Raw genomic sequence first — 144,179 nt, forward strand, 5'->3', positions numbered from 1 at the left:
GCATACCCGAGGCCTGCTTTACCTGTTCCTGGACTTTTCGGAGGACCTGTCACTTATGGAATGTACTATTTGTCTTAGATGATCTATTTACATTTGAGAGATATTTATATGCCGTTCATAATATTCATTCGATATTATGGTTGCAATTACACTTAGCCTACCCTGTATCCGAAATGTGGATATATTTTTTCATTTGTCTTGAAAGCCCACATCAATGTGTAACTACCAAGTACCCAGAGAGAATGATAAATATATATAGGTATATATATATATCATGTCAAATGTAGGCCCCAATTTATCTCACAGTCTATAGCCTAGCTATCCCTATTACTCGGCCACATTTGTTTAGGAAAGTGTGTTCTCAATGTGTTTGTGTTATGTCATATTAGACTATAGGCCCATTGCCCATTGATGGAATCGATTTTGGACAGTCTGGCACCATGAATGCAGAGGTTGTTGGTTGTTGGCCTAACACTTGTGTAATTGATCATATCCATTCGAATTTATATATTTTGTATACCCACTTCATTGTTATAAGGTCGGGGGGTTTAAGTTTTGTCAATAAAGACAGGACATCATATGTGCGTAATAGCCCTGTGCGCCATGCAACAAAAAAAGTACTTAAACGGCCTTAGTGGAAGTGCCTTGAAATACCAACTATTTTGTGCTCTCGAAAAGATTACTTGAAGTGTAACATTTCTGCCATTAGTTCTATGTTGACGATTCTTTTTTCATTCCATGTCCTTGCAAAATGGCAAATTATATACATTGTGCAAATTCTGTTTTTCTTTTCATGGTGTGACATGTCATTTTTGGAAACAATGTGCATAAAATAATTTGTACTCTTACACTGTGGCCTTAACACGTCTATTACAATGCGAGATTTATATGATATGAAATTGTTTTTTTTTCTCAAGAAATATCATTGTATATAAAATGTGTCGTTCACATCCTGCAACATTGCTTGGAGAAGTTGCAACAAAATTGGTATTTATTAAATATCTTTGTATCTGTACTGTGTACATACATGGTCCTATTTCCATTATTCAGTTATATCTGTTAAAACTGAGTTCAGTAAATAAATAAACAATATAATTTAACAATGTTGACATGATTTCGTCTCAGTCATTGAAAACGAACTAAGGTGGAATTGTCGGTGAACATCAAGATTGCAATAAGCGAAAATGTACTTGACATTGATTATGAACTAATGTCTTGCGGAGGCATGCCTCAAGTCAATACTAGTTTCTTTAATTAGAAATATAGGAATTTACTTATTGCATGCTAGCGGCTCAATCATTAGGCCTACTTTTGAACAAAACACCACCTAAAAACTGTTAAATGATTTAGTCCAAAAGTAGTTGTTGCAACATTTACATTGTAGGTGTAAAATATTCTAAAATGTCCTAAACGAATGCAATCATTTAAAAAATAAAGTTATTTCACAAATGAAGTTATGCATAAGGCCTACTCCGTCAAGAATAACGGAATTCTTAGATCCTAGAGGCCCGCACCACCACGCCTGTCACTACAACCAATAATTAGCCTACACTATTAGTAATGATACTTATACTTAGAGTTGCATGATAATGATTGTCATTATGATGATAGCAACATGAATATTGTGATTTTTAGGAGTATCTTTAGTGGGATATTTGCTGTTATGACTTTCTATCACCCAGACTAATAGTGAATCACCGAGCCTGCTTGAGCTCAAGTAGCGTATATAGCGTGCATAATATACATTAGATTTGTTCAAAAGTATTTATTCTATTCCATATAAATATTAGATGTTTTCAAGAGTATTTATTCTATTCTATATATCCCGCAAATTTGAATTTCTAAATTGTATTTGCATCGTTTTATTATCAACATGTTACATGGTATTTGAAGTGATCAGTCCTCGTGTTTTCTCATAGTAGTTTCAACTTTTAAAAAGTAATTTTGTTTAGTAATCGATCTGAGAGTGTGAGCGAAATTATCAAGTATAAAAATGTGCATTTGGAAATACATTACAGACGGTGCGCAACTGCTGGGGTCCCGCAGAAAAGGGTCATTCAACCTGGATCCACTTCATTCCCCAATTCGGCAGAGGGCGGTAGAGACTAAACGGTCTATGCTTTGTGTGAGGACACATGAGAGAAGTAGAATAACTTCCACACTTGCGTAGAATCTTTACGTCTGGAAGTGTGAGGTGAGTTTCAGATCTGTCACATCTCAGAATGTCAATTGTGGACGTGTTAATTCATGCAATGTGTGCCGTTTCTACCTATGCATGTTTCATAACCATGCTCCTTTCCATTCGCCTGTTTTCGAACGTGGAATCTCTCTTGAATAGCATTCTGACCCTTGCAGTAAATGTCCTAGCTGTATTTTTGGTGAAAGCAGAAATAGTCTGTAATCAATGTATTGGTTTTACGAGCTGCCACAACGTTTTAGCTGTCAGCGCATGTAATGACTAAAACGCATTTGGCTACCAGTTCATGGCGAAAAAACTGTTTTGAAGTGTCTCATTCCCAGCAATGTGTTACATAATCTGTGGCAAGTGACTTTTGTTTCAAGTGTCATCAACATGTTGTGTCTTGTCATGACAAGATTCCCGCTGAGTTGAGATGACAGCTTAACAATAATGATGTCCAAAACACTCCTCAGTTATTAGTCTTGGCAAGATTCTCCTTTTGACGCTGGCATTGTATCATGTCATCTTCATACGAAACTTCTAAAGAATGTACGCAACTCTGTAGTTAGCCTAACAGCTGAATGTTTCTGAATTGATGGGACTGACCTCTCTGTGCGCCCGTCAGGCAGGCAGGATGGCAGGCCGCCGTGCAGCCGTGAAGGCCATCGACTGGTTGAGCGTATTCCACCCAACCAGAGGGGCATGTTCAATGCCCGCGCACTGATGCCATCGCTGCCAAGTGAGTGAAACGGGCACCCGTTGTGCCCATCATCAGTCATTTTGTAGGAGTGTTTCTATTTATCTACTAGAATCTACTGTGTTAAACACACTCTTACACAGTGCAGACTCTCAGTTTGGCTGTTTTATGGTTCTGGATAAGAATGTGAGGCCTTGTCATACCTGCATTAGATCTGATATCCTGATGATTAATGCGGTATTGACTGTAGGATTCCTTTGATCTTCCTTTTCTCCCTCTCTACCAATGATAAAGAGAGAGGGGTGGTAGACATGGTTTGAATTCTGGGGTAAAAACAATAGGTGGTGGTGGTGGGGGGGGGGGGGTCGAAACATTGAAACAGTATATCACAAGATATATTCATACTCCTGTGCTCAAGCACCCTTGTGCGGTGTGGTTGTAGTACCAACTCTCTCTCTCTTCCTTTCTTTCTTTCTTTTTTCTTTCTCTTTTTTCTTTCTCTCTTTTCTCTCTACCACCACCTCTCTCACCTGTCTCACACTCTCTGTCTCTGTGTAATGACAGGCTAGCCTCCCTGCCTGAGACGCCTGTGGTAGTTGATTGGAGCCACTACAAGAGTGCGGTGGCCAAGGCAGGGATGGTGGATGAGTTTGAGAAAAAGGTGAGCTCCCCACACAGCAGCAGGGACGTGGTCTTTTTTCGTGAAAAAGAACAAAGAAGGGAGAAGTTGCCATAGGAGCAGCACGTTCACTAAAGAGTGAGGACATGGTAAATGGACTGCACTTATACAGCACCTTATTCCAAAGAGCTTTACAATGGCCTCTCATTCACCCATTCACACACCAATGGCGGCAAGCTACCATGCAAGGCGCCGGCCCGCTCATTGGGAGCAATTTCTGATTGGTTTATTGAATGGATATGATGATATATTTAGAGGTTCCTCTCTGCTCCCACAGTTCAGTGCCTTGCAGATCCCTGAGCCTGTCGACACACAGACCAGTGCCATCAATGCCCAAGAGCAGGAATCGGTGAGTGTCACAGGCCACAGAAGACACATCATGTTGATTACTCTGCAGTTTTTCTCTGAAACCTAGAGTTCTGCCGTGTTGTTAATACGTTTGTTTTTCAACGGTATTTCCTCCCATAGAACAAAAGTGCAGAAGCCTACGTGGAGACGTCCAGAGCACGCATCACTCAGTACGGGAAGGAGGTGGGGACTGATCCAACATTTGGAAAACCAACTACTCTTCTACTCTACTGCATGGCTGATGTGAAGTAAAGTGAGATAATTTTTGGAACATGCACATCATCAAGGCTCTTTAACGCATAGTACTCCAATTACGATTCAATGAGTACAGTTGAGTCCAAATATAGGCTACCTTGTGTCTGCTGACTGAGGGAGTCACCAAACTCGGGAGAATCCGAGGACAGGCTCAATGTAATGCATAGAAAGGAATGAGGAATGTGTGTTTGATGCTTAAGCAATATCACACAAGAGGGAGTGCTGTTATACTGAATATCAGCACGGCTGTGATTCGGTCATAAATACGAGGCCGCAGGCCGAGTACCTAAGACAATCACAGCCGTGCTGATATTCAGTATAACAGTACGACCTTGAGTGCGATGTTGCTTTTATACAACAGTTCTACAGCGCAATTTATTAGTTAACAGTAATGAGCGACAACAGATTATGATTTGTTTGTTTATTTAATCATTTATTTTGGCTCCGTCAACAAAAAATAGTTCCGCAACTGGACTGTTGCCTAGTAACCTGAACACAAACATCTGCAGGCTAGCTACTTTGTATTAACGGTAATTTCGGAGTGATACATATAGTTAAAAGTCCCAGTGCTGTTATACTGTATATGTTATACTGTATAGCACTCATGGAATGCCTCTTGTCCAATCAAATTACTTGGTCGGAACTAACTGTTGTATAACATTCTTTATCCCATTCCATGCACTACAATTGTTTGATACCATTCCTCATTCCAAATCCCCCCCCCCCCCCCATCATCCCTCCCTGGGTTCTCAGCTGGAGAAGTTCCAGAACATGATCCCCTTCGACCTGATGACCATCGACGACCTCAACGCGACGTTTCCTGAGACCAAGCTGGACAAGGAGAAGCACCCATACTGGCCACACAAGCCTATTGCTGAACTGTAATACTTCAATGGGCACTTAAAATAAAGATCATGACCTGCACAGTCCTGAGACAATCATCTTATGATTCCTTTATTTCTTTGTGAAACTGTAATGGCTAAAAATGCTCTAACGTGTCTTCCTGTTATTCCTGTGTATAATCAGTATATCCTAAGTTGATTTGTTCCTCTACTAACGTCATAGACTAAAAGGTTAACAGTATGTTATCTGATCTAACTACTCTGGAGTTCTCCATGAATGCAAGTTTGGATATTGTGTTCGGATTAATTCTTACCTTACTTCTCAGTACAGAATGTGCTAAATCTGCCACTTGACAAGATAGTGTGCCCATCTGCTAGTACTGAGAAAGATAAGGTACACACCAGCTCATTGTCTGTAAATCACGCCACCCTTGGAGGGGGGCCGGCTGACCTTGTGCGCCCAGTCCAAGTATAAGATGTTCGTGAGAACCAGAATTCAGGGCTTCTTGCCAGGACAGCTCTCATAACACTTCTGTTGTGTACTGTTGTTTAAGAAGTCAATACTTTGCAAACTATTTTGATTAAACCTTATTAACGAGTAAATACTGTGTACCATCTTGTTGGTTTCCTGTCTCACCTGAGGACCGTATGGTTACATTTCCATTACAATTTGGGGGCTCAGTCCGGGATCCTTAACTTTGTATCTCAGCGGGAGATCTGACTGCTGGAGGCCAATCGAGCAGCTGCTTGGGCGCGTTTGTGCGACCCAGTCTGATAAAGCCTCCCCAACAGGTGTACTTCGTCTCTGAGCGCCAGGGTGAAGGCCAGACCGGCTACAGCATCAAGACCTTCGAGTCTCTGATCAAATACAGGATCCACAGAATTGAATCCAGGTGAGACCACAGTGTTTATTCATTCGAAATCCTAAAATAGTTTTTTTTAGGTATAGTCACCACGTGGGTGAACAGCGTTTTTATGCAGTAACCAAGCATTTTAGCAGTGAAAGTCTGCAGGCAGTGGCGGCTGGCCAATAGAGGGCGCTAGGCAGGCCCGGATTAACCCCCTAGGGTGACCAGACTTGATGTGTGCCCCCCCCCCCAACACACACACCCTCCTACTTTGCAAGTGAAAGTGTGATATTTACTATGGTTACAAAACCCTAAGTAAAAGATTTACAAGAGCATAATATAACTACAGTACAGGCTGATGCTCAAATCTGAATGCAACTCACATCACAATGCAACACGACTTTCTAAATATAGGCTAATTATTTCCATCATAAATGGCCTGAGACTACATGCTAAACCATAACAAAGGGGGGAAATGCACATACTGTATACTACAATAAAACAAGCTCAATACCAACCAAGTCCAATAACGACTGTTGCAGGCATATAAGAATAAGAACATATTTTCTGTCCGCATTAGGTAATGAAGCGTACTACAGGTAGGCCTATTATGGAAATAAACAGCGCCTCTCTCTTTGCCGCTCTGCTCACCTTCGTGATGCTGTATCAGACGTAGGCTATAGCCCTGTGCATCACACAGCCTGCCCAAATCAGCCACAGCGTCATATTAACCCGAAATAATCATAAGTAAGCCTTACCTTTAGCAGAACTTCTTTTTTCTTGATTTTACGCAGGCAAAGTCGTTTACTAAATCCTCAAAGTCCATTTCTTTGACCAACTCGGATTAAATTGCCAGCAGGGAATCTTATTCTTATCAGGCCTCTCTTATTGCACTAGTTCTCTCTCAACGCTTTGGTAGAGTCAGTCCTACAACTCCATCCAGTACTGGACAGTGGTTTTAGAGTCCTGCTGATGTTCACATCCTTATTTTTAAATATCCAGCTCCATCGGTGAGGGGATGCTGCACAAAACGCATACAATGACTGAAGTAGGTCAAAGAAATCACTTGCATCCTTACAGCTATTAATGTGGTGTTTACACCGACAACATTAAGGGAATGTCCAGCACAGGGCACGTAATGAATCAGGGGGTTTGCTTTTTTAAGATGCGCCTGGAGGCCGTTATATTTACCCGACATGTTACTGGCGTTGTCGTAACTTTGTCCCCGGCAATTTGACAAGTCTAACCCCAGGTCATGACATGAACCATTCAGAGGCGCCCCGTCCATAGAGGCAACCAAGGCAATTGCTTGGGGCCACCAAACAAAAAGGGCCTTTTTGTCAAACTAAAACTGTCCTTGGATGAATGTATTTTCAATGGAAATCATGGCATTCAGCGTTCAGTCGCTCTGAGTCTGCTCGCGCTGCGCTGCGCTCGCGCTGCGCATACATTCATCCAAGGACAGTTTTAGTTTGACAAGCTAAACAATATGAGGGTAGTTAAGAGTTTAACTACTTTTCATTGTGAAATAGCTAGTTTGGTAAAGTATTCCCTGCAATTACGGCGTTATTATATGATCTATAACACCACGGACATCCATATCCGTAACCACTATTGGCAGTATCCACGCCGCTGCCCCAAAACCCGCCCCCTTCTAGCTTGAAATTGACTTCTAGCTGCCTCTCAACTGTCAGCAGCAATCATGAAGCGATCGCACATTTCTGGTCACCAAAAAAGAAAAAAGAAATGAGAAGACAATGAAAAACGACACCAGGATAGTGGTAAGTGGATAGAAGCTGCAGAGTGCAAAAATGTAAATAAGATGCAGAGTGCAAAATAAGTAAGATGTCTTAGGCAGGCAGACAGACAGACAGACAAGCAGGCAGGCAGACAGACAGACAGACCCAGTGGAGTCATGTAAAATGTAAATAAGAACACCAGCGGTTTCAGAATATACTTGTTTATTGATTTTTTGATTTATTTGTTTATTTATTTGTTGTTCTTGCTCTGTTTGATATTACATATTAATGTTGCTGTTTCAGAATGTGAAAACACCAGCAGTTTCAGAATGTAAGTGTGTTAAGAGTTCTAATAAGCACCATTGTGAGTTGATATTTCATTATTTATATTGCTCCCATTTGATGTTACTACACATGGCTCCTTTGTTGATCAAATACTCGGACGTGTGTGTGACTGTTAATTAATACATTATGACATTTATAATGAATTCCTTTGTTTCAGACTGTTTTTTTACTTACACACACACGAGCGTGCGCATATGCGCGAACTTCGTAAAATCGTATTATATTTTAGTGTCAGGGAAATAAATGAATTTTAAAATTTCCACATCGTCACCCGCCTAAGACCCTTACCAGGGGCCTCCATAATGTTGTTTGCTTAGGGCCCCCAAAAGTCTAGGGGCTCCACTGGAACCATTCTTACTCCACATTCAGCAAGACTTGCTCCAGTGTGGCTGTGAATGGGCTCGCTCCCTCGCTCGCTCTGCTCTCCCCCCCCCCACACTGTTAACTTCGGTGCTAATTTTAGGTCTAGGTGAAATAAAAAAAATTCCCAATTGTTGGGACATTTTTAAGAGTGGCCGTATGTCTGGAGTCTTTGCCTTGCTTAATTTTTCGCTTGGCAGAGCCACTCAGTTGTCGCCTGTACATTTTGATTTCTTCGTTGATAGTTTGGCGGCACTGCGTCATCGCGCACTTGTCTGTGACTGGTGTAGTAATATTGCTATGTTTAGCATAGATCTGGGATTGATTGCTATTGCCTCCGTAGCATTACATCTTGACAATGTTATCATCGATTGACTAGTGGGGTCTAGTTGTTGTTGCGATGCTGAATAAAGACGCACGTTGAACGTTGCTCCAGAGACCAGAGTTATTATTATTATAAAGTGTATCTTGTATGTCAGAGAGAACAACAAGACACAACAACTGGGGGGGGGGGCACTTACACCGAACTCGCAATTATTTATCTTTTTATACACGATAGCCGAAATATAACCGTTAGTTTTGTACCTGTGTGGATGTCTTCCAGTAAATATAGCCTGTACCGATAGTGGCCTGTAGGGGCGCTATACCAGCTACTGCATGTTGAATGTACAACGTGACCAATAAAGCAGTTTGATGAATGGCGACCAAGTGTGTGTGTGCACATTGATACATGGTACCAGGAGTGGGGTGACACTAGCCTACAAAGATGAATAACATTCGGTCGCCGGACGAGTTGAAGTTAAGTGGAAATGTCCACGAGAACTGGAAAGCTTTCAAGCAAAGTTTTGAGCTGTACGTGTTGGCAATCGGTCTGGAAGAGGCGAAACATGAACGTCGAAGGGTAGCACTGCTTCTCACAGTGGCAGGCAGAGCCGCGAGGGACGTTTTCAACACGTTTCGGTTTCCTGAGGGCGATGACCAAAAGTATGCAGCAGTGCTAGCAAAGTTTGAGGAATATTGCACACCTAGGAAAAACGAGACGTACGAACGGTATGTTTTTCGCAACAGAGTACAGGCCGAGTCAGAATCCATTGAACAGTTTGTCACGGACTTGCGTCTGAAAAGCCAGTCGTGCAACTTTGGCACATTGTGTGACTCGCTAATAAGGGATCAGGTCGTCATCGGCGTTGTCGACAAGAAGGTGAGAATGCAACTGCTCAGAGAATCCAATTTGAGCCTGGAGAAGGCAGTACAAATCTGCCAGGCGTCAGAGAGCGCCAAGATGCAGCTCAAGTCATTCGAGCCCGAACCAGCATCGGTGGACGCGGTGCATGAGAGAGTGCATGAGAGGGCCGCTAGCAGGTGGAACAGCAAAGGAAAGTCCCGCGCGCCCAGGCCCACAAAGGACACAGACTGTGACAGATGCGGGGGCAGACATGCAGCGAATAACTGCCCGGCTTACGGTGTGGACTGTCGCAAATGCGGTAGGAAGAATCACTACGCCCGATGCTGCCTGTCAAAGAAAGTACAGGTGGTGCAACAAGGCAGCGACACGACCGACACAGACGAGGATGACGAGAAGTGGTTCGTGGGAACTGTGGAGAACGAGGACAATAAGGAGGAGTGGATAGCCAATCTGGAAATCAATGGAACGACAATTCCTCTGAAATTGGACACGGGGGCTCAGGTGAACATACTGACGATGAAAGACTTTAATAAACTGTACAAGAAGCCAAAAGTGCATGTGAAAAAGGTTAATCTGAGAACGTACAATGATGAACCGATTCCTACAAAAGGGGTATGTAGGGTCACACTGTCAAGGAAAGGGCACTCTGTTAATGCTATGTTTGTGTTGGTTGAGGGTGATAGACAGACCATATTAGGTCTGAAATCCTGTGAGAGATTGGGCCTCATCAAAAGAGTGCATGTAATTGACAGGTCTGTAGTGACACCTAGTGGTGCAGCTGAGGAACAGCATGAGACTGTAGCTGACACAGAAAAAATAAGGAAGCAATATAGAGACGTCTTCGGTGGTATAGGATGCCTACCTGGGCAGTACAGAATCCAGTTAAAAGCAAATGCGGAACCTGTCATCCACCCGGCAAGGAAGGTGCCGGTGACCCTTAAAGCTAGGCTGAAAGCAGAACTACAAGCCCTTATAGAGAAGGGCATAGTGAGGAAAGTAGAGGAACCGACTGAGTGGGTCAGTTCTCTGGTGATAGTTGAGAAAAAGAATGGTGACTTGAGGCTCTGTATAGACCCAAAAGACCTGAATAAGTGGATCAAAAGAGAACACTACAAACTACCAACTAACTCAGACATAACTAATGCTATGGCAGGCGCGCGTTTCTTTTCTAAGTTAGACGCATCATCAGGGTTCTATCAGATCGTTCTAGACGAAGACAGCTCCAAACTGTGTACCTTTAACACACCATTTGGAAGGCATTGCTTTCTCCGCTTACCGTTTGGGATATGCTCAGCTCCAGAGGTGTTCCACAAAACAGTGCAGCAGCTGTTTGATGGTATGGAGGGTGTGGGTGTGTTTATTGACGACATAGTGGTCTGGGGCACAACAAAAGAAGAACACGACGAGAGGCTACGCGGGGTGCTAGAACAAGCACGTAAAGCAGGGCTTAAACTGAACAAGTCGAAATGTGAGTTTGGGGTGACAGAGGTTACTTACCTAGGTGACAAGTTGTCCGCGGAAGGGATACAGCCTGATCCAGAGAAAATAAGGGCAATAGTAGAGATGCCAGCGCCAAAAGATAAAACAGACCTGCAAAGAGCATTAGGGTTAGTCAACTACATGGGGAAGTTCATACCAAATCTGTCTGCAAGCTCAAAGGCCCTCCGTAGTCTACTGGAAAAGCAAAACGAATGGCAGTGGGAACACGAACATGCAAATGAGTGGGAGGTGTTAAAGGCCAACCTGATCAAAGAGCCGGTGTTAAAGTACTATGATGTTGACAAACCGGTCAAAGTCTCTACTGATGCATCCAAAGAGGGTCTCGGAGCGGTGCTGCTCCAACGACACGGCACAGAATGGTTTCCCGTCGCTTACGCATCCCGAACGATGTCATCTGCAGAGCGCAACTATGCGCAAATTGAGAAAGAGACATTAGGCGCGGTTTTCGGAATATATCTACGGCAGGGAAATAATACTAGAGACTGATCACAAGCCGCTTATTGCCATTTCCAGAAAGCCACTTGGAGATGCACCGCCACGCATCCAGCGTCTCATGTTACGGCTACAGAAGTACCACATGACGCTCGAGTTCACTCCAGGAAAGTACTTAATAGTGGCAGACGCTCTCAGCAGAGCGAGTTTGAGTGACACGGGCCCGAGCAGCACCGAGCAGGAGGTGCAAATCCATGTGGACTGTGTGAAGGCCCAGCTGCCTGCATCAAATGAGAAATGGGCCCAGTTCGCGCAGGAAACAGCAAGCGACAGAGAGTTGCAGGAGGTCATAGCGGCCATCCTCTCACCAGGAGATGAGGCCAGGATACTGCCAAGTCCGTATCGTCACACTAGAGATGAACTGACAGTGATCGACGGGGTACTCCTTAAAGGTAACAAAATAGTAGTTCCCGGCTCCATGAGACCAGAGATGGCTAAGTTAGCACATGAGGGCCATTTGGGAATAGAGAAAAGCAAGAGGCGGGCTCGTGAGGTACTGTTTTGGCCATACATGAACAGAGATATTGAGACTGTAGTACAGCGATGTGGGATTTGCCAACAGCATAGATATATGCAGCCTAGAGAGCCGCTTCTGCCTCATAGCAAACCAACCGAGCCATGGGAAAAAGTAGGTGCAGACTTATTTCAGCTGAAAGGGAGAGACTATTTAATCATAGTGGACTACCATTCAAACTATCCAGAGTATGCGCTGTTGTCTGATACCACAGCAAAGCAAGTGATCGCTCATTCTAAGTCTATTTTCGCAAGGCACGGTATTCCAGTGACTTTAGTAAGTGATAATGGGCCGCAGTTTAGCTGCCAGGAGTTCGCAGAGTTCGGAAAACAGTATGGATTCAAGCATGTAACCTCAAGCCCACTGTACCCGCAGTCAAATGGTCTAGCGGAAAAGGGAGTGCAAATCGTGAAACGACTGCTAAGGAAAGCAGCGGAAGCGGGTGAGGACCCGTACCTGGCAGTCCTCAACTACAGAGCATCACCGCTGGAAGGTGGCCGCTCACCAGCAGAGTTGCTGATGAACAGGAGGCTCAAGACAAAGCTGCCGTCAGCAGAGCACCTGCTCCAGCGCGCTGACCACCGCACACAGAGAGAGCACCGGTCCACACAGAGAGAGGACCGGTCCAAACGTGCCTATGACAAAAGAGCACGGCCCTTGGGACCTCTTGAACGAGAGGACCTAGTGAGAGTCAGATGCGAAGGAAGATGGGGACCGGTCGCACAGGTCCTTAAAGAGACTGCTCCAAGATCATACGAGGTACTTACCGAGAATGGCAATACAATCCGCAGGAACCGGAGACACCTGTTGAAGATTCCACGCCCAGAACCACAGCCTGCAGAGAATGGCAATGACAGGGAGACTCCGGGAGAGCAAATAGAAGGGGGGCATACTCAATCAGACACGGACAGCCCTCCTGTCGAGTCACCCTCCCCTGGGGTGGAGCGGGTTCAAAGGCCGAGTAGGTCCATTGTCAAACCTAGGAGACTTGTAGAGGAGTGCTAATAACACGCACAGAAAGGGTGGGTTTATTATTTTTATTTAATTTTTTATTGCGGACTTGGAGTTCTGTTCTCAGGGTCATTACTGTTTGTTTCTGGACTCAGGTTATTTGTGAATTGATGCTGTATGGTTCCATTACAGTTTGTTTTCAATGAAAAAAAAAAAAAAAAAAAAAAGGGAAGAGTTAAGAGAAGTGTAATAATTGTACTGTTAGAGTACCGTTACATTGTTTATTTGTACAAGCTGGAGAGTACATCTTGAGAATTCTAGTACGTATGCTAAGCTATAGATATAGACTTGTAATATCTGTGAACTGTTATTCTCTGAGATCAACTTCATCTTAATCCTTAGAAAAAGGGAGATGTACCGATAGTGGCCTGTAGGGGCGCTATACCAGCTACTGCATGTTGAATGTACAACGTGACCAATAAAGCAGTTTGATGAATGGCGACCAAGTGTGTGTGTGCACATTGATACATAGCCTATATTTTTAAAATGTCTATTCATTGTCCAAATAAGGTCTATTCATTGTCCAAATAATTTGGTGCCCCCCCATTGGCTGGTGCCCCAGGGCGTTCACCCGATGCAATATATGGATAATCCGGGCTTGGCGCAGCCCCACTTCTTGTAAAATATTTTTAAAAAATAAACATTGTTTATTCATAAAATGCGGCTGATATTCTGTCGGCGCCTATCAGCATTCATTAAAAATCCTCCAATACAATAAACATTTTATCTGTGTGTGTGTAAAATTCACTGTGAAAATACATAGGGGAGGAGTCGGGGCGCCGGCCGAATGGCAGTCAATTCATCAGAGCAATTGCTCGTCATCTCCCTGTCATCAGAATGATCACGCCCCTTTTTGGGTGATAGAAGTGGAGAAGTTTGACTGGCGGTCAATGGGAATTTCTGGTCTTCGCTACTTTAATTCGATAAAATAAGAAAACCGTAGTGCTTTTTAGATATTAGGAGCCCAAATCCGATGGCCAGTTAGACAAGCTATTATATAGTGTCGTTGCCGATCAATGATCGACGTCGTTATATGTGTGTCCTTTCAGTCTGCCTCCATCCATGTGGATGAACCACCCGACCCAAAGGCCTGAGGTGTTGTAGGAGGTATGAATATGATTTAGGGGGTATTTAGTATAACAGGCTGATGGGTTTATTGTGAGTTTAGGCGAGGTGCACAATAGTCTGTTAAGGGTGGGGAAGAAAGTGCAAGAGGGGGAAGAAGGGGGAAGAAGAAAAGGGAGGAAAAAGAGAGGGAAAAGGGAGTAAAAGAGGGAAAAGAAAAGGAAGAGAGAGAAATTGAGGCTTCTTTTCCATCATCTACATGTTTAATAGTCTCAATGTATTCTAAACAATTAATGCACAATAAAAAATGTCGCCATTGCCATTTTTGTATGGGGGGGAGAATGGATCAGAAGGTCACCGGTTCAAATCCCACCAGAAACAAGAACAATTAAAAATGTCTCCAAAAGTGTTGTTTTGTGTAAATTCAAAATCACTTGAGCCAAAAGTTGCTTTTTGTGACATAACAGAAGTTTATAGACACTAGCTGTTGTTTTATTGATGTTTAAACATCAATAAAAAGAATAATAGTATAATATTATATATTATAATAATAGTACAAATAAACAAGTTAGCCTCTTAAAAGCCCTGAGGTTGAATGAATAACTGTTTACAAAGAGAAGAAGAGAGAGCTACTCAGAATCAGAATCAGAATTGCTTTTATTGCACCAATGTACAGGTACACAGAGTAAAATTATTGGGTTCAGGTTCATTCAACATTGGCATTGCAGCAGAATACAAGATCAATAATAAAATAAAGTATGATATAAAAACTACAAAATCAACAAACAATAAGCAGGATATGAGAACAACAAAATCAACAATCAATAATAGCAGCAATAGTATCAGTAGCATCAATAGCAGCAGAATGCAAATCAACAATAAAAGTAAATGAGTAGGGTGATAAGAGACTACAGCAGTACTACAGCTGCACCAGTCATGCTGCTGTAGAACAGTGGTGTAAAAAGCTGTGCAGATTCCAATGACATGGGATGAACATCATACAGTATGCAATAATATAGTTCAGATATGATACAGTACAAGTTCAAGTAGTAGTCAGGTGGTGCATAAAATGCTGTGCAGGTAGCAGTGAGATGTAATACACTGTCATACACACCGTCTATGTCTCACTGCTACCTGCACAGCAGTTTATGCACCACCTGACTACTACTTGAACTTGTGCAATATGGTACAGATATGGAGCAGTACATATTTTTCAGTAGAAGTAGTGTTCAAGTAATCAGGCAGTATGTAGTTAGTTATAATATATATTATTAATGCAGTGGGGTTGGTTTGGGGGAGACAGACGTTTGCCTTCCTACTTCCTCATCTTATCCAACTAGTGCTCCTTAGTCAGAGACTAAACGAAGGACAATGCCAGATGAGGGGCAGGTGGACCTTTGGGACAGCCAGATGAGGGGCAGGTGGAGCAAACAGGGTTGAGAAAACGACAGGAGGGACAGCAAACACAAGGGCGGTAGTTCCTCCTTCGTGGCCAGGTCCTCCAGCAGCTGGTCAATATCCTCTGCCTCAGGGTCCATGTCCTGCAGGGTTCTCCCTGTCTGCCTGTACAGGTAGTCCACACCAATCATCTCTCCTGTTGACGAAAGCAATAATCTTGTTAGTATAAACATACACACAAGCACAGATATGTACAGTCAAAATACAATACTCCAGAATTGTTACAGCACTACTGGTTAGATGCTGAACTGCATTTCTATGTCTGGTACTTGTACTCTGCAATGACAATAACGTTGAATCTAATCTAATCTAATATCTATCCCTTCCCGTCCCCTGACTATAACCACATACAATACACAGTACAGTGAAGGCTATACACTGGGACTGATCTATACCTATGCCTCTATGCCTGAGCTTTAAAGAGCAAATAATAAAGTTTGGATGAGTAGGAAAATATTAATAATAATAAATAATAAGTCATCAATCAAATACCAAAACGACTCAAAGTTAGAGGCTCTACACACACCATACAGTATGACATAGTACAGTATGCGTAATGTAACACTTACATACTATTTATAGACAATAACCCACTACACATCAGGCACACACAACAAATGTGCCAGTTCAAAATCTTCCCACATTAATATGCACTGTTAATACAATCACATCTCTAATATCCGATCTCGTCAGCACATAAATACATGAAGGCTCGCGCAGCTGAGCTCAATGACAGCCAAGTTATGAATATTTCACCAGCAAACCAGTGACAACCACATATTTCATCATGAGATATTAGTCATTCAACTAATACAAGATAGCTCTGATTTAATAATTCATTATCGTTGTCTTTATGCCTGATATGTTCAATAACGGAGACTGATACTCAGAGCTTCAGGTCGGAGCTTATCTCCATTTATTCAACATCGTGTGTCACACATAACGTAACACGGCACTGTAGTAAAGTCCAAACTGTCGTAAAACTACAGACGTAACATTTCCCCCCCCCTCACACAACCTAGGTGTGAGGGGGGGTGCGTTAGTGTATCAACATTAGTGTATCAACCTCAGTGTGTCCTGAGGTTGATACACTAATGTATGCTGACGACACTGTACTATTTGTACATGGTCAGACCAAGACGGAGGTAGCTGCTGTACTTACCAAATCTATGGCTCAGGTGACTACATGGTTGAACCACTGTCGTCTCCAACTTAATGTTTCCAAGTCGGTCAGCATGTTTTTTACCAAAACAAACCGTTCTGCTGAAGAAGCATATGTCATTATCTCAGGGGAACAACTACAAGTTGTGAACGAGTTCAAATATCTTGGGGTGCTGTTAGATTCCAACCTCACTTTTAAGGCACATATCAAAAAGGTCTGTAAAATTGTCAAGTTCAATCTGTCCAACTTCCGCTTTATAAGGGACTACATGTCAACAGAGGCAGCTACCATGTATGTCCACGCCATGATCTTCACACACATCAACTACTGCATAACAAGCTGGTCACAAGCAAATCCCACAACCTGCAAAGCACTCGAGTCACTATACAAACAAACAATAAAAACACTAGACAAGAAGCCAAGACACTTTCACCACTGCACAATACTGAAGAAACACAACATTCTAAGCTGGGACAATCTGAAAACCTACACAAACCTCTGCCTTGTCTATAAAACTATCCACAATTTAGCCCCACCACCACTTAACACCTTCATTTCACGACCAGGAAGTACAGCACGCACCACAAGGGGTGTCACCAGAGGGGACTGCACCATCCCATTTAGGAGGAGTGCCTGTTGTGTTCAATAATGGAGACTGAACTCAGAGCTTCAAGTTGGAACGTGTACTCCATTTAATCAAACACGAGTCTAACACAAAACGTAATACGGCACATGTCGTAAAGCCCAAACTGTCGTAAACACAGATGTAACATTTCCCCCCCCCTCACACAACCTAGGTGTGATACTCAGTCATGTAATCACGCAAGTGCTCGGGCCTGTTGCGTGCTCGAACCAGACGTGGCTCTGGTGCAGCCACAGCCACTGGTGGCGGCTCCACGCCTTGGGGCTGAGCCTGGTAGGCCGGGGTTGCTGCTTCATCCAACCGTGCGGCTGGCAAGACTGTGGAAGAGGCCACACTCAGCGCTGGGCCAGGGGGAGGCTGCACCTTACGCAGGCGGGTAGCATGCCAGCGAGTGCCGTCGGCGAGCCTAAACGAGGCCGGGCCAAGCTGTTTGCTGACCTGGACAGGGTCAGACCAAAACGACTGGAGTTTGTTGTCCCGATGAGGTCGTCGGATCCTGACCCAGTCCGACACAGCGATGACAGGTGGCCTAGCACGTCTGGCCCTGTCGAAACGATCCTTCATCAAGCGCTGGTGTTTGGTGACTGTGGCTTGAACTGGATGGACCGGGGGCTGAGCTAGTATAGGGCGGAGCCTATCGAGAGGCAGCTGGAGCTCCCGCCCCAGCATGAGGGAGGCTGGGGAGACTCCTGTAGTGGCGTGTCGCGTGGCCCGATAATGCAACAGCGTCTGGAGGAGGCTGGTGGTGAGCGTGCACCCTTGTGCCAGGTGGGCCCTGATGCCATTCTTCAGGGTTTGGTTCAGCCGTTCCACCCCCCCGTTCGCAGCAGGGTGGTAGAACGCTGTGCGGATGTGGTGGATCCCTTTACCCACTAGATAGGAGGACAGTTCATGGGAAACCATTTGAGGACCGTTGTCAGTCGTGATCCTCTTGGGCAGGCCCCAACGCGCAAACAGAGCGTCGAGAATGTCGATCAGCACCTTTGCTGTGACCGAGCCCACAGGTGTCACCTCTGGCCACTTAGAGTGGAGGTCGTAGGTCACAACGAGAAAACGCTGGTGATGTGGTACCCCATGCAGCTCGCCGCAGATATCCAGTTGCAGGTGCTCCCAGGGTTGAGATGGCCAGTCCAACGGCTGCATGGGCGGGGGTGGAGCTGGAGCCCTGGTCTTACCACTAAGGAGACAGGCAGTGCAATCCTTGACCAGGGTTTCGAGTTCCCTGTCGATGCCTGGCCACCACACAACCTCACGACAGCGCTGTTTGAGCCTGACTATGCCCAGGTGACCCTCGTGCGCCATAGCAAGGATACGCGCCCGAAGGACACCTGGGACCACAGTGCAGAACCCGCGAGCGACACAGGTGTCATTCCAAACCGACAACTCCTCCCTGATCCTGGAGTAAGTGAGTAGCTCGTCAGGTACTCTTACCGGCCACCCCTGCGTGATGTAGGTTGAGAGTGTAGAGAGGGTGGGGTCATCGGCTGAGGCATCCCGGAGCTCCTTCAGCGACACCGTCTCCTGAAGGGGTGTGTGGAGGAGCTGGACGAGGTCATGCTCAGCCTGGTCCAGTCCGGGGGTCAAGGTTGGGGCTGTGGGTGGGCTGGGGATTGCGCGTGATAGCAAGTCGGCTACCACGTTGTCTCGTCCTGGCGTGAACTGTAGCCGATAGTTGTACTGTTGCAGGCGGTCGGCCCAGCGGTGGAGGCGGAGTGGCTTGTGACCGGTGCCAGACGTGGCCAGGAGGGTGATGAGGGCCTGGTGGTCTGTCCTCAGTGTGAATAGCCGTCCATAGAGGTACATGTGCCAGCGCTCACATGCCCAGAGGCATGCTAGGGCCTCTCGCTCCCCCACCGAGTACTTCTGTTCCGTGGGGCTGAGAGCACGGGAGGCGAAGGCGATCGGTCTCTCCACCCCCCCTTGCAGCTGGGACATCACCGCACCAATGGCTGTGGCAGAGGCGTCGCACGTGACAAGAGTGGGGCTGGCCAGGTCGAAATGCGCCAGGACCGGTGGCGAGGTGAGTTGGGCCTTCAGGAGGCGTACGGCGTCTGAGCAGGCAGACGTCCAGAGCCAGGGCTCGTCATGCTTCAACAGCTTCCGCAGCGGTGTGGTTGTGGCCGAGTACTGTGGCAGGAAACGGAGGTAGTACGCCGTCATGCCTAGAAAGGAGGCCACCTGAGCGGCTGTGGTGGGCTCCGGGACATGATGGATGGCCTCGGTGTTCGAGTGCAGCGGGTACGTGCCATCAGCTGAGAGGCGGAACCCCACAAAGTCGATGGCTGGGGCGGCGAATACACACTTCTCACCATTGAGTGTCAGGTGATGCTTGGCCAATGCACTGAACACACTGTGGAGACGCTCGTCGTGGCTCTCGACGGTGGCCCCGTGAACCACGATGTCATCAAGATAGATGGCCACACCTGGGATCCCAGCGAAAATGGAGGCCATGATCTTTTGGAAGCAGCTGGGGGCGGAGCTTAAACCGAAAGCCATGCGTTTGTAGCGGAAAACCCCTCTGTGAGTGATGAACGCTGTGAGGTTGCGGCTCTCGGGGTGTAGTGGCACTTGGAGGTAACCCTGACGGAGGTCCAGTTTAGAGAACACGCTGGACCCGTAGAACTGGGCGGTGAGCTCCTCTATCGTTGGCAGGGGGTATTTGTCAGGGATGATGGCCTTGTTTACCGCTCTCAGATCCACGCAGATGCGCAGCCCCCCAGACTTCTTCTTCGCCACCACCAGGTTGGAGATCCAAGGCGATGCGTTCACCTGCTCAATGATGTCGCTATCGAGCATGCTCTGTAGTTGAGAGGAGATGTCATCGCGGAGAGCCAGGGGGGAGCGGCGGAGGGGCTGTATAACAGGCATCACTGTAGGATCTAACAGAGGCTGGTGGGCAAAAGTGTCGAGGCAGCCTACACCGCTGAACAGCGCAGGCCACTGTTGCTGCCAGGGGGTGGAAACGGTGTGAATCTCTGAGCCAGCTGTGTCTAGCAGGGTGAAACCGAGGGCGTTGAACAGGTCGAGGCCTAACAAGTTGGTCCCGTGGCGTGCAACGTTGAACCTGAAAGCCGGCAGTGTCCTCTCCCCGTACTTCACAGGCAGCTGAAAAGAGCCCACAATGTCAATCTTAGAGTTGGCATAGCCACGCAGGGTGGTGGAGGGCAACCCCAGGGGCACATGGGAGAAGAACTGTGTATAAGTCGTCAAGTTCACAAGGGACACTGTGGCTCCAGTGTCTAGGAGGAGCGGCAGAGTGACATCACCAACCACCAACGAGCATGTTTTGAATGGCGCTCTTCCTGAGCTGACATTATGGATGACTGTGGTAGGTGACTGGGAAGCTCTAGCTGGGGCAGACCTGCAGACCTTGTGAAAGTGGTTTAGTCTCCCGCAGTTGGAGCAGGTTTTACCACGGGCTGGGCATGTCTGAGCTCTTGAATTGTGTGCAGAAGAGCCGCAATTCCCACACGGCTGGTGTGGCTGGTCGCGTGACCGAGAGGCCAGTAAAATGCTCTCCCCGCCGCTGGTTGCACTCACGTGGAGGAGGGGCACCTGTAGGCTGTGCGCGCCCTCTGCCGGTGAGCTGGGAGAGGCTGAAAAACTAACTGCACATTCTAAAGCTGTTTCAACCTGGACCGCCATGTTCAGAGCTGCTGATAATGTAAGTTCATCATTTTCCAGTAACAGTCTTTCCCTAATCTTGTCACAGTTCGTGTGCAAGATGAGTTGGTCTCTTATCATCTCGTTCTGCAATGCCCCGAACTTGCATAAGCTCGCCAAGCCCCGCAGATCAGCCACATACTGTGTCACTGTCTCACCTGTTCGTTGGTGTCTTCGTCCGAATATGACGCGGCGGAGAAGAGCGCTTTGTGGAGGGGCGAAGTGTTCCTTCAATAGTTCCACAGCGTCTGTGTATCTCGCCGCAGTGCCAAGAGTTCCAAACACGCGCTGACCCTCCGTTCCCAGGCAGTGCCGCAGCAGCGCGCATTTCCTCTTGTCTGATACATCCTCCAAACCGGCGGCTAGGATATATGTTTCGAAAGAGGAAATCCAGCGGCCCCACGGAATCGGTGGTTCTGCCGGGACTGCTAGGAAAGGAGGGGGTGTTGGTAGAGAACAATCAGCCATCGCTCGTCGCCAATGTTGTGTTCAATAATGGAGACTGAACTCAGAGCTTCAAGTTGGAACGTGTACTCCATTTAATCAAACACGAGTCTAACACAAAACGTAATACGGCACATGTCGTAAAGCCCAAACTGTCGTAAACACAGACGTAACAGTGCCTTTAGTCAGTCTGCCTGGTCAGTTAGAGGGGCACGTGAATGGAACCTGATTCCAGGGCACCTTAAAGAATTAGGCACCTTTAAATCATTTAGAAAGCACCTAAAACAGTGGATGATCAACACACACACCTGCCAACATTGAAATGTCCTGTCCTATACTTGTATGTCATGTGTACCACCTGTCTGTGTACCGCCTAACATGTCTTACCTGTACAGTCTGTGTGCTTGTTTTTAGTCTGCTTACCGTGCGTATATGTTGCTTGCTTTTAGTCTGCTTACCGAATATGTACCCTCCCTTTAACCGCCTATGATTAATGTATGCTCTTTTAACCCTCTGCTTATATGTACCCTTCTTTTAACCGCCTATGATTAATGTATGCTCTTTTAACCCCCTATGTTATGCCCTTAAGCTAAATGCTTGTCCTGTCTCCTTTTTTGTGCCTAGGTCTACCAATATTTTATCTTTTAAACGTACTTTTTTCCTCCAGGGAGCCGTATACAACATCATGGCATAGGGACTGCGGATGAAAACTAGCTTTCGGGCTAACTCTGGCGTATTTACAATTTATTTTTGTTTTATTAATATGCACTGTCCCTTGAATAAATAAATGAATATGAATATATACTCAGTCATGTAGTCACGCAAGTGATCGGGCCTGTTGCGTGCTCGAACCAGACGTGGCTCTGGTGCAGCCACAGCCACTGGTGGCGGCTCCACGCCTTGGGGCTGAGCCTGGTAGGCCGGGGTTGCTGCTTCATCCAACCGTGCGGCTGGCAAGACTGTGGAAGAGGCCACACCCAACGCTGGGCCAGGGGGAGGCTGCACTTTACGCAGGCGGGTAGCATGCCAGCGAGTGCCGTCGGCGAGCCTAAACGAGGCCGGGCCAAGCTGTTTGCTGACCTGGACAGGGTCAGACCAAAACGACTGGAGTTTGTTGTCCCGATGAGGTCGTCGGATCCTGACCCAGTCTGACACAGCAATGACAGGTGGCCTAGCACGTCTGGCCCTGTCGAAACGATCCTTCATCAAGCGCTGGTGTTTGGTGACTGTGGCTTGAACTGGATGGACCGGGGGCTGAGCTAGTGTAGGGCGGAGCCTATCGAGAGGCAGCTGGAGCTCCCGCCCCAGCATGAGGGAGGCTGGGGAGACTCCTGTAGTGGCGTGTCGCGTGGCCCGATAATGCAACAGCGTCTGGAGGAGGCTGGTGGTGAGCGTGCACCCTTGTGCCAGGTGGGCCCTGATGCCATTTTTCAGTGTTTGGTTCAGCCGTTCCACCCCCCCGTTCGCAGCAGGGTGGTAGAACGCTGTGCGGATGTGGTGGATCCCTTTACCCACTAGATAGGAGGACAGTTCATGGGAAATCATTTGAGGACCGTTGTCAGTCGTGATCCTCTTGGGCAGGCCCCAACGTGCAAACAGAGCGTCGAGAATGTCGATCAGCACCTTTGCTGTGACCGAGCCCACAGGTGTCACCTCTGGCCACTTAGAGTGGAGGTCGTAGGTCACGACGAGAAAACGCTGGTGATGTGGTACCCCATGCAGCTCGCCGCAGATATCAAGTTGCGCCAGGACCGGTGGCGAGGTGAGTTGGGCCTTCAGGAGGCGTACGGCGTCTGAGCAGGCAGACGTCCAGAGCCAGGGCTCGTCATGCTTCAACAGCTTCCGCAGTGGTGTGGTTGTGGCCGAGTACTGTGGCAGGAAACGGAGGTAGTACGCCGTCATGCCTAGGAAGGAGGCCACCTGAGCGGCTGTGGTGGGCTCCGGGACATGATGGATGGCCTCGGTGTTCGAGTGCAGTACGTGCGGTACGTACCATCAGCTGAGAGGCGGAACCCCACAAAGTCAATGGCTGGGGCGGCGAATACACACTTCTCACCATTGAGTGTGAGGTGATGCTTGGCCAATGCACTGAACACACTGTGGAGACGCTCGTCGTGGCTCTCGACGGTGGCCCCGTGAACCACGATGTCATCAAGATAGATGGCCACACCTGGGATCCCAGCGAAGATGGAGGCCATGATCTTTTGGAAGCAGCTGGGGGCGGAGCTTAAACCGAAAGCCATGCGTTTGTAGCGGAAAACCCCTCTGTGAGTGATGAACGCTGTGAGGTTGCGGCTCTCGGGGTGTAGTGGCACTTGGAGGTAACCCTGACGGAGGTCCAGTTTAGAGAACACGCTGGACCCGTAGAACTGGGCGGTGAGCTCCTCTATCGTTGGCAGGGGGTATTTGTCAGGGATGATGGCCTTGTTTACCGCTCTCAAATCCACGCAGATGCGCAGCCCCCCAGACTTCTTCTTCGCCACCACCAGGTTGGAGATCCAAGGCGATGCATTCACCTGCTCAATGATGTCGCTATCGAGCATGCTTTGTAGTTGAGAGGAGATGTCATCGCGGAGAGCCAGGGGGGAGCGGCGGAGGGGCTGGATAACAGGCATCACTGTAGGATCTAACAGAGGCTGGTGGGCAAAAGTGTCGAGGCAGCCTACACCGCTGAACAGCGCAGGCCACTGTTGCTGCCAGGGGATGGAAACGGTGTGAATCTCTGAGCCAGCTGTGTCTAGCAGGGTGAAACCGAGGGCGTTGAACAGGTCGAGGCCTAACAGGTTGGTCCCGTGGCGTGCAACATTGAACCTGAAGGCCGGCAGTGTCCTCTCCCTGTACTTCACAGGCAGCTGAAAAGAGCCCACAATGTCAATCTCAGAGTTGGCATAGCCACGCAGAGTGGTGGAGGGCAACCCCAGGGGCACATGGGAGAAAAACTGTGTATAGGTCGTCAAGTTCACAAGGGATCCAGTGTCTAGGAGGAGCGGCAGAGTGACATCACCAACCATCAACGAGCATGTTTTGAATGGCGCTCGTCCTGAGCTGACATTATGGATGACTGTGGTAGGTGACTGGGAAACTCTAGCTGGGGCAGACCTGCAGACCTTGTGAAAGTGGTTTAGTCTCCCGCAGTTGGAGCAGGTTTTACCACGGGCTGGGCATGTCTGAGCTCTTGAATTGTGTGCAGAAGAGCCACAATTCCCACACGGCTGGTGTGGCTGGTCGCGTGACCGAGAGGCCAGTAAAATGCTCTCCCCACCGCTGGCTGCACTCACGTGGAGGAGGGGCACCTGTAGGCTGTGCGCGCCCGCTGCCGGTGAGGGTAGTTCCACAGCGTCTGTGTATTTCCCCGCGGTGCCGAGAGTTCCAAACACGCGCTGACCCTCCGCTCCTAGGCAGTGACGCAGCAGCGCACATTTCCTCTTGTCGGAGATCTCCTCCAAGCCGGCGGCTAGGATATATGTCTCGAAAGAGGAAATCCAGCAGTTCCACGGAATCGGTGGTTCTGCCGGGACTGCTAGGAAAGGAGGTGGTGGTGGTCAGGGCATGGCACTTATGCATGGGCTACCCTGGGCTTGAGCCCAGGGGCCCCGGGCTACAAGGGGGCCCAAAATAAATCCAAATGTATGAATAAATATTTGCTCTTTGATTTTGAATTCATAAATTATGTTCAAATTGGAAAAAATTGTTTTGTCGCAGCGCAGGGCACGGAAATACAGCCCCCCCCCCTCCCCCGCGGGCATGGAAATACAGCCCCTATCACTATTCCTACTGGACGCTCTGATGAATGACGTGTTTTAATTTGTTTAATTATACTGTATATTTAGGCCAATGGAGAGGTTTACATCGACGCGTAACGCGCAGGGCAGGGGCATCATCTTTGGTGGAGCGATTGTCAATGTCATGATCATGGCGGACAGGAGTGGAGCGCAAAAAAGAAAAATGAAAAATGAAAAAGTGGAACGCGAAAGGGAGACACTGAGAAAAACTCCAAAACTTACTGGGTTTTTCAAACCAGTCGTAGATGCTTCATGAGTTCAGACACTCGCGCCCAGACACATACTGTAGCTGTCCAATACACACCTCACTTACATTTCGTCTCAGGCACCCACACACTCCCCCCACGTAGGCCCTGTTAGTGTAGGTTTGTTATTTTGTCTGTCTTTATTAAATAAACATGTTATTATTGTCACCCTTGTCTCTGTGTCCGTCTGTTCTGGGGTTCTGACTCATTTGACCGCTTGGTTCAGGCCTAACACTTGCTTTTTCTTCATGTGCTTTATGCCAATAACATACTCCATTGGGATACGTGTGTTTCTGGTCATAGGTTCTGGTTGGTGTAGTTGTAGCTTATCATTTTTAGTGTAGGTAGGGGCCCGAACAATGACTCAAGCCCAGGGGCCCCCACCCCCCTAAGTCCAGCCCTGGTGGTGGTAGAGAACAATCAGCCATCCTCGTCGCCAATGATATGTTCAATAACGGAGACTGAACTCAGAGCTTCAAGTCGGAGCTTATCTCCATTTATTCAACATCGTGTGTCCCACATAACGTAACACGGCACTGTAGTAAAGTCCAAACTGTCGTAAAACTACAGACGTAACAGCCTTATTCTTAAGCGACTTACACTCGATACATTTGACTAAGCAAGTGAATCATCAATCCACCAGTCGTAGCAGGAAGAGTAATCCAGCTCAGGCCCGGGGACATTGGCAGTCTCAGTGATAGAATATATATATAGCATAGATTCTCCCAAACCACACGAAAGAATCCAGCACACTCCCCTCCTCAAACAATCACTCAAAACTCTTTAAACTTTGCTTTTAATCTTTAACTATTTTCATTGTTGTTTTTTTACTGACTGTGCTTCTGTTTTACTTTTTAGTATCTATTTTCTCTCCATGGACTGTGTTTGTGTACTGAGAAAAGCGCTATACAAAATTCATATATTGTCATTATTATTTTAGGATTGTTATGATTATTATGATGTAGTCCTTCATTGAAAAAAAAAGGAAAATACACTTACCATAATTTGATAGAGGAGCGGTTTAATTCAATAAACGTTAAACGATCAAACGATCTATTTGGCTGGCAACTAGGAGAGCAACTAAAGATATAAATACCAGACAACCTACATACTTGCTTAAGTTGAGGACGGACATGTATGTGTATGAATATTATCTTCCCTGTAACACAAAAGCACTAATAAAGGTTACTACTAAATAAAGGTCCTACCTATTTTGGCATCTGATGGAGCAGATACACAATTAATTCTTTATGCGATTTTGTTGTTGTTATAATGGCAAAATATATACAACAAAAGTCAATATGGTTTAAATGATGCAGTCATTTCATACAGGGCACCCTCAAAGACGAGATGATGAAGAAGAAGAACATTAATACTTTTTTATGATGGTGTCAGCTTATTATGAAAATGGTATCTGAGACATTCTAATTTTGTATCACTCACTGTGATGTAATAATGCACAATTCTAGAACATGGTTACCACATATAAGGGGAATGAAGGTCCACATTCATTGCTCAGAAGAATAGTTGCAGTGTGCCACCTCTTGCCCAAAAAGTGGATATTAAAGATATTCAACACAAGAATGAATGAACTGGAAGAGGGGTCCACCTCTACATTTCAGAGATGCAACATGGAGAGAAAAATGAGTTCCATGGCCTGTACAATATTTAATGAGCTACGACTGGAAGGAAAATTCTGTGATGTGGTGATTAATGTCAATGGCATCGACTTCAACGCACACAAGATTATCCTTTGCGGCTGCAGTCCATATTTCCAGTGAGTGTCTTAACTTTGTGGGGATGTGGCCATGATGGATGGCAGGGATTCACTTGGCATGGATCCAAAGGATAATCAGAAGAAAATAGCCAGATCCTATAAGAGCTTACACATTGTTCTTTGTGGCAGCAATGATACATTCTATAAAATAACTATTGATTCATAATATTTGTGTGAGTACCCCTCTTTATATTGTGATATACTTGCAGAGGGTGTTTATTATATTGCTGTGCTGTATTGAAAAGAGTATTGAGTAAATCTGGTACAGTATATGGATGATTCCTGACCATCATATCCCTCCTCTCTAAACCTGGACCCACAGAGCTCTCTTCACAAGTGGCTGGAGCAACTTAGAAAAGCCGGTGTACAACATTCCTGGTGTGTCACCGGACATGATGCGTCTCATTATTGAGTATGCCTACACACGCTCTGTGCCTGTCACTGACGAGAATGTGCAGCAGCTTCTGGTGGCTGCAGACCAGTTCTCTGTCATGGGCGTTGTGCGAGTCTGCAGTGACTTCCTAGAGGCCCAGCTGTGCCCAGAGAACTGCATTGGCATCTGTACGTTTGCAGACTTCTACTCCTGCCCTGAGCTCAGGCGCAGGTCCTCTCTCTTCATCCTGCATCACTTTAAGGAGATGGTGCATAGCTCAGAGGAGTTCCTGGAACTCTCGCCGTGGCAGTTTTGTGACATCATTGAGAAGGACGACCTGAACGTGAAGCAGGAAGATGTAGTGTTTGAGGCCATCCTGCGCTGGATTGGCCATTCTCCTCAAGACCGCAAAGCCCAAATCTCTGTGCTGTTGCCTAAGGTGACTGAGAGTTGGACAACACAGTTAGACCTACGTAAATGGTTGATGCATTTCATAAAGGTGTATCGGCTGCCGACTGCATTCTGTGTCTATATCTGTCTGTGTCTGTTTGCTTAGGTACGCATGGCCTTGATGACAGCAGACTACTTCATGAACAATGTGAAGAATAATCCATGGGTGAGAGACAATGATGACGGCAAGCCCATCATCATCAACGCACTGAAGGCCATGTATGACTTGGACATGAATGGCCCTCGCCTGCCCTATGCCATCTTACTAGTCATCGGTGGTTGGAGTCCTGGCAACCCCACCAATGGCATTGAGGCGTATGATGCACGGGCTGACCGATGGGTCAATATGACTCGAGAGAAGGAGAGCGCACGAGCCTACCACGGTGCTGCCTACCTCAATGGTTTTGTGTACTGCGTGGGAGGCTTTGACAGCGTTGACTACTTCAATAGTGTGCGCAAGTTCAACCCAGTCACACACACTTGGCACCAAGTGGCACCCATGCACTCACGGCGCTGCTACGTCAGTGTGGCTGTGCTGGGTGGCTGCATCTACGCCATGGGCGGCTTTGATGGCTATGTGCGACTCAACACTGTTGAGCGCTATGAGCCTGAGACCAACCAGTGGACACTCATCTCACCCATGCATGAGCAGAGAAGTGGTGCCAGTGCCACCACACTTTTTGGAAAGGTAAGTGGAACAGAGGAATAGGTAAGACTAACTGTACCTGGAACACAACTTGATAACTATTGTACAATGAATCTATTAAAACCCAGGATGGATGAATTTACAAGTTGCCTTAACTCTAGGTATACATATGTGGTGGTTTCAATGGGGATGAGTGCCTGTTCACAGCAGAGTGCTTCAACCCTGAGACCAACCAATGGACTCTGATCGCCCCCATGAGAAGCCGACGCAGTGGGGTGGGGGTCATCGCCTATGGGGAGCAGGTCTATGCGGTGAGACCTACATAAAAATACACAATAAATCTATGCTCAAGTTCTGATATTCTGTTATTGACCCACATTTCTCCTATCCTCTATTAGGTGGGCGGCTTTGATGGAGCCAACCGTCTGCGAAACGCAGAGCGCTACAATCCCCAGACCAACACCTGGCGCGCAGTTCCCACCATGTTCAACCCACGGAGCAACTTTGGCATCGAGGTGGTGGATGATCTTCTGTTTGTGGTGGGCGGCTGCAATGGCTTCACCACCACCTCCACCCATGTGGAGTGCTACGATGAGAAGACAGATGAGTGGTGTGACGCCCATGACATGGGCATCTTCCGCAGCGCCTTTAGCTGCTGTGTGGTACACGGACTGCCCAATGTGCTCGAGTATGCTGCCCCGCGAGATACCCTGCAGAACCCCCGGGAGGAGCTCAAACTGTCCACCTCCAATAGCAGCATCCTTACTGTCTGACACCATATCTACCCACCATTACCCCCCCATCCCTACATGACCCAGTCCTGCCCACTGCAGTCCATCTGGGCAGAGACAGAAACTATCCAAATAAATCCTTCAAGTGCCCATGGAAATCACATATGCATAACATTTCTGTCTTTCTTATTGCTTCTATCAGGCCTATCGGGTGGTACAATTATTTTTCTACAATGACCGTATAAGAGAGGCTTTAGTTGAATGCTAGTTTGCAATCATGTCTTAACTTTGCTGGGCAAGCACATGTCCATCAATACGTGTATCTCTGACTTCTACATGTAAATACCCTCCAAACAAAAGACGAATGTTATCGCTTGCCTTGAAAGATGCATACACATATTGGGCTACACAACAATCATGTAGATATCCATTTCAACCCCACATTCAAGACAGATCAGGCATCAAGGTTATATTAAAAAAGACCTTTTAATTGCAAGTGACGACATCAGCATTTCTTACATCCAATATATTGACACAATGTCAGACTTGTCACATGCAAAGCAAAATATATAGCCTACTTAATTCAATATGTCAAATTACAGAGCTGCAAGAGGATCAAAGCTGTTTTACATTTATGTATTTTGTTTTGATCATGTTTTTGTTGGCCCTGTTATGTCGGTTCTTTTTATACCTTACACTTTTGTATTTTCTTTTTCATCGATCACTTAGTTTGGTAGTTATATTCATTGCACAATGCTGAATTATGTATAATTTTTGTAGTACAGACTGATTGTTGTTGATGATTGTTACTTATGTGTTTTATGTGTGGACCCCAGGAAGACTAGCTAGTTGCTACGGCACTAGCTAATGGGGATCCTTAATAAAATATCAAAATATCAAAATATCAAAGCTGAGGAAACAGGTATATATATATATATACAGTATACCACATCTGCATTAATGAATGAATGAATGAATGGTCTTTATTGTCATTGCTACAGTACAGGTACCAAACAACGACATTTAGGAGGGGTGGCTCCCCTGGTGCTAGGAAAGAAAAAAAAAAACTAAAAAAAACACAAGAAGGGAAGGAGCTGGTTTACATAAATAAAGGCTATGTACACTATCCACTATACTATACTGTACAGATAGACGACTAGGGTTGTCATATTGCACATAGTGTTATTGCACATTCATTTGAAGTGTCGCAGTTTGCAGGCTAGAAATGTACATATTTGTGCCTCAGCACTACACCTGAATTTTTCAGTCCAGCAGCTGCCATCAATCCGTCCAGACTGTCCAGGGCCCAGAACCTAGGTCTTTGCTGTGTTCAGGGCCTGGATGGCCCTGGGGTAGAAGCTGTGCTTCAGTCTGTTTGTCCTTGCGGCCATGGTCCTGTACCGCCTTTTCGAGGGCAGCCAGGTAAAGTGTTTGTACCCAGGGTGGGTTGGGTCTCTGGAGATCTTGGAGGCCTTCCTGAGACAGCGTGTGTTGTACAGCTCTTCCAGAGAGGGGAGGGGGGCGCCGGTGATCTTCTGGGCTGTTCTCACGACTCTCTGTAGCGCATTTCTCTCCGCGGTTGTGCAGCTGGAGAACCAGTTGCAGATGCCGTAGGTGAGGATGCTCTCCACTGCGCCGCGGTAGTAGGCCACCATTATCTCCTGCTTGATGTGTTCCTTCCTGAGGACTCTCAGGATGTAGAGCCGCTGTTGTGCCTTCTTGATGGTGGCTGTTGTGTTGTTCTTCCAGGACAGGTCATCCTGTATGTGCACCCCCAGGAATCGGAGGGCTGAGACTCTCTCCACGCTCTCTCCATCGATGAGCAGGGGCTGGATCTCTCCTGAAGTCCACGATGATTTCCTGGGTCTTTGACTTGTTCAGCAGCAGGATGTTAACCTTGCACAGCTTGCTCAGTTGCTCTACCTCATCCCTGTACGCCGCCTCGTCCCCCCCCGAGATGCAGCCCACCACGGTGGTGTCGTCTGCAAACTTTACGATGGAGTTGCTGGGGTGGACGGGGGTGAAGTCGTAGATGTAGAGGTTGTAGAGGATGGGGCTTAGCACGCAGCCCTGGGGGGACCCAAGTGAGAGGGCAGTACATTGCGGGTGGGGTAGCGTGTACCACAGGTGCAGGTCCCATACTAGCGTGACTACACTCACTGGGGGGGCTAAAATAGTAGTGTATGAATGTATGACATGTATCACATAGTGTGTAAGAAATGTAAATCTTTACCTTTTATTTTGACTGTTTTCCCCTGCTTTTATATTCATTCTATGCTTGTATATGTTTTTATATTCACTTTATGTTCTTATCCCTGTTGTAAAGCACTTTGAGCTGCATTTCTTGTATGAAAGGTGCTATATAAATAAAGCTTTACTTACTTACCACTGGGTGGCAGTGTAGGTGTATATTTACAGGTTGAATGAGAACTTTGATGATTGCACAAAGGTTTCACACTTCTGCATTTTTGTGATTAAGGTGTAGCTCTTGTGTTAGTAGAACTGATATCTATACTATACTACTTCCCGTCTTAACTTCTAACCTATCACAGTGATGATTTAATCAATTATCACTCCCAAAGAAGTATATATTCCATGCCCTTTCATTATGATACCAAAGTATCACAATATTAATTTAATTACACAATATTGTGATATTTTGGTATCATAATGAAAGGGCATGGAATATAAGCAACCCCAGTAAACCCATCTGTTGTAAGATCGTACCCTACATTGTCACCCTATATGACCAGTATAAATGGCAGTCTGTTTTCAAACACGTCAAGGATCCATCATTTTAAATGTTTACAACATTTTCGGAAGATGATCAGAATTTGCATGCTGATAGTAATACACTTTTGTACAGTATTGTTGCTTTCTTTTTATTCGTAATCCTAACTGTCAGTCACATCAATAGCGCACCAATCTCTCACCCATGTGAAGCGTCTCCCTCCCAAGATTGCTTTGGGATTGGTTAATACTTCCATATCTAATGAGATATAGGCGGGCCTATGTCTAATATTTTTTTCTCTGGATGCTTGATTGGCTAGACCCTTCCAATAAATAGAAATAGGCGGAGTTATGTTACATATCATTTCCGCTATATGTGTTATTTGACAGTAACAAGAGGAGATCCACGCAGTTAAGGTAAGGTGATGTGTTTTTTATTTGAGAGAGCTACCGGGCGGTAGTTATGGTTTGAGATATTTGAGGTGGCAATGTCGGATTGCGTGTTGATCTATGGTTGGTACTCATGACAAGTGCCACTCGTAAACGTACAGACTGCAGCAACGGTCACAGTCTGTGCCGAGCATGTCAATATGCGGTGTCCCAGCGGAGGTCAAAAAACACCATCCCCGCTTGTCGCCGGGGTGCTTCAGATGGAGGGCTGTGTCTCCGAAATGGTTGTTGGTAACAAGCTGTAGATCGGCTGGTTTTGGTCAACGAGACGGCGGTAGTGTCTGTCTATGCTAACGTTAGCGCCACTACAGTACAGTAGCAGGAGGAGGATTGTATGATGGCCAGATCAGCTCGAGTCGGACGCTTGTTTCAAAGCCAGAGAACTTGCTAATGCGGATCGATGTGACATTATGGTAACATACGAGCTGTTTCAGATGGGATTTGATACAGCATATCTAGCAAAGTTCCTCCTAATCAATACTAGTCTTGGCATAACCAAAGCCTCACAGTTGGGACTTAATGTCGGACACGGTTGTATCATTAATTTGCGCAGGTGACAAGGAGGAATGCGGCCTGAGTCAAAAGAACGAGTGACTTAAGCCACTACTACCATCCCAGCTTACTACTTTAAGGCCACCCATCTCTCTGGCTGGACAAGCTGCCAGTGATTTATGAACGGCAGTAAGTTGACACCACCAAAGCGCACGGCAGCACATTATGAAATGAACTATTTTGGCATGGACATTTGAGATCGTCCCCAACCGCGGCACAGCACAGTATTATTGAGTCCATTCAATCGGCCACTTGAGTTTCAAGAACCTGAAACGACACACCGCAATTGTCATGTAGTTTTAGGCCTATAGTTGTAAGCTACATGCAGATACACTACTCCTATGTCCCCAGTTGACCCTGAGTATAAATGTGGCCGTGATGACATCTGGGGGGCAAAGGTCATTGTGCCATAATGTACTCAGCTTTGTGTGGGGGTTCTGTTCTCTATGTGGAGGCCTACTTACTGCCTGTTACAGGGTGTTGGAGAGTGATGGGTTTTATGTGGGTATAATGACTTTGTCTCCTCATGAAAGATGTCATAGGCCTAGGCAATGGACATTTCTTAGTCAAATCAGCTGGAAGGTCATACAGCAAACCGCCACGCCAGAAAAGGCCGAAGGCACTATTCACTTGTTCTCGTAGCTTCCTGTACTCCATAATGTCGACTATAGGTCTAGTTTGTCTGTTTTCAGAGGGGCTGACACTAATGCAAACATGCTATAGGCCTATAGGCCGCGTTGTTGTTGTTAACCCCCTATAGCCCAGAATGTGCCGTCAGTGTGCATGAATAAACAAGCCTGGCTGTGTTAGTGAAGCGCTGGTATGTCTCCCCGTGGGTGAGTCCATGCTTGGGGTCGTCAACACTGGCCACATTGTTATAGGGCACAATGACAATAGGCTTTAACGGAGGCTCTGGTGAAGGCGGAGTGCACGGAGAATCAGGCCAAGAGTCTGACCGGGCTAGAGGAGATAGATAGATAGATTACTGTGTGCTACTGGTGTAATTATTCATGTAAGTAGGCCTACACTGTAGCAGGTTTTTCTCATTGTTTGGCTACACACCATGCAGCATGACAGTCCTATAGTCGTGGACACTAGGGCTGCACTGCACTGTATTGATTGATTGATTGATTGATTGATTGATTGATGTGTGCAATTATTTCCATAGCACCACATGTGTACACAATAAGAAAATGACCAGCGAGTGACCACCAGGGGGGTATTCCATCAACGTCGCTAAAGGAAAATCTAGGCTGATTTTCCTTTTCGTGACGTTGATGGAATAGCACCCTGCTGACATGAGCAAATCCGGGTTAGTGTGCTCAGTATGGAGGGTATGCAATGGTTCCTTGTTTACGACACACACACACCACACACCACACACACACACACACACACACACACACACACACACACACACACACACACACACACACACACACCACACACCACACACACACACACAATGGTATTGCAAGACAGAGCTGCTTGGCAGGATAAAAAGAAACCCCCCCCCAAAAAAACACGATATTCATCGTCACTATGACTTTCAGTTTTGTATTGTTGTGTGATGATGCAGTTGTTATTTGCTTTCTTATGACTCAGCCAGTGAGTGAGTCAGAGGAGGAGAACCTGGGAGAGAAGAGGCCTTCACGCCAGCCTAGCTGACATCCTGATCCCGCTCCATGTTTGTTTATTCAGTGAGGGGGGCCAGGCCTATGTAATATGACACTCCAGTGTCTCTCTGATTTGATTTAGGCTAATCCATGCTGCAGTTTGCCTCTGGCTCTCAACACAGTCCATGAAGTCCCAGATTGGGATGGAACATGACTGTTTCTGTAGCCAACATTAGCTGTTGTGGCTACACATGCTTGTGTTTAGAGTATGATGATGCCATTAGGCAAACGGTACAGGGTACCTGAACTGAAAACCACCAGAGCCAAATTTGCCTACACGGCCAGTCGGCCACTGTCGGCCAGGGCCAGAGTCGCACAGAAGGTCGTAAAGCACTGACTTTTGCCCCTACCTGATTATGCTGCCTATTTGATTCTGTGTGTGTTTTTTATACTGTGTTTTGTTATTTGATGTGCAAGAGTGGGACAATAAAGCTTTCTGAATGTTGAATCTGAATCTTATTCACTGAGTGAGTTTGTTAATCTGCTTGTTGAGGAGTTTGTAGGCTAGGCTAGCTGCTTGTTTGTCTGTTTGTGCTCAGTGCTCACTGCATTTAGAGTAAGACCATATTGGCCTTGTTTGGATTGAAAATGCCTGTCAGCAGGTCTGTTTGACCGACAAGACTGACGGAGGGGGGGAAGGGGAGAGAGAGAGAGAGAAGGGAGGGAATCAGGTAGGGGGTGTCTGGAAAAAGGCCTAACGATGAGTCTGGTGGTGGAATGTCTGGTGGATGGCTAAACAGATGGGAATGGGAACAAGGAGAGAGAGACAGAGGGAGAGGGAGATGGAGTGATGGAGATGATGGAGTAGGGGTGGGAGAGGAGAGGAGAGGGGAGGGGAGGGGGAAATGGTCAGTGCTAAATCCCAGGAGAAATAACCCATATCGGTGGGGGGTAAGAGGATTAGATCCTTTGGGAGCAGGGGAAGGGGAGGGAAGGGATGGGATGGGGATGGGGAAGGGATGGGAAGGGGGAGAGAGAGAGAGTGATGGGAGGAAGGGCTAGTCAGGGACTCAGGGGAGAGGAGGGAAGGGCAGGAGATGGGGGTAGGGAGGCCGGGAGGGGGAGGGGGGAGGATGGCAGGGTAGGAGAGGGGAAGCCATCTGGGGAGTATTGTGTCTGGATGGTATCGACCACTGACCCACTGTCCTCCCTGATAGTACAATAAATGAGGTTTGGGAGGAGAATGACATTTTCAGTGGGGGAAGGGGAAGGGGGGGGGGGGGTGGCGGCTTGATCCTCATTCAGTTGTAATGCCAGCCTTGTTAGGCTGCTGTGTTGCTGCCTTCTGTTGAACAATTAACCAAAGTATCTATGGAAATGTGCAATGTTTCTTTCTTTTCTTTCTATTTCGAAGAGTGTCTCTTGCGCTTGTTTTCCCCACGAACCATGAGAGGATTTGCTTTGCTGCAGGGTTTGGCTTCAGCCGCCGGAAAGGCTTTTAGTAAGCATACTACAGTACATTTGCAGCCTACATGTCTGATAACCACTTCCTGTGTTTTAGTGGCCGTTGATGGACCAGTCGTGTGAAGAGGCGGGGTTAGAATGGGACAGAGCACCTCGGAACAAGAGGTCCAAGAAGATACCCCAGAGGTCAGAACATCAACACACACTTACTTACACACACACACACACACACGTTCAAAATCGGCCTAGTAACTCTACACTGACCCCCCTGTTACCCTCACATACTTGTTCCCAGGAGCATGCGTGTAACTGTCAAACCTGTCCCACATACCAATCCTAGAAAGTCCTTAAGAGACCTTCTTCCTCCAATCTGATCGCTGCTGATAGTGCATGCTCCGGCTCAATCACTGATTGGCTGAGAGCCAGAGCACTAAAAGCCCATTGGCCTTGCCCACCGTGAATACAGTAACTGATTGGTCACGTGACGTGCCCGTTCACTCGGCCCTCCCCATTTCCCTCCACCTTCTAATGCTGCTGCAACGCAAACAAGCTTATCTGAGTCAGGATCTGAATCAGCGAAGGAACATGTCTGTGTGCTTGATACCGTTGAAGCGGAGTTACTTAAGTCGCTCTCTCTCTCTCTCTGGTCTGGCTCGGTCTTCCCTGCACTCTCTGTTCTTTTAGACAGATGTTTTGTTTGGCTCTGTTTTTTTTTTTTGTCCCCCCCCCCCCCCCCCCCCCCCCCACACCCTGTTCACTCTCTCTCTCTCTCTCTTTCTCCCCCCCCCCCCCCCATCTTCTCTCTCGCACTCTCCCCGGCCTGTACACACAGCTGATCAGAGCCAGATCAGATTGCATCACGTCTCTTGTGACATGGCCAATAGGCCCTGCTTTGTGTTCCCGTGCGAGGAGCGGCCCTTGTGTCTCCCTCCCGTAGCAGGAAGACTGTAGGCTCAGGTCCACTACTGAAGAGACGGAGTGGAAAGCAATGATTGTAACGATATACCTCGTCAAAAAACGATTGTTTGCGTGCTCTGTTGAACTCTGTTCCTGAGTTCAACTAGGGAAGCAAAAGGGAGGGAGAGGGAGTGGGGAGGATAGGCAAGCTATGCTGATGAAGAAGAAGAAGATGATGATGATGATGAAGATCATGATGTGTATTGTGTAGAACGATGAGGAAGAGAAGGAGGGAGGGAGTGAGAGAGAGAGAGAAAGAACAGGCATCCTGATTCAACCCAGATGAACTTCTCCTCCAGTGCCAAAAGAAATAACATAAAACACTTTCCTACCTCCAGGGCAGATTCCCAAATCCCAAATTCCCCTTCACGTCTTTTACTGATTCCCCCACCACACCCGCCCAGATCTAGAAACATGTATTTGTTCATACACGTTCTTCCCTCTCCAGCGACTGTACTTGGTAGAGTCGTTGGTGTGTGGTAAGGTTAAGGTTGTGACAGGCCGGTGATCTGGTGTCTGTGTCTGTCCACCAACAGGGAGATTTCGCCAACCTCAAGACGTTCGTGGAGGAGGAGCTTCAGACGAGCATGGTCGGTGTTTGTTGTGATTTTAGTTTTTTCGACGAGGTGTCATGCCCTATTGTTACGGTCATAATTATCTTATTAACTCTGTACTTGTCTGTCTGTCTGTCTCTCTCTCTCTCTCTCTCTCTCTCTCTCTCTCTCTCTCTCTCTCTCTCTCTCGTCTTCCAGATGATGGGCATGGTGATCGGCGCGGGGATCGTCATAGTCCTCATCGCCATCCTCATCTTCTTTGTCCTGCGGAGGATCCAGCTTCGAAGTCAGTTTGACCTTCTAAGCTCCTCTCGTCACTTTACGTCAGCTCACATTGAATAAAGTTTCAAGATTTGTATCCCCCACCGCCTCCCCCCCCCCCCCCTCCCAAGTGTTGAGTTGTGTCTTTTTTAGTTGAGTCTAACCTTTGTCCTCTGTTGTGACTTGCCTTCTCAGACCTGGAGGCCCAGGAGGCTCCTAAATACCGCTTCCGTAAAAGGGACAAAGTCATGTTCTATGGCAGGAAGATTATGCGCAAGGTGAGTGTGGTTGGTGGTGTAGTGTGTGAACAGCCCCTGTGTGTTCTTGGTTGTTGTTCAACACACCGCGCTTCTTGCTCAAGCTGACTTTGGACTGCTCTCTCTGCTCATTTTCCTCTGTCTCTCACTCTGTCTCTCTCACACTCACTCTCTCTCACTCTCTCCCTCTCCCCCTCCCTCCCTCCCTCCCTCCCTCCCTCCCTCTCTCTCAGGTGTCCCAGTCTACCTCGTCCCTGGTGGGCACAGGGGCCTCCTCGACGCGTCCACGGCTCAAGAAGAAACAGAAGATGCTCAACATTGCCAAAAAGTAGGTTCTGATCACCCCAGCGCTATCTGCTGCCCCCCGCCCCCTGCTATCTGCTGCCCCGTGCTATCTGGTCCGGTGCTGCTAACTACTACCTAGGACTACCTGCTGCTTAGGAATATCTACTGCCCAGGACTACCTACTGCTTAGGAATATCTACTGCCCAGGACTACCTACTACCTAGGACTATCTACTGCCCAGGACTACCTACTGCTTAGGAATATCTACTGCCCAGGACTACCTACTACCTAGGAATATCTACTGCCCAGGACTACCTACTGCTTAGGAATATCTACTGCCCAGGACTACCTACTGCTTAGGAATATCTACTGCCCAGGACTACCTACTACCTAGGAATATCTACTGCCCAGGACTACCTACTGCTTAGGAATATCTACTGCCCAGGACTACCTACTGCTTAGGAATATCTACTGCCCAGGACTACCTACTACCTAGGACTATCTACTGCCCAGGACTACCTACTACCTAGGACTATCTACTGCCCAGGACTACCTACTACCTAGGACTATCTACTGCCCAGGACTACCTACTGCTTAATATCTACTGCCCAGGACTACCTACTGCCTCGGAATATCTAGTGCCCCGCTGCTAACTAATGAAGCTAATAAAGGGACTGTCAAGAGTAGAGCAGAACTGTGTTGGATGTCCATGTTCAGTTTTTCTAACCACCTGTCCTCTGTCCTGCTCCATTCCCTGTTCTACCTCCATTTCTCTCTCTTCCCTTCTCTCCTCTCTTTCTCTCTCCATCCCTCCCTCTACATCTCTCTCTCCACCCCCCCCCCCCCCCCCCCCCCCTGTAGGATCCTGCGCTTTAAGAAGGAGGTGCCCACCCTGCAGGCCAAGGAGCCCCCTCCCTCGGTGCTGGAGGCTGACCTCACCGAGTTTGACGTGGCCAACTCCCACCTGCCCTCCGAGGTGCTCTACATGCTCAAGAACGTCCGGTACGTAGAGGGGTGGTCGTGTGTGGTCGTGTGTGTGTGTGTGTGTGTGTGTGTGGTTGTGCTTGTGTGTGTGGTCGTGCGTGTGTGTGTGTGGTCGTGCGTGTGTGTGTGTGGTTGTGTGTGGTTGTGCTTGTGTGTGTGGTCGTGTGTGTGTGTGTGTGTGTGTGTGGTCATGCATGTGTGAGTGTGTGTGTGTGTGTGTGTGTGTGTGTGTGTGTGTGTGCGTGCGTGCGTGCGTGCGCCTGTGTGATAACCTCCGTCTCTGTGTCCCCCTCCTGCAGGGTGCTGGGCCACTTTGAGAAGCCTCTGTTCCTGGAGCTGTGTAAGCACATGGTGTTCCTGCAGTTCCAGCAGGGGGAGTACGTCTTCAGGCCCGGCCAGCCGGACAGCAGCATCTACGTCGTACAGGACGGGAAACTAGAACTGTGCCTTACTGGACAGGTGAGTGTGTGAGTGTGTGCGTGCCTGTGCGTGCCTGTGCGTGCCTGTGCGTGCGTGTGTGCGTGTGTGTGACTGTGTGTGACTTAGGGTTAGGGGTAGGGTTAGGGTTAGGGCTAAGGTTAGGGTTAGGGTTAGACATGCCAGCATGTACCAAGTCACCCTAGCACCTAACCCTAACCCTAGTTTTCCCACATGTACCGTATTCCCACATGTACCGTAACATATATATATATATATATACACAGGTGTGTATTGTGGATGCAAATGGCAAACCCTAGTATAATCAACGTTCAGGATTAAACGAGACCATTTAAAGGAGTTTATAGTTGTCCTCTAATAAACTCCTAGAAGGTCATTAACAGATGATTAACGCCTGTTAATGTTCAAGATCTGATCCACTTAACTGAATATGACGTAAATGGCGAATATTTAGTTGGAATCTAGAAACAGATCAAGCACACTAAACACTGAGGGAAAGCACTCTTGAATGTATACAGACAGATGGCATTGTAATAGTCAAGACAGTTTTAATGAGCTGCGTGTGTGTGTCTGTGTGTCTGTGTGTCTGTGTGTCTGTGTGTCTGTGTGTCTGTGTGTGTGTGTGTTCTATCCTTTTTTCCAGGATGGCAAGGACACAGTGGTGAAGGAAGTGTACCCCGGAGACAGCGTCCACAGCCTCCTCAGCATCCTGGACGTGATCACAGTAAGCCCCGCCCCCCACACATCCTGTCACACGCCCAGCACTTGTACACGCTTTTACACACCACCACCGCCGCCGCCACCGCTCCCTCCCTGGGCGAGTCATAGCACGGCAGTGCGGCGTGTCAGTCACGTGTCAGTCGGTCTTTGAGCCCGAACCGTTTCGCAATCCCAATCTTATACGAGCGTAGCATTCTCCAGGGAGGAACTATTAAACGATGACGTCACCCATTGTGGTTGAACTTGATTGAGCTTGCTCTTTTTAGTTTTTTTGGATGCATTAATTCAAAACGCACACACACACACACCCACACACACCCACCCACACACACAAACTTCCAGTCATAAAGAAATATTTCTGAGAACCATATCAATATCGTAAAAAACGAATGCAAACAAACTAAGCAGCATAGAATTCTCCAGTGAGGAACATTAACGTTGTCGTTGAACTTGCTCTTTTTGTTTTTTGTATACATTAATTCAAAACACAGACAGACATGCATATACACACACCCACACAGAAACTTCCTGTCATAAAGAAATATTACTGAGAACAACAACCAATATGTAAAAACTGTAAAAACAAATGTAAACAAACAAAGTTCTTGCGTCCTGCCGTGAGTGGGGGTGGTTCGCTGGGATAGTAAAACATATATATATATACATAATAATAAGACTATGGCTCAACATGGACTGACTTGGGTGTGTGTGTGTGTTCCAGGGACATCAGAAGCCATACAGGACGGTGTCTGCACGGGCGGCCGAGGTGTCCACTGTTCTCCGTCTTCCTGTGGAGGCCTTCCTCTCCATATTTGAGAAGTACCCCGAGAGTCTGGTGCGGGTTGTACAGGTGAGGGGTGTGTGTGTGTGTGTGTGTGTGTCGGGGGAGGGGGCGGTGTGTGTGTGTGTGTGTGTGTGTGTGTGTGTGTGTGTGTGTGTGGGTGTCGGTGTCGGTGTGTGTGTGGGTGTCGGTCTGTGTGTGGGTGTCGGTCTGTGTCTGTGTGTCTGTGTGTCTGTGTGTCGGTGTGGGTGTCGGTCTGTGTGTCTGTGTCTGTGTCTGTGTGTGTGTGTGTGTGTGTGTGTGTGAGTGTGTCAGTCACTGATGTTACTGTGGCCTTATCCTCTCTCTCAGATCATCATGGTCCGTCTTCAAAGAGTAACCGTGCTGGCCCTACACAACTACCTGGGGCTCACCAATGAGCTGTTCAGCCATGTGAGTCCACACACACACACACACCACACACACACATACACACACAAATAACGGTACCACAATACCACCTAGATGCTGCAATAAATCCACACCCATGCATCCTCTGCTGACTCACACATCAGGAATGCTGCTTTATTAGCCCAGTCCATGTGTTGTTTTTATTGTTACTGAATCATTGGATGTTAATGACTCTACTGATCCTACTTCTCTGTACTCTGCCCTCCACGCACCCTGCCTCCCACACTCACACACACACACACACACACACACACACACACACACACCGATATACACTCTCCCACAAACACACACACACTGATATACACACGCACACATCCTCCCACACAAAAACACACATACACACACACCGACATCCCCCCCACCCCTAACCACACATACACACACCGACCCCGCCCCCCCCCCCCCAACCACACACACACACACACACACACACACACACACACACACACCTTCCACAGGAGATGCAGCCCCTGCGCCTGCTGCCCCTGTCCCCCCACCCGGCCCGTACCAGCCCCGTCCGCCACGCCAGGCGCTTCGGCAGCCTCACGGTGACGGACGAGCAGAGGGAGGCGGCCGTGAAGGGAGACACCACCACACCCCCCGGTGAGGGAACGGAGGAGGGAGGTGGAGAATGATAGGATGGGGGGGGGGGGGGGGGGGGGGGATGAGAGGGATGAGAGAGATGGATTGAAGGAGGGAATGAGGAGAATGTGATGAAGGGATGGCCAGGGTTTTTTCCTGCATTGAAAAGGCTTTTTTCACCCCGCCCTAAGCCTTGTAGGAGAAATCGCGGAACGCAAACACGTAAAAACGATTAAAAACCGTCCCATGCATTTTTCGCTGCGATTCGGTCATCCCAGCAGCAGGTGCTGTTAGGCTATTGTTGCACGCAATACCCGTGGAAGAGTCATTTGTACGGAGCCCCATATGGGACATTAGGTCATGTTATGCTTATTGGCCCCTGTAATGGAAATCTAACCATACGGTCCTCAGGTGAGACAGGAAACCAACAAGATGGTACACAGTATTTACTCGTTAATAAGGTTTAATCAAAATAGTTTGCAAAGTATTGACTTCTCAAACAACAGTACACAACAGAAGTGTCATGAGAGCTGTCCTGGCAAGAAGCCCTGAATTCTGGTTCTCACCAACATCTTATACTCGGACTGGACGGACAAGGTCAGCCGGCCCCCCTCCGAGGGTGGCATGATTTACAGACAATGAGCTGGTGTGTACCTTATCTTTCTCAGTACTAGCAGATGGGCACACTATCTTGTCAAGTGGCAGATTTAGCACATTCTGTACTGAGAAGTAAGGTAAGCTAAAATGAAAGAATTTATTAAGCAACAACAAATAAAAAAACAAGGGAAACCAAGGGGATGCTGAACGGTGCCAAAATAATAAACGACAGAAAGCCCTGACTACCTAACCAGTAACCACCCCAGCTCTAAGATACCATAGGTTGGCATAACAGAAAGGTTTCTACGTGTTAAAGTGAAGGATACCTTACCTATCCCCTCTGGGCCTGTGCGTAGAAACATACAACCAAAACCTGATATCGAGTATAGGTTCAACTATGAGCCAGAACAAACATTAACGTGTGAATTAGCCACAGGACTTTCAAAGAAACGTCAAATACAACACAAACAACGGCTCTCGAACAGAGGACAGGAGGGCTCTTTAAACAGGCGGACGAGCTGCCGATTGGTCCGGTCCAGGCGCACTAACGATGACGGACGTGACGTCAGGCCAATCGTGGGCGGACACCTGCATCGAGTGAAAGGAGGAGACACGGAAGGGAACACAACACAAACACAGAAACACAGGACGCGGGACGTAACACACCCGCTCACGCTCCACCTCCCCAGACAGACCCAGGCGTTGTTTACATATCCCTCAGTAAATATTTAAAATGTTCCATGTTCAATGTTTTTTGTCACACATTTAATTACGTTATACATCTCAATAACGTCAGCACAACGATTAGAAGAACAAGCACCCGGGTTAGCGGGCACACGATACATTCTCCACGCGCTCGACTTCTACCGCCTCAGCCTTATTCTGAGCCAGGAAAAAACCCTGGATGAGGAATTAAAGGACTCTAGAGGGGGGAGACGTCTGAGAAAGAACTGTTGTGACGTGTTGTTATTGACGATGTCACGTGACTTTATTTCATGCAGCGGGGGAACATGGTAAGGATGGCCCTCCGACCCTCAGCAGGACCATCTCCATGCCTGTGGACATCGCTGGTGAGTGTCTGTCTCTCTTGCTTTCTTTCTTTATTCTCTATCTCTGTCTTCTCGTGTGTGTGTGTGTGTGTGTGTGTGTGTGTGTGGGTCCGTGCGTGCGTCTCTCTCAGTGGCGGCTGGCCAATAGAGGGCGCTAGGGCGCCGCCCCCACCTTCCAACGCTTCCTTCCACTTCCTAGTTCCTACTTGTAAAAGTTTTTAAAAATAAACATTGTTTACTCATAAAATGCGGCTGATATTCTGTCGGCGCCTATCAGCATTCATAAAAAATCCTCCAATACAATAAAAATTGTATCTGTGTGAAATTCACTGTGAAAATGCATATATACTGTATATATACAAGGGTAGGGAGTCTGGACGCCGGCCGAATGGGATCCTATGGCAGTGCTAATACTTTTGGCTAACACGTGAGCTGTAGCAGCGCTCCAATTGGCTGTCTCCTATTTCCCGGTCGGGGCGCACAAAAGTGCGCCCTGAGCATGCGCGGATTAACGCATAGGCTTACCTAGGCTGCAGCCTAGGGCCACTACCACTAGGGGGCCACGACGGCCACCTAACATTGGATACAAACATTTTTTTTAAATGCGTGAGACTTGAGAGCCCTGAATATCCGGTTGTTAAGTCTGTCAAACGTGACGTTTTGCAATTTCCGGGTCCAAACCAGAAATTCTCCGCACCAGAATACCAGTGTACTATAGCGGTAGAATGACAGTTTAATCGTTTTTTAGACTCCGATCTATTCATACAACAAGGGACACAGCACTTTCCCGTTTTCCCCATATTGTCAGGGTATTTGAGCCTCGGAAAAGCGCTATATAAATATAATTAATTATTATTATTATTATTGCGGCATTTCGAAGACAGCGCCTCAGCCAACTTTGGACCCGGAAACACGTCGCGACTTAACAAACGAATAGCTAAGTAAAATTTTTTTTTTTAAAAATGGAATGGAATGGAATGGAATGGAATGGACTTTATTTGTCATTGCTACAGTACAGGTACCAAACAACGAAATTTAGGAGGTGGTGAAAGGGAAAAAAAAAACAAAAAACAACATTTTAGAAAAAGCATAAAAGCATAAAATCACAAGAAGGTAAGGAGCTGGTTTACATCAATAAAGGCTATGTACACAATCCACTGTACTATACTGCACAGATAGTCAACTAGGGTTGTCATATTGCACAAGAGTATTTTTTCACATTATTTTAAAGTGTCACAGTTTGCAGGCTTGAAAATGTACATGTTTGTGCCTCAGCACTAGCTGCCATACAATCCGTCCGGACTGTCCTGGGCCCAGAACTTAGGCCTTTTCTGTGTTCAGGGCCTTGACGGCCCTGTGGTAGAAGCAGTCCTTCAGTCTGTTTGTCTTAGCGGCCGGGGTCCTGTACCTCCTGTTCGAGGGCAGCTTGACAAAGTGTACGTGCCCAGGGTGGGTCGGGTCCCTGGAGATCTTGGAGGCCCTCCTGAGACAGCGTGTGTTGTACAGCTCCTCCAGAGAGGGGAGGGGGGCGCCGGTGATCTTCTGTGCTGTTCTCACGACTCTCTGTAGCGCGTTTCTCTCCGCTGTTGTGCAGCTGTGGAACCAGTTGGAGATGCCGAAGGTGAGGATGCTCTCCACTGGGCCGTGGTAGAAGGCCACCAGTATCTCCTGCTTGTTGTGTTCTTTCCTGAGGCATCTCAGGGTGTATAGCCGCTGTTGTGCCCTCTTGATGGTGCCTTTTGTGTTGTCCTTCCAGGCCAGGTCATCCCGCATGTTGTGTCCCAGGAATCGGAGGGTTGAGACTCTCTCCACGCTCTCTCCGTCGATGAGCAGGGGCTGGATCTCGGACTTTTTCCTCCTGAAGTCTACGATGAATTCCTGGGTCTTTGACTTGTTTAGCAGCAGGTTGTTAACCTTGCACAGCTTGCTCAGTTGCTCTACCTCATCCCTGTACGCCGCCTCGTCCCCCCCCGAGATACATCCCACCACGGTGGTGTCGTCTGCAAACTTTACGATGTAGTTGCTGGGGTGGACGGGGGTGAAGTCGTGGGTGTAGAGGTTGTAGAGGATGGGGCTTAGCACGCAGCCCTGGGGGGACCCAGTGCTGAGGCTGAGGGCTGTGGAGGTGTGGGGGCCCACCCGCACCCTCTGGGGGCGGTCGGTCAGGAAGTCCTTGATCCACGCACATATAGAGTGTGATAGACCCAGGTCGAGTAGTTTGGTCACTAGCCTGTCTGGAAGGATGGTGTTGAAGGCGGAGCTGAAGTCCACGAAGAGCAGTCTCGCGTAGCTGTTTCCCCTCTCCAGGTGGGATAGAGTGGCGTGGAGAGTCGTCGCTATGGCGTCCTCTGTGGACCTGTGGGCTCTGTAGGCGAACTGGTATGGATCCAGGTTAGGCGGGAGGCGTGTGAGTATGTGGGCCCGGACTAGTTTCTCGAAGCACTTCATGATGATTGGTGTGAGTGCCACCGGGCGGTAGTCGTTTAGGCAGCTCACCGTGCTTTTCTTCGGGACTGGGATGATAGTTGAGGTTTTCAGGCAGGGTGGGACGGTGGCCTGGGACAGGGACTGGTTAAAGATGTTGGTGAAAACCCCGGCCAGCTGGTCGGCGCAGTCTCTCAGCACCCGTCCCAGGACGCCATCCGGCCCCGAGGCTTTCCTGGGGTCCACCGCCTTCAGTACGCGTCTCACCTCATGCTCTGTGAGGGTGAGGCTGCTGGGAGCTGGAGAGAGTGGTGTTTGTGTTGTGGTTACCTCCGTTCGCCCCTCGTCGAACCGGGCGTAGAAGGTGTTCAGCTTTCCCGCCAGCAGGGGGTCGTCCTCTGCGGCTGTGAGCCTGTTGGCTCTGAAGTTTGTCATCTGCTGAACCCCCTGCCACATCCGCCTGGAGTCGTTGCTCAGGAGGCATTCCTCAATCTTCTCTCTGTGCTCTGCCTTGGCCACTTTGATGCCGCGCTTTAGGTTGGCCCTGGTGGAGCTGTACAGCGGTGTGCGCTTCCCTGCGAAGAAGGCGTTGTCCCTCTCATTTATCAGTTTTTGGACCTTCCCAGTCATCCATGGCTTCGTGTTGGGGTAGACCCGGACCCGTTTGTCCACGGTGACTGAGTTGGTGCAGTTCACTATGTGGTTCAGAACCGACGACGTGTACTGTTCCAGGTCCTCATGCTCATATTCCTGCCATAGGGTGTCATTTAGGCAGATCTGCAGTGGAGCGGACCCTTCTGGCCAGGTTCTGACAGTCTTAGTGGTGGTGGGAGCACTTTTCCCCATTGTGGTGTATGCAGGAATCAGGAGGATTGACACATGGTCAGACATGCCTAGATGAGCTAGCGGACTAGCCTTGTAAGCACGTTTGATGTTGGTGTATACCTTATCCAGTGTTTTTTCTCCTCTCGTTGCACATTTTACATGCTGATAGAACTTGGGTAGTACTGCCTTCAGGTCGACATGATTAAAGTCCCCCGCTATGATGTGAATAGCCTGTGGATCAGTGCTTTGTTGGCTACTAATGACGTCATATAGTCGCGCCAATGCTACTTTGCTGTCTGAGCTAGGCGCTATATACACACATGTAATTAGCACCGCGTTAAACTCCCTAGGGAGGTATGTGGGTCGGCATTTAACAGTCAAGTATTCTAGGTCTGGGGAGCAGTGGCTACTTACAGTTTTCGTGTTTAAGCACCAGCTATCCTTCGTCGATATTATGATCCCACCTCCTCTTGACTTCCCGCTACGCTCCGTTCGGTCGGCGCGATGTAGCGTGCGGCCCTCTAAGCTAACGGTAGCGTCCACAATGTTGTCATTTAGCCAGGTTTCGGTCAGAATAATCACACAGCTATCCCCTACGATGCTGTTTTTGGCCACCTGTAGTCTCAGTTCATCCATCTTGTTCGTCAGGGATCTGACGTTAGAGAGGAAAATGCTTGGTAAAGCTGGTTTGTTTGGGCTTCTCCTTAGCCTTGCTAGCAGGCCTCCCCGGCGGCCTGTTTACGATCTCGCCTCCGTCGCTTACGCCTTAGTGTTGGGATAGCGTAATACTGTTCACCCGGCGCTCTCGCGATGTCGAAAGGGATCCTTTGTTGTTCTAAGAATTCCGCCGTTACAGTCCCCTCGTTTTTCGCACCAACTTCTAGTAAGTCTAGTCTGCTGTAGGTACTATTTACACAACCGTTCCCTATAAGTATTAAAATAAAAATGTACATACAAATATTCTTAAAAGCACTAAAAAACACCAGCGTGGAAGCCACTCCGAGCCTCGCGTCTAAGCGCGACGCCATCTTGGATAGTAAATGCAGCTGCGACGACCAATGTTGTTGAGAGTGAGAGCCACAAAGCAGTTAGCACTGGGTCGGGTGTCGCTAGCAGCACTGAGGCGAACATGGGGGACAGCAACAGAGAGACAGACAACAGGAGAGGAGAGCAACAGAGAGACAGACAACAGGAGAGGAGAGCAACAGAGAGACAGACAACAGGAGAGGACAGCAACAGAGAGACAGACAACAGGACAGCAACAGAGAGACAGACAACAGGACAGCAACAGTGAGACAGACTACAGAACAGCAACAGAGAGACAGACAACAGGACAGCAACAGAGAGACAGACAACAGGACAGCAACAGAGAGACAGACAACAGGAGAGGAGAGCAATAGAGAGACAGACAACAGGAGAGGAGAGCAATAGAGACAGAACTGAGGTGAGGTGAGCAACAGAGATAGTTCAGGATGATAACAAACAGTTCAGTATGACAGAGACAACTAATAGAAAGACAACTGTATGATTATAGAGTTTACATGTTCAAGGAAATATTGTATGATAATAGAAAGGTACACTTTAATTTAATTAAAGAAGTAACAAAGAACACATTTATTATCACAATTGCATTGTGTTCCATGTCTTTCTCCATTGAATAAATAATGCCTAGTTGAATGGCTAAACAAGACAACTGTCTGGACAGTACTGCTAGAATTATTCACCTTACCGCTGCACAGATAGACAAAGGGTATAAGTCCATTCTGTTAACATTAGGTCTACTCTGCTAACAAAGACTATTCCAGTTGATTTGTCAGTTGTTGTGCATTATATTGTTGTTGTGTTTGCAGTTTGCCCTTTAATAAGTTATATATAAAAATAATTAAGTTATATATATATATTCTCATGCTAAAATCGACTGTAAATCCAGATTTTAAAGTTGATATTCTTCCCCGTGGAGCATGCCCCCATAACCTGTGCCCCACCCAACATTTTTATCACCAGCCGCCACTGGTCTCTCCCATCCCTTGTCTGAAGTGTGTTCTACTCTGTGTGTCGTATTTACTCAGGGATGCAGAAGGGCCTACGGTCGGACTTTGACATGGCGTACGAGAGGGGCCGGATCTCAGTCTCTGCAGAGGAGGGCAACACCCCACCCACCTTCACCAGGGTCAGCACACGCACACACACACACACACACACACACACACACGGATGTATCATTGATTTATCTAAACCTTGTGTGTATTTGTAATAAATCATCTACACATATTTTCAGTATTCCCTAACTAGTTGTTGTGGTTTCCCTGTTAAGATGATCTATCTATGTGGTAAGACACTCAAATAGGTGTTGAGGGTCCTGTTAGTGATGGTGGTGTCTGTGTGTGTGTGTGTGTGTCTGTGTGTGTCTGTGTGTGTGTGTGCGTGTGTGCGTGCTTGCAGTCTGTGTCTCAGGACCAGCGAGAGAGGAGGGTGACGGTGGACGAGGTTCCGTCGGGGGTCTACCTGTACCCCGAGGAGGAGGGGGGGGCGCAGCGCCCCAGCGCCGCCCTGTTCGAGGAGGCTCAGAAGGAAATCCTCAAACTCATGTGCATCGAGGTCAGCCCCAGGTTTTTTTTTTCTTTGTTTTTTTAACGATCACTTTCTCAAACACTTGGAGCAACTTTGAACAACGTCGAACACAGTTAAACCCTGGAACAACTTTGTGTAGAAGTAGGCTAAATGGGACAATACAAAAACAAGATAATATTGAATAAATTGTTATATCTACCTCCTTATTTGTCGGGGGGGGGGGGGGGGGGGATTCTGAGTAGATTTAACTTCTCTGTAGACGGGCTGGGTAAGAGGCTCTGGAGGTCACGCAGAGTTCACCGCCTCAGATCCCCTCTCTGACTCAATCGCGCTCTCTCTCTCTCTCTCTCTCTCTCTCTCTCTCTCTCTCTCTCTCTCTCTCTCTCTCTCTCTCTCTCTCTCTCTCTCTTTTTTAATCATTACAGTTAGTTTCACAATCTAGAGTTGCAGTCGGCGGTTGCCTAGATAGACCATCTGAAATTGGACATGTCAAGACCGGGACGCCCCCTGGCATTTGGCCCTTTTTCATTTATGACCCACTCCTGGCCACCCAGGCCTATTGTTTCACCATAACAATTGCTTCATCGAGAGAGAGAGAGATAGTGTTTCACCATAACAATTGCTTCATCATTGCTCTCGCTTGATCTCCCTGTTTAACACACTCTCTCTCTCTCTCTCTCTCTCTCTCTCTCTCTCTCTCTCTCTCTCTCTCTCTCTCTCCATCCCCCCTCGCTCCCTGCAGGATCCTGCTCTGTTGAATGGGAGGGTGACTATCCATCATGCCAAGGCTGGGGCGGTGTTGGCCAAACAGGGGGACCAGGTACAGACTCCTCTCCTCCCTTTCTCTCCTCTTTTTTTAAGTGTCAAAACCTCAAACTGAAAAAGACATGTTTTATCCATCATCACCTCTTTTTTTTATATAATGTTTTTCATATACAGTTGAGGCCAACATTATTAGCCCCCCCAGGAATTATGGAAAATTGTTCCTAATGTTTCCTCCCATTTCCTTCGTTCGGGTGCATGGCATCATGAAAAAAGAAAATGATGTTGAAATTTCGAGGGATAATAAGAAATCTGCTCTTACTGTAGTCTAGGCTTAGGTCGTCGCTGGGTCTTCCAACAAAGACAAATGACCCAAAGCATACATCAAAATTGGTCCAATAGTTTCCTAAAGGACACCAAAACCAAAGTCCTGGAGTGGCCCGCACAGAGCCCAGATCTCAATCCTGTTGAGAATCTGTGACGGGTGCTCAAAGGGAATGTCCATGCTCGGAAACCACCACGCAATTTGGACCAGCTGGAACAATTTGCAATGGAAGAATGAGCCAAAATCCCTCGAGACCTGTTCCTTCCTTTCCACTCCATCCTTGCCCTTTGTCTCTCTCTCACTCCTGTCCTCCCCTCCCCCTCCCTCTCTCCTCTCTCTCTCTCTCTCTCTCTCTCTCTCTCTCTCTCTCTCAGGACGCGAGTCTGCACTTTGTCCTGTCTGGTTGCCTGCACGTGTACCAGAGGATGATAGAGAAGCAGGACGCCGTGTGTCTGTTCATCACCCAGCCGGGGGAGATGGTGGGCCAGCTGTCCGTGCTCACAGGGGAGCCCCTCATCTTCACCATCAAGGCCGTACGAGACTGCACCTTCCTCAGGATCTCCAAGTCCGACTTCTATGAGTGAGCGTGCCTCTCCTTCTCTCTCTCTCTCTCTCTCTCTCTCTCTCTCTCTCTCTCTCTCTCTCTCTCTCTCTCTCTCTCTCTCTCTCTCTCTCTCTCTCACCCACTCTCGTCCTTACCCACATGGCCACCTAGTGACTGAACACCTGAAGGTGTGATACCTACTGTATGTGTATTGACCCTGGCGCTGTGCTCTCTGCCGCCCCCTGCAGGATCATGCGTGAGCAGCCCAGTGTTGTCCTGAGCGTGGCCCACACCGTAGCCATCCGCATGTCCGACTTCGTCAGACAGATGGACTTCGCCATCGACTGGATGGCTGTGGAGGCCGGGAGAGCTCTCTATAGGTGTGTGTGTGTGTGTGTGTGTGTGTGTGTGAGTGTGTGTGAGGGGAGGTTTGTTAGGCTTATAATGTTGTGAGATTTGTTTTACTGACACCGGCCCACAACACACAAACAACATTCCTCAGTCTATCACTTTGACAAATTAAAACGCATAACTTTAGGCAGTATCTACACATTTATCTTGCGTGCTGGAAAACTGAAATGGATATTTTGAAACCATACGCCACCAGTGTGGACTGATGATGATGATGATGATGATGATGATAAATGAATATAATTGGTTACCTGCTGTTTTTCTGTCGCCCCCTTCTCTCCTCCGTCATCCCCTCTCCCTCTCACTCCCTCTCCCTCTCTCTCTCTCTCTCCCTCTCTCTCTCTCTCTTTCCTTCTCTTCCGTCCTCCTCCTCCCATCCCCAGGCAGGACGACCAGTCAGACTGCACCTACATCGTCCTGAACGGTCGTCTGCGGTCAGTCATCCGCAAGGCCAATGGCAAGAAGGAGCTGGTGGGAGAGTACGGCCGGGGGGATCTGATAGGGGTGGTGAGAACACTACACCTACACACAGTGTAAAGCAGAAGCTTTTATCCAAAGTGACATAGAACACGTACATTTGTCAGAAGTATTGTAAGTGAATCATCTATCTATCAGTCATCCTAAGTAAGACTGTATGCTAGGACTAGGGGCCGTTGACAGTCACAATGCTAGAAGGAAGGATTAAAAAAGGGAGGCAAAGGTAGAAAAGTCTATAATGTTACGGTACATGTGGGAAGACGGTACATGTGGGAAAACTAGGGTTAGGGTTAGGTGCTAGGGTTAAGGTTAGGGTTAGGGTTAGGGTTAGGGATAGGATTAGGGTTAGACATGCCAGCATGTACCAAGTCGACGTAGCACCTAACCCTAACCCTAGTTTTCCCACATGTACCGTATTCCCACATGTACCGTAACATATATACTATATGATGATGTGATGAGACATATTCACCTCTAAATAAATACAATTTTCACCTTCTTTATTCATGCACGGTGATGAGGGGGGGTGTGTGTGTATCAATATGACACTTGTGAACCCTGGATGTGTTCCCCAGGTGGAGGCTCTGACCAGACAACCACGAGCCACCACGGTCCACGCGGTCAGAGACACCGAACTGGTCAAGCTGCCTGAAGGAACGCTCAACAACATCAAGAGGAGGTACCCTCAGGTCAGTGTTTCCACCTTGTTCTGACTGGAATTGGTCTTAAACGACTGAGTTGGGAACTGCTCTTAACTAGGGATGTCCCGATCCCACTTTTTCACTACCGATACCGATACCTGGGCTTCGGGTATCGGCGATACCGATACCGATGCGATATTTGTATAAATTTTTTGACCCCTGAATATTTTTTTTTTTTTTTTTTTTTTTCCTAACACCAGGGGAGCCACCCCTCCTAAATTTCGTTGTTTGGTACCTGTACTGTAGCAATGACAATAAAGACCATTCATTCATTCATTCATTCAAATACCTCCCCAGTATATAGTCCACACCAACAACAGTTAAATTAAAGACTGCCAGCCTTTATTAAAGCAACAAATGCGACGTGTTGTGGATTGGAACTACGGATCATAAGCTTTCAAATGATGTGTCATACATTGAAATGCGAAAAAATATGAAGTTAGAGTAATTTGAATGTTGTTAGACGTCAGGCACATAGGGTTAACCTCTTTGTAATGAAACCGGAAGCACACAGCGCAGCGCTATGCGCATTTTAAGCGCATATAGGACTCGCGTGAAGCGCTATGCGCATTTTAAGCGCATATAGGACTTGCGTGAAGGATTTCTGCGACACGTGTTTCTGTTCACTGTTTTTATTCTCTCATCGCTTATACACATAAGTTTGACTGCGGATGACAGTAGGATCGGATCGGAGCCTTTTTTTTTTCTGGTCCGATCTCCGATCCAGCATTCAGGACCAATATCGGGTCGATATCCGATCTCAGTATCGGATCGGGACATCCCTACTCTTAACCCATGCACTGTAACTAATAACCTGTCACAGGTGTGGGTGTGGGTGTGTGTCTGGCACTGTGACCGTGTTTGGACCACACACTGAGGTTCATAAGTGGTTGTGTGTGTGTAGGTGGTGACCAGATTGATCCACTTGTTGGGGCAGAAGATCCTGGGGAACTTGCAACAGGCCCGTGGACCCTTTTCAGGTACACACACACACACACACACACACACTAGAGCAGTACTACATACATACACACACACACACACACACACACACACACACACAGGAGCAGTACTACACACACACACACACACACACACACACACACACACACACACATAAGAGGCATACATGGGCACACACACAAATGCACAAACAAACATATGTACCATATATTCACATTCTCTTTCGCGCACACACACACACACTGTCTCACCCCAGTGGCGGCTGGCCAATAGAGGGCGCCGCCCCCACCTTCCAACGCTTCCTTCCGCTTCCTAGTTCCTACTTGTAAAAGTTTTTAAAAATAAACATTGTTTACTCATAAAATGCGGCTGATATTCTGTCGGCGCCTATCAGCATTCATTAAAAATCCTCCAATACAATAAAAATTGTATCTGTGTGAAATTCACTGTGAAAATACATATATATATATACAAGGGTAGGGAGTCGGGACGCCGGCCGAATGGGATCTTATGGCAGTGCTAATACTTTTGGCTTACACGTGAGCTGTAGCAGCGCTCCAATTGGCTGTCTCCTATTTCCCGGTCGGGGCGCACAAAAGTGCGCCCTGAGCATGCGCGGATTAACGCATAGGCTTATCTAGGCTGCAGCCTAGGGCCACTACCACTAGGGGGCCACGGCGGCCACCTAACATTGGATACAAAAAAAATAAAATGCGTGAGACTTGAGAGCCCTGAATATCCGGTTGTTAAGTCTGACGTCAAACGTGACGTTTTGCAATTTCCGGGTCCAAACCAGAAATTCTCCGCACCAGAATACCAGTGTACTACAGCGGTAGAATGACAGTTTAATCGTTTTTTAGACTCGGATCTATTCATACAACAAGGGACACAGCACTTTCCCGTTTTCCCCATATTGTCAGGGTATTTGAGCCTCGGAAAAGCGCTATATAAATATAATAAATTATTATTATTATTGCGGCATTTTGAAGACAGCGCCTCAGCCAACTTTGGACCCGGAAACACGTCACGACTTAACAACCGAATAGCTAAGTAAAAAAATAAAAAAAAATAATGCAGCTGCGACGACCAATGTTGTTGAGAGTGAGAGCCACGAAGCAGTTAGCACTGGGTCGGGTGTCGCTAGCAGCACTGAGGCGAACATGGGGGACAGCAACAGAGAGACAGACAACAGGAGAGGAGAGCAACAGAGAGACAGACAACAGGAGAGGACAGCAACAGAGAGACAGACAACAGGACAGCAACAGAGAGACAGACAACAGGACAGCAACAGAGAGACAGACAACAGGACAGCAACAGAGAGACAGACAACAGGACAGCAACAGAGAGACAGACAACAGGAGAGGAGAGCAATAGAGACAGAACTGAGGTGAGGTGAGCAACAGAGATAGTTCAGGATGATAACAAACAGTTCAGTATGACAGAGACAACTAATAGAAAGACAACTGTATGATTATAGAGTTTACATGTTCAAGGAAATATTGTATGATAATAGAAAGGTACACTTTAATTTAATTAAAGAAGTAACAAAGAACACATTTATTATCACAATTGCATTGTGTTCCATGTCTTTCTCCATTTAATAAATAACGCCTAGTTGAATGGCTAAACAAGACAACTGTCTGGACAGTACTGCTAGAATTATTCACCTTACCGCTGCACAGATAGACAAAGGGTATAAGTCCATTCTGTTAACATTAGGTCTACTCTGCTAACAAAGACTATTCCAGTTGATTTGTCAGTTGTTGTGCATTATATTTTTGTTGTGTTTGCAGTTTGCCCTTTAATACAAGTTACAATATATATATTCTCATGCTAAAATCGACTGTAAATCCAGATTTTAAAGTTGATATTCTTCCCCGTGGATCATGCCCCCATAACCTGTGCCCCACCCAACATTTTTTATCACCAACCGCCACTGTCTCACCCCCATCTCTCTGTCCTCCAGGTTCTACTCTGGGCCTGTCCAGCGTGGCGTCCAGCCCTGACGTCACCAACCCCGCCAGTAACCTGTCCACCGTGGCCGTCCTGCCCATATCCGACGACGTGCCAATCAACGCCTTCAACCTGGAGCTCAGCCACGCCCTCAGCGCCATCGGTACACGCCCACTCGCCTCGTCTCATCTGTGAATGACCCTTCAAACCCTCCCATTCAGATCAATGTTAACCCTCCGTCAAAGAATAAATCTATTATTTATGAAGACCATATGTTTTAGGGTGGATAATTACCATTCTATCTTGCTATTTACTGAGGTCTCTGTTTGTCTCTCACATGTAGGGCCCACCCTGCTGCTGACCAGTGAAATCATCAGAGAGCGACTGGGGGCCTCGGCTCTAGACAGGTGTGTTTGATGACATCAGCCGGTCAAGAATCACCTCCAAACCTTTCCTCTCCCCTCTCTCTCTCTCTCTCTCTCTCTCTCTCTCTCTCTCTCTCTCTCTCTCTCTCTCTCTCTCTCTCTCTCTCTCTCTCTCTCTCTCTCTCTCTCTCTCTCTTTCTTTCTTCGCTCTGTTTCTCTTATTTCTATAGAAGACTTTCATCTTTTTAACTGCCCTCTCCTCCCCTGCAGTGTCTGTTTTAACCCTCCTCTCTCTCTCTCTCTCTCTCTCTCTCTCTCTCTCTCTCTCTCTCTCTCTCTCTCTCTCTCTCTCTCTCTCTCCCCCCCCTGTTTAGTATTCATGAGTACCGTTTGTCTGGCTGGCTCGCCCAGCAGGAGGACATCAACCGGATCGTTCTGTACCAGACAGACAGCACCATGACGCCCTGGACACAGCGCTGCATCCGCCAGGCCGACTGCATCCTCATCGTGGGCCTGGGGGACCAGGAGCCCGCCCTGGGACAGGTAGACAGGGGTATAGGGGAAAGGGGGGGGGGGGGGGGGGGGAAGGGGGAGGGCTGAGGGGAGTGTTGGGTGATGCAGCAACCTCACTACTCGGTCACAGCTGCCCTGGTGCCCCCCGCTGGTGGAACGAGCTTCCCACTGACTTAGTCACTGCCTATCTTCCGCCGTAGACTAAAAAACCCCATCTCTTCAGGCTACACCTTAACTGTTCCTCCTAAGACCTGAGGTGGATTTAATTGCACTTGGTTTCTAATCCCCTAACTAAGTGTGTGTGTGTGTGTGTGTGTGTGTGTGTGTGTGTGTGTGTGTGTGTGTGTGTGTGTGTGTGTGGGTGTGGGTGTGGGTGTGGGTGTGGGTGTGGGTGTGCATGCACACTGTGCCATGTACGTGTGTGTGTGTGTGTGTGTGTGTGTGTGTGTGTGTGTGTCCCTCTCTTTCTCTGCAGCTGGAGCAGATGTTGGAGAACACGGCGGTGCGGGCCCTGAAGCAGCTGGTCCTGCTGCACCGGGAGGACGGGCCCGGACCCTCCCGGACCGTGGAGTGGCTCAACATGCGCAGCTGGTGCTCCGGACACCTGCACCTCCGCTGCCCCCGCCGGGTGTTCTCCAGACGAGGACCCTCCAAACTGGTACGCAGCCTCTTCCCACCCCAAAAATAAAAAGATCTTAACGCTTACGGCGGTAACACCCTTGTGATGCTGGGACTGATCCCCATACTCACTGTGTGTCCTATTGAAACATACTCGTCCAAAGAGATATTTGATAGGGCGCGTTAGTGGCATGGTCCCTGGTTCGATTCCGGCCATCGACATCTTTCTCACCCATCCTACCTGTCAATCTCTACTGTCTCCATCCCAATAGAGCAGAAATGGCCTAAAAACATATAAAGAAAAGGGAAAAAATTAGATATTTAGAAGTAGATGGGGCAGCTAGGTAGAGCCGGCGCCTAATGATCGCAAGGTCAGCGGTTCGATCCCCTGCTGGCCACCCGTCGGTCGAGATGTCCTTGGGCAAGACACTGAACCCCAAATTCCTCCCAATGAACGGGCCAGTGCCTTGCATGGTAGCTTGCCGCCCTTGGTATGTGAATGGGTGAATGAGAGGCCATTGTAAAGCGCTTTGGAATAAGCTGCTATACTATAAGTGCAGTCCATTTACCATTCCATTTAGATATGCTATCTAGGTGCATGCATAAATATGCTGACAGATATGGTATTTTGCGGGGTTTATTTTCCATTTTTGTCCCATTTTGAATCCCTCAAGTATATTGAGTAGCGTGGGGTACGGGGAGATGACGGTGTGTAATAGGGATGGACGGTTTTTCGGTTAAACCGAAAACCGGGGTTTATAAAAATAGAAACGGTTTTTTATCAAAACCGTCTGAAACCGGATTAAAATTTTTTTTTTTTTTTTTTTTTTTTTTTTACTATGTTGTTCAAAGAATAAAACTGGAACATGTCACATGTTTGTCGTGTGTGAAAATAACAATGATACAGTCCGAATCTGCCGCGCAATGAGTGAGAGGTTTGGTCAGTTGTGAAGAATAACTGAGGATTAATATCTAATTGGGATTATATTTAAGGGTAACGAATCACTCTATGGGAAAGATAGTTGCCTTCAGTTATTGGTAGATAGGAAAGGTTTTTTACAATTAGTCGCTTACATTTAATAAGATAATTTTCGCTGCTCTCTGTAAAGCGCATTGGGTCACTTTTGTGAGAAATGCGCTATAGAAATAAAATGTGATTTGATTTGATATCAATCAATCAATCAAACTTTATTTATGTTCTATAGCACAAATCATGCATTGAATGTAACTCCAAGTGCAGTATTTACTAAACCACAATATAATAAAACAAGAGCTATACGGATCAAGAGTGTTTGTGCACAGCACCACTGTGTGTGAAGGCGCTACTGAAAGTGATGACAGAACGCATGTCTCAGAAGATACGCGGTCACTTAGTGATGCAAAGGTAGTTCTGTATTTATCTCTATCTGTATTAGTACATTTATTTTGAAAGCTCTATTTTGACAGCTCTACCATGGGCACTTTTATTTTGATGGGGCATTCTTTGTTGATTGACTTACGACAGTTCAGGACGAGTCAGTCTCGCGGCATGTGGTTTTTATGAAAAGCTTTAAGTATGTTCACTGCATAATTCTAAGTCTAATATTTCAGTGATTATTGAGCAGTATTCAAATATTTCAATACATTGAGCAGCAGCTGAAACTTTGTCTAAGAACCAAGATATTGAGAAAGCAGTTCATTCAATGAAGACGCTGTTCCAAGAGATGATCTTCCGTGCAGGCGTGCACCCTGGATCAGCGGAGCTGGTGTGTTAAGTGTTCATGTGTTTTCATGTATGGTGTAGCTTACAAAAGTCTGCCTTTCCACTTATATTTGTGAAACTAAGTAGCCTAAATGTGTTGCGACTGTGCTTACGGTGTTTTAATGGTGTTCGACATGAGTGTATTGTAGCAGTAGGGCTCAATTATTTGAAATTGTCGCTTTTTTTTTTTTCTTTTTTTTTTTTTTTCTTTTTTCGGTTGTTTTTCGGTTAACCGGAAAACCGCGGTTTTAGTCTTTGACGGTTTTTCGGTTTCAATGATTGGAAACCGTCCATCCCTAGTGTGTAATGGTGTGTGTCTTGCTTGGCAGAGGGAGGTGTACGAGAAGGTGTTTGAGAAGACGGCTGACAGACACAGTGATTTCTCTCGGCTGGCCCGCGTCCTGACTGGCAACAGCATCGCCCTGGTGCTGGGAGGAGGGGGGGCCAGGTGAGTGGTGCTGGGGGGAGGGGGGGCCAGGTGAGCAGGCCTACTGGAAGGAGACGAGGAAAAGAAGCTGCTTTTTAAATGTAATGAATTATTATTATTACACAGTCCACCCGGAACAGATGCCTTTTCCCCCCCTCGTCTCTGATTGGTGGTTGTCCCTGTCACTCCTGCAGAGGCTGCTCCCACGTAGGTGTGATCAAGGCCATGGAGGAGGCGGGGATTCCCATCGACATTGTGGGCGGGACTTCCATCGGCTCGTTCATCGGGGCGCTGTACGCCGAGGAGAGGAGCGCCGTGCGCACCAAGCAGAGAGCCAGAGAGTGGTCCAAGGTCCGCCCCCCCTCCCCCCTCCCCCCTCAAAAAACCCTGCTTTCCCATCATGCAGTTCACCTCTCATACATGTTCATCATGTGTTCTGTCTGAAAGGAATACATCTCTCTCTCGCTCTCTCTCTCTGTCTGTCTCTCACACACACACTCACTCTTCCATTCCTTCACACCCTCCCCTTTAATCTCTCTTTCTCCCTCCCCCTCGCCTCCTCACTGCCCCCTACAGGCAATGAACTCTGTGTTCAAGACCGTCCTGGACCTGACCTATCCCATCACCTCCATGTTCTCCGGCTCCGCCTTCAACACCAGCATCTCCAAAGTGTTCCAGGACAAGCAAGCTGAGGTGAGAGGTCATTGCAAAGCAGTGGCGGCTGGCCAATAGAGGGCGCTAGGGCGCCGCCCCCACCTTCCAACGCGCCCCCACTTCCTAGTTCCTACTTGTAAAAGTTTTTAAAAATAAACATTGTTTACTCATAAAATGCGGCTGATATTCTGTCGGCGCCTATCAGCATTCATTAAAAATCCTCCAATACAATAAAAATGGTATCTGTGTGAAATTCACTGTGAAAATACATATATATATATATATATATATATATATATATATATATATACAAGGGTAGGGAGTCGGGACGCCGGCCGAATGGGATCCTATGACAGTGCTAATACTTTTGGCTTACACGTGAGCTGTAGCAGCGCTCCAATTGGCTGTCTCCTATTTCCCGGTCGGGGCTCACAAAAGTGCGCCCTGAGCATGCGCGGATTAACGCATAGGCTTACCTAGGCTGCAGCCTAGGGCCACTAACACTAGGGGGCCACGGCGGCCACCTAACATTGGATAAAAAACATTTATAATTAAAATATATTTAAAAAATATATAAATAAAATAAAATAAAGAATCCTGAGCCCCCCCCCAAATCCTGAGGCAGGACAGCAACAGAGAGACAGACAACAGGACAGCAACAGAGAGACAGACAACAGGAGAGGAGAGCAATAGAGACAGAACTGAGGTGAGGTGAGCAACAGAGATAGTTCAGGATGATAACAAACAGTTCAGTATGACAGAGACAACTAATAGAAAGACAACTGTATGATTATAGAGTTTACATGTTCAAGGAAATATTGTATGATAATAGAAAGGTACACTTTAATTTAATTAAAGAAGTAACAAAGAACACATTTATTATCACAATTGCATTGTGTTCCATGTCTTTCTCCATTGAATAAATAATGCCTAGTTGAATGGCTAAACAAGACAACTGTCTGGACAGTACTGCTAGAATTATTCACCTTACCGCTGCACAGATAGACAAAGGGTATAAGTCCATTCTGTTAACATTAGGTCTACTCTGCTAACAAAGACTATTCCAGTTGATTTGTCAGTTGTTGTGCATTATATTTTTGTTGTGTTTGCAGTTTGCCCTTTAATACAAGTTACAATATATATATTCTCATGCTAAAATCGACTGTAAATCCATATTTTAAAGTTGATATTCTTCCCCGTGGAGCATGCCTCCATAACCTGTGCCCCACCCAACATTTTTATCACCAGCCGCCACTGTTGCAAAGTGCTTGGCGTGTGTGTGCGTGTGTGCGTGTGCGTGTGCGTGTGCGTGTGTGTGCGTGTGCGTGTGCGTGTGCGTGTGCGTGTGCGTGTGTGTGTGCGTGTGTGTGTGTGTGTGTGCGTGCGTGTGCGTGTGTGTCTCTAACATATTGTGTATGTACCCAGGACCTGTGGCTCCCCTACTTCAACGTCACCACTGACATCACGGCCTCCGCCATGCGCGTGCACCAAGACGGTGAGTGGCAGCTGAGTGCTGGCCAGCCCCCCCCCCCACCTCCGCTCTATCGCTGTTCTTTTTTATTTGATAAATATATATTGGTTATTTTAGCGTAGAATAGGAGTGATTTGTCATCGCTTCAAGAATTGGTTACAATAGGACTTCGATAGCTGTTGGGGTCAGTCTCAAGTAGTCAGTTGTCACACAAACACACACACACACACACACACACACACACACAACACACAACACAGGGGTGCTAGATAGAATATGTAGGTCAATTAGACACTCTATTCACAGCTCAAACTCTAAACCAAACATCTACTTACACTGTAACTCCCAGAGACGACAAAGAACTAATGTGTGAAATTGGCATGGTCATTAATCGACTCTTAGTCCTTCCAAATGCCCCGTACGTAATTATTCAGCTAATTCGAAATTCCGTGGTCTCACTGAGTCAGTGATTACGGCTATTAAAACTCCCTGGCCCCATTTCAGCATGTTAATGAACTCGTCAATTCATTGACATATATAAGCCTATTGAAGACCAGGCAACAGAAGAGAGAGTTTGAATCACTAAAATAATAATAATATTAATAATAATAATAATAATAATCATATAAATATAATATGTTGATTCAAAGTTACATTATCCAATTGATAGATTATACTATCTTTAAACCATACCACCCTAGATGTTGCATGCTTTCCAGCTTTTATAGTGAGAATAGTAGGGATCATACATTTGAAAGAGAGAAAAAAGCCATCTTTTCATGCTTGATTCTTCATCCGTAGAACGATTGACTGTTAATAATGAATGCATTGTGTTTGACAGTTGAGAAATGCACTGCCACTAACTTAAGCTAGAATAGTCCCCCACCCCACCCCCAAATCCAGTATGCTATTCATGTCTTCAATGTCTAGAGGTCTCCTTTAAGAAAGGGCATGCGTAAAAAAGCTAGTTTTCCATCTCAAATATTGCAATTTGTCATAGAAAAATGTGATTATCGATTACTGATTATGCATAATATTATTCGATAAGCTTTATCCTTAGTAAATGCTGGATTTGGGGGTGCATGCGGGACAGGGGGGGGGGTCCTGCTGATGAGCCTAGAATGCTTGAGTGCTTGCACCTCGGCACGTGTGTACTTAATGCCAGAAGCCAAAGCTTTACTCTATCTCTCTCTATTCAACTTCCTACTCTGATGTCACTTCCTCTCGATGGGTCACTTCATCTTGACAACCTAGTCTACCTAATCCTCCCATCTCTCTCATCTTTTCTTTCTCTCTTATCTTTCGCTCTTGCCAAACATAACATGGGTCACGCTAGCAAGTGAAATATCCTCCTCACCCCCCTTTCCCTTTACATCGGTGTTGTGTAAAAAACATAATAATACATGTCTTAAAAAACAATGCTGAACCAAAGCTGTAGTGATGGCTAATGTTAACCGCTCATGTAGTGAAAACTCGGGGACGTGTCGCGTCCATGCTTCGGTCTATAGTGAGTCATAGACATAGTGTTAGTAGCTGACCCCCCCCCCCCCCCACACTCTTGCCCACGTCAACAAGTAGGATCCAGAACATTCTTCCCTTGCTTCTCCCTCCTCTCCCTAATGCTACTCCCTCCGCCCCTCCCTCCATACTCTGCTTTCCATAGTTTTTCCTGATGGGCTTTGTTTCATATTGCTCTAAAAACCTCCTATTACTGTACACACACACACACACACACACACCCTCCGGCCCTCCCTCCATACTCTGCTTTCCATAGTTTTTCCTGATGGGCTTTGTTTCATATTGCTCTAAAAACCTCCTATTACTGTACACACACACACACACACACACACACCCTCCGGCCCTCCCTCCATACTCTGCTTTCCATAGTTTTCCTGATGCGCTTTGTTTCATATTGCTCTAAAAACCTCCTATTAATGTACACACACACACACACACACACAGACAGACAGACAGACATGTACACATATGATTAGGAAGTGATGCGTGTTCTCAGCTCAGTGAGTATGGGCCAACACCGACCTAAAAAGAGAAACCGGTGGGTTTTTCAATAAGAGGATGTTGCACAGTTGTTGCATCAAGAAACACAAGGTTACGAGAGACGGAACGGTGCCATTTGGTTTATGCAACACCCCCGTGCCGCCCTAGGCTGCTGCAGTAGAAGCCGATGGATCTCAGAGACACAGCTAGGCACAGCGGTGTCCCATGGGTATCAATGGAGTCTCCTTCTTTGATTTGATTTGATTTGATTTCATTCATTTCCACCCTAGGCACCAATAGTCATGGTGGCCAAGAGTGTGAGTTTAATGTGGTTAACACCATTAATGAAGTCACGGTTCCTTTCATTAGTGTGCACAAGATAACACTCAGCCTGGCTTGTAGTCCTCCCCTCTGTCCTCTCTCTGTCTGTCTTTAACTTGTAGTTTCTCTTCTTTTATGGATCTCCCTCCCTCCCTCTTTTTTTCTATCATGCTATCGCCTTCTCTCTCTTCTCTGTGGGGCATTTTGTTGTGGTGCTTTTGAAAGTGATAGACATTCTCTCGCGCTCTCTCACACGCTTTCTTTCCCTCCCTCTTTCTCTCTCAGAAGCTCTCTCTCTCTCTCTGGCTGTTGTAGGCTCTGTCATCTACCTAACCAAGCTAATTCTAATACGTACACTTTAGACAAACACCAGATAGACTTACTGTGATTTTTCAAAGCCTGGGGAAGACTTGAATGGGATATTTTTTTTTAAAAGAAAAGAAAAGAAGAGCAGACGTTTTGCTTAAAACCTATTGTTTATGGTTAGTGATTTACTGATATTACTGATATGCTAGTAGTTTTTTAGTCAATTGAGATATCTGTTGTAATACGATAGCCTTTTTAAAACATCTGTATATTATTCTTATTTTGGCCAATATTTGTATGAGTGAAACTTGTGTTTTATATGAGCTGGCCACTCCTACGGTAATGTTGTTTAGTGTATTCAGAAATGTTCATGCAGGGTTTTATGGGAAGGGAAAATTGGGAGGTTTGCCAATTGTTACATTGCAGGAGCTCTGCACATGTTCTGCTGTCTCATCTCCTCCATCTGTCTCCTGCTCCTCTGCTACTTCTAGCTATTTTTCCCTCTCTTCCCTTCCATCTCTCTCTCTACCTCCACCTACCTCTCTCTCTCTCTCTCTCTCTTTCTCTCTCTCTACCTGTACATACCTGCCTACCCCTCTCTACCTCTCTCTTTCTCTCTCTCTCTCTACCTCTACGTAGCTGCCTACCCCTCTCTACCTCTACCTCTCTCTCTCTCTCTCTGTCTCTCTCTCTCTCTCTGTCTCTCTACCTCTACCTCTACGTAGCTGCCTACCCCTCTCTACCTCTATCTCTCTCTCTCTACCCCTCTCTCTACCTGTATGTACCTACCAACCCCTCTCTACCTCTCTCTCTATCTCTTTCTCTCTACCACTCTCTACCTGTACGTACCTTCCTGCCACTCTCTCTCTCTCTCTCTTTCTCTCTCTCTCTACCTGTACGTACCTTCCTACCACTCTCTCTCTCTCTCTCTTTCTCTCTCTCTCTACCTGTACGTACCTTCCTACCACTCTCTCTCTCTCTCTCTCTCTACCTCTACCTCTACCTCTCTCTCTCTCTATCTCTCTATCTCTCTCTCTGTGTCCATGTTTGATGTCCCTCCTTGTCATCTTCATTTTGACAGGCAGTCTCTGGCGCTATGTCAGAGCCAGTGCGTCCTACACCCCCTATTTACCTCCCCTCTGCGACCCCAAGGATGGCCACTTGCTTGTGGATGGTTGCTATGTTAACAATGTCCCAGGTCAGAGTTCAAACCCCTGATTCCCTCCCACCGACCACTGGGCTACACCCCTCCCATACTCCGCCTCGCCCATTAACCAACCTCCCCTCCCCTCCCCCCCTGACCAGTCGGACATTGGGAACCCATGGTTTGGAAGGAGAGTTTGATAAACGTACATGTTTGAGTATGTAACCCCCCCCACCCACCCCCTCCCTACCACACACACACACACACACACACCACTTGTGAATTGGCTTGGCCCCCACCCTCCGTCTGAGAAACCCCTCCCTCTTTGTCCCCTGATTTGGCAGTGAGGCTTTGGTCATGGCAGGCAGGTACATATCCAAGGGTCAGAGGTCAGAGAGATGCATGCTGGTCCTGCTACAGTACTGGTGCCCCCCCCCCCCGTTCCGTTCCACCCTCCACACCCTCATCTTCATCTCACATGTTCTGCACTTGGCTGGTATACACACCCACACCCCCACACACACACAGAGTACACACTCTACTCTCCTGCTTCTTTCTGCGATGATACAGTCACTTAAGCTTAGTCCTTTCCAACGCTTGGTTGCTTTTTCCCCCCCCCCTCTTCTTCCTAAAGCGTAAAGCTTGGGTCAGCCTTTTAGGATCAGTGTAGGTCAGGCCTAGAGTTTAAACTCAGTCCTAGAGGAAAATCAAGACTCGCTAAATAAAATGTCTTTTTATGAAAGAGCTTTCTCTCAGAAGACGTCTCTATGAATCGAGAACCGACGTGTCGTCGACGGTTCCGTGACGGGGGGAGAACGATCTGCCCCCCCGCGTCTCATTCTGCCCCCTTCCTTGGTGTCCTGGTGTTGTTGTAATGTTTCTCTCAGTGTTTCTGTCCATGTTGTCCATCGCTAGCGTTCTCTTGTCCCTCTGCGTTGCCCACCAAAGGAGTGCTCTTATCGGGCTTGGGTTATGTCGAGCGGTTGCACCCCCCCACAGGACCTCTACACCTCCCCCCACCCCCCAACACCCCCCCCCCCCCCTTTGCTTTGCTTGCGTCCATGTGCATGTCAGTGTATGCGTCTATATATTTATAAGCCTAAATATATATCGACGACCGTGGTGTTGATGTCCCCTGTGTTTTTCAGCTTGTGAAAGTGTTCTGGATCCTAGCGTTGTACATAGCCCCTACATATCATCCGTTTCTGTGTATATGTTAGTTTAGTTTATGGCCTCAATCAGAAACTGAGGGCTAAACCGTCAACTTTGGGACCAAATTTGGTCTTCAGTTAGAACTTTTCCTAGACCTCTCTCCTCCTACACAAGTGAATTTCGCTCGGCTCCCCTTGCCGCCTGCCCCCCCCCCCCCACCCCTTCAAATTCCACGCACAGCAGCACTCTTCTCTTTCTCCGGTGCTCCTTATCCTTCCAACCCATGCAGCGCCCAGCCTGCTCCTGCCCCCTGCTGGACCTGAGCGGTAATGCAGGCCGGCTCAGGGCAGGACTGGCTGGTTGCCCCTAACATGTTCACTGTGAGATCTCCAGACACTGATCCAGCCCCTCAACAACGCACCCAGCACTGCTTCTTGTGTGTAGATTAGCGACATGACAGGCCAAAGGTTTCAATATATTTTATAGAATTCATCAAGAAATATTTTTTTATGTATTCTTTAATGGTTTTGGTTTTAGGTTTGGCTAGATGAGACATTCAGAGAAACTCACAAGGAGCAGCGGAGGGTTGTTGTGGGGACAGAGGTTTGGAGATCAAATCTACCTCGCCACTCTGTGATTGCACCCCCTACCCTCTTACCATGTGCTAGCCCCTACACACACGCGCAAACACAGGTCTCTTGTGCAGGGTAAGGAGGTTTGGGGGATGCAGAAACGAGTATAGAGGTAGGCAGAACCACATTCCCAGCCTATGGTTATAACCCATCTTATTGGGGGGTGGGGGGGTGACCCCCTGACAGTTAACCCCCGTCCCCCTCCCCCTCCTCTGGGTTGGGATTGTGGTCTGCCAACGCACTAACCTAAGACGTTACAGCAACGTTATTGAGATGTTATTCCCCCCCCCCCCCCTCCCCTCCTCCTCCCCTCCCTCCTCCCGGTGTGCCAGGCTCACTGTGGCGTTATGTGAGGGCGAGCATGACCCTCTCGGGGTACCTGCCGCCCCTGTGCGACCCCAAAGATGGCAACTTGCTTATGGACGGTGGCTACATCAACAACCTGCCAGGCAAGTAGAGGTTACCCCACCCCACCCCACCACCTAACCCCATCCTCCCCCGCCACCGCCATCCCCCCACTCCCGCCTGCCCACCTCTCCCCCTCAACGGGAGAAGAGGAAGGGTTAAGGGAGGGAAGGGGGCAGTAGAGTGGTATTAGAGGGTTTTAAGGGGACAGGAAAATGGTCTATGGGTGAGTATGTATGAACCAGTGCTGTCATTGGCGGTGGTGAAGGGTCGTGTGATCTGTGTGTTGGTTTTCCCCCCCCATCTGGTTAGTGAGGTGATGATGATCGTGTTGAGTGAGGTGATTACCTGGTTGACCTGGTTAGTGAGGTCATGATGATGATTAAAATAAAAAATAAAAATTTTAATTGAAAAAAGTTTACAAATATATATATATTGGCCATGGATCTTTGGCAGTGAATGAACTAAAGCCAAGCCTATCAGAAAGACAAACTTGGCAGAAATGAGAAACCCAAAAAATGAATCTCCTCCTTCTTCCCGTCAATCGCTTTGGATAAAAACGTCAGCTGGCAATGGCATATTTTATATTTTTAGTATTCTGCTAGAATCTGTTTCATATTTCCGGGCACAGTTGCAGCTAGATTGTTGTAGATCAGATGGGAAGAAAACAGCACAGCGTCTGTGGAGTCTGTGGGAGTGATGGTGGACTCCACCCAAATCACACCACCCTCCGTCACCCCCAACCTCTCCAAATCAACGCTAAATCAGAGTCGAACAACGCCGTCGTTGTCGGTCCAGCTGCCTGGTGACTGATTGGTTGAAAGTATTTCAAACGGGCGGGAAAGAAAAGAACAGTATTCTAGGTGCTTTGGGCAACATTATTAAATTCAACACCGTAGTTGGCCTCCGTTCTCAGCCACCCAGCAAGAGAATGTTATTATTGCTTTTGAAACGTTGCGACATCAACACAAGACGTCAGTCTGTTCTGACCTTCAATCCCCTCCAGTTGAAACACACACACGTTGAATCAGTCCCTGTAGTTAGCTATCAGAGTGTACAGTAGTCCGCTTAGGAGTCCAGTCTGTCCAACCCTGCCACATGGACTCCTTGTTGCATTTCAACCGGAAAACAAAAGGACAACTTGAAATTAGATTTTGACGAGGACCCTTTTTCTGCGTGCTACTCTATTTTCTTTTATTATAATGATCAGGTTAGTCTACCTTTGCCACATAGTGCTAGTGTACAGCCAGGTGATTTGGAATCAAGTTCCACCCTGTTCAAACCCTGCCGGTAACCCTAACTCAATAGTCGCACAAGGCAATACAAACCAACCATAGAACCAAAGCCCTCTGTCAATTATAAACATAATGTATAGATTTAAAAAAAATGTTATCCTCCTTGTAGCATGCAGAATAAAAGGCTCCGTTTATTAGGGATGGGGGGCGAAGAGTGTACTGCATACAATCTTGGTAATGAAATGTACTGTATACCATGTTTCACAAACCTGTTTACCGTACATTGGGGATGTAGTTATCTTAGTCTCCGTCAGGTTTGTGCGACATATTTTGGGTCGTATAAGTTCCTTTTTTAACCATGTATTGGTGTGCTGTGAGCTCTCCCCCCCAGCGGTTGACCCAATGTGTAACAAGCAAGGAGAGGCTGGTGGAGGTAGAAATCGGAGGACAAGCTCATTGTAATGCATGGGGTGGAAATGAGGAATACAACGAGCCCCTCCTCCGATTCTCCACCTCCGCCAGCCTCCCCTGGATCTCACTGAAGTGCACGTCACGGTCACTCTCTAATTCTCACTCAGTGAATTATTGATAGTGGACCCTCATGGGTGTCAACCGCTAAGCCTGATGGGAGATATGCTAATAGGGTGCGTGCTGGCCCCTCACAATGGGTCAACCCTGTGCTCCCCTGTGTGGAGCCTGTTGTCGTGTATGTTGTCTCAAACACACACACACACACACACACACAACCCGACAGCGCTGCATTATCACTGCCACCATGAAGGCAGCATGAATCTATATGTATATAGTATATGATTTGTGTGGACCTCAGGAAGAGTATCGAATCCTTTGCATCAGCTAACAGGGATCCTAATAAATCAAATCAAATCTAAGTCCATATTCCAAGAGGGTCAAGGGATCTTCTAACCGCTGGACCGTTTTGAACCCCAGCCTTTATGAATCTGATCTCCCTCCCTAATCCACCCGAGTAGTGAACTATTCCATTTTGAATGGATGTATATCTAGTACCTAATGCAGCTGTTTGTGGTGTGTGTGTTGTCTGGAGTGTGAGACTGAAAACCCCAATCCACCGTGTCACTCAGCAACCGTAATAACCCCAGAACAATTTTCTTATCGTCCCCTGCTGCCGGCTCGTGTCTACGCGTGTACGCGTGTCTCCGTGTGTGTGTGTCTGTGTGTGTGTGTGTGTGTCGCGGTGTGAACGTCCCACAGCGGACATCGCCCGGAACATCGGCGCCAAGACGGTCATCGCCATCGATGTGGGCAGCCAGGACGAGACCGACCTCTGTAACTACGGCGACAGCCTGTCCGGCTGGTGGTTGCTGTGGAAACGGATCAACCCCTGGGCTGAGAAAGTAAAGGTACATGCGATGATGATGATAATGATCATCCTGTATCTAGAGGCTTCATGTCGTTCATGTGAATAAACCTGGGGAATATAGCTTCAATGCTCAAAAGCTCAAAGTCAATTACAAATGGGAATTACATCTGTGTGTCAGATGACAGGAAAGGGGATGTAACACACACACACACACACACACTCTCACACTCTTCACTTTCACACACACATACACACACACACACACACTCTCACACTCTTCACTTTCACACACACATACACATACACACACACACACACACACACTCTCACACTCTTCACTTTCACACACACATACACACACACACACACACACACACACACACACACTCATCCTGTGGTCTCTCCTGTGGTCCGTGCTGTGGCCAGGTCCCAGACATGGCAGAGATCCAGTCCAGGCTGGCCTACGTGTCGTGTGTGCGCCAGCTGGAGCTGGTGAAGAAGAGCGCCTACTGTGAGTACATCAGACCGCCCATAGACCGCTTCAAGACCATGGACTTCGGCAAGTTCGACGAGATCTATGTGAGTCTGTTTATCTGTCTCTCTCTCTCTCTCTCTCTCTCTCTCTCTCTCTCTCTCTCTCTCTCTCTCTCTCTCTCTCTCTCTCTCTCTCTCTCTCTCTCTCTCTCTCTCTGTGTGTGTGTCTCTGTCTCTCTCTCTCTCTGTGTGTGTGTCTCTGTCTCTCTCTCTCTGTGTGTGTGTCTCTCTGTCTCTCTCTCTGTGTGTGTGTCTCTCTGTCTCTCTCTCTCTCTGTCTCTCTCTCTCTGTGTATGTGTCTCTCTGTCTCTCTCTCTCTCTCTCTGTGTGTGTGTGTGTCTGTCTCTCTCTCTCTCTCTCTGTGTGTGTGTGTGTGTGTGTGTGTGTGTGTGTGTGTGCGTGTGGTTACTGAGTTTTTTTTGGCTATATTTTTATTATCATTTTCATACACCAACACCAAAGAAAAACAACAACAAACAAAGAAAGAGAAACGTACAATAACAAAGACCATAAACACAGACACACACAGCCTGCATCAACATTGGGATGGTTACAGAGCTACTGGCGGTTACACCAGGACGATTTTTATTTTCAGTCGATATGCTTTACCTAATAGCATGAGTGTAAAATAATCATTATTAAGTGTTGTTTTGCTACAATAATATGTAGATCTATCAAACTATTTTGGATTTATGAGGCCTAATAATAGACTGAACAAAGTTTCTATTGTTGGCCTATATTGCTATTAAATAACATGTGTTTATTTAGCTCTTTTGGCTTGTTATTTTCAATTGCACAACAGTTTATTTGCACTGATTATGATAGGCTTAGCGTGTCTTTTGTGTTTGTTATGTTTTTATTTATCAAGCGGCAGCTGCCTGTTGTTATTTTTAATATATATATATTTCTGTTCCATTCCTTCATGTGGCAGGTACTTTTGATAAATATCTGTGCACTTTATTTTATGCCTGATGTTTTTGCTTTCTGTTGACTAAACAAATACATCTTCTTAAAAACATGGATGTGTTCATTAGTGAGTAGTGATTCAGTCATAACAACAACAGCAGTCGACCACAAGGTTCGTCTGGCCCATTCCTGGGTTAGAGTTGTGTTCCGTTGTGAAATGGTTATGGAGGCTATAACGATTACTGGCATGAAAACCGACCATTACCCACAATTCCATGACCGTCACAGCCTGTGTGTGTGTGTGTGTGTGTGTGTGTCTCTCTCTCTCTCTCTTTCTCTCCCTCCCTCTCTCTCTCTCTCTCTCTCTCTCTATATGGAATGTCTATGGACTTAGGAGTTTAGGGAATATCTATCTATATATATAGCTAACATACTACAGTTTGTTATTACTACTGTACCTTGCTGTACCTAGTGTAAACACGGCCCCATCTCCATGTTGTGTTTCAGGATGTAGGGTACCAGCACGGTAAGCTGCTGTTCACTGGCTGGGCTCGCGGTGACATCATAGACAACATGCTGAAAGACCATCGCTCGGCCGATTACAACGACAGCAAGAGAACAGACGTGAGTTGCGCACAGACACACACACACACACACACACACACACAGACAAAGAGTCTCGTACACACACACGGTGACCTAAACCGTACAACAAACGTGCAACAGTCTCACTGGTGCTTTCCTGTTCATTCTGTGCTCCCTAATAACATGGTAATAACATTGTAGGGGTAGTGGTGGTCTAGTGGATAGTGAGTTGGACTTGTGATCGGAAGGTTGTGAGTTCAAATCCCACCTGAAACCACACCACTACTAGTGTGCCCTTGAGTAAGGCACTTAGCCCTCAGTTACTCCAGGGGGAATGTCCCTGTAATTCGTAATTGTAAGTCGCTTTGGATTAAAAGCGTCTGCTAAATGGCAAAATTTAAATTAAAAAATTATTGTACACACTGATGAAAACGTTGCCATAACATTGTCATGTTCCTCAGACCTAGGAGTTGTAGAAGACTGTACAACTCCTCCTCCGGCTGTGGACACGATCTATAATGTTTCTTTTTATGGCTTTTTGTATTTTTTTAATGTATATCTTTTTTTGATTTTATTATATTATTATTCAATTGTCACTTTATTTTGTTGCTGCTGTTTGTAATGTGAGCTTCTGTACCGCCTTAATTTTCTTACTTTAAGTATCTATCTAATCTATCTAATCTGTCTGTCTGTCTGTCTGTCTGTCTGTCTGTCTAATCTATCTAGACCTGCACGTGCCCAGCAGCAGACTTCACTGACCTGGCTGAGATTGTGTCCCGCATCGACCCGGTCCAGAGCTATGTAGCAGACGCTGCAGAGGGTAAGAATGACCCGTCACATAAAAACACGTTGCATCTCTCTACCCACCATGATGTGAAAATATATATTCCCAAGAATTTCCGAAATACATAAATGAGGAATTATGCTTATAGAAATACCTTTTTTATATATCTTGCATATTTTGACCTCACACAAGTTTATATGCATGTCTATACTGTGACCGATCTCTGATGACCTTCTCTGACTGTACTGATATCTACCGGTATATATTCCCGTTGTGACCATATATACTGAAAAATGTACAGTATGCACTCACTGCAATGAGGCGTGCTTTGGATAAAAGCATCAACTAAATGGCTTATTATTATTATTATTATTATTATTATTATTATTATTATATGATATCTCTATTGCGTTCCCTCAGCCGAGGAGTCAGACTGTCTGACAGAATACGAGGAGGACGGGATGGACACGGTCAGAGAGGAGGAGGGGGAGGAGGAGGAGGAGGAGGCAGACGACCAAGATGACCACTCCCCTGGCGAGTGGGGCCAGAACGGGATCTTCCAGACCGTACGTGTACACACACACACACACACATATATTCAGGATGGAGTTTCCCAGACGTTATGTGTACCACACAGTGTACACACACACACACACACACATATTCAGGATGGAGTTTCCCAGACGTTATGTGTACCACACACACACACACACACACACACACACACACACACATTCAGGGTAGGGTTTTCCAGATGGTACATGTACCATATACTTTACACAAACACACACACACACACACACACACACGCACACACATACACATTCAGGGTGGGGTTTTCCAGATGGTACCATATATTTTACACAAACACACACACACCTCTCCTATAGTCTGAAGTGACTGGCTGTGTTTGCTGTTCCTCCAGGATGAGGAGAAGTCCGTTCGTCAGCGGAGGAAAACCCGCAGCGACTCCAACACCTGCTCCGAGGTCTCCGACTGCTGACACACGGAGAAAGAGGAGGAGGAGGAGAGGAAAGGAGAGAGAGAGTGAAAGATGAAGAGAGAGACTGACTCACTATGGGTCCAAAAACTAAGAGGGTTGGGGGGTGGGGGGGGAGGAGGAGGAGGAGGAAGAGGAAGAGGAGAGCTGGACATGAGCTTCTCATTGACTTCTACAGCCACTGTCCCTCAAATTGTAAGGGAGCATATCTGATCTGAGCATATCTGACCTTTGACCTCTGACACTTGAACTTCCAACAAGCTGGCGTCCCATTGGTTCGTCACCCACCTCGACCTCTCCCCTCTCTACCCTCTTACCCTCTCCAAACTGAGGTTGGACACCAGTCCATTCCAGCTCTAATTGGACTAGGGCGGGAACTGAGAGAGACAGAGACTGTCTGCCAGGGGAGGCTGGTGGAGGTAGAAATCGGAGGACGGGCTCATTGTAATGAATGGAATGAGGAATGGGATCAACGTGTGTTTGATACCATTCCTCATTCCATTCCATGCCTTACAATGATTCCCTGTTCCGTTCCATGTATTACAATGAGCCCGTCCTCCGATTTCTACCTCCACCAGCCTTCCCTTGCTGTCTGCATGTACCTGTTTGTCTGTCCATAGTGTAGAAATTTTCTCATTGATGGTTTTGCATTTGAAGATGCTGAAGATGCTGATAGGTGTGTGTGTTTGTGTAAAATATATGGAATGTGATCAATGCTTTACTGTATTCACTTGCTGTTTGAGGAAGGTGTGTGTGTGTGTGTGTGTGTGTGTGTGTGTGTGTGTGTGTGTGTGTGTGCGCGCGCGCATGTGTGTGTGTTGAAAAGAGAAGATGGGTGAAATATGTATAGAAAAATGATGGAAGTATACTGAAGAGAGAGTAGCACCAGTGAGAAGTACAGACAGAGGGATGACAGCGTAGTAGAGATGTGAGTAAGGACCTTCCTCCTAACGAAAGGAAGGGGGACAAATAGAGGCCGGTGGAGGTAGAAATCGGAGGACGGGCTCAATGTAATGTATGGGATGGAATAAGGAATGGAATGGTATGGTAAACAAACACGTACCATGCCGTTCCATGAATTACATTGAGCCCGTCCTCCGATTTCTATCTTAATCAACCTCTCCTGTGCCAGACGGACGGACATAGCAATGTAGAAAGTTAAGTAGATGTAGATTACATGTATTCATTTAGATACCAGAAGTTGTACTGATGTAGAATGGAGAGATAGAGGTTAGTAGAGATGAAAAGATGTAAAGACAGATAGAGAAATTAAGAAAAGGGTAGATTAGTCAATAAATGAAAAAAGATGATTGTTGTGAGACCGCCAATGCGCACGTACAGTAGAAAGACATAGATGTACGTAGATAATAATGAATAGAGAGAGATGTAGGAATTTTAGAATGTATCGTGAAATGTAGGGGGCGTGTGTGTGTGTGTGTGTGTGTGTCAACTCTACGATTTTGCTAGCTTGCTTGTATTCCAAGCAGAAGACAACATTTGCCTTTTTAACCCAAGTTTAAACCACACACCATAGAAAGTGTAACTGTCAAGGAGAGAACAGAGGTTTGCCAATGGACCTACATGTGTAGAATATAAAACCTCCCTTTCCCTATTTATGCTTGCATGGGGTCATGAACTTTAACCTCATTGTCACTCATGAAATCTAAACTTGAGTAATACGGACCTCTGGTAGAAATCTTAACAAAACTATATACCATACTAATACACATGTTAATACTCGCGTATACATATAATATGTATATAAGAATGAAAAATGTGTATGTCAGTGCTTTTGATGCAAAACGTGGGACACTGTGGTTGAAAGGGTACCATCTTAAATCCATTCACGTGTCTGGAATGGTTGATGCCAATTTTTGTTTTTGTTTCTATTTATTTGTTTTACCACTGGCTTTTTTTATTAGCTTTTTTAATAATACTGAAGAAGAAGAAAAAATCCAAATGGAGAATTCTACCGACAGGAATATATATTATGAACTTAACAGTTCATTTGTTATTTAGCTTTGATTTAGCTATTTTGCACTTGAGTATTTAGAATAATGTCTTGATTGGAAAATTTAATTTCTGTTTTGTTTTATTTGCATCTGCCTTACGATGCCATTGCCAATGGACAAGGAAGAGATATGGAAGTGTCATTTTGAATTGAAGAGATGTTAATATGAATACTGAATAATAAATCTAAATTATAATGCAACATTTTGGTGTTTCTGATTCACTGTAGACATGTTATCACATTTCTCTTCTGATGTTATGACAGCTTATTATTGTTATTATTATTATTATGATTATTATTATTAGTTAGTTATAGTCGCAGGCGATTAAATCAGTCAGTCCAGTGATGGCAGAGGATACAGTGAATCCAATTCACAAATTATTTAAGTATTTAGTGATCCTAAAACTGTTGTTGGCTCTTCAACACTTAAACTTTCGTAACATGAAAAACACATTTTCTTTATTTTTTAAAATAAGTTTTTTGTCATTTGCGCAACCGTGACCGTGTCACCTTGTTCACCTTGTTTGACCCACGAACAAGATGTAGGCCAGTCCATCTGATAAATCTTGTAAGAACAAAGAGACACTGTCTGGTGACCTCAATACTCTAATCTAGACCAATATGAACTCAACAATGAGTAACTTAATTATACATGTGAATGTATTATACTGTAGCTGTTGTAGGTTACTATGAACAATACATCCAGGATTGGAGTTTATAACATCATTAAAAACATCTTGATTGCTTCCACCATTTGTATGAAAGTGAAGTCCACATGCCTATAGCAATAACATACAGTACATGAGCAAAATAGTGACATTTTTTGTAGCAAAACAGTTAGTTAAACATTTAGTCATTTCTCATTGCTTTCAAAATTGCTTGTTAAACACAACTCTCAACATATGACAGACAAATCTATGTGTTCACAAACAAAACATTATAGCTATGTCTCCCTCTTTTATGCAATATTAAATCTACTCCATCCAAGTAAACTTTCATTGTTCAACAGTAATTTGTAATCACAAATGAAATGCACTACCCTATAAGTAACGGGACAGTGAAGCATTTTTAAAATTATTTTGGCTCTACACTCCAAAACTTTGGATTTTAAATAAAATAAGTAACGGTATATTGTTTGTAGTATGATGTTTGAAGCAAAGACTTTATTTGATAGTATTTATGTACAAACTCATATTGATTCTAGGCTTTGATTCTCGCATTTGCTTCAGAGTTTGCTATTGTTGTCTGTCAAGATGTGCCCAAAATGTGACTGCTGATTGCAGTACATCTGATAAGTCTTGTAAAGAACAAAGAGACACTTGTCTGGTGACCTCAATACTCTAATCTAGACCAATATGAACTCAACAATAATTAACACATTTTTTTATTGTATTGTAGCTTTTGTCGTTTGCTACAGTACTATAAAAATAGGACAATTCCGGTTTGGAGGTCATAACATCAATGTTAACTCACTCTGATAAAACCATGGAGCGTCTGACATGGCTTATCCTCTTTACATGCTACTGTTACTGTGTGCCACAAGGTAAGACAAAACAAGGTAAGACAAAAGAAAAACAGTAAGAATACAGTGGCCTGCGTAAGTAATGGGACAGTGAAACATTTAGATTTATTTTGGCCCTACACTCCAAAGGTTTGGATTTGAAATCGAACAGTTACTATGAAGAGTTTCTCAGCTCAAAATGTATTTGTGCATGCCATGCAGTATTGAGTGTACAGCCAAAAAAACAAAATAATGCTTCACTATCCCATTACTTCCCCAGGACACACAGTGCCTCTGTTTCTCTTTTGTCACTGGTGGAATAGGTGGAAGGTGAAATAGCCTATGGAATTTAACTGTTTTTGTTTCTTCATGTATAGTTTATAGTCGGCAGTTATCATACTAACTAGGCTATAATGTCAACGCTACTTTCTATTGTTGTAGTTGACCCAGACATGTCAGGTAAAGAGGTCATCTTCCCCACGGAATCGAACACCGCCCACGTCAAGATCATCCCGGCCATGGAGAAGATTTTCTTTGCAGTCACGGTGTGCGTTCGGTTCTTCACCGACTGCCCTACCAAGGAGCAGGCCATCTTCTCACTGGCGACGCCGTCCCACGCCGACGGGTTCGTCATCTTCAGAGGGGACGGGCGCTACCGGGTGTATATCGGGAACGCTGGTGTCGCCTTCTGGGGGTTGCCGGACAGACTGAACCAGTGGAACTCCGTCTGCGGAACATGGCACTCTGGCACAGGGCTGACCCAGCTCTGGGTGAACGGGACACCGAGCGTTAAGAAAGCTCTGCGAGCCGGCCACTCTATCGCTGGTGCGCTCAGCATCGTCCTGGGTCAGGACCAGGACGCTTACGGCGGTGGGTTTGATGTGTACGACTCCTTCTATGGACATGAGACTGATGTGCACATGTGGGACCGGGTTCTGTCCCCTGATGAGATTAACAATTACACGGACAACAGAGTCTATCCACCAGGAAATGTGGTCAACTGGAATGCTCTGGAATACACCAAGCATGGATTCGTGGTTGTTGATTCGGTTTGATTTTGATTTGGACCTGTTCTGTTGAGAACAGACATACTATATATATATATATAGTATTAATTAGCATTAAAACCTTTGATGACTATCAAATACTGTTTGATTGATTTGGTGTATCATTGTTTGATTTATGTGAATTGACTTGCTGTTGACAAAAATTAACCATATTAAAAATTATATTTTTGTCATGATAACTTAAATAATAATTTTAAAATGATTTTTGCAAATATATTTGCACCACACACACGCACGCACGCACGCACGCACGCACACACACACACACACACACACACACACACACACACACACACACACACACACACACACACACACACACACACACAAGGAGGAGGGCAGTTATGGACAACACAGTCATCGTTTGAAAAACTCAAATGTATGTATTACCTGGCTATCTCACGTCTCAAATCAATCCAAAGTGTTTTGTGTACGGTAGTGTTCAATCCAGTTATGGTGCAGTAACAGCCTTCTACCACCAAGTGTCGCTGTCGCCCTGCCAGGAATCCTCTGGGTAAAGTTGTGCTTTTTTCACCACTTGGAAACCAGGTGAGGTCATTGGTGATGAGAACCCCCAGGAACTTGATGCTGTTAACTCTCTCCACAGCAGACCCATTGATGGTGATTGGGTCTTGTGCCTCGTTTTCCTGAAGTCCACTACCAGCTCCTTGGTCTTGTCAGCGTTGAGTGTGAGGTTATTGGCCTGTCTGTAAATGGTAAATGGACTGATTTGTATAGCGCCTTATTGCACTACCTGACTACTACTGGAACTTTCTCTACTGTATCATATCTGTACTATATTATTGCATATTGTATGATATTGCATTTCATCTCATTGTTACCTGCACAGCATTTTGCACTACTGTTCAAGTAGTACCTTATTCTACTTTTTTTTATGAATTAGGCTACCTTACTTATTTTACTTTATTCTATTATTGTTGATTTTGTATTCTGTTGCAATGCCAATGTCGAAAAACCTGAACCTAAGAACTTTACTCTACTGTGTACCCATACATTATAAAAGCAATTCTGATTCTGATTCTGAAATGTTTCACAACTATATTGTAGGAATAGAATAGCAAATACTTGGTTTGGTTTATTTTAGGATATTTTAGGAAGGTAACACCTGTGCACTTACCGTCCGTGAAAAAGCCCACCTGCCATCAATTCAAAAGTCTAGTTTCTGTTTAAACAAGTGGATGCTTTTGTAAATATGCTGTGAGATAAGCCAAAGTGCATGGTTAGAGACGTGCAGTAGAGAGATGGTTGGAACCTGCTTGTGGACAGTTAGAGAGTTTGTATTATCTTATCTGTTCATCTGATCTACTGTAGTGGATTGTCTTTATACTACTGGTCGGAAAAAAGGTCTGCTGTTAAATCCCCCTCCTTATTACCTATTACCTACTCTGAAGCACCTGACTTCTTTATGATTATTACAGTGATTATTACAGTGAATGTTATATAATATATATATATATATACTGTATATATATATATATAAGAAGTATCCATGACTTATCCAACAAGAAACAGCTTGGCCTTGATAGAAATATGTATCCATAGAGAAGCTTATGCAGCAGGTATGACATCATGTGTTCATTGGGACTAAGATAACATTTTATCCTCAGTTATTTGTTTGTGTGATTATTAGCTTCTCTATGATTAGAATCTTCCAAGAGTGCTTAAAACAGAAATTATTGACTGCAATTTACAATACAGTTTTGCAAATGGACCTACGTGTGTAGAATATAAAACCTCCCTCTCCCTATTTATGCTTGCATAAATAATAAAAAGGTCTATAATGCATTGAAATGACATTAGTAGGTGTCATATGCCATCAGACATGGAAATATGTCATATGCGCGACTGTCATGCCTGTAACGTTAGGCACAGCACCTCGGCATAAAAGCGATTTTTTTCTGTTATCGAGGGCCGAAGAACATAACCTCCTATCTGCAAAATTGTGTAATAGGGGTATCCTTAAAAAATAGCATTCTACAAGAAAACAACACAGTTTTTGGTGTTTTCCCAAAAAAGTGAATTTTTCAGATAGGAGGTTATGTTCTTCGGCCCTCGTTATGCTTGTTATAAAGAAAAGGTCTATAATGCATTGAAATGACATTAAACTAAGGTAATAAGATGGCTAATTTTTCTGATCTTTATTAATAAGTAATTACAGAAAAAGTAAATGACATTTGTGTCTGTGTTCCGGATTAACTAGAGCGAAATAAAATGTCTGTAGATGATTCGCAATGCATGCCGGAGGGTAGGGTCATGGCTCTGAATCAAACATGCACCCCGAATATCTCTAAACGAAGCCGTGGATAGCCCTCCCCCTTACCCCTAGCCCTCGATGAAAAATGAATTGGGACACCACTACCCTAAACGTGAACGCACAAAACAGAGCCGAAGGGCTCAAAACGGAGGCGGAGGGGTGAATTGGGATATGGCCTATGACCCCTGTGTGTCTCCAGTCTCATGGCAGATATCTGACCCCTGTATGACCCCTGTGAGTCTCCAGTCTCATGGCAGATATCTGACCCGCTTTTATGCCGAGGTGCTGTGCCTAACCCCTGTATGACGCCTGTATGTCTCCAGTCTCCTGGCAGATATCCGTAACTTCGCTAAGCACTGGGAGCACTGGATACTGTCCTCATTGGAACATCTCCCAGAATGCCTTGCAGAGAAGAAACTTCCCATTGCACGGCGATTTGTGTCCTCCCTGAAGCGTCAGACCTCCTTCCTTCACCTGGCCCAGGTAAAACACTGACTACACCTAGCCCAGGTAAAACACTGACTACACCTAGCCCAGGTAAAACACTGACTACACCTGGCCCAGGTAAAACACTGACTACACCTAGCCCAGGTAAAACACTGACTAAACCTGGTCCAGGTAAAACACTGATTAACCATAAATAACCATATTTTGGGTTTTATTTTTAATTGTATTTTAATCTGTTTTGGTGATGTTGTTTTGGTCCACCAGATCGCCCGTCCGGCGCTGTTCGACCAGAGCGTGGTGAACTCCATGGTGGTAGACATCGACAAGGTGGACCTGAACAGCATCGGGTCCCAGGCCCTGCTCACACTCTCCACCGGGGACCAGGACTCTGACCTCTACTCTGAATGTAAGACAGACCCTCATTAAAATATGGTTTATATCGAGTCAAGTCAAAGTTTATACATATATAATAGTATTATAACCATTGATAACCATATTCCTTATGACACGTGACCAGGGGAGTATTCCATCAACATCGCTGAAGGAAGATCTAGGCTTATTTTGTTAAATTTCATGAGACTTGAGCCTGGATTTTCCTTTAGTGACGTTGGGGACCCCCTCTTGTCCCAGACCTCAACTCCGAATGTGAGACAGATACAAGAACACTCACCACCGAGATTGTTCCAAGTGGTCTATGTGGTATCTACCTAGCAACAACACTTTGATTGGCTACAAAATGAAGCAACATAATGTATGTATTTTGGTGAATTAAGTCACCCTTGACACAAAAACAATGAAATGCTGACAGTTTGGACGACTTCATTCACCCTCGGCACTGAATGAGTTATCAAAATATGGTTTATATCAAGTCAAGTCAAAGAGTTTTGGTCATATGCACAGGATACAGTTGTACATTGTACAATGAAAAGCTTCCTCTCGACAGTGACGTAAGGATTGAAATAAAATGAAATAAACATTTTATTGCGACATTAAAATAAAAACATGGCTACAGTATATGTGAATTCCTGGTTATAGGCTTTTGAATGATGTTATTTCCTGTAATCACTGTAAATCGTCTTTATAATTTACTTAGTGTTGTAAAGATAACAGTTAACAAACCCAATTAACCAAAACCAAACAGTCCTCTCAGTCAACCAAACAATGTTCCTGTGTTCCAGATGATTCCATCACGGTGTTCCAGCAGCTGAAGGACCTCCTGAAGAAGAACGCTACGGTAGAGGCCTTCATCGAGTGGCTGGACACCGTGGTGGAGCAGAAGGTCATCAAGGTAGGCTGCTGCTGCTGCTGCTGCTGTGGTGCTGCTGCTGCTGTGGTGCTGTGGTGCTGCTGCTGTGGTGCTGCTGTGGTGCTGCTGTGGTGCTGCTGCTGTGGTGCTGCTGTGGTGCTGCTGCTGTGGTGCTGCTGTGGTGCTGCTGCTGCTGTGGTGCTGCTGTGGTGCTGTTGCTGTGGTGCTGTGGTGCTGTGGTGCTGCTGCTGTGGTGCTGCTGTGGTGCTGCTGCTGCTGTGGTGCTGCTGCTGCTGTGGTGCTGCTGCTGCTGTGGTGCTGCTGCTGCTGTGGTGCTGCTGCTGCTGTGGTGCTGCTGCTGTGGTGCTGCTGCTGTGGTGCTGTGGTGCTGCTGTGGTGCTGCTGCTGTGGTGCTGCTGTGGTGCTGCTGCTGCTGCTGTGGTGCTGTGGTGCTGCTGCTGTGGTGCTGTGGTGCTGCTGTGGTGCTGCTGCTGTGGTGCTGCTGAGTTGCTGCTGCTGCTGTGGTGCTGCTGTGGTGCTGCTGTGGTGCTGTGGTGCTGCTGTGGTGCTGTGGTGCTGCTGTGGTGCTGCTGTGGTGCTGCTGCTGTGGTGCTGTGGTGCTGCTGTGGTGCTGCTGAGTTGCTGGTGCTGCTGTGGTGCTGCTGTGGTGCTGCTGTGGTGCTGTGGTGCTGCTGTGGTGCTGTTGCTGTGGTGCTGCTGCTGTGGTGCTGCTGTGGTGCTGCTGCTGTGGTGCTGCTGAGTTGCTGCTGCTGCTGTGGTGCTGCTGTGGTGCTGCTGTGGTGCTGTGGTGCTGCTGTGGTGCTGCTGCTGTGGTGCTGTGGTGCTGCTGTGGTGCTGCTGAGTTGCTGGTGCTGCTGTGGTGCTGCTGCTGTGGTGCTGCTGCTGTGGTTGTAGTTGTTGTTGTTGTTTATGTTGTTGTTGTTGTTGTGGTTGTGGTGGTTGTTGGTGTTGTTGTTGTTGTTCTGGTGGTTGTTGTTGTCTGTGGTGGTTGTGTGGTTGTTGTTGAATGACCGCTCTCTCTCCACCCCCCCTCTCTCTCTCTCTCTCCCCTCTCTCTCTTCTCTCTCTCTTTCTCTCTTCTCTCTCTCATCTCTCCCTCTCTTATCTCTCTCTCTCCCTCTCTCCCCCCCTCCTTCCCTCTCTCCCTCTCTCTTCTCTCCAGCCTGGTAAGCAGAATGGACGCTCTATAAAGAAGAGAGCCCAGGACTTCCTGTTGAAGTGGAGTTTCTTCGGAGCGAGGGTCATGCACAACCTCACGCTGAACAACGCTGCTAGCTTCGGTAAGAAAATACCTCATCACCTACAAGTTTGTTCTGCTTTCTTGGGATAGAGACAGTAGAGATTGACAGGAAGGTTGAGAGAGAGAGAGATAGATAAATAGAGACAGTAGAGATTGAAAATCTCTATCACGACGACTGCCAATGGCACCTGACCAACGTCACTGAGGGTGGAGGGGGGGGGGGTCGTACATCAGCCACTCAGGTCCTTCTGTCCAGCTCTGCTCTGACCACAACGCCACACTGAGTCATAAACGCTAATGGCTCCCGGCCCCCATGTAAACACAACACTATCTGTGTGGCGCGTGCTGTGTGTGTGTGTGTGTGGAGAGACAGACCATTCCTCTCCTCCCTCTCTCCCTCTCCTCTCCCTTCTCTTCTCTCCCCTGTCCTCTCCTCTCTCTTGTCATCTCATCTCCTCTTCCCTCCTCTCTCCTGTCATCTCATCTCCTCTTCTCTTCACTCCTCTCCCCTCCTCTCTTCTCCTCTCCCACCCCTCCTCTCCTCTCCCACCCCTCCTCTCCTCTCGCACCCCTCTCCTCTCCTCTCCTCTCATGTGACCACACAGACCAAATAACACATAAAACTCACAAACATTGTCTTTAGAATTTTAGAACATACTCTAAGTAAGCAGTATTTGGGAAGTATACATTATGATTTACAGAAAGTACATAATCTCGCCAGTCTTAACCATAGATATACACAGTAGATCCCTTATTGGCCGCTTTGACGTACGCCTACGTGGTCGCCATAGTGAACCAGTCTATGTAATATCTATGGTCTTAACCTCTTATCCGCACCACTTCCTCCACTGCTTCCTGTTTGTGTGAGTGACTCCATCTTGTGTAAATATTGTTTTTCAGGAGAACATGGAATCTTTACCATGCATCAACGGTGACATCATAAAACAGTTTCTGCTCTGTTAACTGAAATGACGTATACACATTAATTCATTTCCCATTTTAGGTTACAAATTCGAATCATTTAAATGGTTTCATGTTAGCCTTTTGTAAATCATTAATAAATACAGATTTTACAAAACGCCTGAAGCTGTGTACATTTTGTATAATTTATAGAATATTACAAATGTATTTCACACATTCTTAAAACAAGGTGTTAATGGTTCATCAATAAAAATATAACACCATTTCCATGAGGATTTCATCTTGAGACTATAGTATATTTATTAATGGGTAAAATTATTAATAGTGTGAGGAAAAGAAAAAAAAATCTACATAGTTAGAGTTAAAAATATGTTTATGGTGCTATAGCGCCTGCTGCTGGGTTTAAAGGGTTTGGAGACGGCTAGAGGTAGCGTGGACGATGGTCCAGCACGCGTTGTTTTTCCCCCCAACAAAAATAAGACGCGTTATGCGAGATGGAGGCAAGAATGTATTTCTTTGGGTGAAACGCCACCTTTAACGCTGCATGTTATCCGGGTAGCTTAGCACAGACGGAGTAGAAAGTGAACTGCCATGTCCTATCGGCCAATCCAGTCTTTTAGGATACCCAGTCACGTTAGTTAACGTTGGGGCTTAAACATTACTGACACTCACCTCATTTTTCTGGTTTTCTGCTCAAAATGACATGCCCACAGTGAATATAGAATATCTCCACAATCACAAGGGCCTTCATAATGATCTTGTTATCAAATGAAAGCTAACACCTGTGGGGTGGCTGTAGAAGTGTCAGAATCAAAATCTATGTTACTGTGTCAGAGTAAATAGAGCTAGAACATTATAAAACATCTCAAATTCAGTCTCCGCCTAAAAAAACAACAGCTTTTACAGTGAATATCACCTTGGAAACCTGATGACCAAGCCCAAATCATCTAGGAATCAGTACTCCAGGGTCTTATTAGTACTTGTGCCAAAGTCGATGCTAGTAATGTGAGCAAATGCAACTTTGTACCTGTTTTAGTACAGGTATGTTTAGGCGGACACCTATATGTTTAGGCCATTTGGAGATATTTTGGCACCATCTGTGCCATTTGACCTTTCTCATGTATCAGATTATTTTTTAATTTTCTTTGGGATTTTTTTGGGTTGGCCGACCAATGGTATGGAAATTCGGCGTTGAAACCGGACATGACACATTCTCCAGTTGGAGAAAACTGGAAGTGACTTCGGCCGTGTTTACCGTCTCGGAAACAAAATGGTGGCATCGTATAGCATGCAAAGTTGTGAAAAAAATGTGATATCGATGAAGAGAATTGATCGAGGTAAGCTCTTTATATCACTTCGGACCCACCTGTGGGTCCGTTGGATCAGAAAAGGTTAAAGCTGAGTCCAAAACCCCCCCACATAATATGTAATTTACATCAATAATAAGTAAGGTCAATAAGTAATTACATTACTCTCGTCCAACCACAGGTCAGGATGGCCGAGCGGTCTAAGGCGCTGCGTTCAGGTCGCAGTCTCCTCTGGAGGCGTGGGTTCGAATCCCACTTCTGACAAGTTTTTTCTTTATTATTTACTTTTTTAGATAAAACTGTCTATAATTATGATTTCCAAAATCGCTACAACAGAATGAATACGTTAATTCAGAACAATTGCCACAATGACACCTTTTATTTGTATGGTTCAACATCAATACTGTATATTAACCATCAAATAGTTTTACATTATTTACACATACAGTAACACTTACATGAGAACATTTGGAACTGTAAAATAGATCCTCCGTCTGCTTTGAAAAGGTGAACTCAGGACTAAATGAGAAACAAATGCAAAACAAAATAGGCCCATAATCAACAAACCTCTCCTGTTAAACATAAAGCATGTGATAGTCAACTGTATTCTATTAAAATACAAAATAATATTTGTTTAGAAAATGTTCACTGCAAAAAAATTACATTATCACACAGTATAAACCACCACCACTCTAGAGTACAGCATTATAGCCTAGTAAAACAATATCTCAATACATTAACCCTTTTTTCCATGAACATTCCTGAAAACGTTTAGTACTGGTGCGAATCAACAGTAGTAACTAAGGCAAACTAGTATTTAAAGGGATATCGAAGTTTGATGCTTACATTAAAGCAGAAATGTAAAAATGACTCCATGTGATTTTGACAGACCTATTTGACCCATTCTCCAAATATGCAGATGTACAGTACTTTTACTTTTTTAAAGTAAAAGGCACAAAAAAAAGGACAGCCCACATTTTCTTATACCGTACCTATGACTTAAAGACCAACTAAATGCATATATTATTAAATGAAGGAGATCCTACCATAGCGATATCGGAGGCATACATATTAGATACATACATCAGTATGGTTAACACCATAAAATAAAATATAAAAAACATAAAATGTGATCTATTTGTACGACCATGTGTAGAAAAACAGATGTTGGGAATAATATGTTAATCCTGGACTAAGAGAGATGAACAACTGTCTTCATGAGGTTGAAAAAGCGTGGGGAAAAGTCTAATTGTCAGAGATAAAAAGTTGTCTAATCTGTTCTTGGGTGGTGGTGGGTTGGAGTAGCTTTGTTGTCCTTGACGCTTCACACCTTTAGGATGAAGAACAGTGGGATGAAAATAGAGTGAAAGCTACACTTCAAACGAGTGTTACACACATCACTGTCTGTGGCACATCACTGCCACATACAGTACTGCTTATCAATAGTATGTATTTACCCCTTCTATGAAGCAGCGTTCACTGAAAGTCACCAGTAGTCATCTTTACATCTGGGCACCTGTGGGAAAAATGTGCCGTTGAAGAAAACACCCAATTACCTTTTGATATTGCTTGTATTTCCTCGCATTTAGTTGTGAATCATTTAAACGTAATCCTACTATATCTCAACATGAATATGCTACAAATCACTCTACAACATTCTAGTACTGTGTGTGACAACATGTAATAACAACATTGTTGAGTAATCACAGCCTTACAACACAGCAGAAAATGAAAAAAATACGAAGTAGACACTCACATTGTCCTGTTCCAGACGTGGTGTTTGGCAGTATCATCCTCTCCACTTCGTCCCAGTCCTCAGTGGTGTGATCTGTCCTCACCCTCTCCTCAGGGTCAGAAGACGATGATGAAGAAGATGATGAAGAAGATGACGATGAAGAAGGTGATCTGTCCTCACCTCTATGTCCCCAGAAGCTCTCTGGTGACCTGCGACCCCTTAGTAGACCGACAGCATCGTCACTCGTCGTTTTCTCGGGTGACATTTCAGGTCTGGCTCTGTCCGTTCTCTCAGGGTTCCGTCCCGCCGGAGACTCTCTCCCGGGGCTCTGCTGGAACCAGAGTCTGAGCATGACGTCAGCGTAGTTGGCATGGCCGCCGTCAACCAGCTCTTTGGCGACATGGACGCCATCGGCCACGATGTCCACCTCCCAGTGAGCCTCAGCGATATACTGCCTGAAGTACACCTGGAGGCTCTTCTGACAGATGCACTCCTGGAAGAAAACCACCGCGTCGTCCGTCCACTGCCCCCCTCCGATTGGCTTAACTCCTCTCAGGACGCATGGGTAGATGACCTTCGGCAGTCGGGACAGCTGTTCGGGGAGTCGTCTCAGCTCAGAGCGATCGGCGAAGGGCACGTCCACACAGTGGCCATAGTCCACCAGGTTGACCAACACCACAGTCGCGCCCACGTGTACGATCTCCGCTCGACACCATTTGTTCGTGGTGTTGGACCTCACCAGGCAGCTCGACCCGGGGAGAAGGTGAGCCTCAGGCAGCGCTGGCACCTCCTCTGGGAGGTCGTGGAGGATGGTGGACACAGTGTTCATGATGGGGAGCAGGTCTTCCAGAACCACGTAGAACTCACACGGCGTGGTGACGGCTGCTGGAAAGGCCAAGTAGCCCAGATCCATATTCACTGAGGCCAGGAAGAGCCTCTGGAGATGGAGAGGCCTGTCGCCCGGGACAGACTCTCCTGATGGTTGTTGTGGTTGCTGTTGTTGTTTCTGTGATGATGCTATTTTCAGTTGCTGGATTAACAACCTGTTCATCATGATTTCCACCATCCACAGGTTGTCGGCATCAGAGTAAGAGACAAACATGAATTTGATGTCCTTTCCCACCATTGCTTTGAGAGTTTCCTTCATTATCTTAGAAGCCATGTCTCCTTCAGTGGGGAGACCAGGGCCATTCCATTTACACAAAACTGCCTGCACAGGAATTTGCTTGAGGTCATTACAAAGCTCTTTAATGCAGTTAGCGGGGACTTCCTCTGTAGTGCCATGATCCAGAAGGAATACTCTGCATTCTGCCTGGTCAGCAGATGCATTCTGCACAACTGCTCTGTGCCATTGGTTGTCTTTGGTTGATTTTATCAAGCACTGAAGTCCTTCTTTAACATCCTCCTCAGACATAATTTTGCATTGGCTTTTCTTTTCAACTACAAGATTTTCAAAAACGGTGAACTCTTCTGTGCTCCTGTTAACTCTCAGGTAAAGATCTCCATTCTCCAAGACGGATAAAAGTGTCCCGCACTCTGTCTGCCCCGAGCTGATACTCTCAGGTGGGATCAAGGTCTCCTTCACTGGCTCTGCTAAGGGTTCAAAGGTCATCACACAAGGTGGACAGGAAGACCTTCTGATGACTCGTCTTCTGTGGTGGTGCCTGCCAGTGCAGTGTTGGTGGCGACCTCTGGTCGACCTCTTGGACACTTCAGATGAGAGCTTTTCATCTTGAGCACTAATGATTATCACCCTCCCAGAGTCAGTATCTGACTGTCTCTTTTCCTCTGTGACCGCTAAAGAACTGAACTGACACGCTAGCTGTTTGATATCAGGGTCAGAAGGACTTTCAGACCAAGTCAGGGCCTCCTCATTTTCAGTCACGGCATTGCTATTGTCAGCTTGGGTTGGGTAGGCATCCTGGATTTCAATGAGAACCTCCCACCGAGACCCAAAACAAGTGCAAAATTCAACCATGAGAGGTTTTCCCATTACAGCCTCAATGAAATATGCGTCACTTTCAAAAGAGTCAGTCTTTAGCAGTGTGCATGGTATGCTTAGTCTAGGCTGGGACAAATGTTTATTTGTCAGAAAGTAAGTTTTATCCTTCCCCACAACTGCTGTATTTCCATAGTCAACAAACTCTACTCTGAACTGGCCACTAGAGGCAGTGTCTCTCACAACTGCACGGTAGAGCGCACCATCATCTTCACATTCAGCTGCTACAAGGTCATTGATCCTCCGTTGCACGGATGTGTTGTTTTCCTTGGTGTCTTTAAACAGCTCTGAGTTGAGGTCTTCCCTCATGTCCAATATGGTTTGTTCATCAGCTTGCATTTGGATAAAGAATCTGTTGACTGTGTCAATGTGTGAAACAAACCCCAGACCTCTGAATCCTGCTGATCTTGAAGTGACAGGGAGGTTTTCAAGTTGTGGCAGTTTAATGGATCCTGGCCGTTTGGAGGAATTGTCTATGTCATGTTCTGCGCATCTCTGATCTATTTTTCTGTCTGTGTTTCCTTCAGATTTGACCAGTTCTCCCTTACTCTCTCTATGACATTCCTTCTGTGAAGCAGGGATACTTGAGTGTCTTCTTTTGTGTCTGATTCTGCATTCTCCATACTGCATATTTTGATCTTTTTCGGTTTTGATTGTTTCGGTATCATGGCTGATGTTCTTCTTCGGTTGTTGACTCGCAATTAACTGCTTGATTTTCTCATTTATGTTAACGTTTCCATTGAATAAATCAAAAGCAACAGTCCCATCCTCATTCTTTCCGACGACTACAGCTCGGAGCGGCTTGTTGAGAACAGACATCTTCAGCCACTTGTTAACCTCTGCAAAGTCTTCCTCTTTTGAGATTTGTGAGAGGCCACATCTCAAGGCCTGCATGGGGGTGAACAGCAAATCTGACGATTCACTTGGAATAGACACAACATGGCTTTTTTCAACAACGTACATGTTTCCATAATCCACAAAAAACACACAGAGATGATGGGGTGAATGAACACGGCGAGCCATGCCCCTATACCATTTTCCATCATAGTATTTTGCCAGGCAAAGTTTCCCCACAAGAGCTGCAGTGTTGGCACGCAGTATTTCCTCACTTTCCGTTGTAATTTTCTCCATCAGTTCCTCAATGATTTCACTGTTTCTGTCTAGCTGGCAATACATCTCCCATGGGCTGCACACGTGTGTGACATACACCACCTCATCACTGCCACTCCTCAAGTCAAAAGAATCATAGACAAAGGAGTCCATGCAGTCACACAGCAGGAGCTGCCCAGGGCTTCCCATTTCTCTTGCAAGGCCTTTTTCCAAAAGCTTCTTGGCTGCACTGTCGTGAGCGGTGTGCAGATCAACCACATTGAATCGGGCTTTGTATTTCATATGCAAGTGACACTTAACGCTGCATGTCAGGTTAAAGGACTGGTCCAGAACATACTCCTTCAGTAGATCACACGCCTCTGGACTCCACCCACCATGGCTGCTCTCAACAGGTCTCAAGTCATAGAGACTACATCTGAACGCTTGGCCTTCCAGTTCAAGGTACTCTGGCAGTATCGCTTGAAGATTGTGTATGCTTTCTTTCACAATCATACCATAGTCCACAAAGATCACTTGAAGGTAGTCTTTCTGTACCCCTATAATGCAGGCCCGGTACCACCTGCCATCATCTGCTGCCTTGGCCACACAATAGGGAACCCCTGGGTGCACAGGGACTGTGTGTGTTTGATAATATCGCTGCATCTCGTCCATCAGTTTGTCCAAGTTGGGACTCTTGCTTTGCAGCTGGCACCAAAAATCTGAGGGGGAGATGATGTGAGAGCAACGGACAGACAGTTCACTTCCGATCCCGGGTATCTGTGATTTTAATTCAACAGCTGGGACCATCGTTTTTGGCGTCTTTGTGATAAAGTGTCTGTTTTCAGATTCCATCACAGGCACACTGACATGGGTCTCTGATACTCCTCTTGTGCAAATTCCAGATTGTCTTTTTTGGTAGACTTTCTGTTTCGCCATTTTCTTTCCCCTTGTTTCCTGTTTAATGACCGCCTTGGAGGGAGTGAATTTCCAGTAATCTGCTTGATGTGCCTTGATCAAGAGCTCTGAAATGCTCTCTGCATTTGGAGTTTCCTTCATATCGACAACATATCGATCTTTCCCTATGTGGACAACATGCACAAGTAGAGCTTTGTTGTACACTGCTCTTCTAAAGTAGTCAATGGCAGAGGTAGTCCAAACATCACCCACTGGTAAAACATTCACCAGAGAGCAACTCAGCGCAAACGGTGGTTCGCTGGCAAACTTGTCTGGGAGATGCTTAATCATATTGTGTGGGACTTTTTCAGTATTTCCAAAATCAGGGAAAAATACTTTAGCCCCATTATCAATAGTGTCTATCACTACGGCTCTGTAGTAACGCATGTCCTTCTCATACATCGCACAGCACAAAGCACCGGGTTCTGGATCCTCAAGAACCTCTTCCTCCAGCTTTATTGGATTGTAATATTCTGCCATTTCGTTCATCATCTCATCAAAGTCATGATTGCGTTTGTGTGTTCTCAACCAGAAATTGGTTGGGTCCAGGATGTGTTCCAGATAAGCCTCAAACACGGAATCTTCTTGCAGTTTCTCAACATGGAGGGAATTATCCAGTACCTGGGCCATTGCGGTCTTGTAATACGGCAAAATTTGCTCGCTTTCAAAAACTAAATCACACTTTGTATGCTCAGCGGCATCTTGACTTAGCCCCGCCTCCACAACGGGATGGTTTTCAGCACTGAACACTGTGACAGAATAGAGATTCTGCCCTTTGTCAAAGCCTTCGATTTCAACCTCCAAAACTCCACCCAGCAACCCTTTCTTCAGCCAACTCAGCTGCTGGGTCATCACGGCTTTGTCTTGGCCATCCAGACAGGCGAGAGCACACGGGAAAGCCATGAATGGTGTGGAGAGAAAATCTGCCGGGAGGCGATGGACATTTTCAATTTTCACAGACTCACAGAACCCATAATCAACGAATAAGACAATCACTTGGGAGTCTACAGCCTGCAAAAAGCCTCTATGCCACTTCTCATCCTTCCCCTTGACTGAGAAGAGTGAGCCCGGACCAGCCTTATCAGGCGTGTTACTGGGGTCTTTGCTCTTCGACTCACACAACAGCGCCAACTTCTCTGACATCACCTGGAGATCTTCCGCCCTACTGGTCATTTGGCAGTAGAATTTCCCAGGGGACAATGCAGCGGTTACTCTAACCTTCACTCGTTTACCGGGGGTCAGCGTAGGTAGGGTCGCAAAAAAACGAATGGTTTTTGGACAGTTTGAAAGAAAACTCCTGTCCCACAGGCTTTTCAATCAACAGGTCCACGACAGGTTTGAGAGGTGCTTCTGTCAGCATTCTGACCAGCAGAAGGAACGTGTCTGTGTCTACATGCCTTCCAAATTGCAGTCTGGAAAGGTCCCTGTTGATGTCATGGGCATCGAGTATGAGGACTTGAGGCAGAAGGGCCTGGATATGTCCTTTAACATTGCTTCCAATTAAGGACGAGAAGTACGTCTCAGACAGGGAATCCCAGTGGTCTCGCAATGGTAACACATTGGCAAAGAATCCACAAACTATCTTCGGGGGGAGCATGCACAGCTGATCCAGGGCAGGGGCCACGTGACAGATGTCAACACTCAGGACATTTCCGTGGTCGATGAGGAACACGTCACACATACCTTCCTGTTTGTTTTGAACCCTTCCTCTGTACCAGCGGCTGGACAAGACTTCCTCCACCAGACAGAGCTCCCCTACCTCCACAGCAGCCTTGGTCTTCACTGCATTCTGTATTTCCATCTGCAACATGCTGTAGTCCAGTTCACATATTGTGAGGTATTGGCCCTGGAAATGTACCAGAGTATCTTCAGGGTTGCAGTCCACATGGGTTAACGTCAGTTCCACAGGCCACGGAGCACACGGCCCAGAGAGGCGGGACTCCTCCTTAGAACTAGAAAGAACAAATAGTTTTTGTTTATTTGAAGATGAGAATATTTCTTGAAAACCCCACAATTTATTGTGTTGTCTATATATGGATGTTGCTTTCATCTCGCATGTTACTATTAGTGTTGAAAGGGATTTGGCACACTTTTTCTGTTAAAGCCACACTGCAGAATCTATTTCCCACTAGGGGCAAAAGTAAGTAGAACAGTGTCTCTGAAGATACAGCTCCTTGGACCAAAATATGCTCTTCTGACATCTCTCCGAGCTCTCCAAGTTTCAACTTATGCCTCTAATTTGACTGACTAGATCAAACGAAGCCTCACTACTTCTACCTACCAGAACTAGAATCAAGAGTCCTCTAGCTCACCAACTGCCAAAGAGTTCTGGAACACTCACCACCTAGAGTGCCAAGTGTTCCATGTGGTATTTACCTAGCAACAACACTCTGATTGGCGAAGAAAGCGTTTCTCTAGCTCATCCAGGGGCTTAACTAGATAAGTTAACTAGATAGCACTAGTTAGCTAAATCCCCTGCACCTCCCTGCACCCCCCGGCGAAGACCGCGTGTCTTTACGTCACTCAGAGGCCGAGCTGTGGTGTTTTGAATATCGGCCCATTCATTGTCTATGGGATTTTTTGTCCGCTAAACGGGGCATTGTGGGTAAACCGTATGCCGTAATCTTCCGTCTGACAATAGCAACGCGAGTTGGAACGAGCCGCACGTTTTGACACCTCATGTCTACCTAGTGCCAAAACTGTGGGACGAGTAGCCGGGGCAAATTTAGCTATAATAATATGTACAATACTAATAGTGTGCCTTGCATCCTGCAAGCACACTAATAACAATAGTGTTGCTTGCATCCTGCAAGTACACTAACTCAGTGTTTCCTCTATATGCATTTATTCGTGGCGGGCCGCCACGAATGAATTTCCTCCGCCACTAATTGATTCAGACAGTCCACTTTGATTCAGGCTGCGCAGAAAGGCAGTGAGTTATTATGACCGGAGAACAGAAAAAAAGCTGATTGAAGCTAGATTTAGGCCGCTTCCAGACCTACATTTCGTTACGATTTAGGGCGTAGTTAGTTACAATATGTTACAATGTTGCAATTAACCTCGTCGTTTGTGTTCGCACTGCAATCGAGACTGAATCGCTCTCAACAGGCTTTCAAAACAGGGATGCAAACTGGTGATGGCCCAAAAAGGTGACAACATTTTTTTTTGGGCCTTAAAACAAAGAACATTTATGAAAACGGTCGACCTATTTTGAGGTAAAAAAAACAGCTAAAAAGGTGACAAGTTTGCACCCCCTGCGTGTAGTAATCAACCGAACCAGAGTAGAAAAATAAACTAGAGGAGGCTACTGACCTGCCGGTGAGGACCTTAGCCAGGAACATGCAGTGGACTCCTTTAGGTGAGCGCTTGGAGAAGTTATGAGAGTAGACAGACTTGCGGGCGAAGTATGAGCCCTGGCCGAACATGGTGGCGTGTTTGCCGGAGACGCGCGGGTCAAAGTTGTGCTTGCAGATGCCCTCCACCACGTCGGCCGAGGTGCCGTGGAACAGGTGTCTCTCGCTCAGCATCCGGTCCATCTCGGACAGGCGCCGGGACATGTACTCATTCTTCCTGTGAGGGGAGAGACTGGAGTTAGATCCACCTTCTGTTGTACAATCTCCCCAACCACATCAGACAGGCCAACACCCTCCCAACATTTAAAAACAGGCCCTCGGCTCAAACCCACCTCTTCAAGCCTGCCTTCACCAGTTAACCCTCTCCCCCCCTCCCCTTCCCATGTGTCCCCAGCACTACCTTAATTAGGCCCCTATACTTTCTTTTATTTATTTTTGGTGTCATTTTATTATTACTACTCCATCTTTTCAGTTTGTGAAGCGTCTTTGAGTGTCTAGAAAAGCGCTATATAAGTCTAATGTATTATTATTATTATTATTATTATTACAACTAAGGTGATACAGACCGTTAAGATGGAAGACACACACAACCCCCATAAACACCCAACGCCATAATGAAAATATCACAGACCATACACACACACACACACACACACACACACACACACACACACACACACACACACAATGTTTGATCTGAGCGGATCAGGCGATCGTGCGGAAGCGATAAATGCGTTCCAGCTGGATAGACGCTGAACCTGTGGTGACCCCCAATGACCCTGCAGATTGTGACCTGGCATGGACTGTCACCTCTCTCTCTCTCTCTCTCTCTCTCTCTCTCTCTCTCACCAGCTCTCCCTCACCCTGCCCTCCCTTTCTCCATACTAATGTGGATGAGACATTGTGGGTCCCTGTAGTCACACAGTAGAGGGAACCCTCCTCTCATACAATCTCCTACACACATACACACACACACACACACACACACACAAACAAAATAAAGGAAAATCGCACATATTGATATTTGTAGTGCTCATCATGCATACAAAACGCGCGCACACACACACACCCACACACACACACACACCTCTTCTGTCCTCTCTGTGACTCATCACTAGCCCCTCCCCCTCCCCCTGACTCATGAGCTCTCTGCTCGATGGACCTTTTACAAATCGACGGCTGTGAGCTGTGAGAAACGTAAAAGTGACATCCTTCCTGCGTCTCTGCGCCGTAGCCCTCATGCTCCTCTCTTTCACGTATTTGCTCTTTCTTCTCTCTCTCTCTCTCTCTCTCTCTCTCTCTCTCTCTCTCTCTCTCTCTCTCTCTCTCTCTCTCTCTCTCTCTCTCTCTCTCTCTCTCTCACACACGCACTTCAGCTCTCACCTTCAGAATACCACATAGCCTCCACAGCGCTCACTGCACCACCTTAGTCAAAGTGTAACACCACAGTGAGGAACCAGAGCGTGATGTAACGGTCATAGCTGCTAGCCTAGCCTAGCGGTTAGCCCACTGCTCTCAAAAAAGGACGAAAAAAACCATTGAGCTAACAGCCAGTGTCGAGGCTAGTGCAGCAGCTACAAGAACTCAATCATCTCATCCTCTACTCTCTGCCACGTCCACGGTCAACCATGTTGGAACCAAATGCTTACTTTTCTCTATCTAGAGCTCTTCTTTCCATACAAGAAAAATGTATTCTCTTATCCAAAACCCACCAGACAGTAATAACCGTGATAACATCTTCAACCAGTCCCTGTCCCAGGCCACCATCCCACCCTGCCTGAAAACCTCAACTATCATCCCAGTCCCGAAGAAAAGCACGGTGAGCTGCCTAAACGACTACCGCCCGGTGGCACTCACACCAATCATCATGAAGTGCTTCGAGAAACTAGTCCGGGCCCACATAGTCACACGCCTCCCGCCCAACCTGGATCCATACCAGTTCGCCTACAGAGCCCACATCCACAGAGGACGCCATCGCGACGACTCTCCACTCCACTCTATCCCACCTGGAGAGGGGAAACAGCTACGCGAGACTGCTCTTTGTGGACTTCAGCTCTGCCTTCAACACCATCCTTCCAGACAGGCTAGTGACCAAACTACTAGACCTGGGACTATCACACTCTATATGTGCATGGATCAAGGACTTCCTGTCTGACCACCCCCAGAGGGTGCGGGTGGGCTCCCACACCTCCACAGCCCTCAGACTCAGCACTGGGTCCCCCCAGGGCTGCGTGCTAAGCCCCATCCTCTACAATCTCTACACCTACGACTTCACCCCCGTCCACCCCAGCAACTCCATCGTAAAGTTTGCAGACGACACCACCGTGGTGGGCTGCATCTCGGGGGGGGACGAGGCGGCGTACAGGGATGAGGTGGAGCAGCTGGGCAAGCTGTGCAAGGTTAACAACCTGCTGCTGAACCAGTCAAAGACCCAGGAAATCATCGTGGACTTCAGGAGGAAAACATCTGAGGTCCAGCCCCTGCTCGTCGATGGAGGGAGCGTGGAGAGAGTCTCAACCCTCCGATTCCCCTGGGGGTGCACATACAGGATGACCTGTCCTGGAAGACCAACACAGCAGCCATCATCAAGAAGGCACAACAGCGGCTCTACTTCCTGAGAGTCCTCAGGAAAAACCACATCAGTCAGGAGATGCTTGTGACCTTCTACCGCTGCGCAGTGGAGAGCATCCTCACCTACTGCATCTGCGTGTGGTTCTCCAGCTGCACAGCCGCAGAGAGGAATGCGCTACAGAGAGTCGTGAGATCGGCCCAGAAGATCACCGGCGCCCCCCTCCCCTCTCTGGAAGAGCTGTACAACACACGCTGCCTCAGGAAGGCCTCCAAGATCTCCAGAGACCCATCCCACCCTGGGAACGAACACTTTGCTCGGCTGCCCTCGGACAGGCGGTTCAGGACCATGTTCGCAAGGACAAACAGACTGAAGCTCAGCTTCTACCCCAGGGCCATTCAGGCCCTGAACACAGCAAAGACCTAGGTTCTAGGCCCTGGACAATCTAGACAATTTGATGGCAGCTACTAGATTGAAATCAAGTGCAATGCTGAAACACAACTGTGAACATTTCAAACCTGCAAACTGCGACACTTTAGATGAATGTGCAATAACACTATGTGCAATATGACAACCCTCGGGGTACATAAGGTTCAGAGATAGGAAATGTTAGAATAGGTATAGCATAGCATAGAGTACAGCACAGTGTTTTATTTGTATAGTATAGTATAGTGGATAGTGTACATAGCCTTTATTTATGTAAACCAGCTCTTTTCCCTTCTTGTTTTTAGTTTTGTTTTCCTAGCACCAGGGGAGCCCCCCCTCCCAAATTTCGTTGTTTGGTACCTGTACTATATCAATGACAATAAAGACCATTCATTCATTCATTCATTCATTCATCTGTAATAATAGCTTAGTAATAACTAAGTAATAACTATATTAATTACATTATACTATATAACATATTATAACTATATTAATTACATTATACTATACTATAACTATATTAATTACATAATAATTCTTAGTTATTATACTAATAACTATGTAATAACTGAACCATTATCTCACCTCTTGTACTTCTCCCAGAGGAAGGGGTTCTGGACGCGGAGGATTTTGAGAATGCGGAACTTGGTCTCGGAGACGGTCTTATGGAAGAGGCTGTACACCGTCCGGTAGCTCCGGTCTTCACAGGACACCGGGACCTGAAGGAAGTCCTGGCTGGTCGTCATTGGCAACCACGTCTCCGGGAACACACCGGGAGGGGCGGTGGAGGTCGGAGAGAGAGGGAGCAGTACGGAGAGATCGACGGTGGTGGAGGACGAGGGGAGAGACAAGGAGGAGGCCACCCAGAGTCCTAGAGGAGAGCAAGGAAAGACAACGGAATGACGGACATGTGGGATCATGGACTACTTCCGGAAGCAAGGAATTATATAGGCTATTGCATCAGCAACAACATTTAGGTCTGCGTCTAAAATGACGTCCTGCTCTCTATACAGTGTAATGTACAACCTTAGATAGCTCTTATATATAGCCTATATATACCGTATATAGCCAAAAGTATTGCACAACATAGGGAATAGGGTGTCATTTGAGTTAGTTCTATTGATCAAATCTGTGTTTTGAAGATATACTATTGCTGCAGAATGACCTATAAACTAACTAACCACATCCCCAATTGAACATCACATCCCATCCCTGTCAGCAAATGACTTTGTTCTGCTACAAGCAGAGCAACATGCCAACAGTGAGGAACAAAACAACCAGCTTGGTGAAAATGAAGACCAGATACCAAAATGGGAAAACACAAAGCCAAACACACCACAAAGCCGTCAGGGAGAGAGAAGCAACGCTCTGGAATTTCAGTCGGTAACATTTGGATTGCTGTCATGTTATCGCCGTCTCTCTAAAATATCATTAGCCTCATCTCTCTCATCTTCTGTGTGTGTGTGTGTGTGTGTGTGTGTGTGTGTGTGTTGATTCTCTGCTCATCTTGACAGTTTTTCCATCTCGTCTCTTTCTCTATTTCGTGAGTCTCAGTCTCATTCATCTGTTCTGGGTGTTTCTCACTTCTGTCTTCCTCTGTTTGAGTCACACTGAAATCTGGCCTTGCAATCAGCGTCGTTCTTCCCCCGTGTGTTTTAGAACAGAGGGAGACGACGAGTGTGAAATGAAAAAGGATACACACCAAAAGAGTGGAGGGACGGAGAGAAAGGGTGTGTTCTCACTAGGACATTTGCTTCACTTGGAATCGGAGTTTAGGATCAAATTCGCTTTGCTCTGCGTCGTTCGGAGCTGTGAGAACGCGCATTCGAAGTCGCTCCCGGAGCAAACAGCCGACGGATGCTCCGCTTGAAAAGGGTGGTTTCGCTCCGGTTAGAAACGACGCATCGAGGCTGTCCATAGGAAAACAACAGCGCACGCGTGTTGATCTGGATAAGAGCGGGACGAACAGGCAATTTTCAATTTTTCTGACCAATCAACTACCACGTCTGTTGCTTCGATTGCGTATGTTACTTCGTTTACATAAAGGGCTGTGAGAACGCAAATCAGAGAAATAATTTATGCAACCATGTTGCTAACTCATCCACTTGCTCTGGGGTCCTGATTCGGACTTTCATGTGAGAACACGACCTAAGATGCCGAAGCTACTCCAGGAGGGAGGAGGGAGTGAGGGACAGAGAAGATGGGGACTAGAATACATGAGGATAGATTGTGTGTTAGGATGCATGCCTTAGAGGCAAGCTGAACTGGCGAGTGTGTGCGTGAAGGATTAATTTGCCCTAGAGCAGCTTCCCAGCCAAAGTGCCAATCAAACTAATGACCTCCGCCCCTGTGCTCAGGAGAGTGTGTGTGTGTGTCGTCGTCGTCGTCCCCACACACACACACACACACACACACACACACAGAGCAGCAGTGGTAGATGGAGAGAACAAACTGATCAAAATAAGTCCCCTGTTTGCATTTCAACTCCCCACAGTCACGTTTCACACTCCCTCTGTCTGGAGCTCATTTAGACCTCTCTCTCTCTCTCTCCTTTTACTTCTCCATCTGCTCTCATTCCCTCTTTTCTCTCCCTCTCTCTCCTTTTTCCTTTTCCATCTGTTCATTCCAGCTCTTGATAGAACGGCACAGTCTAGCTCCATAATGCAGTACAGGACTGATAGGAATGCCAGCAGTGTGTTCTAGTCAGCTCAGTGTTGCTGAACTGCACAACTCAGAACTGCAACTTTCACAGAGAGGACTCAACAGAACAGTGTATCACTGCGTCATTCCAGTGTGTGTACTGGCACTTCCTGTACAAACAGTGTACTATACAGTGAGGTGCAAACATTTGGGCACCCCTGGTGACCCCACAACGCAGATTCGTAGCAATCCGGGGCTTCCTCAAACTGTTGCCATGTTCTCAACTCCGCTCGACATGTGTATATAGCGCCTAGCTCAGACAGCAAAGTAGCATTGGCGCGACTATATGACGTCATTAGTAGCCAACAAAGTACTGATCCACAGGCTATTCACATCATAGCGGGGGACTTCAATCATGTCGACCTGAAGGCAGTACTACCCAAGTTCTACCAGCATGTAAAATGTGCAACGAGAGGAGAAAAAACACTGGATAAGGTATACACCAACATCAAACGTGCTTACAAGGCTAGTCCGCTAGCTCATCTAGGCATGTCTGACCATGTGTCAATCCTCCTGATTCCTGCATACACTACAATGGGGAAAAGTGCTCCCACCACCACTAAGACTGTCAGAACCTGGCCAGAAGGGTCCGCTCCACTGCAGATCTGCCTAAATGACACCCTATGGCAGGAATATGAGCATTAGGACCTGGAACAGTACACATCGTCGGTTCTGAACCACATAGTGAACTGCACCAACTCAGTCACCGTGGACAAACGGGTCCGGGTCTACCCAAACACGAAGCCATGGATGACTGGGAAGGTCCAAAAACTGATAAATGAGAGGGACAACGCCTTCTTCGCAGGGAAGCGCACACCGCTGTACAGCTCCACCAGGGCCAACCTAAAGCGCGGCATCAAAGCGGCCAAGGCAGAGCACAGAGAGAAGATTGAGGAATGCCTCCTGAGCAACGACTCCAGGCGGATGTGGCAGGGGGTTCAGAGCCAACTGCAGATGACAAACTTCAGAGCCAACAGGCTCACAGCCGCAGAGGACGACCCCCTGCTGGCGGGAAAGCTGAACACCTTCTACGCCCGGTTCGACGAGGGGCGAACGGAGGTAACCACAACACAAACACCACTCTCTCCAGCTCTCAGCAGCCTCACCCTCACAGAGCACGAGGTGAGACGCGTACTGAAGGCGGTGGACCCCAGGAAAGCCTCGGGGCCGGATGGCGTCCTGGGACGGGTGCTGAGAGACTGCGCCGACCAGCTGGCCGGGGTTTTCACCAACATCTTTAACCAGTCCCTGTCCCAGGCCACCGTCCCACCCTGCCTGAAAACCTCAACTATCATCCCAGTCCCGAAGAAAAGCACGGTGAGCTGCCTAAACGACTACCGCCCGGTGGCACTCACACCAATCATCATGAAGTGCTTCGAGAAACTAGTCCGGGCCCACATACTCACACGCCTCCCGCCCAACCTGGATCCATACCAGTTCGCCTACAGAGCCCACAGGTCCACAGAGGACGCCATAGCGACGACTCTCCACGCCACTCTATCCCACCTGGAGAGGGGAAACAGCTACGCGAGACTGCTCTTCGTGGACTTCAGCTCCGCCTTCAACACCATCCTTCCAGACAGGCTAGTGACCAAACTACTAGACCTGGGTCTATCACACTCTATATGTGCGTGGATCAAGGACTTCCTGACCGACCGCCCCCAGAGGGTGCGGGTGGGCCCCCACACCTCCACAGCCCTCAGCCTCAGCACTGGGTCACCCCAGGGCTGCGTGCTAAGCCCCATCCTCTACAACCTCTACACCCACGACTTCACCCCCGTCCACCCCAGCAACTACATCGTAAAGTTTGCAGACGACACCACCGTTGTGGGATGTATCTCGGGGGGGGACGAGGCGGCGTACAGGGATGAGGTAGAGCAACTGAGCAAGCTGTGCAAGGTTAACAACCTGCTGCTAAACAAGTCAAAGACCCAGGAATTCATCGTAGACTTCAGGAGGAAAAAGTCCGAGATCCAGCCCCTGCTCATCGACGGAGAGAGCGTGGAGAGAGTCTCAACCCTCCGTTTCCTGGGACACAACATGCGGGATGACCTGGCCTGGAAGGACAACACTAAAGGCACCATCAAGAGGGCACAACAGCGGCTATACACCCTGAGATGCCTCAGGAAACAACACAACAAGCAGGAGATACTGGTGGCCTTCTACCACGGCGCAGTGGAGAGCATCCTCACCTTCGGCATCTCCAACTGGTTCCACAGCTGCACAACAGCGGAGAGAAACGAGCTACAGAGAGTCGTGAGAACAGCACAGAAGATCACCGGCGCCCCCCTCCCCTCTCTGGAGGAGCTGTACAACACACGCTGTCTCAGGAGGGCCTCCAAGATCTCCAAGGACCCGACCCACCCTGGGCACGTACACTTTGTCAAGCTGCCCTCGAACAGGAGGTACAGGACCCCGGCCGCTAAGACAAACAGACTGAAGGACTGCTTCTACCACAGGGCCGTCAAGGCCCTGAACACAGAAAAGGCCTAAGTTCTGGGCCCAGGACAGTCCGGACGGATTGTATGGCAGCTAGTGCTGAGGCACAAACATGTACATTTTCAAGCCTGCAAACTGTGACACTTTAAAATAATGTGAAAAAATACTTTTTGTGCAATATGACAACCCTAGTTGACTATCTGTGCAGTATAGTACAGTGGATTGTGTACATAGCCTTTATTGATGTAAACCAGCTCCTTACCTTCTTGTGATTTTATGCATCTATGCTTTTTCTAAAATGTGTTTTCTTTTTCCTTTCCTAACACCAGGGGAGCCACCCCTCCTAAATTTCGTTGTTTGGTACCTGTACTGTAGCAATGACAAATAAAGTCCATTCCATTCCATTCATTCCATTCCATTCCATTCCATTCCATTCCAACAAACATCTGAACAAGAAGCAACTGCGTTCCAGACAAACTCGACCTCCGACTTTCAATGGAACGCGAAAAAGCGACATTCACTAATGCGCATTGAACCATGGATGGCGAACCATACGGTTCAATACAGTGTTTCCTCCAGGATTTTTGACATTAGTGGCGGAGCTGCTATGCGCGCGCGCAATTTTTTTTCCACGTGCACGCGCATAAAACGCGCACTGGCGCTCAAAACAAAGACGAAGTTTCACCAAAAACTACAGGGTGGCAACAATTATAATTTCTTAAATAGCGGTTAAGTCATTAAAGCCGAGCAGGTGATTTTATATAGAAGGTTGTAGTGACCGCTCGTTAGCGAGCAAAGTATTCATAATTCACGGCGTTCCAGCCTGTATAAAGCACTGTTATATGTTTATGTTTACTACATCACCCATGCTGCTTAGCGGGTGATATGACAGGATATAAGTGGGACGGAGATGAATGAATGTTGTTGTTGTCAGTACGCATGCAGTAAGTGAGAATAAAGCGCACATGATTGTTTTTCTACCGGCAAAACGACTAGATCGTCCTGTTATTGCCGTCACTCCTACAAGGTGATCAAATACCAATATATCCTACAGCTGCAGCATTACACACACACACACATTCGGACCAATCACAAAACTGTTTTGAAAGCACGTCGCCTCGCTATCTGATTCAGTCTCGATTGCAGTGCGAACACAAACGACGAGGTTAATTGCAACGAGGCATCTACTGTATGTAATAGCTATGGTATCCGGAGTGTATTTAATAATAATAATAATAATAATAATACATTAGACTTATATAGCGCTTTTCTAGACACTCAAAGACACTTTACAAACTGAAAAGATTGAGTAGTAATAATAAAAAGAAACAAAAGGTAAATAGAAGGTATAGGAAAGTATAGGGGCCTAATTGAGGTAGTTAAATGTTGGGAGGGTTTTGGCCTGTCTGATGTGGTTGGGGAGGGCGTTCCAAAGGGACGGGGCTGCGGCTGAAAAGGCCCCATCACCCCAGGTCCGGAGCTGGGTCCTGGTGGTCTTGAGGGTGGTTTGGTCATCAGACCTGAGGCAACGGGAGGGGGTGTGGAGGGGGACGAGGTCGGCAAGGTAGGAGGGGGCCAGATTGTTGATGGCTTTGTCAGTGGTGAGTAGGATTTTGAATTGGATCCTGTATTTGACCGGGCTGGTATTTGTCCAGGTTTGGAGGACAGGGGTGATGTGGTCACGGCGGCGAGTGGAGGTGAGCAGACGGGCAGCAGAGTTCTGGACGTATTGGAATTTGTTTAGGATGTTATTAGGCAAACCGTAGAGGATGCTGTTGCAGTAGTCGAGTCGGGAAGTTATGAAGGCGTCCTTGATGATGTAATCGCCTATGTAACACTCTATGACAAACAACGCCATTGGCTGATGGGAGTGCAGTGGCTGGGTTGGGTTCTAGAGTGACACAGATCTTCCTTGGTCCTCCTGGGGTTAGTTCATATTAGTAACATCTGCTGGCATGGGGTAATGGTTTATTACATGTTAATGAACATGTTAATTTAGTCGTAACAAGGACAATATTCAAGCGCTCAGGCTATGCCACAACGCCTGGTATCCATTCGTAAACTTTGTTTGAGAAAGCTGATAAAGTAGCATGTTATCTATTTAAAATGTGACAAACAATGTCAAACGAAATGCAACGTCATAGATTCTAAATGCACCTCGCTGCTGCTGAATATTAATGCACCCATTGATACTTTGAGCTCCGTGCCAGATAGTGCAAACAATGTGTTAACGTTTCTTTGTCTCAAGTGATGTCAAGGAATTGTGCATATGGGTCATTCTACAGAAACGGTGGCATTTGGAATTGCAAATATATTTGTACTTAATCAAAAATTAGTGTACAATAATAATTAACCTCTTACCTTTTACAATCCCCAAAAATTAAAGCTTAATGTATAGATTTTTAAAAAATACATTCACTCAAACCAGGAGGAGTAGTAACGGCAATGACAATTTACAGAACAAATGGGTTTTTACTAAATGGCCGCTGCAGTACCTTAACACTAGAACAGCCGTGAGGTGTTAAACAGCACCAGTGAGTACAAAAAAAATTCTACCTTTGCACTCGATCACATTTCAGGACCCTCCTTTCATGACTTTTCCTAGATATGTGCGTTCTACCACCCAGCATTTTTACATTTTCAAAATCGAGTTAGTATAAAGCGTTTTAGCAGTATTTCTGTGTGTGTCTGTGTATTTGTGGCTGCCATCTTTTTCTCCAAGCCTGCAATTCTCTTTTATATCAGCAGAGGTAGCAAGGGGGCACACACTGTGCTCAAATTCAGGCTTCAGTGCTGAATGAGACACAGTGCATAAGACTGATATTTGTGTTTATATATAGGCTACAATAACAATTAAAATAAGATATGTATATGTGCAGACAGTTATGAAAATGATAAACTGTACAGTATGTCTCCCAATCAATGTTCGTTCAGACAATACAACCAAAGGCGTAAAAATACTGATGTTCTCATAATGTAATTATAGATATAGCTAAATTAGACTGTAGACTGCTATGGAGGTATATTGAAACCAATATATAGATTATATATACAACCTGATTGGATTAAATAAGATTCTGTTGTGATTGTGTTGACATTGTTGTGATTGCAAAATAAATCTTGGTTATGTAATGTGTAAAGAACATGATGACACGAATGCCTATTATGATGATATGCAAAAGGGACAATCTGTGTCTATGAATCTTGAACAATCACCGGTTGAATATGCTAATATAGGAACAGTGCCTAAAACCCCACTTCAAAAGGTTGTTATTCAAAGGCAGCATCCAAAGCCTACTAACACATTGCACAGTAAAAGAGAACATGATCAAATGTCAACAATGAATAATCAGTCAACAATGGATAATCTTATCAATCAAGACACCATGTCCAATGTAGAGCAAAAACATGACATCGCTGATATCCTTCTTACTCAGCAGAAACTTGCTTGAGAGCCGTGTTTGAAACCCGCTTGGCTCCCCTTGGGAGGTGTGGGGGATGGAAATCCTTTGTTTGGCTGATTACCTTCCCCCAAGATTACCATCCCCCATGCTTCAACCATTACATCAAGTGAATGGAACTGACTTTAGAAACGAGTTATTCTGGTTTATTTACGAGGACCACAGGAAAGGCCAAGGATTTCCACTTACACATGTGTGAGGAAACGTAACAGCGTTTTGTTACAGAACTGTTCGCAAATGTTCCATTTGTTCATTTGCTTTATTGAGGTGACTCTGCGAAATGACAATAACTAAACAAGTCCTGACAACAAAAATATATGTATAATATTGTATATGTTTTTTCTGTATATCACTGTAGACCACAGTCTCACTCACATATACACAACACAACACTGTTGTGTATAATACAGTTTTCTCAGTCGCTTTGGTGCATTTCTCACATCACTATTAACATTTGCACAACAGTTGTCAGTGTCATCAAAATGAAAAGTCCTGACACCATTGTTTATGAACAAGATAGTCAAATGGCTTTGTCATGTTTTCATTATGACAGTTCACTCTGTAAGTGTTTTCCAATGCAAAAAAGTCAGATCTTGGTGACACTACCTGAAAATGCTCAAGACAGTACTATACACTATTTGCACGGCCATATGGAATCTACAGTGGGTTACACATTACTGTATTTAGTGAGGTAAATAAGTACAAGACGCTGAATAGTTATGTTTCACATTTTTACTGCATATGCTCTTTGCAATTCAAATGTGTTCACAGCATTGTGCAAAAGAAAAATACAAACTTATTTACAACAAACATAAGAAACACCCTTTGGGTATAGCTGTGCACAACTGTAAACAATATTGCAGTACTTATTGGACATACAACATACACAGTACTGTAAATTATTCATTCGCATCCAGACGTTCCTGTCTGTCTGGCCACATATTTTCATCAACATCACAGCGAATATCATCCCTGGCAATGCAGCGAGGAAAGTACCTCCTTGAGTGGCGAATCCACCCTCTGCAGGACTGTGCTGTGATGTCATCACATGCAGCATCCATGGCCGCTAGCAAGGCCATTTAGACCCCTCTCATTCTCAGGGATTATGTCCCTGTAAAGAGTGTCTTAAAAAGTCAGCAGATGTTGTGTGTTGTATGGACCAAGACAGGGTATATGGGTGAGGACGCCGTTTTCTGAGACGGCTGCACACATGGTAATATTCCCTCCTCGTTGGCCTGGGACATCAGTGGCTCTCTGTCCAATGCGATTTCTGCCACGCCTTCTACCTTTTGCCAGATTGAAACTCACCTCATCAAGATATATGAATGTGTGCAGCGGTTCCCTGGCGTCCAGCTCCAGTACATGCTTTATCCCAGAATAGAGAGAGAGAGAGAGAGAGAGAGAGAGAGAGAGAGAGAGAGAGAGAGAGAGAGAGAGAGAGAGAACTATAACAACTTTTCCTGTGTAACATAATGCATTTTGGACAACATATTGTACAGTATGAACTGTCATGTAACCAGTTTACAGCACTGAACATTAGAGTATGCATAGAACACATAAATGTTTTACCTGTACATACTGGTGACGGATCTCCTTCACTCTGTCACTGTTCCGTTCAAATGGCACATTATACAGTTGTTTCATGCGCATTTCATTTCTCCTAAGCACTCTGTCAATTGTAGAGATTGAAACAGATTCAATATTGCCAAAGATATTGTCATCCTCTATAACAGCGCTCTGGAATCTGCAATCACCATTGCACAAATGGCTTCCTCTTGTTGCGGAGTAAAAATGGGCCCTCTTCCACCTCTGTGAGGTTGTCTTGCAATCCTATGTGGTGCAGAGTAAAATTAGAGTAATGTACAGTAAACATGAGATATACTGCTTTAACCCATATTACTGTAGTGTACAATAACAGTGCTTCCCACTTGTAAAATGCTGCAGTACAGTACCATACTGTAAATATGGCAAATATTTACTGTAACACTACTTTACACTACAATACAGTAAATATGTGCTGCAGTAAATCTGTAAATCTAAATGTAAAATGTAAAAAGTGACGACAAGTTCTTGTCCCACTGTAAGCTTCATGTATGACACAATGACAGTAGTGCAGTGCAGATAGTTTAGTGCTGAATTACTGTCCAATATACACACCTGTTCTCCCGACAAATGTTATGAATTAAAGTGAAAACGCAGGGTGCGTTCGTAAATTCGCTATGAGAGCGCCGGAGCGCACACCGGATTCAACGTCATAAAGGGACCAGGTAATTTGATTGGACAAGAGGCATTCCATGGGTGCTGACCAGATTTCCAGTGCGAATTTACGAACGCATGCTAGCGAATTCGACGACGAAAATCGTCAGAGGAGATATACGGGTTATTTTGATAAACTGGACACATTTTGGGAATATATATTGGTACTTTCTCACCTGAAAACATATTAAAACTTCATAAAATGACATGGTAACACTTCATGGTAACACAAAATTACAGCTTTTTTTTTTTGTTGAAAAAAATGGAGGATTCAAATCGCCTTCTGCTTGCCGGTGCGAAATGCATTCTGGGAAAAAGGAGTGGGAGCCTGGCAGACGGCCTTGTGTGACATCGCCCTCCAGCGATCTTTGTGCGTCAGTACACTCTTCTCTATGTTAAACTATCATAGTGCTGAAAAACACCTCATCGCGATTGAATAAGGTCGCGATCCGCCGCGTTCGTAGTGTTAACAGAAGAAAAAACAATAGAGAAATGCTACAAACATGCAGACATCAGGCAGTAGCCATCATATAGCATAGAACATAGTGTCTAAAGTAATTTATTCATAGCACAACACTCAATCACACAATCCTCATTCAAGCCTAGGCGTTGTAAACTTTCTAGGGTGTGGATCCAAAAAAGCTCTCTGGCATATCCTCCTGTCTGAATGGTAATCTGCTCTATGCCGCCTGAACCATTTAGTAGTTAGCATTTACCACTTAATTAGAGTTTACAGGGACAGGGGTCTCCCTGGAGTAAGTTAGGGCTAAGTACCGCACACTAGTGGTGGTGTTCCCAGGTGAGATTTGAACTCATGACCTTCTGATCACCAGTCCAACTTATAGCCATGTATAGTTAAAGGTATAAAACAGGGATAGTGAATGATAGCATGCCATGGACACAAGTGCTAAATGTAGTCCTGCTCAGAAAAGCCTTCACATCAGGTGCCTCAAACGCATACATGTAAAGAAAAACTAAATCGTGACGTTAGAATTATAAGGTTCTATCTCCATTTTTGGTCAAATTTGAGTTTTTTACATAATCTGATCCATTAGGTGTTTATTAATGCCTGTGTGGTGTTATTTTTAAAATGTTGACATTGTTTAGTTAGTAATTAATAAAATACAAAGGTTCCATCTCACAAAACATAATGGAATGTAAAAACTTTGACGCTCAATATCTCTGAACTACCCGAAACGAGATAGAACCTTATCATTCTAAACGGAGATAGAACCTTATCATTCTAAACGGAGATAGAACCTTATCATTCTAAACGGAGATAGAACCTTATCATTCTAAACGGAGATAGAACCTTATCATTCTAAACGGAGATAGAACCTTATCATTCTAAACGGAGATAGAACCTTATCATTCTAAACGGAGATAGAACCTTATCATTCTAAACGAGATAGAACCTTATCATTCTAAACGGAGATAGAACCTTATCATTCTAAACGAGATAGAACCTTATCATTCTAAGCTCACGAAATGTTAAGAAGAAAACATACATGCATGTTATCTGTCTACACTGTAGTATCAACCCACCTGTGTCCACTGCTGGCCTTGCAGACGTGTCCGTTGACCCCTGCTGTGGTCGAGGTGGCTTGATCTGCCCCGTCCTCACCGCCGTCCGCCCACGCGATGCCATCAGCGCCCCACCCTGCGACGCCGTCAGCCCCATCGCAGGTGGCGCCACCTTCAGGGTCAGCAGGGAGCCCGTCCGGCTCTGCTTGACCGCCACCAGGTCCGCCGCGGCCGCCAGCATCTCCGCGACGGAGTAGAAGCCGAGGTTGGCGACGCGCAGCGGGTAGCCGAAGCGGCGGGCGAAGCCGGCCTCCAGCTCCGACAGGCCCACGGGCCCCTGGGCGAGCAGCTGCCGCAGCTGTGAGCGCAGCTGAGCGGGCAGGGCCGGGGGGGCATGGCCCCGCCGGGGGAGGGGGCCGGCGGGGAACTGTTGTTTCCTGTAGTGCGGGGAGAAGAAGCCCATACCGCCACCGCCCCTGTGTGGTTTGTTGGTCTTAGGGTCGCGCTGCCGGGCCACCATCTCCCCTATGCGTCGGGTGCTTTTGTCCATAACCGCTGCAGAGGGACCAAGGGATGGGAGGGAGGGAGGGGAGGGAGGGAGGGGTGGGAGGGAGGGAGGGAGGGAGGGGAGGGGAGGGGGGGGAGGGAGGGGAGGGAGGGGAGGGAGGGAGGAGGGGGAGGGAGGGAGGAGGGGGAGGGGGGGAGGGAGGGAGGAGGGGGAGGGAGGGAGGAGGGGGAGGGAGGAGGGGGAGGGAGTTTTACTCTGTGCAGGTCATAGTACTAAAATGGTAATGGTAAATGGACTGCACGCTTTACCTTTCAACACCAAGCTGCCATCTTCCAAATAGTCCATCTTCACCACGTCAGGCATCTCCTTGATCATGTCCATCACGTTGTGGAAGCCGAGGGACCTCAGAGGCAACGGATGGCCCACGATGCAGAGGTAGTCCCGTGTCAGGTGGTCCGGGGACAGGCCTAGCTTGGAGGAATTGAGCAGGGAGCGCACATCCTTCTTCAGGCCCCAGAGTAGCTGGTCTTGGGTCATCCTGCAGTCAACTGGCAGACCCGTGAGATGAGCAGAGTAGAGGAGAACAACAGAACAACAGATTAAAGTACAAACCTAACAGAATTATAAGGTTCTATCTCAATTTTTGTCAAAATTGAGTTTTTTTACATAATCTGACCCATTAGGTGTTTATTAATGCCTGTGTGGTGTTATTTTTAAAATGTTGACATTTTTGAGTTAGTAATTAATAAAATACAAAGGTTCCATCTCACAAAACATAATGGAATGTAAAAACTTTGACGCTCAATATCTCTGAACTACCCTAAACGGAGATAGAACCTTATCATTCTAAACGGAGATAGAACCTTATCATTCTAAACGGAGATAGAACCTTATCATTCTAAACGGAGATAGAACCTTCTCATTCTAAACGGAGATAGAACCTTATCATTCTAAACGGAGATAGAACCTTCTCATTCTAAACGGAGATAGAACCTTATCATTCTAAACGGAGATAGAACCTTATCATTCTAAACGGAGATAGAACCTTATCATTCTAAGCTCACGTGATGTTATAGTGACAAAATGAAAGCCACGTTTCTTAGGCTGACAGCTAGTAGCTACTCAACTTGCAACTAAGCAAGTTCAAGTTGGAAAAGAAAGTTATCTATTAATGTTGCTGGCCAATAGTGTCTTCTATGGATGCAATGCAGTTAGCGACGTCGATTATTATTCACGAGAGAGAAGTAAATAACATCAACTAAAGACTAAAGATGGATGTTGGTTTTTAAGTCGCTGTTCTCACACTTGAGCTAGTAGCCTAGCCTAGCATTTCAACTGTCTTCAGCTAGCGAGCTAATTAGCCACTATGGCGCATCTGTCTTGTCAACATTGTACGACAGTTACAGCTTGTAGAATACTTACTAAGCTGTCTATTAATATACAGGCTGTTCATTTAGCATTAGATCATTATTATTATTATTATTATTATTATTATTATTATTATTATTTACCTTCCAAAGAGAGGTTAAATACAGAAGCGTGTAACAGACAGTCCTTCAAAGTGACTCTTCAATCAGGCAGCACGTGCAGGTGTCAATCAGCGACGCGCATGCGCAGGTGTTAATCAGACATCACGTGACCGTGCAGGTGTCAATCAGACATCACGTGGTGCCACGCAGCAGACTGACGTCATTATCACGTTGATTTCAGTCATGACAAGATATAAACTCCTCATAAAAAAAAAAGTTTGGAAACGTTATTTCAGTCGATTCTTCCTCCCCTTTAATAATAACAACTGGTATTGTATTTTATATCGTTGGAAAGCCTGATTACTCACCTTTACAACGAGGTAAAACTTGTCTTGTAAGGGTCATGCATTCGTGGAATGAGCATCACAGATAAACGTGTGGGTATTTTTATTTATTTTTTAAAATCCCCTGCAATATGTGGCATAGTTGTGGTATGCATTTTTTTTTTTATAGCTATTTGACCAAAGCCAGGAAAATAAGAATAAGAAGTAAACCACCAATAACAATACTACTACGTAGTAGGAATAATAATAATAATAATAATAATAATAATATAATTTGTATAATGATTCTAACTGGATTTGATTCCCCCAATCAATTGTAATGTAGACTTGTAGACATTTTTGCAGATTTATTACAAAATAAACACTGAAATATCACATGGCCATAAGTATTCAGACCCTTTGCTGTGACACTTGTATATTTAACTCAGGTGCTGTCCAATTCTTCTGATCATCCTTGAGATGGGCCTACACCTTCCTTGGAGTCCAGCTGTGCTTAATTATATTGATTGGACTTGATTGGGAAAAGCACACACCTGTCAATAGAAGACCTTACAGCTCACAGTGTAAAGTCAGAGCAAATGAGAATCATGAGGTTCGAAGGAACTGACTGAAGAGCTGAGAGACAGAATTGTGGCAAGGCACAGATCTGGCCAAGGCTACAAAAAAATGTCTGTTGCGCTTAATGTTCCTAAGAGCACAGTGGCCTCCATAATCCTTAAATGGAAGAAGTTTGGGATGACCAGGACTCTTCCTCGAACTGGCCGTCCGGCCAAACTGAGCATCCGGGGTAGAAGAGCCTTGGTGAGAGAGGTAAAGAAGAACCCAAAGATCACTCTGGCTGAGCTCCAGAGATGCAGCGGGGAGATGGGACAAAGTTCTAGAAAGACAACCATCACTGCCCTCCACCAGTCGGGGCTTTATGGCAGAGTGGCCCGACGGAAGCCTCTTCTCAGTGCAAAACACATGAAAGCCTGCATCGAGTTTGCCAAAAAACACCTGAAGGACTCCCAGACTCTGAGAAATAAAATTATCTGGTCTGATGAGACCAAAATCGAACTTTTTGGTCTTAATTCTAAGCGGTATGTGTGGACAACACCTGGCACTGCTCATCACCTGCCTAATACCATCCCTACAGTGAAGCATGGTGGTGGCAGCATCATGCTGTGGGGGTGTTTTTCAGCTGCAGGGACAGGACGACTGGTTGCAATTGAAGGAAAGATGAATGCAGCCAAGTACATTGATATCCTGGACAAAAACCTTTTCCAGAGTGTTCACGACCTCAGAATGGGCCGAAGGTTCACCTTCCAACAAGACAATGATCCCAAGCACACAGCTAAAATAACGAAGGAGTGGTTTCAGAACAACTCTGTGAATGTTCTTGAATGGCCGAGCCAGAGTCCTGACTTAAATCCAATTGAGCATCTCTGGAGAGACCTGAAGATGGCTGTCCACCAACGTTCACCATCCAACCTGACAGAACTGGAGAGGATCTGGAAGGAGGAATGGCAAAAGATCCCCAAATCCAGGTGTGAAAAACTTGTTGGATCATTCCCAAGAAGACTCGTGGTGGCTGTATTGGCTCAAAAAGGTGCTTCTACTCAATACTGAGCAAAGGGTCTGAATACTTATGGCCATGTGATATTTCAGTGTTTATTTTGTAATAAATCTGCAAAAATGTCTACAAGTCTGTGTTTTTCTGACAATATTGGGTGCTGTGTGTGCATGAACGAGGAAAGAAATGAAATTAATTGATTTTAGCAAATGGCTGCAATATGACAAAGAGTGAAAGATTTAAGGGGGTCTGAATACTTTCCGAACCCACTGTGGCAGTCTCAGGCGCCTGTCACGTCTCCAGTAGCTACATTAGAACTTTGCATCCTTTGATACATATACGGATCTTGTAACTTCGCAAACAATGGCAACATTTAAATAGTTTACTCTATGTTCAACTGGAAAAGGTAGTGACAGAAGATTTTCGTGTTTTGATTTCGCTGGGAGTTCGTTAAAAATGCCTTTCCACCAAAGGCCTCTCTCTAAAATGTTTAATCATTGCCAAAATATTAAATTGTGATCAGCTGCATATGACTAGCAATTAGCTGCATGTACACATCAGTAGCCAGCTGCCATCTCCCCAACAACACAATATTAACAAGTTAAATGTGTTCGTGTCATTGAGGTAGACTAAAGTCTACTCTAGACATTAGAATTGGCTATGCTGACCTCTGGTGGTTGTTAAGGTGTATTACCTCCAAGAAAAAGATGACGCCTGGCGGTTGTTTTGCCGAGCCCGCTGTACTTGGTGGATTGGGCCCGAGGAACAGTCCTGGGGTCAGGCTTTGGACGTCCTGGATCCGGCTCTCGTCCAGGAAGTTTTCAAATGATGTGTCATACATTGACATTTAAAAATAGTTGAAGAAGATATACTTACAGGTTCATCTAAAATATATATATATATGAATGAATGAATGGTCTTTATTGTCATATACAGATCTGTTTCTATTATTTTATTCGTTTTCCCTCTTTCGACATATTTACTATATGTTTTTGTAGTGATGTTACTACCTATACAAATTGATCGGGAGTTCCTCGAGTGAAAATAGGCTTAATGGGAATAGGCCTACACTCACGGAAGACTAACGAAGACCGGGCTCCATCTTAGAGGCAAATCTTTCCGGAGAAAAAATGGCAGCAAAAGTAATCAAAAAAGTTAACCATAGAACTAGATTCTTGTACAGGATATCCTCACTTGTCAGTAAAAACACACTGAGGACCCTATCAGGAGCTCTCATTCAATGTCACTTCGACTATGCCGTAACATCATGGTACTATAGAACCACAAAGGCCCAAAAAACAAGACTCCAGACAGCCCAAAATAAACTGGTTAGGCTTCTGCTAGGCCTCAACCCTAGGACACATCTAACCGCTGCTCATTTTTTGAGCCTTGATTGGCTACGAGTAGTTGACAGAGTGCAGCAGCTTGCACTGGGCCTGGTCTTCAAGATACGCTACACCACAAAGACACCCAAGTACCTGTCAACATACTTCCAAAAAGTGAACAACGTCCACACATACAATACCAGAGGAAGCTCCACGAACCACGTTCAACCGCGTTGCACCACAAACAAGGGGTTAAACTCGTTTGCAAACTATGCAGTAAAAATGTGGAACGCCCTTCCTATAATCTTAAAGGAGTGCAAAACACTGCCCACCTTCAAAACCACTCTCAAAAAACATTTACAGGAGGCTGCAATCCGTAACTGGACCCTCTAAATCAAAAACTGTACATACTTGTTGTTTTGTCCCCCCGCCCGAACTACCCATTGTACATATTATATGTCTGTCCCCCTGCCCGAACTACCCACTGTACATACTTTGTGTTTTGTCCCCCGCCCCCACCTGTGGTGTATGTCCCCACCTGTCCTACCCGCTGTACATACCTTATGTTTTGTTGTATTGTTCTTCCCATGTTGGATGTATGTTTATCTTGTAGATAGTACTAGTTATTTGTCTGTATTATCTTGTAGATAGTACTAGTTTTTTTTTGTCGGTCTTACATGTAACGATGAATTGAGAATCAAGGACCCCAATTGAAATAAGCCAGTGGCTTTCTTGGGTTTTTATCCTGTTAGTTGACCTTGTATGTAATATGTACTTTCATGTACCTACTTCTGCAAATATTCTAATAAAGTTTTCAATCAATCAATCAAAGCCTGCAGTTTGCCTCAATTGGGGACGCGAACATAGGCAATGTTTATGTTATTTTTTTCTATGTTGTATTGTTATCTAGGGTAATCTGGGATTTTGTTTGGGTTAATAGGGTATTGGGTGTGTGCATCCCTGGTCATTTTTGCAGTTTTAATTGTTTGTTTTCAACATTTTACTATACATTTATAAGTGGAGGTACCTTTTTACTTGCTATACGTGTTTTTTCCAGTAAGTGCTGGGCTGTGATATGGCAGAACATATATTTCTTTATAAGTATTACCAACAAATTTCATAGATTATGAACAGGACACAGAATAGTAGTCAGACTGCAGGGGGGGCGAATACAAGATTTATTTCATGGAATGTTAAAGGTTTGAATGGACCTGTTAAACGGACCAGAATATTTGCACATCTTAAACTTTTAAAGTGGGAAATTGCTTTCTTACAAGAAACACATTTGATGGTTAGAGATCATAGTAGACTTAAAAAATCAGGGGTTGGCCAAATCTTTCATTCAGACTTTAATTCTAGATCACGTGGCACAGCGATCATAATCCACAAGAAAACACTATTCAACGCCACTGATATTATATCTGACCCACACGGCCGTTTTATCATTGTCTCAGGGTCCCTCTACCATAAACCTGTAGTTTTGGTCAATGTGTATGCACCCAATTGGGACGACGAGAAATTAATGGAAAAGGTCATTTCATCTATACCTGACCTAAACTCACGCTGCCTTATTTTTGGTGGCGATCTAAACTGCATGATTAATCCTTCCTTAGACCGTTCCAACCCCAAATCAAAGAAACCCTCCAAGATGGCTAAAATGTTGTCAGCGTTCATGGACCAAATTGGATGTGTCGATCCATGGCGCTTCCAATTCCCTCACGATAAAAAATTCTCTTTTTTTCACACGTCCACCATTCGTATAGCAGAATTGATTACTTCTTTATAGACAGAACACTACTTCCCTTTGTCAAAAACGTAGAATATTCAACCATAATTGAATCTGACCATGCCCCAGTACTATTGGATCTGTCCTTCCCACTTAACTACTCTGACCGCGCTCCATGGAGACTTGATACCACACTACTAACAGATAAAGAATTCTGCCAAATGATTTCAACTGCCATAGACAATTTCTTGGAAACCAATAGGGACGACACTGTTTCTCCCTCCCTGCTCTGGCAGACCCTTAAAGTAGTAATAAGGGGGGACATTATTGCATACACATCTAGGTTGAACAAAGCTAGGAGGCAAGAACAGGAGCAACTTCTCAACTCAATGATTGACATAGATCATCAATACTCTGACTCTCCCACCCCGGAGCGTTACAAAAATAAGCTGAATCTCAAAGCCAAATACGAGTTATTAACATCCGATAAGACAGAACGTATGTTGCTGAAATCACGAGGCTTTGTTTATGAGCATGGGGAAAAGGCTGGTAGAATGTTAGCGCATCAATTAAAATGTAAATCCTCTGACCAACAGATTCCACAAATTAAAAGAGAAAATGGGGAGCTTACAACTGACCCCCTCGAAATCAATGAGACTTTTAGGGCATTTTATTCCAAATTGTACACTTCTGAGGCACCCAATGATGATACCAATATGCAAAATTTCTTCACAAATTTAAATGCCCCTGTTATCAACCCTGTTCATAAAGCAGAACTAGAACTACCCTTCCAAGACACCGACATTTATAATGCAATCACAGCTATGCAAAGTAGTAAGGCCCCGGGCCCTGATGGATACCCCATCGAATTCTACAAAAAATTCTCAACCAAATTAACTCCGCTCATCTTAGAAATTTTCAATGACTCAATGGATAATGAGGCCCTGCCACAGACACTAACAGAGGCATTCATAACCCTTTTACCGAAACCAGGGAAAGACAGAACAGAGTGTGGTTCACATCGCCCCATCTCGCTGCTCAACAGCGATGTCAAGATATTAGCTAAAGCACTCGCCCGGCGTCTAGAGTCCGTCACAGACGAGGTGATCTCCCCTGATCAAACTGGCTTCATGTTGGGCCGCCACTCATTCTCTAACATCCGAAACCTTCTAAATGTCATACATTCTCCTACGTCCGAGGAGGTACCTGAGGTGGTTATCTCACTGGATGCGGAGAAGGCTTTTGACAGAGTGGAGTGGGCGTACTTATTTGAATGTCTGAAAGCTTTTGGCTTTGGACTCACTTTTATTGCATGGATCAGACTACTATACTCATCTCCTAAGGCATCGGTAGTTACGAACGGGAAACGCTCCACATTTTTCTCATTGTCGAGAGGGACACGCCAGGGGTGCCCGCTGAGCCCACTCCTATTCTCATTCGCCATCGAACCTCTGTCTATCATGTTAAAATCTTCTCCAATAATAAATGGAATTTCTAGATGGGGGAAGGAACACAAGGTGGCGCTATATGCAGACGACTTACTGTTGTATGTATCTGACCCGGTGCAATGCATTTCCCATATAGTTCAGATGCTGCATAGATTTGGTAGCTTTTCGGGATACAAGATCAACCTCACTAAGAGCGAATGTTTTCCAGTGAACAACCTAGCTCTCGCAATCCCACAATGTGACTTGTCCTTCCATTTGTCTAAATCTGGCTTCAAATATTTGGGAATTAATATTACACGGTCCTTCTCTAAACTACATAAAAAAAACTTCACGCCCCTTGTTAATAAATTAAAAGATGATTTACAGAAATGGAGGTCCATTAATTTATCACTGGCAGGGAAGATCAACTGTATTAAGATGAACGTTCTACCCCGATTCTTCTACCTTTTCCAATGTCTCCCTATATTCCTCCCAAAGTCCTTCTTCTCGTCCATAGATAAGTCCATATCATCTTTCATTTGGGGGGGTAAAGTCCCTAGAATACAGAAAAGACTTCTACATCGGTCCCAGGGCGGACTGGGCCTACCAAATTTGCTTTATTATCACTGGGCTGCCAATATTCAGAAAATCATATACTGGGTCCATTCACCACAGCCGTCTTGGTGCGAAATAGAAAATGAGTCATGTCTTTCAACATCCCTCTCCGCCTTGATTACCTCCAAACTCCCTCTATCTGCCCCACACTACACCTCTAACCCTGTTGTTGTTAATACATTACGAATATGGTCACAATTTCGACGCCACTTTGGTTTAAAAGATTTCTCCAACCTAGCCCCTATCTGCAATAACCACCTTTTTGTCCCCGCCAGAATAGACAATGCTTTCGCCTTATGGAAAAGACTCGGTCTCTCCAAATTTAAAGATCTCTATACTGAGGGCGTCTTCTCGACCTTTAATCACCTCTCTCAAAAATTCAACCTTCCCCGCTCAAGTTATTTTCGATACCTCCAGGTCCGACATTTCATTAAAAGTTTGGATCCAAACTTCCCAAATGCACCACAACCTTCTGCTATAGATGATATCCTCCAAATTCCTCCCAATCTAAAAGGCCTAATTTCAAGTATTTACTCTAGCATATCATCCCTCGGAGACACTTCCCTCCACAAAATTAAAGAGAAATGGCAGGAGGAGCTAGGGGACGTAATACCCGATGACTCCTGGACTGAGGCTCTGACGAGAGTTAACGGGAGCACATCATGTGCTAGACTAGGCGTAATCCAATTTAAGGTCCTGCATCGAATTCACCTTTCCAAATCTAGGCTAGCCAGAATCTATCCTGACGTAGATGAGAATTGTAGCAGATGTCATAACGCTCCGGCAACGCTAACACACATGTTTTGGTCATGTCCCTTATTATTTGATTATTGGTCAGCAGTTTTCAGGACCCTCTCACAGGCACTAGATCTGAACCTGCAACCTATAGCCTACTCAGCTATCTTTGGCATAGCGCCAACTGACCAACAGATTATTAACAAGCATAAAGACATCGTGGCATTTGCCACTCTACTTGCTCGACGGAGGATTTTGCTTTGTTGGAAATCCCCCAAACCACCGAATTCCTCCTAATGCTTCACTTGAAACGTGAAAATATTAAATACACACTTAGGGGGTCCAAAGACCGCTTTTATTTCACCTGGAACCCAATAATATCCTATTTCAACAAACTAAAAACCCTCCCTGACAATGCAAGTGCGCTGGATGCTGAGTGATGACATATGTTGTGAATTTATTTATCAGGATAAACCCCTAGAGATACATCATCTCGTTCTAGAGAGGGACATATTACAATCATAACAGACATGGTATCATAGACCAACACGACCATCTCATCTATCCTCACTTACAAATGAATTGCACTTTATTTTTCTTTATTTCTTTGATTACTTACCTGTACTGTCTTCATTACCACTGTTATTATTATTATTATTATTATTATTTATTGTTATGTATTTATATCCTTCGTCCTGGGATGCACCACTTGAGATTTTGTGTGTGTGTGGGGGGGGGGGGGGGGGGGGGAGGGTTGGGACATGTTCGTGTTTTGTGAAAAAACAAACCAAAACTGAAAAGTATTATTTTCGTATATCTGTAACATCTCAATAAAAAGAAAGTAAAAAAAAAAAAAATGAAGAAAATGTTCTGGACAACAATTTGGAAGAAATAACAAAAATAAATGTATTTTATTCTCTTAAGTGGCACTTTCTTTGTTTTAGTACTAAACAAGCAAAACATTTTATACCAGATTAATACCAAAAAGAACAAAAGAACAAAAACTGGTAACAAGTTACCCAGTCACCTTATATTGACCTTGTAACGGATAAAAACAACATCAACAAAATACCACTCAGAATGATGAGCCTCAAAAATAATATTCTCTTATTTTTCTCTTTTTTTAACCTACAGAAACATATTAAAAAATACCCCAGATCTGTGTGTATGCTTATCAGTGCCTATATGTGTATGTTGTGTGCTATGCTATGTGTGTGTTTGTGTGTAAGCTCAGGTGTGTGTTTGTGTGTGTGTTTGTGTGTGTGTTCACAGTAATACTTGTGCCAACACTTGAACAGTATTTCAGTCTACAAGTATTTTCACCTCGACAAGAAAACACAGCTCCTCCGTACCACATGCGTCTCTGCCCCTGTACGTGTGTCTGTCTGAGTACCTGCTTGCCTGCCTGTCTACCTGCCTGCCTGCGTATCTGACTACCTGCCTGCCTGCCTGCCTACCAGCCTGACCCTCACCTGTCCCTGTCTGACTGACCTGCCTGCCTACTTGCCTGCTTGCCTGACCCTCACCTGTCTGACTACCTACCTACCTGCCTGCCTACCTGCCTGACCCTCACCTGTCTGACTACCTGCCTACCTACCGCGTCAGCGCACTTTTGGAAGCTAAATAATCACACTTAGTTTGAACTCCTACCCCTAACCCTAACCCTAACCCTGCTCTCTTGTTGCTTTTGGGTCCCATCTCTGGTCGTGACAAGAGCGCAGATAATCTGTATCAAAGAAGTTTCTCATCCCCCCAAAACATTAATGAGATTTATGGGCACAAGACAAGACAGGTAACTGGGGGACGTTAGACGGCAGGGAGAAAGGTTTAGAAGGCGATGTGGTGGTAGTCGACGCCGTCGTCGTCATCGCCGTTGTTGAGGAGAGGTTTTTGGACGGCGAGCCCCCTGTGAGATGATGATGAACAAATGAAACTAGTCTCTCTGAGACCTTTTTCACCTGAAGTCACCTTAAGCACTACTACTGTTTGCACACACACACCCCTGGTCACTGTGAACATTCAATTACACTTTCCACAACTGCTGTTTGCACTTACTACCTTCGCACATACCATGTCTTTGCAGATTTGTACATACCGGTACCTCTTTTTTGATATAGCCTCTAATTTATATCTGTGGACAATTAAGTTGAATCTAATCTAAGTTGTTGTTATTATCTGGGCCTTTCTTTTGTCAATGTCGTTGATAGAGGTTAATACTATTTGTTTTTGTATCATGTCTCACCTGCAGAGGGCGATGATGAGCAGTGTGCAAAAGGTCCGCCAGCAGTAACTGTGCAGCGTTCATACCAGGAGATCTCACTGCAGAAGATAGTCATGAAAGTATAAAATAGACAATGTTTTATTTAGATCCAAAGGACTAAAAAACATTGTTGGCAGAAAATGCAGCTTACCAGTCTCTTTTCCAACTGCAGTCACGGTGCCAGTTTGCACCGGTGCAGACGTGGTTCGCTGACCAGTTAATGGGGTAGAGGCTGCAGGCAGAGTCACCGGAGCATTCTGTACACCAGTCACTGCACACAACAACACAGAGGATACTATCCAGTCTCAGAGGACACCATCCAGTTTCTGTACAGTTACATGTATTTGAATAGTATACACATTAAATACCACAAACTTTCTATCTCCAAAAAGAAGAGGAATGGATAGGGATATCAGTCTCACCTACGACATCGTCATCCTCTTCCTCCTCAGTCAAGTCTATGACTCTTGATTGTTTTACAGGCCCCTGGATCCACCAAACAAAAAACAACAAGTTTAGAACACCACAGCAGAAATTGTACAGCTCCGACTGACAAATCAGTTAGGATTTCAGAACACTAGAAAGAACCTAGAACACTCTCAATTAGACTCATGATGACAATGAGGATACTCTGTACAAGTACAAGAGTGATTGGAATAAACATGGGGCAACCGCCTTACTGTAGAACTACAAATATAGGACAGTGACCTCACCGTGGGAATGAATTAACTGGATGAGGTTAGGCAAAATACAACTGGATTTGAAAAGCCAGCTAAATGACAGCACCACACCTATTGATTTGAAAGCTGCTTATAGAGGCCAGAAGAGTGGATTATGTCCCAATAAATGGATAGTACAGTATAGTGGAAGTGGAGACATTGTACATGCAGTAAATGGCATTGATTCCCCAACATGTTGGAACCATTTTTTTGAGATTCTGGTCCATGATGACATGATTGCATCCAACTTCACATGCCTACAGTCGAATCGCCTCCTACGGCGATTATCGTATCGTGGCCTCTTGTCTTATCATTTCACGTGGCAAAATATCGGGGTTTTGGGCGCAGCTTAACCAATGTCACACGAGCAATAAGTGTGCGCTAAGTTTTGTTTTATATGTTGTCTCTCATCCGCATGCGTCGTATTCCCACGCAGTGGGTCTGGCGACAATAATACATTTTCCGGTCTGACTTTTTAAATAAAAATAAAATCGATTCTACGCAAGTCTCAATCACACAGAAGCCATTAAAAAGGTTTATTTTGAAAGTCTCGCCCTGTGTCTGATCCTGATGTTATAGAAGCAGCGTAGCAGCAGGGTAAAAGCGAGGTAAAGGGGGACGCGAGACAGTCTCGGGCAGCGTTCGTAAATTCGCTCTGCGCAATAAATGGACCAAGTAATTTGATTGGACAAGAGGCATTCCATGACTGCTGATCAGATTTCCAGAGCGAATTTACGAACGCAGCCTAGGGCAAACCACTCGCCGACTCGTTTTTTTCATAACACGAAACTTGAAGTTATAAAGTACCCACTCGATATAATAAACAACAGTTTAACGATCACTAAATACTTATAATGATCATCTAATTATGTGTAGTTATGCGGCCGTACCACCTTGTCAAGCCTGATCTCGTCAGATCTCAGAAGCTAAGCAGGGCTGGGCCTGGTTAGTAACCTGGATGGGAGTCCAAAAAGGGTGAAAGCCTGGTTGCCGTGGCACATATATGTGGCTTGGGGTTGGCATGTTCCCCCCATGTCCACTAGGGGTCTCCTTCACCCCACATGGAAAGACATGCCAAAGTGATCACCCGTCCCTGACGACGATGGTGAAGAACGCTACTTGGTCCCCGGGGCGCCGGGCATCGGTTCAAGCTGCGCCAAAAGGGCGACCGCTGCCCCTGGCTGCCAGTGGAGGAATGGCAGCCCGGATGGGTTACAAAGGCAGAGGACAATTTCCACCTGGCGACCCGCCGAAGATAGTGCATGTCCTTGTGTTTGTGTGTGTGTTCACCTAAAAACACCCCCCTGGTCACTGTGAACATTCAATTACACTTTCCACAACTGCTGTTTGCACTTACTACCTTCGCACATACCATGTCTTTGCAGATTTGTACATACCTCTTTTTTGATATAGCCTCTAATTTATATCTGTGGACAATTAAGTTGAATCTAATCTAAGTTGTTGTTATTATCTGGGCCTTTCTTTTGTCAATGTCGTTGATAGAGGTTAATACTATTTGTTTTTGTATCATGTCTCACCTGCAGAGGGCGATGATGAGCAGTGTGCAAAAGGTCCGCCAGCAGTAACTGTGCAGTGTTCATACCAGGAGATCTCACTGCAGAAGATAGTCATGAAAGTATAAAATAGACAATGTTTTATTTAGATCCAAAGGACTAAAAAACATTGTTGGCAGAAAATGCAGCTTACCAGTCTCTTTTCCAACTGCAGTCACGGTGCCAGTTTGCACGGTGCCATATATGACTCTTGATCGTGTTACGGGCCCCTGGATCCACCAAACAAAAAACAACAAGTTTAGAACACCACAGCAGAAATCGTACAGCTCCGACTGACAAATCAGTTAGGATTTCAGAACACTAGATAGAACCTAGAACACTCTCCATTAGACTCATGATGACAATGAGGATACTCTGTAAAGTCCAAGAGTGATTGGAATAAACATGGGGCAACCGCCTTACTGTAGAACTACAAATATAGGACAGTGACCTCACCGTGGGAATGAATTAACTGGATGAGGTTAGGCAAAATACAACTGGACTTGAAAAGCCAGCTAAATGACAGCACCACACCTATTGATTTGAAAGCTGCTTATAGAGGCCAGAAGAGTGGATTATGTCCCAATAAATGGATAGTACAGTATAGTGGAAGTGGAGGCATTGTACATGCAGTAAATGGCATTGATTCCCCAACATGTTGGAACCATTCCTTTGAGATTCTGGTCCATGATTGCATCACACAATCCTGCAGGTTTCAACAAGTTATATTTAAGACCTTTATAAGACCACTTTTAATAGATTTTAAGACCTATTGAGCAAGTATTGGTATTAGACTCACATTCGTTGATTCTTTTCATTAGCAATGCTGGGTGATCTGTTCTGTTGCATATAGAACAATGATAATGTAAGTTAGCCTACTCTATCAATTTCTTGATTCATTTCCATTGCTTCTCAACACATTACTAGATATAATAGCATAAATAACAGAATAAACTCACACACTTACTTACACTGCATAGCCTACATACTGAGATATGGCACACACACACACACACACACACACACACACACACACTATATTTACTAAACCACACACACCGTTGCTACCACTGCAAGTTTGAAGAAATTCTAACTTCACATGCCTACAGTCGAATCGCCTCCTACGGCGATTATCGTATCGTGGCCTCTTGTCTTATCATTTCACGTGGCAAAATATCGGGGTTTTGGGCGCAGCTTAACCAATGTCACACGAGCAATAAGTGTGCGATAAGTTTTGTTTTATATGTTGTCTCTCATCCGCATGCGTCGTATTCCCACGCAGTGGGTCTGGCGACAATAATACATTTTCCGGTCTGACTTTTTAAATAAAAATAAAATCGATTCTACGCAAGTCTAAAGCACACAGAAGCCATTAAAAAGGTTTATTTTGAAAGTCTCGCCCTGTGTCTGATCCTGATGTTATCGAAGCAGCGTAGCAGCAGGGTAAAAGCGAGGTAAAGGGGGACGCGAGACAGTCTCGGGCAGCGTTCGTAAATTCGCTCTGCGCAATAAATGGACCAAGTAATTTGATTGGACAAGAGGCATTCCATGACTGCTGATCAGATTTCCAGAGCGAATTTACGAACGCAGCCTAGGGCAAACCACTCGCCGACTCGTTTTTTTCATAACACGAAACTTGAAGTTATAAAGTACCCACTCGATATAATAAACAACAGTTTAACGATCACTAAATACTTATAATGATCATCTAATTATGTGTAGTTATGCGGCCGTACCACCTTGTCAAGCCTGATCTCGTCAGATCTCAGAAGCTAAGCAGGGCTGGGCCTGGTTAGTAACCTGGATGGGAGTCCAAAAAGGGTGAAAGCCTGGTTGCCGTGGCACATATATGTGGCTTGGGGTTGGCATGTTCCCCCCATGTCCACTAGGGGTCTCCTTCACCCCACATGGAAAGACATGCCAAATTGATCACCCGTCCCTGACGACGATGGTGAAGAACGCTACTTGGTCCCCGGGGCGCCGGGCATCGGTTCAAGCCGCGCCAAAAGGGCGACCGCTGCCCCTGGCTGCCAGTGGAGGAATGGCAGCCCGGATGGGTTACAAAGGCAGAGGACAATTTCCACCTGGCGACCCGCCGAAGATAGTGCATGTCCTTGTGTTTGTGTGTGTGTTCACCTAAAAACATGCATGTGTGTGATCAGAGTGTAAAACTGCCGTGTGTGGCCATTAAAAGACCATCAAGGTCCGATTTCTCTATGTGTTTCTAGCATGTCGATGTTCTATCAGGTAAATTCGCTAGAACTAACCTCCATACCCTGGTTCAGAAGAAGAAATCAGTCCTTCGTCACTTACATCGTCGTCATCAGTATAACTTTCTATCTGAGGCTCCCATACTAGATCTACCTGATTGATAATATTCACCTGGCTCTTCACCTGTGGGTGCCCAGACCCAGAATCGGCCTTGGTGGTTGACACAGTCTTGGTGGACGACCCAGAAGCTGCCTTGGCGGCTGACGAAGGCTTGGTGGGCAGTTTCTTGGCCAGTTTCTCGGCGCTGCTGGACCGATGTTTCTGGCTGGAATTACCGGAACCTCGGCTCGACCTCGAAGTCTTCCTCCGTTCACGGTCTCGGTCCCGGTCCCGTTGTTGAGGAGAGGTTTTTGGACGGCGAGCCCCCTGTGAGATGATGATGAACAAATGAAACTAGTCTCTCTGAGACCTTTTTCACCTGAAGTCACCTTAAGCACTACTACTGTTTGCACACACACCCCCCTGGTCACTGTGAACATTCAATTACACTTTCCACAACTGCTGTTTGCACTTACTACCTTCGCACATACCATGTCTTTGCAGATTTGTACATACCTCTTTTTTGATATAGCCTCTAATTTATATCTGTGGACAATTAAGTTGAATCTAATCTAAGTTGTTGTTATTATCTGGGCCTTTCTTTTGTCAATGTCGTTGATAGAGGTTAATACTATTTGTTTTTGTATCATGTCTCACCTGCAGAGGGCGATGATGAGCAGTGTGCAAAAGGTCCGCCAGCAGTAACTGTGCAGTGTTCATACCAGGAGATCTCACTGCAGAAGATAGTCATGAAAGTATAAAATAGACAATGTTTTATTTAGATCCAAAGGACTAAAAAACATTGTTGGCAGAAAATGCAGCTTACCAGTCTCTTTTCCAACTGCAGTCACGGTGCCAGTTTGCACGGTGCCATATATGACTCTTGATCGTGTTGCGGGCCCCTGGATCCACCAAACAAAAAACAACAAGTTTAGAACACCACAGCAGAAATCGTACAGCTCCGACTGACAAATCAGTTAGGATTTCAGAACACTAGATAGAACCTAGAACACTCTCCATTAGACTCATGATGACAATGAGGATACTCTGTAAAGTCCAAGAGTGATTGGAATAAACATGGGGCAACCGCCTTACTGTAGAACTACAAATATAGGACAGTGACCTCACCGTGGGAATGAATTAACTGGATGAGGTTAGGCAAAATACAACTGGACTTGAAAAGCCAGCTAATTGACAGCACCACACCTATTGATTTGAAAGCTGCTTATAGAGGCCAGAAGAGTGGATTATGTCCCAATAAATGGATAGTACAGTATAGTGGAAGTGGAGGCATTGTACATGCAGTAAATGGCATTGATTCCCCAACATGTTGGAACCATTCCTTTGAGATTCTGGTCCATGATTGCATCACACAATCCTGCAGGTTTCAACAAGTTATATTTAAGACCTTTATAAGACCACTTTTAATAGATTTTAAGACCTATTGAGCAAGTATTGGTATTAGACTCACATTCGTTGATTCTTTTCATTAGCAATGCTGGGTGATCTGTTCTGTTGCATATAGAACAATGATAATGTAAGTTAGCCTACTCTATCAATTTCTTGATTCATTTCCATTGCTTCTCAACACATTACTAGATATAATAGCATAAATAACAGAATAAACTCACACACTTACTTACACTGCATAGCCTACATACTGAGATATGGCACACACACACACACACACACACACACACACACACACACACACTATATTTACTAAACCACACACACCGTTGCTACCACTGCAAGTTTGAAGAAATTCTAACTTCACATGCCTACAGTCGAATCGCCTCCTACGGCGATTATCGTATCGTGGCCTCTTGTCTTATCATTTCACGTGGCAAAATATCGGGGTTTTGGGCGCAGCTTAACCAATGTCACACGAGCAATAAGTGTGCGATAAGTTTTGTTTTATATGTTGTCTCTCATCCGCATGCGTCGTATTCCCACGCAGTGGGTCTGGCGACAATAATACATTTTCCGGTCTGACTTTTTAAATAAAAATAAAATCGATTCTACGCAAGTCTAAAGCACACAGAAGCCATTAAAAAGGTTTATTTTGAAAGTCTCGCCCTGTGTCTGATCCTGATGTTATCGAAGCAGCGTAGCAGCAGGGTAAAAGCGAGGTAAAGGGGGACGCGAGACAGTCTCGGGCAGCGTTCGTAAATTCGCTCTGCCAACGTATCAATGAATGAATGCAGGGTAAATAAAAAATGATAACATTTACACAATTCAAGATGCACACAATTACATTTGTCATCACATTGAAATAAGTTTGGTTATCAAGTATAGTTTGCGTATGAAACATAATTAGCTCATCCTCATGCCTATAAGCCATTAAGAAGGGTGTGCTGTTCTTTTTCTTGTAAAATGTGTTTGACGGGAACAGTGCGAATTTTTCTGTAAATGCAGGAATTTTTTATCTAGCTCATTTTAATTTTCGATCCGTCATGAATCCCACAACTCTCACCTTTCTCTCTGACGCGTGGTGACTGTGGGACTCACTCCTGGACGGCCGTGTGGATTTACTGCTGCTGCTCTGTGGGACAGACAGACAAAATGTTAGTCTCAGTCTGCACTTCAACTCTGTGTGTGTGTGTGTGTGTGTGTGTGGGGGGGGGGTCTGGAAAACTGGAAAACTAACAACTCTGTCAGATAGGGTGCGTGTGTGTGTGTGTGTCAATGTTGATTCTTCTACTGTGACAGCACTGCTTGGTACTGCATACTTGTTACCTGGACTTCCCACCCTGCCTCTTTGAGCCCAGTCCCAAAACAAACTCTAGCCACTTCCACTACCTTCCAGTCTTGCTCTTCTCTTCCTCTGCTCCCCCTCTTACCCTCCTCTTCTGGTATCGGAGCTGCCGTTGTGCCTGCTCCTGCCCTAACCCATACCTCCGCCAATCTACTCCTCTCCTCCTTTACCCCTCTCCTCCTTCTCTCTTACCTTCCTCTGCTCCTCCTCTTCTCTCCTCCTTCTCTTGGTAACGGGGCTGCTGTCTCGCTTGCCCTTGCGGGATCCCGAGGAGGAGCTGGAGGAGTTGCCCCTGTGGGAGGTGGGGGGCTGCTCCTCTTCAGAGGGAGCGCGGCTGCGCCTGAGCCTGGACGAGTCCCTACCTCCAGAGGCAGTCTGGGTCTTCTGGTCCGACGGGGACTTCTTACTGCCGTCCGCTCCCTGGGGAGAGGCCTTCTTCGCTGGGGTTGCCGGGGTCTTTTTATCCGACGTCTGGCTCTTCTCTGGATGAGTCTTCTTGTCTTGCTTTGCGGGGCTCTTGCTGTCCGGCGGGGTGTTTTTCTCCGCCTGGCTCGGAGTTCTCTTCTCTGCTGCTGGGGTCTGGGACTTCTTCTCTGGTTGAGACTGGTTCTTCGCCGACACAGGTGAAGGCTTCTTCTCCCCAGCAGAGGGGGTGCTCTTCTTCTCGTCGGGTTGGGCGGGGGCCCCCGCCACCTCTCCCTGGTGCTGCTTGGTCTGCTCCTCCGCCCGCCGCTCCATGCGGTGCTGGTGCACCGCCGCCTTCAGGATCTCCCGCGTGACCGGAGGGAAGTCTAACGGGTTCTCCTCCAGGTTCGCCGGTAACGGCAGGGCAAGCGGGAAAGCGGGGCCGTCCGGCTCGGCCGGGGGAGCGACGTCCACCCCAGCTGGAGCGGAGGCGGCGCGATCAGGAGCCGGGGGTTGGGTCCCGCTGCCGTTGTCAGTGGTGGCAGCCCGGCTCCGGTCGTCAGCGGAGGCCTTCTGGTCAGCCGCTGGTGAGTCAGCGACAGTCGCGGCGGCCGTGGTCGTTGTGTCCACGACGACGTGAACCCTGTGTTTGACCTCTGCTCCGACCTCGGCGGTCGGGACACTGCTCGCGGTTCCAACCTCGGAAGCAGTCACAGTGACCGTGGTTACGGTCGAGTCGTTGTTGTTCTTCTTCTTCTCCTCCTCCTCTTTCTTCCTCTCCCTCCGCCCATCCCCCTGTTCCTTCTCCATCGCTCCGGTAGCGTCGTCACCCTCCGGCACCTTCACTCCCTCACTCCCCCTCTCCGTCTCATCCCCCGCTTCCTTGCAAGGCTCCTCCTCATTGACCACCATTGGCTCATCCGAGTCAGAGTCTTGGGTGACGATGACATCACCTCCCGGTCGCTGGACTTTGGGTGTGGTGGCTGCACCTGTGGTCGTTGCACCTGTGGGTGTGGTGACGGCATCCTTGGGTGCAGCTTTGGGTATGTTCGTCCCATCAGTGGGTGTGGTCAACGGGGTCGTAGTCTGAGCGTTAGCTGTGGCCGCCTGGGCTTTGGGTGTGGTCGTTGGACCCTTGGGTGCGGTAATCTGAGCTGGTGTGTCGTCCTGTAAGTGCTAAACACACACACACACACACACGTCAGTGGTGCTAATATAAATATGAACACTACTGTAAACTCAGAAGACCAAACTCATTTGTTTACATTTACATTTTAACCATTTAGCAGTTTTGCGACTATGGATTCACAAAGCAGGACAGGATAGCTGTGTGTGTGTGAGTGTGTGAGTGTTTCACACACAGCCTACCTTTTCCATAACAATGGTGACGGGCATTCCTCGGATGGTAAAGTCTTTGCAGCTGGCCAGAGCCTGGGCATCCTCCTCATTCTCCATCAACACAGATGCCTGCAGAAAACATACACACCAGGGCTCGACATTAAGGCTTGTCCGGGACAAGTACATTTTATGTCAAGTGGACTTCCTACTGCACTTGTCCGACGGACAAGTCAAAACAAAGAGAAAAATAAATAAATATGTATTGATATCCGCAAAAAATGAATTACCGTACTTTCCGCACTATAAGGCGCACTTAAAAGCCTTTAATTTTCAAAAAAAACGACAGTGCGCCTTATAACCCGGAGCGCCTTATATATGGATCAATTGGTTAATTTGTTGATCCATACTGGTTGTACACGGCGCTCAAGGCGCTCTGTCAAAATGTTTCAGTACGACTGGTAAACTACAAAGCCGCACCGCTTGCAGCATTACGGTAATCAGTAAACACCGGTATACTGTGCTTACTCACAGTCCCACACCACAAGACCCCAAGTAAAGAAGACTAAACAGAGTTTCCGAGGGAACAAAGTGAGATTCTTGGTGCTTTCAACTTGAAGTTTTAAAGTACCCACTCGATATAATAAACAACAGTTTAACGATCACTAAACACTTATCATTTGTGTATTGGATTCATTATTCTCGTTTGCCGGAGGCTACCGGTAAGGGAGGGTTGACTTGTAAACATAGTTTCGTTTTAGCTCGTGTTCAAAAGCAAGAACTGTGTGTTCATCTAGTTATGTGTAGTTATGTGTTTTTAGCATGTCGATGTTCTCCCAGTATGTTGTCATGTTATTAAAATACAGTTTAGACCTTCGTAGCGATGTGTTTTGTTAGCTGTTAGCCGCTAGCAGCGTTTGTTGTGGTTTGGTCAGAGTCACTTTTCTCCCATTCAGTGTTTGAGGTGAACCAACATTCAAATACGCCTGTCGTGTTCAATCTTTCTCTGATTTGAATGTATGACACATCATTTGAAAGCTTACAATCTGTAGTTTAAGCATGTGTAAAAACTGAAAAAGTACGTTGCACATTTCACCAGGAGCTGTCACATATTGGTTGTTGGTTATAATTGTATAGCCTATTGGTTGTTTTCTGGTGTTGTTTTGCTCTGTTTGTAGTCTACTTGATGTATTTTTATCAGCTGTTAAATCACCACAGCGGTTAATCCACTAATAGAGATAATAGCAGATTGAAAATGCTTGTAGCTAACTACTCTATATCTCGTGGTTGCAGCTATTGCGAATTGCTATTCACGCGAGTCAGCTGTGAATCACCGCAGGTCCTTGACGCTTGTTGCAAAAATGGATGACGAACGGCTGATACTTGAGGTGGAAAAATATATATTTTTGACAGTGGAGCAGGTAGAACGTTGACGGTGACAACGCTCAGGTGGAGCTTGGACAACGGGAAGTTGACACAACACCGATGGAGAGGTGACGCAACGCAGTAGGTGGAGCTTGGGCGTAACGCAACCCCAGTCAAACGTTTGACTGCAGTATCTATTCTATGCGCCTTATAATCCGGTGCGCCTTATAATCCGGTGCGCCCTGTATATGAAAACAGTTCTAAAATAGGCCATTCATTGAAGGTGCGCCTTATAATCCGGTGCGCCTTATAGTGCGGAAAATACGGTATATATAAACACATTATGTTACAAATATCAGTCTTATCCACTGTATCTAATTCAGCACTGAAGCCTGAAGGTTGAGCACAGTGTGTGCCCCCTTGCTACCTCTGCTGATATAAAAGAGAATTGCAGCCTTGGAGAAAAAGATGGCAGCCGAATCCCAAGGCAAATACACAGACACACACAGAAATACTGCAAAATCGCTTTATACTAACTCGATTTTGAAAATTTAAAGATGCTGGGTGGTAGAACGCACATATCTAGGAAAAGTCATGAAAGGAGGGTCCTGAAATTTGATCGAGTGCAAAGGTAGATTTTTTTTTGTACTCACTGGTGCTGTTTAACACCTCACGGCTGATTAAGTGTTAAGCCACATGTCTTCAATCATATCAAAATCATTCAAATATCAAATTTAATCAATATCTTTTTATTTTTTATTTTATTCCCCTTCGTATGAAATGAGTAACACCAATGACATATTTAAAAGCCTTGTGTAGAATTTAACACATACATCGTCAAATCTATAACAAATGAAGAGAGACAGCAGACTGACCATGTGCATATGTTGATCACATGTCCTCCAATGGCCTCTTGAACCAAAAAGTACTTCTAAAAGTTATTTCATTTCTTTCAAAATAAAAGTTTTGTGAGGCAGTAACACCAATGACATGAAATGGCGTGACCACTCTTACCATTATATTATTTATAATATTTAGTTGGTGTTTCAGCTTTTTAGGTTTTCTATTCCATAAATGTGACATTTGTGTTTACTTCATGACATTTAAAGTAGGACAAAAATAAAAAAAATGTAACTCAAAATATGGTACTAAACTTCAATACATGGTCAGAGTGACAAGCAAATTGCTTGCACTTGGTATTTTATATAAATTATAAAAAACAAGAATTGCTCATTACATGACTCAAATATATGTTATTATGATAAGAACAATGTATATTGATCTAAAACATATATTACATGTGATCATTACGTTTATTTAAAGTATTTTGATTGCTGCAAAGGTGAGAGACAGGAATGCCACCGTTTCTGTAGAATGACCCATATACGTTATTCATATCTTGCAGTAAGTTCTATAGTATCTTGAAGTTGAAGTTTGTATGTAAACTTGAAGTTGTATGTAAATGTTCCATTGGTTTAGTATATGGTACTCTGGTAATTAAATTATGAAGCTACTCTTCCAATTAATGAGACAACTGAAAATATATTTTAATAAGTAAAATGCATAGTTTAATATTATCAGTATGTATAGCATAATGATACTGCTGGCTACTCTGTAGCCTCTTTTCTAAATAGGACAGAGATAAGTCTTCACATAGATACAATAGACATCTATAGTCCTTTAAACATTTTAACTCCTGCTTTCTGGGCAGTTCGGCCTTTTGGCAATTTATTTTGTATGAATGATGGCAGGCACACGTGGACAAGTTGCAGTCAGTGTGTGTGTGTATGTTAGAGACGAGTAAGAAAGATGTAGGCTAAAAAAACATAATTCCTGCTTTTTGCCTTTATAGTGGTATCTTTTCTTCAGTTAACACAGATATTGTGATGTATCGTTGATGAATTGTCTTACAATGTATTGAATATCGCAGAATCCCTGTATCGTGATACCATCGGTATCTGGGGGCAAAATATTGTAGGGAAATAGTGCAGGGAAAGTAAAAATGTTGATGGGGCAAGTAGATTTGAGAAGTACTTGACCTGCAGGTCAAGTCTGAAACAACCGTAACGTCGAACCCTGTACTGTACTGTGTGTTTGACACCACTCCTCATTCCATTCATTACAATGAGCCCGTCCGACGATTTCTACCTCCACCAGCCTCCCCTCATTATATGTAATGTACTGAGTGGGATACACAGATGAGTGTATGACAGTTCAATAACATTTTTGCTCTCAAACTTTCCTCTCACAAAACACAGTTAATAATACCTAAAATATGGTAACATCACAATGATAATAATACTATATTAATACACTCAACTCGATACTAAAATATAGTATCTAGCCGTATAGCATGCCAAGCAAAGAGCTTCCATCACGCCAACTGGCCAAAAACATCTGCTGATGAGATGTTAATGCAGATTAAGATTAAGGTAACCTATTTCTTACCTAACTGTGTAGGCTCACACTTTGGATTCTTACCTTTCACATGTCAACAGTAGAGGTCCGGGACCCTCATATCACCTGGGCAGTTAACCTATAAGGAGAGAAAGTTTCTGGCTATTTACAAAGAAAACGAACTAGGCTACTTCCTGTGGGGAAAAAACACACACAAACACACACACCTACAGCCCCCACCACACACACAACAATAAACTAAAGTGATTCTGCCGTGGTTGAACTGGCTATGACAGCAAGACAGTAACGCTTTGGTTTGAATAGAAGTATCTCCACCTCTTCACACATTCAATGTTCAGCTCAGTCTGCATAAGGACATAATGACCCAGCAAAAATGGAAAATATGATGAAGACATTCCCATGGAAACGGGACAAACCTCTATATTATATTGTTATATACCTGTAGTCTGTAGCTTGCTAGATACATTAAACAATCCATGCCAAGAATGTCACTCAAGTGTCAAATACGTGTAAATTGTAGCGAATATCTGCACCTTCAGCTAGCCAACTGACTCGACAGGTAGCATAGGTGATGGATAGATGGACTGTCACCGAATCGATATTATTCAAATACTTATGGAATCAATTACTTATATCAATTACTTATTGTTCAATTACTTAAGGAGTATAATATATATTATATAATACAAGCCTGGTAACAAAAGGCCGCGTTCGTAAATGAGCTCTGAGAGCGCCAGAGAGTCCACGTGTCTGCCTCTGGTTTAGATAAAGGGACGTATATTGCTTGGACAAGTGGCAGTCACATGGATGCTCCAGCGCTCTGAGCTAATTTCCGAACGCGAAGGAGTTTGGGTGGGATGAATGAATGGTCTTTATTGTCATTAATATAGTACAGGTACCATACAACGACATTTGGGAGGGGGGGCTCCCCTGGTGCTAGGAAAAAAAACTAAAAACAAGAAGGGAAAAGAGCTGGTTTACATAAATAAAGGCTATGTACACTATCCACTATACTATACTGTACAGATAAAACACTGTGCTGTACTCTATGCTATGCTATAAATATCCTAACATTTCCTATCTCTGAACCTTATGTACACGAGGGTTGTCATATTGCACATAGTATTATTGCACATTCATTTAAAGTGTTGCAGTTTGCAGGTTTGAAATGTTCACAGTTGTGTTTCAGTATTGCACTTGATTACAATCTAGTAGCTGCCATCAAATTGTCTAGATTTTCCAGGGCCAAGAACCTAGGTCTTATGGTTCGCTAGCAACAGCTCAGTGTCCACCTGCTCACGTGTCGCTAGCTAGCTAGCAGCTGTATGGTAATTGCACTGTTCGAAAAATAAGTTATGATCAAACAAATAGCTAATTCAGTGACAGATAAGGTGTTTGTTTACATATCCTTAGTTTGCATAGGTATGTAGTGTGTGAGTATATATATTAAAAATACCGTATTATTCCAGAACACAGAAGAATAGTTCGTCCAACGTCTGTATAACAGGAGCTGCGACCTGCAAATTCAATCAACAGGGTTGCCAGATGGGATCAACAATTCCAGCCTAACTACAGTCTACAGCCTAGCTAAATCCACTGTTACGCCCCCTGGTGGTAGGAGGCCGCCGGCATAACATATCGTGAGTTTAGAATTATAAGGTTCTATCTCCGTTTAGGGTAGTTCAGAGATATTGAGCGTCAACGTTTTTACATTCCATTATGTTTTGTGAGATGGAACCTTTGTATTTTATGAATTACTAACTCAAAAATGTCAACATTTTAAAAATAACACCACACAGGCATTAATAAACACCTAATGGATCAGATTATGTAAAAAACTCAATTTTGACAAAAATGGAGATAGAACCTTATAATTCTAACGTCACGATATGACAGTGAGCGTGCAAATGAAATAGACCAGTGACAACCAGGCATCTGTTAAACAATAATGATTTATTGTTTAAAACACACGGTACAGAGACGACACACAACACAGACCCCAACCCCCTGATCCAGGGCTGGACTGGCCATCTGGCATACCGGGCATTTGCCCGGTGGGCCGCGGTAGTTTTGGGCCGAGCCGACCGGCAAAAAATAAAAATAAAAATATTTTTTTTTTTTTTTTTTTTTTTTTTTTTAACCAGCCGGCCTGGCCGAAAGCTACCATCGAACGGCCCATAAATCGAAAGCTACCATTGAACGGCCCATAAATCGGGGACCGCGGCCCATTGGTCAATTTTCGATACAGACACTGGGCTGGCCCAATCAACAGAGAGAAGGGGGGGGGGGGGGGTCAGGGGTCACGCACGCACGCAGCACCAGACCTCCGTCTCAGTTTCGCGGTAGTTTTGGGCCGAGCCGGCCGGCAAAATAAATGTAGTTTGCCTGGATAGTTACTAGATAGATACTGAGAGAGATGGAGCGCAAAAGCACACTAAAACGGAAGGGAGGCTGGGAAAAACTTAGGGAGAAAAACAAAAAGAAACTCGAAGCAGATGCTGCCAAATGTGTAAACATTAGGGACATGTTTGCTGCACCCTCAAGTTTACCACAGCAGCAACAGCAACAGGTTGAAGAGGAGGCTGGCAGGGAGGAGCGGGAGCAGGGGACAGATACAGAGGATAGAGAGGATACAGAAGAAGCGGGGCCGAGTCAGCCTGTAACCGTTGACCCGGTAAGGAAAATATAGGTAGCTGTTAGGGGTGTAACGGATCGCCCCCCACGGTTCGGCACGCATGTGTACCACGGATCAATTGCAAAATGTAACCAAGTAATAATATTACTTAATATTAGTTAATATCCCTTGTAAATCACAATGTAGAGTTGCCATGAATAGATAGACGCGACAGTTGCGTGCTTTGTTTTTAAAAGCGCAATGATAGGTTGATAATGGAAAAAAAAATCTAGAACAACAAGGCTGCGTTCGTAAATTCTCAGATCACTGAGTACACTGGTCTACTTGCACTGGTACCATTGCTTACTGTATGTAGTCGTCTTTGTAGTGGTTTGGGGGAATACTACAGTTTGTCATATGACTGTACAGCACACTATATAAGACGAGTATATAAGGCAAGTATTTTTGTGCTGGTGGGTGTGGTCCGACCGATTGGGGTGGGCCTGTCTGGGCCAAAAATGCCAGGGCCTAATTGTTGTCCCAGTCCAGCCCTGCCCTGATCTATGCAGCGACAGAGGTGTCAAAAGTATTCACATTCATTACTCAAGTAGAAGTATAGATACTATGGTTTAAAAAGACTTCTGTAGAAGTTGAAGTATCAACTCAAGCTTTTTACTCAAGTAAAAGTATAAAAGTACTGGTTTCAAAACGACTTAAAGTATAAAAGTAAAAGTAATGTAAGGGGGAAAAAATGCCATTAAGGACAAAAGCTTAGGCCACGCCACAGGGGCCTATAGTGCACTATCCCACCTCCCCCCCAAAAAACATTTTTCTAAAGGCCATAATGACTATTATGTTATTATTAAAATGTTAATGTTGAAACATTTGGGATGCACTTGTTTCAGACGCATTTATGCCCATTGAAAAGGAACACATTTTAGTACAATGCAAATACATTAAAGAACCATATATGTGTACTACTGAGCATTAACATGTGAACACGGAAGATATGATGACTAGTTGCCTAAGTATTGTAATGGTGCAAAAAGTCAAACGTCAAAAGTCAAACGTCAAAAGTCAAAAGTCAATAGCCTTTATTGGAACTGTGAGGGCAAAACCATACAAACCATAACAAAGTAGTGATTCAATATTTCCTGAAAAAACACACATACACACAATCTACATCAGCATCAGAGTTACCAATAAGCTTTGTTCAGCCGCAAAAGCAGCAGGTTCTCAAAGTTCTTTGAGCCAATGCATGCTCTTTTTGGCCTGAAGATCAGCCCTGCGACACTAAACAGTCTTTCACAGGCTGCTGAGGCAGGGAGTCCCGTATTAAGTTTGAGTGATAGCTGGCACACAGCTGGGAAGGTCTTCAGTACCTCTACTGTGTCTCCTGGGCACCCCAGGTACGCATCCAACTGCTGGGACGTTTCAAGAGGGCCGGTCTTCTTCAAGGAGGAAAAGAAGTCCTCTTCCTCAGACGATTGGGAGCCCTCACTGAAGTGTTTCTCGGCCTGACAGTCCAAGTGGCTTCTGATATAGTGAAGGCCTGTGGAATAAAAAACAAAAATCATGACAATTTAGACTATATGGCAGTATTGTAACTGTGTATTGGATAGTGTTGTGTGTGTGTCATTAAATGTAATTTCAAACTAATTTCACTGTCTTCATAGAAATTACACATATTAAGCGGAAGTGAGACACTTACCAAGTTTGAGGATATTTTCGTCACTTGTCCAACAGGTCTTAAATTTGGGAACTAGAATGGCTGCGGCTATCAGTTCTGGATCTGCAAGCATCTCTCCGAAGCGTTTCTCAAGGCCTGAAAGAAGTGCAGCAATCAAAGGCTCACAGAACTTGGAGGCGACTTGAAGGTGCTGTAGCTTGGTCCTTAGCAGAGTTATGGTGGGGACCAACCATCCCATCTGCACACTGGTTTCTCCCTGAAGAACATCCAGTGCCTTTGCAACTGGGCTCATTGTCTTCGCATATTCTGCAAGAAATGCAAGTTCCACTGGAGTAAACCTGTACAAAGAAGAAGAGAAAAACACAACATGGAACATTAAGTCTACTTGATGTAGCACCTTCAACTGGAGGAACTGATCATTAAAAAGGAAAAATATTGTCATCTGAGACTTTTAGAAATGAAGTTGTGTTGCTACAAATCACATTCATAGTAAATATGGGGACTGCATATTGGCATAGTGCATACGTGTTCTACAGTATTCCAAGTATAAAACTGTGACTTAATCTATTGTTAATCACTTCATTAACTGTAAGGCAGAAAAACAAGCACTTACTTGGGTGTATCTAGTTCACTGCAGACAGCTGCAAGGGCTCCCTCGCCTTGTTCTCGTGTTATTCTCACTATTCTTTCTACGGCTGAGAAGAGTGAATTCCACCTTGTAGCAACAGGCCTTACGAGTTGGAGTTTGCAGTGGTCTTCAATTACTTCAGATGCGGTGGTTGATCTTGAACTTTTATTCCACAGGCTAGAGCATTTGGCAAATGTGGACCTTGACACGCGCTTGTACAGTGGGTTGACCTCTGCTTTTGAAGCATCAACTGTGGACACTAAATTGAGGAGGTGGCAGGCGCAGCGATGGTGCTTGGGTAGCTGGTATTCTAAGTAGTCATCTTCTTCCAACAGGGCTCCGGCATCAACAAATTCAACACCCTCAAGGCTTTCCTCTTCTTCATCGTTATCATCATTTTGGCCACCATCATCCTCTTCTCCATCACCCTCTCCTACAGGTTCAGCATTGATGTTCTCGTCAGTCTGCCCATAAACTCTGAAGGCTTTCAGGAAGTTTGATCCGTTGTCAGTTGTAGTGCGAACAATCTTCTCTCTGACATTGAATTCTGTGTGAATATCATTTAGGGCACCAGCCAGGGCAGAAAAGGTATGTGACCCTTTAAGTTGCTTGCATGCCAGGGCAGCACAGGATCTCTGCATGGTCTGGGGGTTAAACCAGTGCGCAGTGACACCAATGAAACCGCGACGGTGTGCCGTCCAGCAGTCTGTTGTTGTTGCCCAAAGGGCAGCTTTCAGTTTTCTTTTCATTTCAACAGAGGCCTTTGTGACTTTGTTAACAACAGTATTACGCGTCATGACATTTGTATTTGGCTGAAGATGTTGCACAAGCTCAATGAAGCCCTGTTGCTGAACAATGTGTGGTGGGTGCAAGCCTTGGACAATGAATTTGAGGACTACTTCATCCACACTTGCCTGGGACACTCTTCGAGCCTCCCACAGCTTGGTTTGTTTGGAGGGTGGGGTCAAAGAACCTTCAGTGGATGACTTCCTTTTGAGGGCTGTTGAAGAAAGTTGTGTGTACCTCTCTAGACGAGTGGGGTGTTTCTTCTGTGGAGAAAATGAATGCACAGGCACAGATTGAGATTCATATTATTTCTCTCAAACCACAAGCTGAGACTATCTAGGACTTCCGCTGTATTAAATGTCACGCTGGAAGTTCATGAATGGAGGTCAGACTACAAGTTAGGGAGCAGTTTCACTGGTCTATGCAATTATGTTGAGCAGACCAGAATATTGCCACTTAAAGCTGTTTTAGGACCACAAGCAGCTGCTGGCATGACTGAAAAGTAACATTATTGTTAATGGCACACACCGCGCACATTTCTTCTCCCGTGGGAACATAATTAACTCTTTACAGCAACAAACACGGTAAAACTCCGACCTCAACACATGAAGGATTACAAATGAAACATTGAATCATAGCCTACTGCTAGCAAGCAAACCATGGCATGTTCTTAGCCGTAGAAAACATTGCAAATTTACCATTAGTACGTTACTAGGTTACTACAAAATGTCGACTGATAATAACAAACTTTCAGCTTACCTCAATATGCTTTTTCAAATTAGACGGTGAGTTTTTGAAGGCCATTAGCTCGTGGTACTTGGGTGCGCAGAGCTTGCAGCGCATTCGAAAGGAGTTGTTTTTGCATCCAACCATTTCAAAAAATTCTTCCAGGTACGGCCAGGGATGGAGAAGGGTTGGCTGATCTTCCTGGCTATCAACCTGGTTGATGCTGGTGCTTGGTTGGGACATTTCGCTGTTATTTTGAGTCTCTGGCACGGTCACGGACATCTTTGGCTACATACATCTGCTTTCCTTGCTGGAGTGTGATTTGTCTCATGTGCAGCAGATGGAATGCATCTCGTACAAACCAATAGGGTGTCGGAATGGTATAATGTTTATACTTCTCATCCAACCACAATCAAATTCACTCTATCCGGATGGCGCAACTTATCTGGATAGGTTTTTTTTGTGTGTGTTTTTTTTAACGATGAAAAGCTGTAATGAAAACAAGCTGAAATGAAATAGGAGTAACGAGGCTATTTTTAAAATGTAAGGAGTAGAAAGTACAGATAATTGCGTGAAAATGTAAGGAGTAGAAGTAAAAAGTCGGCTGAAAAATAATTACTCCAGTAAAGTATAGATACCCAAAATGTCTACTTAAGTAAGGTAACGAAGTATTTGTACTTCGTTACTTGACACCTCTGATAGTCACACACAATAGGATATTTATGTACATAACAGCTGCTGTGTGAGATTGACACCCATCTACTGTAGTAAAGCAAGTGTTTCAAATTAATTTGCGGTCATACCTTTACCTGTAGTATTAATTGTTTTATTACATCTTAGGTGGTGTGCCTTCTGGGTAAAATGGAGCGTGTGCGCAGCTACCCCCTCCATGCCAACATTTTCTCAGCTTTGGACAGACACCGAGAGGCTATTTACTTTACCCAAGCCAGACGCGAAGAGGAATTTGTCAACACGTCCAACAGGCAGGACAGAGGTAATTCAACACTACCATGTAATAAATGAGCCACTTCCTTTAGTTTTTTTAAGCTCATCCTGCATTTATCAATGATGTCTTCCAATATTGTATTATTCCACAAACCTGACGATTTGTGATTCAATTGCGCCCTCTATATTCTTTCCTGGGAAGGTTGCACAACTATCTTTTTTGCCTTCATGTATTATTGATGGGCAGCTTGCTCAGTTCTAATAAAAAGGCCTACAACAGGAAGGTGTTAAATGACAGGTTTTGTCTGCTTATTTTGTGATAGACAAAATCTAGCTGCTTGCCACAGCAGTGAGGGACCTCTGTACAACCACAAGGAAGTCCCGCACTGCCCTGTGGTGTGCCCTACAGATGACCCTTCCCAAATCCACCATTGAGAAGCTGGACGAGCAAGGAGACAGTGAGTGCACTTCTGATGATAGCAGCCACCGGGAGAAGGCCCAATGCCCTCACCATACAGTTGACATGGGACACATTGCTGAAAGCAAGAACAGTGAGGAGAATCTTGGATGCATTGATTTTGTGATCAAATTTTTATTTTTATTTTATTTTTTTATGTACAAAGGACAATGACAAAACAATTACCAAAATACACAACATTCATACCTGCATACATTCCCCCTACCCACCCTCCCACACCAAGGTCTTAATCATAAGTAATAATTGCATTTTCCTAAATTGAGTGAACATAGTAATGGAAACAATTTTAATAAATTGTCAACTTTTAAAGGTTTGAGTGTTTTGTCTAACCTGAAATTCAACACAGTAATTTAGTTGTTTCGGTCAGGAATTTGAACATGTATTGATTGTTGCCCTTGTTTGATGTTATTCTTATTTTGAAATAGATTATATTAATGTCAATCACACTACTAGCTAATTCCCAAGTTACAGAATATGAACACATTAAGGTCATATAACAACGACGTTTTATTGATGACCACTATCAATGAAGTATTACAGGAATAAAAGGTTCAAACTCCTGTATTTTTTTTAAGGTTCCTGTTTGAAATTAATGTTTCATGAAAATTGCCTTTTATGTATTTAGTTTTTTCTCTAGTTAAAAATATAAAATAAATAAAATAAAGCACCAGTCTTGAAAATGGTATTTGTTTATTTG

General features: G+C 45.5%; 5 protein-coding genes and 1 pseudogene across 9 annotated transcripts in view; 5 read left to right on the top strand and 1 right to left on the bottom strand.

Annotated features, from left to right (window-relative positions):
* The window catches only part of msx1b (muscle segment homeobox 1b), a gene marked incomplete at both ends in the record, with an annotated part of 1,314 nt that extends 1,236 nt beyond the window's left edge, over window positions 1-78 (top strand). Inside the window, 1 exon segment of the mRNA XM_080522470.1 lies at window positions 1-78. This exon segment is cut by the window's left edge and continues 338 nt beyond it. Coding sequence (XP_080378596.1) covers window positions 1-78 — 78 coding nt within the window.
* A 2,415-nt stretch (window positions 79-2,493) lies between these two features.
* Window positions 2,494-5,079, top strand: LOC308151314 (ATP synthase subunit d, mitochondrial-like; annotated as a pseudogene). Its single transcript, XR_013938008.1, has 5 exons — window positions 2,494-2,918; window positions 3,441-3,537; window positions 3,833-3,904; window positions 4,024-4,086; window positions 4,912-5,079. The product of XR_013938008.1 is annotated as an ATP synthase subunit d, mitochondrial-like (transcript).
* A 22,030-nt stretch (window positions 5,080-27,109) lies between these two features.
* On the top strand, window positions 27,110-29,476 carry LOC308149865 (kelch-like protein 10; the record flags this gene model as incomplete). The annotated part of the gene is made up of 5 exons (XM_080522747.1): window positions 27,110-27,234; window positions 27,557-28,046; window positions 28,164-28,745; window positions 28,865-29,014; window positions 29,102-29,476. The coding sequence occupies 5 exons, from the start codon at window positions 27,110-27,112 to the stop codon at window positions 29,474-29,476; spliced, it is 1,722 nt and encodes a 573-aa protein (XP_080378873.1).
* A 3,084-nt stretch (window positions 29,477-32,560) lies between these two features.
* Window positions 32,561-74,316, top strand: pnpla6 (patatin-like phospholipase domain containing 6). Of its 4 annotated transcripts, none has more exons than XM_080522510.1 (36): window positions 32,561-32,581; window positions 36,344-36,432; window positions 37,740-37,793; window positions 37,956-38,043; window positions 38,214-38,296; window positions 38,509-38,603; window positions 39,422-39,562; window positions 39,844-40,003; window positions 40,626-40,706; window positions 41,424-41,552; window positions 41,835-41,915; window positions 42,395-42,539; window positions 44,117-44,185; window positions 49,483-49,583; window positions 49,856-50,011; window positions 50,727-50,804; window positions 51,446-51,651; window positions 51,864-51,995; window positions 52,410-52,533; window positions 53,079-53,192; window positions 54,109-54,184; window positions 56,134-56,283; window positions 56,464-56,527; window positions 56,860-57,028; window positions 57,474-57,656; window positions 59,687-59,805; window positions 59,979-60,135; window positions 60,361-60,477; window positions 61,864-61,933; window positions 65,616-65,732; window positions 70,333-70,481; window positions 70,868-71,020; window positions 72,389-72,505; window positions 73,193-73,286; window positions 73,671-73,816; window positions 74,141-74,316. In XM_080522510.1, exons 2-36 carry the CDS (start codon window positions 36,385-36,387, stop codon window positions 74,306-74,308), a joined length of 4,134 nt encoding a protein of 1,377 aa, XP_080378636.1. In that variant the 5' UTR covers window positions 32,561-32,581; window positions 36,344-36,384; the 3' UTR covers window positions 74,309-74,316. The 4 variants fall into 4 exon arrangements, with proteins under 4 accessions (XP_080378636.1, XP_080378638.1, XP_080378635.1 ...); XM_080522512.1 differs by having other exon boundaries at window positions 74,176-74,316; XM_080522509.1 differs by lacking the exon at window positions 65,616-65,732 and adding an exon at window positions 67,795-67,911.
* Window positions 74,317-77,746: 3,430 nt separating this feature from the next.
* LOC308149866 (serum amyloid P-component-like) lies at window positions 77,747-78,817 on the top strand (the record flags this gene model as incomplete). Its single annotated transcript, XM_080522748.1, has 2 exons — window positions 77,747-77,804; window positions 78,213-78,817. The coding sequence occupies 2 exons, from the start codon at window positions 77,747-77,749 to the stop codon at window positions 78,815-78,817; spliced, it is 663 nt and encodes a 220-aa protein (XP_080378874.1).
* Window positions 78,818-87,788: 8,971 nt separating this feature from the next.
* On the bottom strand, window positions 87,789-111,836 carry LOC308149867 (tudor domain-containing protein 15-like; the record flags this gene model as incomplete). The annotated part of the gene is given in 8 exon segments (XM_080522749.1): window positions 87,789-87,802; window positions 88,202-89,614; window positions 90,605-93,326; window positions 93,328-94,015; window positions 95,376-95,633; window positions 98,997-99,282; window positions 110,813-111,346; window positions 111,608-111,836. Coding segments are annotated over 8 exon segments (6,144 nt in total).
* Window positions 111,837-144,179: the final 32,343 nt, after the last annotated feature.

The sequence above is a fragment of the Nansenia antarctica genome (genome assembly GCF_963989245.1).
Source record: "Nansenia antarctica genome assembly, chromosome: 2".
Taxonomy (NCBI): Eukaryota; Metazoa; Chordata; class Actinopteri; order Argentiniformes; family Microstomatidae; genus Nansenia; species Nansenia antarctica.

What these genes read in the sequence shown, in the direction of transcription:
- pnpla6 (XM_080522510.1), top strand. Translation starts at nt 36,385, where the DNA reads ATGGGACAGAGCACCTCGGAACAAGAGGTCCAAGAAGATACCCCAGAG. An exon ending in TCCAGGACAAGCAAGCTGAG is followed by an intron (nt 60,478 to 61,863) that starts GTGAGAGGTCAT and finishes GTATGTACCCAG; the next exon opens with GACCTGTGGCTCCCCTACTT. An exon ending in AGAACGGGATCTTCCAGACC is followed by an intron (nt 73,817 to 74,140) that starts GTACGTGTACAC and finishes CCTCTCCTATAG; the next exon opens with TCTGAAGTGACTGGCTGTGT.